The 144,179-nt window shown below is 45.7% G+C and overlaps 2 long non-coding RNA genes and 1 pseudogene across 4 annotated transcripts; all 3 read right to left on the bottom strand.

Annotated features, from left to right (window-relative positions):
• Positions 16,041 to 16,663, bottom strand: Rpl17-ps9 (ribosomal protein L17, pseudogene 9; annotated as a pseudogene).
• Gm38991 lies at positions 32,605 to 58,659 on the bottom strand. 3 transcript variants are annotated; one of them, XR_881969.1, is made up of 6 exons: positions 58,599 to 58,647; positions 57,566 to 57,762; positions 50,781 to 50,961; positions 50,359 to 50,491; positions 37,430 to 39,045; positions 32,605 to 34,426 (listed from the first exon to the last, which is right to left on the bottom strand). It is a non-coding gene; the product is annotated as a predicted gene, 38991 (long non-coding RNA). The 3 variants fall into 3 exon arrangements; XR_881968.1 differs by lacking the exon at positions 32,605 to 34,426 and having other exon boundaries at positions 37,108 to 39,045; XR_881970.1 differs by lacking the exons at positions 32,605 to 34,426; positions 57,566 to 57,762 and having other exon boundaries at positions 37,108 to 39,045; positions 58,599 to 58,659.
• A 23,539-nt stretch (positions 58,660 to 82,198) lies between these two features.
• Gm36286 lies at positions 82,199 to 91,306 on the bottom strand. Its single transcript, XR_391261.3, has 5 exons — positions 86,978 to 91,306; positions 86,808 to 86,868; positions 84,217 to 84,379; positions 83,146 to 83,238; positions 82,199 to 82,694 (listed from the first exon to the last, which is right to left on the bottom strand). It is a non-coding gene; the product is annotated as a predicted gene, 36286 (long non-coding RNA).
• Between the last annotated feature and the right edge of the window lie 52,873 nt (positions 91,307 to 144,179).

Genomic DNA, 144,179 nt, shown 5'->3' with positions numbered 1-144,179 from the left:
TTATAAAAATTTTCTGACCTAGACAGAACTAAAAGCTGAATGCAAACCCAGAAAACACTAAAATGAATTTCCTCACAAGATTTCTGTACACACCCAGCGTCAGCTTATCCCAAGTGTATACAGTGCAACACGATACCAGCAGGCAAGCACTCTAGTTAATGTCCTAAACCCAGTCACACAAAACATTCCTGCCAGATAACTGCATCTCACTCCTCTTATAGAAGAGTATTCTTAAATTAGGTTGGTGTGAATGTGTTTGTATATTTATTATTAAAATACTTACTGTTCTGCCTTTTGAAGTCGATGGACAAATGATTTAGGAGTGGAAATAGACGAGAAACAAAATTAATGCAAATAATGTGTTGATTTTTTTTTTTAGCTTGATTAGCCAAGCCAATGGAAAATTCTAGAAAACGTATACAATTATTTTAACTGTCACAGGCTGGCAATTGTAATTGACATGATTTGTACGAGATGCAGTGTAATAACTGAATATATTAAAAAAAAATCTCATGCCTTGATTACCAGGAGAACATTACTAGTGCCAGGATATTATTAACAGCACAATTATTGTGGCATCCTTAGGATACGCTGTTAGCACTTCAATGCATTAGTGAACCTTTGCTAACGAAGAAAAAATTAAAGTACAGCAAATTTCAAAGCACCAGTTGTACCCAATATCATTAAAAATTTATAAAACTTCCTCTGAACATGACAAGTGTTTGGTTTAAATGAAGATCAGCCACAAGGAGAGAGCAGAAATCCTGATACTCTTTGTCTCCGTCCTCACCCTCCCTCTCTCCCTCTCCCGGTTCTCCCAGACCTCCCCAGCCGGCACCACCTCAATCCAGCTGAAATATGTAACCATTACAGAGTGACAGCTTGACACACAATGACCCGTCAGAACATTCATCTCACAATGTTTTATTTTAGTGAGGAGCCAAACTGCAGAAAAAAAAGTAAGCAAGTTGTTTCAAGGCTTGGAAGGAGATCAAACATTTCTGGCATGCCCACTTACCAGACCTTTGATTTACAATGGACTTGTCAGAGCCCGATTAGACAGTGTGTGCTTAAAAACCTACAGAGGCTTCTCAATTGCCCCAGCACACCACCATCTCCCCCATGGAGAGCGCCCCTTTGTTCCCAGGTCCCGCAAATGCTGGCTACAGCATGGAAGCATGCACCCTTGCAAGGGAGCCAGGGAATAAACCCAACCCAGTTAAGCGGCTGCAATGAAATCTCTTTTGCCAAGGAAGGGGTGAGGGGTGAGGGAGAGGAGAGAGAGGGGCCCATGCAAGATGAGTTCTACCCACCCGTTTCTGTCTTTACCTCTTCCCTCCAAATCAAAAGTTATCATCTTTCCCAGGAAAGCCATACTGAGTGATTGCTACCATTGGTGGGGCGAGCTTTCACAACTTTATTCAAATGGAAACAGCTTTATTTAAAAAAAAAAAAGAAAGAAAGAAAGAAAAAAAAGAAAAGAAAAAAAAAGAATTGGACCAAAAGTGCAGGTGTTTAAAATATGTTCACGGTATTACGATTTTTGCTAGTAATTACAACTAGGAAATAGCTGGAAATATATTGTTTCAATTTGTATGGAGAACAATTGCAGAGCCTGCGCACTCCGCATGATCTGTGCCTGGCTGGCATCGGAATGTGTAATTCCTTAACCCTATATGGAGGCCCAGGCCTCGCCGGGGCAAATTATGAATCCATGTGTTTGGAGGGCCAGAGTAGTAAATTCAGTTTCTTGTGTATCCATTACAATGCGATCCGACATGTGTGATTTATGGAATATTAAGTTAATACAGTATTATGAAATTAGCTTAATGCACTAAAGCTGTAATTTTAAAGTGAAAAACAATACAACGGGGCGTAAACAATATCAACATTAGCATTTCATGAAAGCTGAAACCAATTCACTCAAAATGTGTCTGGAGAGTCACAGATTTACCTCTTCTGCCAGGGACCAAGGCTCATAGGACTTTGAGACCTCAGGACCACATCTCTAGAGGCCAACCCCCTCTCCCTCTAACTGAACTTGGCTAGGGCAGCCATGGGTATTAACCAGGGCAGCTGCCCCTCAGGGAATCTGCCAGGACTGTGCAGGCCAAGGAGGAAGGGCCTCCTGCTCCTAAACACATACACACACACACACTCACACACACACACACACACACACACACACACACACACCTCCTAAGCAGAGCCCAGGGAGAGACAGCTGGGACACCAGATGCAACTGAGGGTACTTGAAGTCCCCAGCTCGGAATGAATGACACTCTAAGGTCAGGCAAATCTTGTTGAGTCCAGACAAAAAACAAATCTAGTCAAGTTGTTCTCAGATCCTTTGAGAAAAAAAATCTTAACCGGTATCAGGCAGAGACTTGTGACATGACAACGTAGCAAAATGGTCGGTTCTATGACGTTCGGCCCCCACAGTCCACATGCCCAGCATGCCTCCTGCAGACCAGCCCAAGATTCACAGGAGAGCTGAACGGCAGAGTAGTGGGCTGGCAATCATAGTGGAGGGTGTTGGTGTTAATCAAACGCAGGGTCTTCCTGTCCCTGATCTTCTTGTCCACCCCCTGCTTCCTAGCACCAAGGATCCTCTGGGACTGAGGAACAGCAGGCACAAAGAAGGCCTGGTATTTGTGATGCCAAGTGCATTCTGGGGCAAAGGCAAAAGAGGAGCCGAAGAGCCTTACCACACCGTCCTTAGCTTTCACCTGCACTAGCCAAATGCATCATGGTGCTAACAGATCCCGGTGCCTAGGACTCAGGTGCAGCCTGTTGGTACTGCTGTATACTTCTGCCCCAAGGATGCTCCTACCTCTGGATGACCACCAGGGTAGTAGCAAACTAATTTCCTCATACCCTGACGGAATAATGAACATTGAGCCTCTTGTGTGACTTTGGGCATAAAGGGCCCAGGTGTCACATTTCACTCTGATTCTCCGGTTTGAGACTCAACATGAAACACTGGGGAGCTGAGACATAACCAGATAAGTAGAATTCTCACATCTCTACGGGGACTGCACTTATTCACAGGTCTGTGCTCTGCTTGCTCTGAGAGTCTGACTTTTAAGCTCCCCGCGGATGTCCCTGCAAACGACAGACCCAGAACCCCACACTGTGTGAGCATCACAGAGAACAACCCAGCTCCTTCGAGTGCTTGACGCCGTGAGAGTCAATGTCAGCTTTGTATGGCATCTTCTCAAGACTCCCTCTATGTGGCTTAATGTGGTCATCAGTATTAGCTCCTTAATCTAGATGCCATCGTGTCTTCCCATTTCCATAGTGTCTTAGTTTGGGGTTTTTTTTTTGTTGTTGTTTGTTTGTTTGTTTTTTGTTTTGTTTTGTTTTTTGCTGTGAAGAGACACCATGACCAAGGCAGCTCTTATAAAGGACATTTCACTGGGGCTGGCGTACAGTTTCAGAGGTTCATTATCATCATGGCAGGAAGCATGGCAGCTTCCAGGCAGACACGGTGCTTCAGAAGGGGTTGAGAGTTCTGCATCTCGATCAGAAGCCCAAAGGATCCTTTTCCACACTGGGTGGAGCTGGACCATAGGAACTCAAAGCCCACCCCCAGAGTGGCACACTTCCTCCAACAAGGCCACACCCACTCCAACAATGCTACACCTCCCAATAGCACAGCTCCCTGAGCCAAGCATATTCAAACTACCATACAGAGTAAAAACCAAAATCCTCTGTTTTAAACAATGAAAAGTATATGTCCAAGTTAGAAATGGGACAGTCATGGGGGAGGTGGGGGACTAGGGTATGGGAATCTATTCTTAAGGCCTGCTATTAGGGCTCAGGTACCTCCTTCACCTGGGGCAAGTGCATGGCTGTCTGCTGTTGGCTTGCTGGCGTTTACTCCTGAGATGTGCTGTGTTTATTAAGGGAGCTGAAAGCCAATACTAATGTTTTAATTCCATCAAGTATGTTTCAATTCCTATTCTGCATTTCGCATTAGGAACCCAGACTCAGTCAATACTCTGATGCACTGTTGCTGGCAGTGGGGAACAGGGGTTTCACCTGCCTTGACAAATGGCTATGCTTCAGGACATGAGGGTAAACAAGAATGCACACGTTGTTCTCCCCGGCTCCGAAGACTAAGCATGGTGCTCACTCTCAAAACACTTGTCTTCAGAGATGACTAGGGGTTGAGGTCTTTATTGTGTGTTTCTGTTGAAAAGAATCTCCCTTTACCTTTCTGGAAATATTAATCTCCAGAAATAATACAACCTTCTACTGGAGAACTAGGTGTGACAGGCACACCAACGCAGATGGAGGAGGTCAAGTCACTGTTTCAGTCCCGTGTAACATGTCCCCTCTTCAGACAGTCATCTCTCTCAGCCCTCAGTACATAGAAGCAATCTGGTGATGTGGTGAATAAGAAGAAAATTGGCACATTTGACCCAAGTGCAAACCACTGTTCTTGCTCATCTCTTTGAACTAGCAAAGGCCCATTGTCTTATCCTCCATAGCCGTGCACATTCGTGAGTGCATGCCTGCATGCATGTGTGGACTCAGGTGTCTGCCGTCACCTCCCTTGGAGACAGAGTCTCTTTGTTGTTCATAACTGGGTATGTCATGTTAGCTGGCCTGTGAGGTTTTGGAGACTCTCCCTTCTCCCATCTTGCCTAAAGAGTTGGATTACTGGCATGTGCTACAGAGCTCACCTTTACATGCGTCTGGGGATCGGAACTCTCGTTCTCACACCGTGAAGCAAATGAGGCATCTCTCCATCCCCAGCCTCAATGCTAGAAACATGAAAATAAATCAAAGTATTTTATCCAGAACAAGAGGGAGTAGTTACATACCCTAGCACAAGGTCAGAGTTAATTTTCCCTAAAGTTAAAGTCACATAATACACACACACACACACACACACACACACACACACGCACACACACATACACAAGCACACACACACACAAGTACACACATGCACACGTGTGTGCCCCTATACAACATAGCACCAATTAAAATTGGCTGTGAAAATTATGAAATTTCTGGATTAATAGGGCCTTGTGCATAACAAGCACTCTACCACTGAGCTATGTCCCCGGCCCTATGTTTTCTGAGACAGGGTCTTCCAGCGTCAGGATGTCCTTGAGCCTTTGTCTCAACTTCTTGAATACGGGGCTTCTCAGGCAGCACGTCTTGCTTGCTCTGCTACAAATAGTTTCTAATGGAACGCCCTGCTTCAGCTGTTTATCCTCCTTAATTGCTTTGAAGGAGTTGACAGTTCAGCTCTGGAACTCAACATCTGTCTCTCCATGGCCATAACTGGAGTAGACTGACTTACCTAAGCTAGTAACAGTATGCGAGACCTGGGGGTTTAGAAGATAGGCTGAACCCTCAAGGTTTCCCTGCTTGATAGGTAAATGGCCCTATTCTCACTTAGCAAATTATGTATAAACAAATGACCTTCCGGGCTGGTTCCCTCTGAGCGCCTGCTCCGTCTCAGCGTCGTTTTCCATCAGGATGAACCTTCTCCTGTGCCTTATGCACCAGCAAACATACTGATACAATTTAAAGGTCATGTTCTTTTCAAACTGACAGAGCCCTCCAAAGTTTTGACGAGAGCCCCTCTAAGCCTCACGCCCTACAGGCGGAAAAGAATTAAGAAAACCATCACTTTGAGAAAGCTCGATCATGTGAACTGATTAGAAAAAAAAATGCATCTGTGGAGAGGGGGCACGTGTGAGCTGGTGAGCAGATCACCCCGAAAGGAGATGTCACCCAGAGAGGCAGAGAGCCTCCACCACCGAGGGGTGGGAGGACTGTGTAAGAGTCAATGAAGATATAATTACCTTCCCACGAGAAGCCTCTTTCCCCCCAGATCCCCAATGAATGCCATTTAATTAGCCTCACCTTTTGATTTGAAAAGAGTCCAACTTCACCCAAACCCCAGGACTGGGAAGACAGCATGGCTCCTAAGGCTCATACGAACACTTCCTTGGTAACTAAAGAATCACCCAGAGTATAGATTCTGCATAAATATGCATTGTGTGCAGACATTGATATATTTATTTACAGGTGCATTTGTATTATCAGGGGGATAAGCACTTCATGAGGTTTTTTTTTTTTTCCCTCCTGTCTCTGGAATGAGAAGTGAACAATTAAGATGGCACCACTCTGATGCTGGTGTGCACCTCTGCAGCCCTCCAGAAATCCAACGATGGTGTAGGCATTGTCACAATGAGGCGCATTATTATTAATTATTATTATTATTATATTTGATGGTTTGGCTTTGGTTATTTCTACTGTAAACATGATATTGGTTGATGTTCCCAAGAGGCCCCAGATGTCCTGCACAAACAATGACGACATCTGTTACACAGAAGGAGACTTGTGAATCCACTGGGTGGCTTGTGTCCCCCACTCAGCTGAAACAGTCAACTCAGGGCATATTCTCTAGGTCTTTCACTTCTTTGTAGCCCCTTCCTATGCTGCTCTTGCTATCAACCCTCGGGAACAAAACCTGCCTAATTCCAAACACTTATGTATCAAAAGTAGATGCATGTGGTTCCCCCTCCTTAGGGGAGAGGAGGAGTCTATCTACTTACTCAGCTGTAATATCACCTTCATCTTGCCAGCGCCATTATTAAATTTTGCCAGGAATAATCTACCTGATGGTTCCCATCAGCACGTATTTAACTGACTAATGCACAGAAGTCCACAGCCATGGCTGTCCCTGTCATGGGAGGCAGGGGCGGAGACCCTGGAATACAGACATCATACAAGGTTCCCCTGTCTTACTCGTCTTTACTCTTGCCCTCGCCCTGCATTGTGTCACCATTTTTCCAAAGTGAAGTGTCCCTACTGCCATGCACGCCAGTTGCACAAGCCTTGGACCATGTCCTCGGGCTGCTTTCATGTCCATTTCACAGCCTGCCCTCCAAGGTCCGGGTACAAGTACACAGGGGTCCACACTAATCCTTCCTCCCAGTCTTCTTCCTGCTGATGCCCTCATGGCTGTCATGCCAAGGGACTGTAGTCCTGCAAATATATGTCCAGCCTATGACATGAAGAGAGGACTTTCCAAAGCAGGGGTTCATTAAACTAAATATCCGAGTCAAGGCACGAATCACTGTGCAATCAGTATAAGAATCTAACCGCAAAAAAAAAAAAAAAAAAAAAAAAAAACATAAGAAAAGAACGCCAGTATTCTAATGAAATCTCACCTCTCAGGATGTTCCCTAGCCCACTTATGTATTGTCTCGCTGCATGGCAGCGGAAGGGAGCGTGATCAGCTATATATGAACCCGGTAACCTTATCAGCATGTCCTGAATGTCTTTTGTTACCAAGCTCCTTAGCGATCGGCTGAAGATGCAAACAGGGGATTCTTTTAAAGAGTTCTCTCAATGCACCCAAGAGCTGCCCTCCAAAGGAGGAGTTAATTAATTGCATGGTCATCCTGGACACACTTCAGGTCAGTAGACGCTCATAAAGGGCCCAGAGATCCCTGCAAAGGTGAACAGGAGTTGCCTCCGGGTTTTAATTGGTGTCTTTCCTAAATGATGGCCACACTACTCACCCAGTCAGCAGAGCATTGTGACTTATGCAGGACAGGACCAACACACTGCCATCCAGCTTTGGGTCCTGTGCAAGATGTGAAACTTGACCTCAGAGGAGGACTGAGGCATCCTAAGTAGACTTCTGTGAAGTTGCTGAATCAGTCTCCCTCGGGCTCTGCAGGACACCTGTGCATGGCTGTCCATGATGGTCTGAGACTGAAAGAGTCTGAGACCTTGAAGGACCTGTATCGCTTCCTCCACTTCAAACCATAAGCCTGGGGATGTTTTACAAATATCTTAAGTTTATTCTTCGAAAGTTTATCTCCTCCCTCCTCTGAGGCAGCCACTGCTACACTCTGTGAACACCAGACCAGAGTTGAGACCTATGAGCCAGGAAGGGCTAGGGAAAGTCCCTTGTCCCATCACCCACAAAGGGCTCTCTGCCACCTGGGAATTGGGGTAGTGTTCACTTTGTCCCAAATAAGAAAGCGAGACCAGGGTACAGAAGTTTAGGTTTTGTTGTTGTTGTTGTTGTTGTTGTTAGATTCCATCTATTGTGTGTCTGGATATAGGTATGTGTATGTGAGTACAGACAACTTCAGAGACCAAAGAAGGCGCAGTGTGCCCTGGAGCTGGAGTTCAGGCAATTTTTGTGGGAACCATATTTGGGCCCTCTGCACACTCTTAACTATCCCTGGCCAGAGGGGCTTTATCCTATCATCTTTGTACGACACTCTATCGTCAGCAGCTGTCTTTTCAAACATATCTCATGAAGCTCTCCTTTAGCTGTTTTCATGACAGGCATACCCACTGGATTGCAGCTGAGCTCAAAGCAATGTCTCAGGAAGACCCTGGTCATCTGAACACAATCAGCTGGTCTGACCCACACAACCAGCCCCCATTCTTTGAATGCCTGGTGCATAGAAAACAATTTTAAGACAGAGGGGGGAAAAATTCAAAGGTATAGATTGCTTAAAAAGTGACCTTTGCAGCTGAATGGTATGGTGCATGCCTGTGACTCCAGCACATGGGAACCTAAAGCAGGAAGATCCTTGAGAGTTCATGAAAAGTCTGGGCTACATAGAGAATTCAGGGACAGCCTGTGCTACACGGTGAGAACCCCTTCCATCTCAAGAAAAAGAAAGGATGGAAGCTTTTGTGAACAGGGCCACCCTGGGCTGTATCTACACCCTCAAAAGATTCTAGGCTCTAAATCCCACACCTGGCATGTACCCTTTGGCTGAGCAAAATGTTGTGGGCTATGCGTTACACCTGCCACCCACATGTCACCCCAAAGTGCCCAGTGTCTACACCTGTAGGTCACAGCCCTGGGTCATCAGAAAGACATCATCCTGGTGCAATTCTATGTCTTTGAGGTTACAACATCGTCAACTGGCTGATATTTTCCTCTGCCGTGCAGAGGCAATAAAAGCAGCTGGCCTGCACTGTGTATCCTGCCTGCCCTGCTAATGAGAGACATTCCTTTTTGTTCACAGCAAGTTTCTGTGTTATGTCACAATCTCTGACAAGAACTCTAGCACACACACAGGAAAAAAAAAAACAGTATCTTGGCACCAAGAGAATGACCATCACTTAAAAAGATGAAACTCTGAAGGACAGGGAAAGGGTAAAGATCTCATGGAAGATATGCAATAGAAAGAAAGCCAACCCCTCCCAGGTCTTGGAGACCATCCCCACAAATCATGTCATGTTTGCTCTGCATTCGTCAAACTTAGGCAGGCCCTGCCAAACTTCCCCGATCCAAACCTACCGCTCAGGTCAGAGTTTAGTGTCTCTCAACGTCTCCTGAGCGAGGCACGGTTAACATCTTAGAAAATCATGATTTATGTTTTAGCTTCCACTTTTGATAATTATTTGAATTCCCTGTGTACACGGAAGACAGAGTTCTTTCTTTGAGATATCTCTTCCCTTGGTTTGTACCAGGAAAGGGCTTCATTGAAAAGCTTGTCCAAAGAGCTTTGGAGATGACATTGTGGACAAAGATCTTGCCAATAAGCGTAAGAATGGGATCCCCAGAACCCAGGTCAAAGGTTAACAGGTGTGGCGGCTGCCTGTTCCCAACAGTCAGGAGGTGGGCCTGGAGGATCCTTACTGCCAGATCACTGGCTAGAGTAGGCAAATCAGAGACGTCCGGGCTTGCAGTGAGAGCCTACCTCAGTAAGTAAACTGGAAAGCAATTTAGAAGATGTCTGATGTCAACCTCTGCCTCCAGACACACAAGTACAGGCATGCATGTGTGCTGACACACCCATGCACATTCCAAAAACGAAGAAAGATAAAAGCTTTTAGAGAAAGATTTGAGCCAGGTATGGGGGTACATGCCTAAAATCCCAACACTTTGGGAGGCTGAGACAAAAGAATCACAGGTTCAAATCCAGCGTAGGCTATATAACAAGTTCAAGGCCATCCTGTGCTACACCCCATGAGACTCAGTCTCAAGTAAATATTTTAAGGAGACTTAAATGTTAGCTACCCTACGCTGATTTGCTCATGGCACAATATAGACATGAAATTTAATCACCATGCCATACCTCATAATATGTACAATGAAAAGAATAATAAACAGGAAAAGTATTTGTTTAAAGATAATGCCTTTGAGCGATGTGTAGAGTCAGCATTGTAATAGGTAAATGTAAAAGCTTCGATTTTCAGATCCTTCCCAAAAATACACAATACAGAAGAACATCTATGAGCCAGAGGTGGTGGCACATGTCCCTCATCCAAGTTCTCTGGTTGCAATTTCAAGCCCAAGCTGGGAAATTCAGGGAGAGCATATCTCTAAATGAATAAGTGAATAAATAAGTAGGACAAAAATTTGTAAGTAGATACACATGTCATGGGACATTTAAGTGTTTTATCTTATAGAGCATATGCAAATATGTAATTGAACATCTATATATAATGTATAAATTACATCTTGCATCTATTGCCATAAGCGTCTTGCATGGTGACACAGGAAAAGGCCACACTAACGGAACAAGTGTGGCTTATTTGTGCATTTGGACTCTTGCGTTAAGAGAGCGTCAGCATGCTCTTCCCTGGGGAAGGCTCGCTCTTTCTCCCACCCTGCCTTCCCTAGTCACGTGTAGGTCTTTTTCTAGTGTGGCTGCCTCTTGGGCTTTCATCCTTCCACACTAGCATGTCTTCTGGGTTGCCCTTGTTTAGTCAGTCATGTTGGTGAGAGTTTATGAGCTTAGCGTCTGACATTCTGAGGAGACACAATCTCACAGCAGAACTCCTACTCCTATGATGTTCACAATCACTCTGCCCTCCTCTTCTACAGTGATCTCTAAGCCCTTGGTCAATTCAGAAACCATACATGCAAGTAACATTATATAGGCCAAACAGATTGGTTTTGTGTATTTAGGAGTGTGTGTGTTTGTGTGTGTGTGAACAATTAAAGAAAAGGAAGCTGTGAATTTGAAAGAGAACAAAGAGGCACATGGAAGGGTTTGGAGGAAGAAAAGAGAAGGGGAAATAATTTAATTATATTATAATCTATTTAAAAAGAGCTTTAAATCAGAATGTTGGTCATTCAGTCATCTAAAGTCTGTGGCAATTTTGTCATTGTCACCAAAAAGTACAAGGAAAATGAAGACCAGAACCACAAAGAGGCACAAACAAAATCCTATACTCCTGTGTTAGCTGAAAGCCTCCGAATTTGGAGGTAAGATGAGTTGAACAGGCCCCTGGGTTCACCTAAGACACCTGGTTTCTCTGGCCTGTGTCAGTCTTCCTGACCAAGCCTGGTTACCACGTCTTACGTCTCTTTGTAAATCAATGTCTTGTTTACAGAGCTGATATCCAAGGTCATTTCATGTTAGGTCCAACTGGAGGTGAAGCTGCATTGGTAGAGCATGTTGTCTTTAATAATTCTGCCCAAGAACATTGCCCCAAACCACTAAAGTCCACATCGGAGTGTGTTCTTCTTTGTCTGAGACATACCCAAGTCAGGAGAAGTTCAAGGCTCCTTTTGAGAGATTTGTGAAGGGCAGATGGCATCCTGGAAAGATGTCCCTTATGGCATCCACCCGGCAGATGCCCACACAGCCACCAAGTTCACTCTTTACAATCCACTGACATTGCTCTACATGTGAACCAGAGGCCGCTCAACTCTATAAGAGCTGTAACTATATTTGCAGCCTCTCCTACCCAAAGTCAAGTGGGAACAGGACACATGGAACAAACCCAGAACCCTACACCCAGTGGCCCTGAATCCCTAGCAAGATTCGTCCCTGTTTTCTTGCTCACGAGCCAGGGCCTTTGCTGGTTTAAACATGCACTTGGACTATGCATGAGTGCATGAGATGCACACTGAGGGACAACAGAACTCTCTGCCCCCACCTTCACAAGAGCAGTCACCTGACTTCCAGCCCAGCACGAACACCAAGACTTTTATAAAAATGCACATAAATGAGGCTCATATAGATATAGTAATCAGGATGGACGATCCCAACTGTCCCTCCCCTCCCCGGTGATGTCACTATTCATGTCAGCATTCTGCTTGCACCTCATGAGAGAGGAGACTCATCCAAATAGATCTGCCTGGAAAAGCTAGAGAGAAGAGACATGAGCTTAGGAGAAGAGGATTCTTCAAGTATGAGGAAGGGCAAGGAGACAGGAGACAAGTGTGTGTATGTCTGTGTCTTTCAACTAGGCAGTTCAATCTCGGGTTATTTTATTTGACAAATAAAACTAAATTGCATATTTATGGGCTAATGATGTGAGATATTGCTCTTTTATTCGGATCCACTGCTGCTTAAAGACCAACTGTAAATATTCCCGGGACTTTTTGCAAGTTGCTCTGACAAAAGGAGTGAGTTGAGACTGGAGCCTTACAGTCCTGTTGACAATGGTAGTGCCTCACTCAAGGGCAAGGGCAAAGTCAGTGATGTACCTAGATGTCTCATCTGAAAGGTCACACACAGGGTTGAGATATTGGATGCTATCTGTAGCTGTTGCGTACCAGGTTCTATTGGGCCTGGAATCCTTGAGCTGGCTGGAGCATATAATACCTGATACTCGCCAAGAAGTTAGTTGGTCACCAGGAAGAAAGATGCAGAGTGACCTCACCTCTCCTGGATCTCAGATTACTGCCCACACCCCCAACTCTTAGCTGGTGAATATTCATCATACTAAAAGACCATGTGCTCAATACTGGATAAAGTTGTGTTTAGAGAATCATAATGTATCCTGTCATTTAATATAACCATTCTTATCACCAAAAGTAGGGAAGGAGGAATCTGGGTCTCTCAAAAGAGAGATCTCTGGGAGAGAGGGAAGGAAGAATAGAGGGGGAGAGAGGGAGGAAGGGAAAGAGGGAGAGAGAGGAGAGAGAAGAAAAGAGAGGAGAGGAGAGGAGAGGAGAGGAGAGGAGAGGAGAGGAGAGGAGAGGAGAGGAGAGGAGAGGAGAGGAGAGGAGAGGAGAGGAGAGGAGAGGAGAGGAGTCCTACTGACCAACTAACCACTGGTCCATGTATCCTATCCAGAGGACATCAGTGGAGTGGGCAGATAAGGAGGCTGACCCTAGACCAGGAGATGGAAGAACTGGACAGATGCAGTATTCTCAAGCATCAAGAGTTGCTAAGCTTGTTCTCTTGCCTCTTGACAGTAATGAGTGGTCAGAGTAGGTATTGTTGTTTGAATTTAGAAGGCCCCCACCATGCTCATCTTTCTAATGCCCAGTCTCCAGTTTCTGTTGCTATGTGGAGGGCTGTAGAGATGTTAGGAATTGGAACTTGGTTTTCAGAAGCATATCATTAAGAGAGGGTCTTAGAAGATGTCTTCCATTGCTATGATCAAACATCACGATCAAAGCAACTTGGGAAGAAGAGGGTTTATTTCAGTTTATTCTTCTACATCATGCTTTTTGGATGTAGAAGAATAAAGTCAAGGCAAGAACCTGGAGGCAGAGACCATGGAGGAAATTCAGCTTACTGACTTGTTTCCCATGGCTTGCTCCACCTGCTTTCTTATAGCATCCAGGACCACCTGCCCAGGGGTGGCACCATCCATGCCCACATCAATCATTATTAAGAAAATGCACAAAAGACTTTCCCATGGGTCAATATGGTAGGAGTATTTTCTCATGGAGTTTCCTCTTTCCAGATGATTCTGGCTAACCAGTACTGAAGGATACAGTATAAGATTTGGTTTCAGCTGTGGTTTCGGTGTTGTAGACACCACCATGCAGGGAACTTTGCCAAGTGCGTTTACCACCATGACCTCCACTAGTCCTTCTCTGTAGTGCTGGACTGAACTTCTGAAGCCATGTACCCAAATAAAGCCTTCCTCCCTCGTGTCCATACTTTGTCACAGAGGGAGGGTGAGGATGTGATCTTATGGCTCTGCCACACAATGAACCCATGTCCCACCTTTCAATGCTCTGAGGCTGAGTGTGCCCACAACAAGATAAAAGTTTGGGAGAGACACACAGACGAAGGCCCAAGAAGACTTCATTACTAGTGGGTCATCTGGTAAATAGGAATGGTCCTCTGGTGTAGTATCTCCCCACTTAGCAATGACGAAGACCTGTACCACTCTAATTCAAACAGAACGTCTCTGCTCCTGAAGCCAGTCACAGACCAAGGGTCCACTCAAGGAGTCAGTCTACTGGTGGAGATCAAGGCCTATGTAACTTGAATGTGTAAGAAACCCAATCAGCCGTAAGTCGGCTTTGGAGCCAACCCATTTTCATTGCAGATGCAGGTGAAGATAGATCTAAGAGCTCTGATCCTGCAGTGCTGCTGAGTGGTTCCCAAAGCTGCAGTATTAACAAGTGGGATGGCGGGGTGGTTCTTGCTTCTAACTTTTTTCCTGTACTCATGATGATGAGCCATCACCTACTAAGCTACTCACTCAAAGTTAACAATAACTAGTTCAGATCTCCAACTGCTCCTTGGAGAACCTAGCCCAGGACTGTTCCCAAGCACTTGAAGGGTTCTGGGGAAGCCTATCCCTGGCCTCTCTAGGGGCTTACAAAACTATCCCAGAAATAAGGCTCAGGTCACCTGAAAATAACCAGAGCAAAGAAGGTGGTCTCTGTGCAGAAAGTTCCAGTCCTTTCCTAATTTGGACATAGTAAGCTGCAACTGGTGCCTCTAGATCCACCCAGGGGCCTCACAGGTTAGTCAGGGGAGGAGAAGGGAAAGGGGTTGTTCTCTTTCCATCCCAAGTGGCAGATCTTGGACCCAGAGTTCCAGAGACTTCAGGCTAGGCACTAGCTTTCCACACGGGGTATGGTGGTTTAAATAAGAACTGTCCACCCTTAATGACAGGCATTTGAACACTTGGTCCCCAGTTAGCTGTTTGGGAAGGTTTGGTGGTGCAGCCTTGCTGGAGAAACTGTGACACCAGAAGCCAGTGGCTGTCTCTGCTTCCTGCTTGTGTTTGAAGGTATGAGCTTTCCACTCCAGGTTCCCGACACTGTGCCTGCTGATTGTTAGCAAGCTTGCCTAACAGGATGGCTCCTATCCCTCTGATACTGTAAGCCCAGATCAACTCTTTCTTCTGTAAGTTGCCTTGCCCATGACATTTGATCACAGCAACAGAAAAGTAACTACTATAGGGGGATTCTGCACATCTCAACCAACAGTGGGGTATAATCCTGCTGCCAGCCTCAGTCCCGCCATGCATGGAAATTCCTCATGATGGCTACTCTTCCTTGGCATATAGCCTCATCAGACCTGGCACGTTCCCTAATTCCCACACATGTAAGAAGTTCCAGGTAGATGAGAATATCCAGATCCTAAAGAGAAGAGAGGAGTCGAAGGCAAAGAAGGGCATGATGAGGGATGCCATGGTTTCACGAGTAGACGTGTTGCTTACCTGTGGAAGAGCTCTCAGGAGCACCTGTTGAATTGTGAGTCTGTAAAACTACCCTTCAGGCTCCCTGAGATGTGTTAAGCTTGAGGTCTTGGCATTTGAGTTCAGCCGTCCTGGCTTTGGGGAGAAACAGAAAAGAATATCCACAAGCAGTGACCTACACGGAATCGGCAAACACTGGGCGGGTTGCTGTCTATGTTTTTGCATCAGCAGTGTAAGTCAAGGTCTCTGTGCATCTGTAACCAGCTTCTCTTTGACAGAGTTATATTGCTCTCTCAATGCCTTGTGCAACAGTACCCAGTCACCCTCCCTCCTGTATTTGTTGGACACACAACCTATGATGTCTCCTGTACCAGCTTATGATTTTGCATCTCAGGGCCACCCATTCTACCCCACTGTGCCTTCTAGCCATCACCTCACTTGCCTACCATCACCCTATGACCTTCCTCCCCTTCTCTGCTCCCATTGCTACTTGGATGGGCTTCTTTGTCTGCTTATTCACTCTTCCAGGATGATGGGTGTTGATGTCTTACAAAATCTAAGATATTAGAACCTGGCTTTCTAGACTATGAAGAATCAGAATGAGGTCACCTGATGACACAGAACATTCCAGGACACCAGGGCTCTTGAAAGGAATTCTTTTTTTTTTTTTTTTTTTTTTTAACTTTATCTGCCTTTATTTTATGCTGAATTTATTCCCGGGCCATGAGTTTTTGTTTCTTCAGTTTCTTCTGGGATATCTTTTTCTTCTGTGCAACCTCCTCTTCTGGCTTTGGAACGATCTGTTCCTTCTCAGTGAGGATCATCTCAATGTGGCAGGGGGAGCTCATGTATGGGTTAATCCGGCCATGAGCTCTGTAGGTTCGTCGGCGCATCTTAGATGCCTTGTTCACCTGGATGTGTTCAATGACTAGAGAATCTACGTCTAAACCCTTAAGTTCAGCGTTACTCTCAGCATTTTTAAGCATGTGCAGCAAAAATTCAGCACTCTTTTTTGGCCACCGACCCTGTGTCCAGCCCCACTGTTTGGCCTGGGCGCACCTACCAACTCCACCATTATACCGCCGGAATGGCACACATTGCTTCTTTAAGGTGACATCCTTCAGATACTTGGTGACTTTGCGGATATGCATTCCCTTGATGGCCTGGGCAGTTTCCCGGGTGTTCTTAAAGTGAACACGAAGGTTTGACCCTCTTGATTTGCATGATTTTGTGGGGTTTTCTGGGTCAAGAGAGTAGCGAACCATCTTGGCAGGTGACCTCTGGCCGCTTACAGGAAGAGCGAAAGGAATTCTTGAAAGAAATTCACAACAGGAAGTTTACTGTAGACAGAATATTCCAGAACTGAACTTACCAAATGTCTTGTTTGGACACAGAGAATTTAACAGGTAGGCATAGAAGTCCATTCAGGAAATAGAAAAATGAAGCTTTGGTGTTTTGTTTGAATAGATAATGATGTCAGCTTTCGTTACAGATTCATTATTACAAACCTGAACCTATTAATGGCTCTCTAACTGAATTTGGAAATGAGAAGGAAGGTTCTGGAAAATCTTGTAAGTAATGAATGCATGCAATGCCACAGTGACAGTCCCCAGGGTTCAGCAGAGAGAGGTGCAACCGAGGTTTTCCAATACTCGTCCCCATGGGCCCCCAGCAGGTCCTCACATGCCCATTGCTAGGCAATCTGCATCATCCTTGCTGAGCTCACAGGTCATAAGGAGTAAGTTTAAACCATGAGGAATTGCCAGAGATTGACCACTGGGCCTGGGAGATGCAACCTTTTGTCTTATAATCCAAATTACAAACACAAGACAATTTCCAAAGGTCCAGCCCCAAAGCAGGGGCCCTCCCCTGCAAACCTCCAGGGGCCAGCAGGAGCTCCACCAGGAGGCACAGGGCAGGGGCCAGGCTTCCTGTTAGCCTTCTACATGGAAAAGCAAGCTCCTGAGAGCCAGGGACCCTGGTCACACCCTCTGGGAACCCATCATGCCTGGCCAGGGCACAAGACAGGAAATCTGAAATAATATCTACAGCATGAGCAAATGCATAAGCAACCTACCACGGAGGAGGAGTCTCGTCTTCTGCCTCCTGGTGTGATTCGCTCTCCTCATCTTCTATTACAAGTTTTCCTATCATTCTAAGAAAAGGCCTTGCTGGTCACCTGAAGCATCTTTTTTTTTTCCTTTAATTCATTCCTGGCGTATATAACCAAATGCAAATATACATATTACTCATACTCAGACATCTGTGTACACATACTTGCCACATAAATATCTGAGGAGAACCAAGGGAGGTAAGGTAGGCCATTGAGTCAAATGCAAAGTTCAGGTCAAAAATGGCTTTAAAGGTGATTTCTGAACAATCCCCTTTTTGATCTGAAACTAAAATTCAAGTGTCTTAGGTGTTATGTGGTGCCCCTGAGGAGGGGGTGATTTTATTCTTATGTTACAAACTGGCCACAGTATTCACTCTTTTGTTTCCTTAGCATCCTATAGATGTGTCTCTAAAACAACTGGTTTTTATTTTGTGTTTTGGTTTGAGCATTTCTTTGTTTGTTTTTTAGATGGTCCCAGTCTTAACTCAGGCTGGCTTGAAACTCACTATATTATAGCATAGACTGACCTTAAACTCTCAGTCCTCCTGCTTCAGCCTCCCACCAGCTGGTACTGGAAAAGCATGCCCCAGAATGCTCTCCACTGAGGGGCCTTTTAATAGATGTATAATATTCCATGGAGGGAGGGGTGCTCTTTCGTTACTTTACTCAACATTTGAATAAGCGTCCTTAACAGGATGGCTTAGTAGATTCCCCATCCTCAACAAAAGAAACAGATGACGGTAAGATGGGCTCCTTCCTGCCTCTTTAAATTAGCTGTCAGGGCATGAGCAGAAGTCCACAGCAGGAGAACCCATCACTCAGAAGGGCATCCTCTAGAGACCAGGCTATAGCAGGTGTCCCAAATATAAAGTGAGAATTAAAAAATAAATAAATAAAGCAAGAAATCCCCAGTTCTGATGGAAACAGAACAATGGGCGGTCCCGACTGCCTCTAAGTTTTGAATACTTGCTTATGTGAAAATTCACGGGGAGTCATTTGCCAAACCCCACCCTGGTGTGATTATTTTTGCACACACACCCTGGCCGTCTTCTCTCTCTCTCTCTCTCTCTCTCTCTCTCTCTCTCTCTCTCTCTCTTTTTATCAGTTACATTTCTGACTTTATCCACGTTGAAAACACAAAAGTAAAAAGCTGCATAGCCTCTGACATTACCAAACAGCATCAGACTCGTTTTACCAACCATTTAACTCCCTCTAAGGACCACGCTCGGAGACACGGACTCGTTGATGGGCGCTGTACAAAGGTCAGTGATTTGGAGGCTCTTTCCCACAATTTACCAGGATTTTGGCATTTGTAAGCATCCATAGGACAGCTCTCTAGCAAGCTAACCTTGACAGTGAATGGGATAAATAAACCTTCAATTTACCCCCTCCAGCTCTCGGCGAGCCAGGCTGGTCCCTGCGGAGCCTTCACCTGTCCATATCGTTCAAGTGCCTGCAACTCGCAACTGACGAGCGTCCACAGCTCCGAGGCCCAGTGACAAACACCATCTAACAGATAAGGCTTCTGGAAAGTCAAAGCCAATACCACTTCCATTGAAAATTTAATGCCGGCCCCATCTCTGCCCATCATTCTTCTGACTGTTGTGCGCGTCCCAAGAGGCCCTTGAAGCTAAAGCACCGCTCTATAACAGGTAATGACGTGGCATTTAATGATACTGTCCAAAGTGATCCCGGGCTTTGGGAAGTAATGTACACTCATGTACCAGATAAGCACTGCCAAACGTACTGAGCCGTTGTATCTTTCACAGTCCTGTCACCAGACACAATGTGACACATCCCCGGCCATCCTACCTGCTCCTCCTCTGACCCCCCGCCATCACACAGAAGGCGTTGAGTTTGCAGAGCAAAGCCCTGAGACTGTAAGGGAACTGAAGCAGAGGTAGATAGTAGCAAGTCTGTAATTAAGTATTCGCAGCCTCTTTAATACTTCAGTGCCCCTGGATTCCCTACTAAAATCTATGAATTATACCTCATTGAAGAAGGTCCTTAATCGACTCTGACATGTTTTATTGGAGGCAGAAAAAATGTTTCAGGATGATAGATAAGGTTAAGACTGTTACCACTCTGATCATTTACTGTAGTGTCTTGGAAAAGAAAAAAAAAACCCTCCAAAGCCAAAACCCATTTGCATCATCCATCAGATGCGATAGGAGAAGGACGGCTTATCTGACAGCCCCTCTCAGCCAATGGGACAGAATGCACATTTTCAATTTTTTAACAAAGTTATGCTGTTTATGCAGATAAAGGGAAAACAGCTACATGTTTCTGCAGCATGCCACCAGGCCTGTAAATGGGGCTTCACCTCTGTTATGGCCTGGAGTCTTTAAGACAGTTCCAGGGCTCTGATAGGCTGTAGCCTGAGGCAAGGCTTCCTCTCCTTAGGGTTGGTTCCCCCCAAAAAAGTTATCATGGGAAATATGCATATGAACAATAGTCCTGGCTTCTGGAAGCTAGCGCTTTATGGCTGATGCCAGAGATGGAGATCCAAGTGTCCACCGAGTGACAGCTTTAAGTCCTGTAAACCCTCCACCTTCTCCCAAAATGCATACACGTACTGACTTGTGCACACTCACCACTGCCTCTGTCAGTGCCTAGGAGATCCAAGAACCCAGCTTGAAGCTGGGTTCTAACCTGGGTGTTTGGGGACAAATCTTGGTTCCCATGTCAGATGACTACAGGATCCTGGCCAAGTGATCTAAATCTCACCATGCCTAACTGTCTCATACACGAAGAGGGGAGCATAAGAAAGGTTGAGTTCAGATCGACAGAGCCACAGGATTAATATCTTGGTACCACAATGCACAGTCCAAGTTGACTGAGCCTTTATCTTGTCTGAACAAGTGAAAACTTACAGGTCCCTGCTCTAAAGCATGTCTCCAATTCTCAGCTGTTTTGTTTGTTTGTTTGTTTGTTTGTTTGTTTGTTGTTTTGGTTTGTTGTTATTGTTCTTGTTGTTTTCCTTGTTTGAGAATCTTTCTTAGGCCAGTTAGAGACGAGATCATTTTCCAAACCGACCCTTCTCCTTTGCGACTGAAGTCCATTATAAATCTTGCTCGCACGTAGCTGCTCAGTCTGTATCTAGGGATGGGAATCTCTGAAGACTTTCCCTTCCAGGTTGCTAGGCTCAGGGAATGGGGCCAATGAATGGAGCAACAACACTAAACAGTGACCATTGGTCAGGTCATGAGCTACTAAACTGTGGCTTCGTCCACACCTAAGGACTTCTTAGGCTTGTGTGGCCAGTAAGTCCTCTTCATCTCTGGGCCACATAAGCTCAAGTCGCAAGGTAAGGTAGGGCTGGAAGCCATGTCTGCCCTGCTCTGTTCAGTGCATACGATTTTAAAGGGTTTGATCTCTGACCACTGCTCCAACCTGGGGAGGGGATCATCCTGTATGCAATGTGGGGGTTGTCATGCTGGCAAAATGCTTTCACATCCTACTGGCTGGTTATCACCTTCTTGGTGTTTATAGCTAGGAGTACTTAGAACTTGGAATTATCTCAAGTTTGAGGACATTTGCATTGCATTGTTAGCTAGGTTTGTTAACCAATGGGATCAAGTACCTAAGAAAGGCAAATTAAGGGACAAAGGACTTACCTTGCTCATGGCTTTAGATGTTTCAATCTGTGATCATGTGACTACATATTCTTGCACATGATTCTGTACTCTAACTTGAGTCCTCGTGCCTACAAGGCAAAGGCTTTGCCTACTAAGCTATCACCCTAGAATTGGCATGGTGTCTTGGATAGGGCCCTGTAAAGGTGAATTCATGGAAAACCAGAAGAAGCCAAGTAAAATCTGGATTTAATGACACTGGCATAATTAGTCTTGACAAATGTTATGAAAGTGGGGAGCCGGTGGCATCATAAGGTATTATCATTCTACTATCTTGATGACGAACTGTTGCCTTATGGAACTGTGAATGAAATAAATCCTTTCCTCCCTTAGCTGACTTTAGTCATGGTGTTTCATCACAGCAATAGCACCCTTAACTAAGAGTTAGTTAGTTAGTTAGTTAGTTAGTTAGTTAGTTAGTAACCCAACTAAGGTGGTTAGGGATTCTTGAAGTTTCACCTGGAAAACTTATTGAAATTTCACCTCTTCTCAGAGGTTCTAATTTTGAAGGTTTTGGGGTAGAGCCCAGATATTGGCATTTGTCATAGGTTCTAAGTGATGCTGAGTTGCAGCACTCGGATCCCACATCCAGACCACTGTTGTAGGCAGTGGAAGCTGTCCTTGGGCTTCTCTGAGAGCAGATCCAGTAGGATAATGATAGGTAAAGAGGTAAGCAGGTAGATGATTGATGGGTGGTAGACATCTAGACGGTGTGTAACCTACTTCTCTCGTCACCGTGACAGATCATCTGATATAATTTAAGGAAGGAAAGGTTTACTTGGGCTTCAAAAGTTTTAATCCATCATAGCTAGAAGGGCAGAGTAGGGCAGGGCAGCTCACATCATAGTGGTGGAGAAACAGAGATGGATGAAGCCTGGTCCTCAGCTGGAATTTCATTTTCCCTCTTTTTATTTTGTCTGAGCCCCATAGACCAGGGGATGGTGTTTCTCACTCAGGGTAGGTCTCCTCACACTCAGTCCTTTCTAGAAGTGTCATAGATATACTTGAGGAATATCGATCGCCCTAGTCTCCTACACTTTTCTAAAACCAATGGAGTTGACAATAAAGACTAATCACCATATATGGGTAAGAGAGAAAGAAATAGAGAGAGGAGAAGGAGGGAGAGAGAGATAGATTAATTGTATATAGATGGATGGATAAATACAGAGACTACATAGAGGGAAAGTATTATGGTTTAAATATGCAGTGTCCTTCATAGACATGTTAAATGAATATTTTCCAGTTAGTAGTACAATTTTGAAAGGTTCTGGAAACTTTAGGAGGAAGTCCCTGGAGTATGCCTGTGAAAATTATACACAGTCTTTTGTCCTCCTCACCCACATCCTCTCTGCCATGAGGTAGTAGACTTCTCATGTGACCCTGTGGCCTCAGGATGACCCAGAATCAGCACACCTAAGGACTGTGGACTAAAATCTCTGAAACTGAGCTAAAAGTAAAAATCTTTCCCTCTCACTAGCGATTTATCATAGTAACAAATATACATAAGTGGATGAGATAGATAGGTAGATACATACATACAGATTACATACATACATACATACATACATACATACATACATACACACACACAAGGAGATTTATTCAAAACATTGCCTCTTGTAATTACTGAGGCTTCTCAAGACCACAATACACTGTCATCAATATGGAGAGCCAAGCATGTGGGTGGCATGGCTCAATCCAGCTCCAAGGACTCAGACTGGGGATGCCATTTCACATCTGAGGCCAAAGACCAGAAAACTTGAAGTTTTACCTTCTGAACACAGGATGCTTCAACTCTATCAGAGAAAGTGAATCAGCCTTTGTGTTGCATTGAGGCCTCCAAGTTGGGGTGGATCTTCCTCCTTTCAACCCAGCAAATCACATGCCAAGCCCCTCTGGCCATACACCTGGAACTAACTCTTACCATTTCTCTGTCTTAGCTTGCTCCTGTGTTTCTTATACACAGCATCTGCCAAGGCTTTCTACAGAGCGGAGAGTGGCCATACCCCCAAGGCTCCCTATACCCACACAAAAAAGCCAGTCGTGCCTGGCAGAGGGACAGTGACTATGCAGCCTACCACCACCACCAAAGGAAGGTCGATCATAGCTTTGTATCTTCCAAGAACACCTGCTGGTGCCTGGGCCCAGGAAGATGCCCCCTGTCTGCCAGAGGCCAGATCCAAGGTTTTCTCCAAGCTGCCTTTCCCTGCCACATGTGACTGCATGTGATTTCCATGTCATGCATGCTTGTGGTCTGGGTCTCTGCTCACATTTATAGTGTGCTTCTTCTAGAGGGTATGTTTCTCTCAGAATGGGGTTCATATATGACCCGGCTCTATAGATTGGATGTTGTCTGTCTCCCAGGGGCCCATACCATCTGCCAAAGGCCTGCTCCCTGCACTGGAAACAGTTCCTATTGTTGAGAACTGATAGAAATTTTAGGAAGTGGGACTGAGTGGGGTGCCTTTCAGTCACTGGGAAATGTGCCCTTGAGGAGGACTAATGGGCCAAAAGGCCCCGAACCATAAAAACCATGAGCCAGAATAAATGTTGGTTCTATATATGTTGGAACTGGCTTCCCCCCAGCATTGTCTTCCCACAGTCCTAGGACAAAAGGAACTGGTACGCATTTTGCCATCTGTGATCCTAAACTCATCAGGGTGAACTGAACTGTCTATAGCAAACATGTACGCTGGGGTACTGTGGAGTTCCCATGGCTCTTCTGTCTTCCAGTGTCCTTCTGATGCATTCTTACCCATTCCTGATATCACAGTGGTTAGAAGCCTGGAGACTACATTGTTCTGTAGCCTCTTGGACCATGCCCAAAAAAGCAAACAGTAAGGCAGTAGAATTTAGGAGAAACTGTTAGGACTTTGATTTGGAATGGTGGGAGTCAGTGGCTTCCTTTTCTTACTTGGGCCAGCCCTAGTCCCCTATCCAGTGGGGCCATGTCAGTGTTATCAGCAAAGGGCTGCTTGGGGCACTGTCCTCCAGGAGAGGCACTGCTGTGCATCTGCTGGTGCTGTCAGTAAAAGATGCAAACTCAGAAGAGAATAGATGGAGAGAACCCCTCCTCTGCTAGTGTGAATTTGCAGCCCCGGCTGGGGTAAGTGATGGAAGGATCCAGAAATCTAATGGAGGATGCCATGAAGGGGCTAAAAAGCAATCTACATATCTGTGGCAGCCTGGAGAATTTCTGATGTGCACACGAAAGATTCGGCAGACAGCAGCAGAAATGAAATCTTCGAAACTTCTGATTGCAAAGTGCACCCTCCTTTCTACATTCAAATCCCAATGTAGAGAGGGGCACCATCATCACCCAGAATGTCTCCCCAGTCATCGGCAGATGGTCCATCAATGTAGATGGTACACAGAGGCAGTCCTCAGAAAGCCAGGCTGAAGTATTAAAAAAAAAAAAAAGTAAAACTAAGCAGACACACTACCAACTACACATGCTTAGAAGACAGATAGATTCTAGAGATTGTGGCCAGATTACATTATTAAAAATCAAGTACCCAGGGGAAATGTCACTCTATAGAAACTGGTACAATAGATGTATTAGCTGGCACTCTCCAGAGAAAGAGGCCAGCAGGATGTGGATATAGCTAGGCACACCTGTGTTCATTGCAATTCACTTTCCTGTGCTATGCAGACACTGCGTTATTTAAAAACAGAAGGTGACAACCCTGTGTGGAACAAGGCTATTGGATCCACTTTCCAATGGTCTAAATGATCATTAGCATTTTTTAGCAACAAAGTATTTTTAATTAAGGCATGAATATTATTATTTTAGGTGTAATACTATTGCATACTTAGACTACGGTATAGTGATTTTGTGTGCTGTTGAGAAAGACAATTTTGTCTCTTGTTGGTTGGGAGATTTGCTTTATTGGAATGTCCCAGAAGTCAGCTTACAATATCTCTGTGCTCTACCTATAGATGTAGGAGAAGGTGCTTATTCGAACTGAATCAGTTGACAACGGCTGCTGAGAATTGTCACTTGGGAGTCTCGGGAATCCCAGAAGAGTGGCTGAATCCAAGTCTACAGACCTCAGAAACAGGGAGAAGAGTGGTGTCATTTCTAGTCCAAAGGCAGAGCCTAAAAATCCAGAGTCTCTGGTACATGGCCACATATGAACACATTTGTTTTAGCATCTTCTCAAATCATTTAGGTGTTCATGTGTGAGTAGAGTTGCTGGGAAATGCCATTCTACCAGCATAGAAAGGTTGGCGTGAGATAGCCCAGAGGCTGTGGAAACTAGTGTTTGATGTACAAGGCAGCAGCAGGAGTCTTCTCCTCTAGCTCTAGAAAGATGGAGACCTATCTATCCTCCTTGCAGAGCTTTCTGTCTGGGCCTCCTGATTAGACAGTGGCTGCCCACTAGGTTCAGACTCTTCTGCAGACCCCTCCTTCTGGGCAGGCATCCCTCCATCCAGGCACTTTAACACCTGAAATAATCACTCACAATATACCATTGTGTCTCATTTTTCAGCAACAGCAGAAAGGAATAAGAAATGGCAAAGGATAAACTGTAGAGTTCAAAGAGGAAAGATGGGAGCGTCAATGCAAATCAACGTTACATGGGATCAGATTTAGTGTTTGAATGTCACAGGCAGCAACTTCAAAGTGGTTATTCTAAATATGATCCAAGAATGAATTAAAGGGCACACTGTTAAAAGAATTAAAGGGATAGCCAAGTTTCACAACATGTTCGAAGTTAACTCAAAGTGGATAAACCACCTTGTAAATAGAAGAGCTAAAACCCATAAAACTCTTAGAAGAAATTATAGCACTTAGCCTTGATAATTTGGGATTTGGCAATTGACACTTAGAACATCAACAGTATGGGCAATGAGAAGAAAGAAAATTACATAAATTAGATAGACCTTATCACATTTAAAAATGTACATATACCAAAGAATGTCACACTCTCTCTCTCTCTCTCTCTCTCTCTCTCTCTCTCTCTCTCTCTCTCACACACACACACACACAGAGAGAGAGAGAGAGAGAGAGAGAGAGAGAGAGAGAGAGAGAAACAGACAGACAGACAGACAGACAGACAGACAGAGAGCAAAATAGAAGGAAAAACTGCTACATCTAGTATGAGGCCTGGAGAGACAGCTTAGCGGTTAAGAGCACCAACTGCTCTTCCAGAGGTCATGGGTTCAAGAACCTAGTGTGTAAAGAACTCAAATAATCAAAACATGTGCCCATTTAAAAAATAGTCAAAGTATTTGAATAGTTCTTTCCCTAAGGAATACATACAAAATGACCAATGCATGCATACACAAAGACAAAACACCTACCCCAAAATGGCAAGTCTTCTGAAACCTCAGAAGCCTGTCCTAGCCATGTACTTCCTTTTGGAAGGCCACACTTTCTGGTCTTCCACAAACACCACCCCCCACTGGGGACCAAGTGTTCAAATGTCAGAGACTCCCGGGGGATGTGTTTATCAACCACCACAGGGGCATGTGTGCTTTCTTTCCTGATTAGTAACTGAGAAGGAGCTCTTGGTGCTCCAAACTTATGTACTTTAGTTTGGGCGCTTTGCTATCGGCCTCCTATTTCACAACATTAAATGAGAATGTATTGCGACACAGAAAACAACCAACTTTTACAAATCAGACAATCAAATAGAAAAAGACGAAGTCTGTGGGACCTGGAGAGGCAGCCCAGAGGTTAAAGGTGCTCATTGCTCTTACCAACAGCCAGAGCTCACAACCACCTATAACTCAAAGCTCTATCAGATCCAACATCCTCAGTCTGACCCCTTTGGACATGGATACTCATGGAGAGAGAGAGAGAGAGAGAGAGAGAGAGAGAGAGAGAGAGAGAGAGAGAGCAAAGAATTCAGCAACTACAACTGTAAGTACTCTATACATATTTTCTGTAGTCAACCTCAGAAATCAAAGAAAGTTTATTTAATTATGCACTAGAAAGATTTGATAATAAGGCATTGCCACAGAATAGGCAACCATTAGGCATACAGAATCCCAGTAATATTTGTGGTAGGGGATCATAGCCATGACATGAATGAACAACCCAACTCTAAACTGTGAATACTGGGGAAAGCAAGCCCTTGGTACATTAAAGGAAAGTACCATGTTACTAAATTAAAGGTAACTCACTACACAGTTCTTTTTATTATTTTGTTTGTGATGCTGAGTATAGAAGCCAGGACCTGATGCATACCGGCCAAGAACTCTCTGACTATATTGCCAGCCCTGGTGATCCATTTTAAAAGAGAATTAATAAGTAGATGTGTATATGTGTGCATATATATATATATATGCATATATGTATATGTATATACACTATGTATGTGTACACATATATACATATATACTATATACATATTTTCATATATAGACATACAAATGTAGATCTATACATATATAGTATGTATATGTATATATAGTATATGTGTATATATGTATATACTCAAGGTATATATATACTTGAATAAATATATGCATACACATATATATATGCGTGTGTATGGTATATATAGTGAAAATATACTCATAAGATTGAGTCACTTTATCCACTGAGACAACAGTTGATTTCACTTTTAGAAACTTTTTTGAATATTCTGAACTTTTACAGTGTTCACATATTAGTTGGGGGAGGGATGAAGAACATAAAGAATGAATTAAGAATCATGGAATATAATCAAGGTGGCTTACACTTATAAGCTCAGCTACCAAAATGCTGAGCCATGAGTTCCAGGCCAACCTGGGCCATAGAATGAGACCCTGTCTCAAAATAAATAAATAAAACCTGACTAGATCCTATCACAGGAATACATGTCTTTTTTGGTTTGAAGTATCAACTTTGGTTTTCCGGTAAGGTTCCTGGCCTTGAAAAGACACCATTCTGGTGACACTGATAACCAGCCAACTTTTTAAACCCATTTTTTTCATGTGCAATTTGCTACTGTCCCATAGAGTGGAGTTTGGAAGATAAGAGTTTGAGTCAACATACAGGGTATTTGGTCCACTCAGTAGGATGCTGTTGTCTACCAGGGCCCTTCTGGGATTACCTGGAGACTACATTTGCCAAAATTCCAATGTCCAGACCCTGTAGGAAAGCTCTTACTATAGAAAGCTGGTTCCTCCAGCTTTTAGGTAAGGAAAACCAGATACTGGCATCCATGGCTTAATTCTGTTAGAGACCCCCATGTCATGGAAATATAAGAAGGAAGCCCTTGCCTGCTGGAAGAAATGCCCAAAGGGGTCAGCTTCTGTGGTGGCAGTCTGTTTCCTTTTGTTCTAGGCTTAGAACCCATGCTCTAGAAAGGCTTTCTTTTTATTCTTTTCAAATAATTTCTGTGTGGAAGATAGGTGTTGTGCAAGTGAGTGTAAATGCCCAGGTAGGCGAAAATAAGTAAAGTGCTGGGTTCCTTGGCACTGGCACCACTGGTGGGTGTGCGACTCTTCCTATGGGTGCAGCACACTGAACCCCAGTCCTCTGCCAGAGGAAGCCCATGCTTGTCACCACTGCATCTCCTTGCCAGCCTCCAAACCCACACATTTTAAAAAACGATTTTTAGATTTATGTATTTAATTCTATATGTATGATCATCTTGACTGCATGTGTCTATGTGCATCATGTGTATGCCCAGTGCCAGCAGAGGTCACAAAAAGACATCGGGTCCCCTGGAACTGGTATCGCAAATGGTTATAGGCAACGATGGGGTTGCTGGTAATCGAACCTGGGTCCTCTGCAAGAGCAACAAGTTCTCTTAAGCACCAACCAGGCCTCCAAACCCACACTTCTTAAAAGTGGAAAGTGCTGGGGAGAAGTCTTGGGCTTTTTCCAGACTGACTATTTGACTCAATGTGTCATTAAAGAAAGAGAGGGTGGGGACTCTGGTGACAGCTGGCCATCTGCAGAAAAATGATCCTCAGGACAATGACCCAGCTGTGAACGAGGCATCTGTCCACCATCGCTGCACCAAACAAATCCCTTCCCTTCCAAAGCCCAGGCTCAGTGTGACCCACAGAGATGCCTTCCCTGCAGCCAGCATCACCCAGTGTAGACACAGCCGGGCTCTGACAGTCATCCTTTTAATTCATCTGCAGTGAAGTGTGCTTGCGGCCCTGACAGCATTCTCTTGTGCACCAAAGGAAGTGAATAATAATTAAAGGGCCCTTTGGACAATATCCTTCTATCCGTGGAATCATACACTCAGATAATCTAATTTGCAAAACCTCTTCACTACCTTAGTGCCTGTCTTCCATTTTCTTTTGCATATATTTTCGACACTCAACTAATGATGGATAGAGGGAATTAAGACATGGTTGATTGCATCTTATAAAGGCACTTGGAGGCGTTTAAGATCGCTAGCGTCTTTTTCCTTTCTAGCACCTTCTAATGTAATGTGTTCTCAGAACACATGTGTGAGACACACATTGATATTAAAAGCTGTATTCTATACAGCCTCATAAAAGCATGCCACAGCATAAGCAGTGCTAACATAAAGCAGAGACTATAATCATTTAAGAGGTGCGAACACAAGAATGTGTGGGGTGGGTGTCTCTAAAGTACCTTCTCGAGCTCCTTCCATCCGTGAGGGCGAACGAAGCTAAACAGCCACCAGGAGAGGCAGAGCTGCAGCACCCGTAATGATGAGCACACCTGTGTCACACACACCCTCAGCTATTTCCAAAATCCATATATAAGCAGATGCAGGCGAGATTGAATTCCAGCAGTGCCACTTGTAGGAACGCTGGAGGCGAAAATCTCATCGCCAGCACGTTGTGATGCTTTTCCTACATCAGCCAATTTTGGGACCCAAGCTTGGTAAACAGAACTAGATTTGCAGGGCATAGGTACAATTGAGCCAGGTTTGGGGGTGATGGCTTGGCTGGGAAAGTGCTTGCCATCCAAGTGTGAGAAGCAGAGCTCAGATACATAGAACCCATCCATGTAAAAGCTGCGTGCGTAGTGCATCTGTTCTCCCAGCACCACTTGGGGCAAAGAAAAGGGGTCCCTAAAGCGAGCTGGCTAGCTAGACTAGCTTAATCAGCATGCTCTGGCGTCAAGAGAAAGACCCTGCCTCAATACATTAAGTGGAGAATGATCCAGGAAGTTGTGGGTTCTCAGCCACTGGCTTCCATACACACATGTGCAAGCATAGCCCTACACATGTGCACCCACAAACATGCACACTGCTCACACACATGCACACCCCCCAAAAGAAAAATGAACCAATGCTGCCCAGCTGTAGGGAGAGGAGTGGAGACTGTGTTTGGACTCTGCCATAGGCTTTCTGAGAAGAAATGATGGCTCCCTGATGCTCTTACAGTGTGATCTTGGGCAAAATTACACAGCCCCTCTGAATCCCACTTTCATCACTGTGGAATAGCAATCTAATAGCATCCCCCTACCTTCTAGGATCTGTAGGGAGCTAGTTTATGCAAATTAAAACAATATCTCTGTGTAAGTAAGTGGGGACCTAGGAGTATGCCTAGGTTGTAAAGCTCCTGCCTAGACAGTGGAGTGCTATGGGTATGGCTCAGTGGTAGAGCACCTGCATAGAATCCCCCCAGGGAGTGGCTGTGGGTGTGACTTTGTGGTAGAGCTTCTGCATAGTAGATATGAGGACCTGGGTTCCACTCACAGTGCCAAAACAGATAAATAATAAAGAACGCATAGGAACCAATACCATTTGGCCAAAGAACAACGCCTATGCAGATTTTACCCTTACTACCTATTGAACAATCTAGATGTCAGTAGATGCCCCAACAATGAATAAAATATAGAAGAGGTGGGGATAAAGAAGGTGACCTCATTCCTTCTTTGTGTCTTTAACAGCTTAGGGAGCTTGTGATTTATCAGTGACTAGGGTTCTGTGAAGTCAGTTTGAAAATAATGAATAATAAGCTACCTCTAAATGCAGGCAGGGCTGTGTGGAAATGCAGGTTTCTGTTGAAATGGAAACAGACTGAAAAGGCCACACTTGAGTTGTCCATTGTGGCTTATCCCTTGATCCCAGGACTTAGGAGGCTGAGGCGGGAAGATCACTGCAAGTTCAAGTCCAGCCTGAGCTACTTAGTGATATTTTACCTTATAGTAAGAGAAACTGGAGAACAAGGCTACTCTCTCAAATAGCTGCTGAGAGTGCCTATGACAAGTGCGGAGTAGAAATGGACTTAAATTGAGCAGATAAATTAATAAAACGTATCAATACAACACAAAAGAAAGGGACAGGGTGGGGAGATACTTGTGTGCATCTCTCAAGGGAAGCGTGGTTTTAATAGAAATTGTGATTTTTGTTTTGTAAAGCTTGTATTTCACGCAATAAGCCCCACACCCTAGATCAAACCCCCATAATCATTACAGATACAAATGTCTAAATGGAGATCTCAGATGCTGGATGCAGAGTTCAGAGGAGAACTGCCACCACGCTCGGGGCTCACACCTCTACCCACAGTCACCCGCTCCGCTCCACTTCTCTCCAAAACAAGATCTCATCAACACTGACCTGGTTTGCCAGGGAGGGACTGGGGCCATAGCCCAGCACAAAGCTATTGACCAGGGTGTAAGCCAAAGGGCAGTCACTGGCCCTGTGCACCTGTAACACTTCATTTTGAGGCAGGAGCTCGCTATGCACCCACGTTCTCCTTAAACGGTAGCCCCTCTAGCCGCAGCCTCCAAGTTGCTGAAGTGATGAGCCTATTACCACCACACCTGACCCCAACTGAACTTTCTTTAAAATAAAAATTTTTTTTAATTTTTTTCATTGTAAAGAACTTGGAAATAAAATTTAAAAAAAAAAAAACAAAAGAAAACAAAAAACCAAGACAGAATTAGATTAGCTAGACCCAAAGTCCATCCATCTCGACAACATTCTACACAGTCAGAGAGCCATTCTATATCTTTGGAGCTTCATATTGGTGCTTACACTTTCACTATCAGTTATGTTATGCTCCAAGTCATCCTCTTAAAAGCAACTGTGGGGGCTGGAGAGATGGCTTAGTGGTTAAGAGCACTGACTGCTCTGCCAGAGGTCCTGAGTTCAATTCCCAGCAACCATATGGTGGCTCACAACCATCTGTAATGGGATCTGATGTCCTCTTCTGGTGTGTCTGAAGACAGCGACAGTGTACTCACATAAAACAAATAAATCTTTGAAAAAAGCAACTATAGGGCATGGAAAGATGACTCAGAGGTTAAGAGACATGGCTCTCCAGTAGAGAACTGACCCACAGGATGGTTCAAAACTCTTTAGCTCTTCTCTGATGGGGTTAGAGAGAGAGCTCAGCAGTCAGGAACACTGTTTGTTCTTCCAGAGATCCTAGACTCTATTCCCCCCACTCACATGGTGGCTCACATCTGGTGGTTCTTAATACATGCGATGCAAATGCATACATGTAGGCAAAACACTCATGCATGTTAAATAAAATAGTAATCAAAAATGTTAGAAAGCAATCGTCTTTTATTTTATCTTTTAAGTGTGTGTGTGTGTGTGTGTGTGTGTGTGTGTGTGTGTGTGTGTGTGTGTGTATGTGTCCATGTAAGTCACTGAAGTGACTGCGGAGTTTGCAAAAGGGTGTTGGATCCCCTGGAGCTGAATATACAGGCAATTATTAAGTGTCTGACATGGGTGCTAGGAACCGAACTCAGGTGTCCTGCTAAAGTCATACCTGCTCTTAACACGTGAGTCCTCTCTCCATTCCCAGCAAGCAGTTTCTTAATGGCAGAGCCCAAGGGATCGGTCTAAAAGGCTTTGGACAGTAATAATAGCTTCGTTTCAGAAAGTCTGTAGAGATGACAACTATTTCAGTGGAGAGAGGCAGATCTCATTGACTGGTTTTCATGTGTTGGCCTTGTCATTTGACACCACATGTGATACACCACACTCTCATTAATTTGTATCAAACAGTAACCATTCCCTTTCCATTCAACACTGTCACAGAAAAATCAGTGAAGAGGGGCATCTTTCTGATGTGAGCGATCTGGGGCAGTCTCTGTGCCTCCCTCCAGTTCACCCAAATTGGAGTAGAAGACACTCCTGGAATGAGCTTGTATTAACACATGCCCCTTTGCCCTCCAAGAAGCTAAGACAATTGTATAACATTGGCGTTTTAAATCATGAGAAGGGCAGATCCTGACATACAGAAACAGCAACACACACACACACACACACACACACACACACACACACACACACACTCCTCAATATCCAGTGTTTCCCCAGATGAAGCCAGCAGGACTCCGAGGAGGCCTTTACCTTACAAAGAAACATGTCTTCCTAACGGAGGAGTCATGCTGCCGATTAAGACATTTCCCAAGCATCCGCTACCATCGTTGCAGGCATCATTGGTCCCTTGGGTCTTGGGACCCCTCCACCTTCCTGAATGGAGTAGCTGACTAGGTAAATGGGTTATATCAGGCCAGGAAATCAATGTGTGTACTGTTCTCAGCCACAGATGAGCATGTCGAAGGCATTTTATTATAGCTCTAGGAGCCGTATTGATCCAGCTGTAACTACTCGGAGGTGGCCCGCAATCCAATGAGGACGCATCCCTCTGTCCATCCAGCTGCTGCTTCCACCCGGCCATGCGTTTGCAGATTGGATTAATTTAATGTTTGCTTAATCAAAACTGACTACCCAGGAACTTAAGTGCTATTAATTACTACAAGAATCCAGACCTAATCCTCTGACACTCTGAGGCTGCTGTGGACCGGTGGGATCTCGAGGGAGGGGCTGTTCTTCCGGAGAGCCCTTCTTTCCAGATGTTCAGCTTGTTTCCGTCTCTGATTCCATCACCACCCACTTTTCCCTTCTTAAAAGAAAGCACTCCTCGCTGCTTTTGGTTTTGTTCAGGAAGGCAGGGATGCGCCCTGCATTAGAATGTTCTGGCTGGATAAATAGAGCCCAAGGCCCCGGGTGTCCCAGCAGTCAGTGCCACTTCTTTCTCTCATCCGCACGGCCAGACTACACTGTTTATAATCTAGCTAATGGTATGGGTGGCTCTTTTCCAGAAACACTATGGATTCTCAAAGACAAAGATTCCATCTTAGTCTTCTGGGACACACCAGCACCCAGCACGGGGCTGTTGGTCTTCATTGAAATGACTCTTAAGAGGAGACAATGGGCCTTGCAGAATCTGTATGTTTAAAAAGTCCTCTACCATGCTGGCACTTCTCTAATGACAGGATCTCCTAGGCTTCAGTCCAATTGGCTTTTGGTGATGGCCAGGTCCATCCATTTCTTTGTCCTTGGACAGACTATAAACAAAACTTTAAAGTGTACCTACCTCCAAATTTTGTCGGTTGCTTTGCAAAAGGATCACTCAAGACCTAAAGTAAAATGAAACAAAAAAAGTCACACAGACAGTCAAAGAGATACTATAAGCCAGGAGGGACACTATGAATGTTTAGAAGCTGTTCAGACCCCAGCAATGCCACGGGCTTTCAGTCAGTTTGCCCTGCCTCTGCAGTTCAGCCAGGAGCAGAGAGCAGCCTCACTGCCCAGAGCATCCATGGGAAATACCAGAATGCCCTCCATTCTCCAAAAGGAGTTCCTCCTATGGATAGCTGGCCCCTGTGATGACTGGTCCTTAAAGCCAATACAATCCACAGTGATGTCGGTTCCCAGCCCCCAGATGCCACTGGGGACCTGAAGTTGCTGTTGTAGGCTTTCCCAACTCCAGTGCCTACAGGACAAGACAGGACAAGAAGTTGGTCAGAGTAACTAGGCTGTATGTCAAGATGGAATGATGGGGACCACAGCAGATTGGTGGTTTGTCTTGGCTCTCTCCTGCAAAGGTCTCAGTTACTTGCAGCTGTTTGCCTGCAGAAAACAGACTGGAAGTGGCAGATCTCACCTCTGTGTGACATCACCCAAATGGGAGACACTGGCAACCTATTTGATAGAGCATACACATGGCGTTCGGCTGAAGGTCTATGGTTCATCCAATAATACTGCACCAATATTGATTCTGGTTTGATTATGTGCTTGGGATACATACAGTGCTATCATTCAGGGAGAATGAAGAGGAACTCTTGGTGCTATGTGTGTGACTGTTTTGAGTCTCAAATTATTCCAAATGCATATATGTGCACACATGGGCAAGTACGCACACACACTTACTTGCACACCACACATACATGCATGCACGCACACGAACACCCACACACACAGAGGCTAGCATATATAGTGCAGACCAAGCCACACAACCTCAACAAGCCATAGCTTTCCTCTTCTGCCAGCATACACTGCTATACTTTATCCAAACTGACTGATGAAAACTAAGTCACACAGGCCAATGGAGACAGAGACCTCCAGAGCCAAGACTCTCCACACCTGTTGACTTTCCTGTGAGAGTAATACCCTGAAGCTGCCACTCTTGCCTTCTCCAGATCTCTGCAATCAAATCACCATAGCCCCACACAACATTTACTAATTCAAATGCATCTTGTGCCCATAATTCTTTCTTGATGAATGAGGCCCCAGCCTTACAACTCAGCCTGGGTGTGGTAAATTACTCGGGCCAGATTAACTGTATAAAGAACACGTCTCAAAACAATGATTTCGCTTCGAGCTAAGGAGGAACAAGTGCCCCCTCTTTCATTTCTAAATTGCATTTTCCATCATAAATATTGAAAATTATGTTTCTGATCACTGCTGTCACCTTGTGAATAGTGTGGCACAGGAGCCCCACAGACACGTGGGCTTTTTATAGAAGGAAAACAAGGGCCATTAAAACACCCATACCACTTTGAGTTTTTAAGGGTTTGTTCTCCCAGCCTACAGATTACTTTAAAAGGCAGGATCCTTCGGAGCCTGGAAGAGGCAAGAGGTGAGCAGTCCTGTTTGCACGCAGCTCATTAAACATAAGGAATGATTGCTTTGGGTGCATTATAGCACTCTTTATGTATGAGCTGCTCAGAATGTTTACAGGTAGACACGGTGTAGCCACAACCCCAAATATGCAGCCGTGGAAACAGACTGTTCTAGAATATGTATGCTCAACTCTGTGCTAAACGAGACATTTAAAGACACAGGTACACTAGTTATCTCCTTCCCCTCAGATAGCAACAAAAGTCAAAACTCAGGTGTTCCAATTCTGGGCTCCGGAATAGCAGGAAAGATAGCTAGCCCACAGCAGAACTAGGGAACAAGAAGGATGGAGACGCCCTCCAGCACGGGAGCCTGCTATTGCAACTCCTAAGTACACACCCACAGCAATCAGAATGTTTTGGTGTCGTCTCACATCCAAGTTCATTGCAGCACTATCCACAATAATAGGCAAGTGTGCTGGGTAAATTTTGTTGACTTGACACAAGACAGAGGCATCTGGGAAGAAGGAACCTCAACTGAGAAAATACTTCCATCATATCAGCCTGTAGACAAGCATTTTAATGATTATGATTGATGTGAGAGGGCTCAGCTCACTGTGGACACTGCCACCCTGGAGTAGATGGTTCTGAGTTGTGTGGGGAAAGAAATCCAAGCTGAGCAAGCATAAAGAACAAACCAGTAAGTAGTGTTCTCCACAGTTCCGCTTCTGCCCCTGCCTTGAGTTCCTGTCCTGGTTTCCTTCAACGATGAACTATGGCCTATCAGCCCATTTCCACAGTTCCGCTTCTGCCCCTGCCTTGAGTTCCTGTCCTGGTTTCCTTCAACGATGAACTGTGGCCTATCAGCCCAATAAACCCTTAGACCTTTTCCACTACCAAGTTGGCTTTGGTCAGCATTTTATCACAGTGACAGAAGTCAAGCTAAGACAGCAAACTCTGGGTACCCATTGGCAGACAAGCAGATGAGGAAAATAAGCTACAGGGAACACACAAGACTTCACTCAGCTACAAAGAAGAATAAAAGCACAACATTTCAATGGAATTGGAGATCCAGGAAGAAGACAAAGGTGGTGTGCTTTGATAGTGTGTGCAGCAAACGCTGTAAGTGTCTAGATGTGTGTGTATTCTATGGGTTTCTGCATGTGTCTTCTTCTGTATGTGTGTCTGGTGTATTTCTGTGTGTGTCTCTCTGTGTGTATATGTGTGTGTGTGTGGGGGGGGTCTGAATGTGTCTGTGCACGTCTCTGTGTCTTTATACTTATGTGTGTATCTGTGTGCAGGACAATGTACTGGGTAATATAAACAAACTACATGATATACTTGAATTAAAATGGCATTATGAAACTCATCACTTTGTTCAATATAAGGTGCTAATAAAAAAAACCACTTAAAAAGAGGAAGTGGGTGATTAGGAGACAAAGTCAGCCTGAAAGACTTAGTTGCAGTCATTTGAAATTGGAGTGAAAGGAGAGCTTGCTCATGAAGGGAAAGGGTACCTACCTCAAGCAATGAATTGCATCCTTCACAGCATGCATGCCTTGGAGTCTCGGGTATCTCTCTGTTGCTCACATTCTAGTGCATGTAGCAAAAGAGCTGTCCTGCAAGCATGCACCAGAGAGTTTATAGCCCAGAGCAGACTCCAACAGTGGCACATGGGGGTTGGTGGGTAAGTACAAAAGCAATGCATTCCTCGGGTAGAATGATTCGCCCTGGTCTACCCTGCCCCCAAGAGTCCTCAGCTGTCCAAGAAAGAGCTGTCCATCAATTTCTTTCTCTTCCCAAGCTAGATGAAAACTAGATCCTAATGACTGCCTGGCTTAGTCAGGCTTTGGGCTCTCTAGTAAAATAGGACCAATGTAAAATACACTCTCAATACATGTCTACGGAATATTCAGCCTCAAATGGGACATCTATATCACACACACATGGCGGGGGGCATATATTGTGCTCACACAGGAATCATTGCAGAAGAGAAGATGAAAAGATGGTAGAAAGCCAGAGGTCTGGGAGGACACTGCAAAACAGAGTGGACTGCTACACCCCTGAACTCACAGAGCCCGTGATTGCCTTCGAAAGACCCACATGAGGTCATGACCAAGCCAGCCAATATTCTAGCGTGAATCAGAATGGGCTCAGGATCCTCCACTCCCAGCTTGGGAGCTGGTGAGAGTTGATGGCTCCTGGATCATAACTCCAGGAAATAACTCTACACTCTGCTACTGCAATGGGGTTTGCTTCTGGGGAGCCCTTGCCTAAAGACATTGCAATTTTGAAAATAAATGCAAAGATGTAAATTGTCAGTCTTTTCTCAAAAGCCCAATGGCCCACGAAATAGGTTGGCCCACAGTTTGGGGTTGGCTCTAGCACAGGTGCTAGAGTTTAAGGCCTGGCACTTGACCTCTTGGACACTGTTAGCACAGATGTTCGCAGAGACATCCATCATTCAGAAAGACTTCAACTTTCCTACAAGTGACACAGATACCGGAGTCATCTTGTCACAGAGGTCACTCTCCATTCCTTCCAGAACCTCACCCTGCCTCCTAAAAGGCCAGTCACACCTTGCATGGATAGACTTCTCTGAGCCGCATCCTGAGGCCAAAAGCAGCTGTGATTCCATTTCAAAATGGCCCCTTTATCCAAGGCCCGAGATGAGGTTCATGAACAGAAAACACATCTGTTGACATTCTTAAAAACATACAATCATATTCCACATAGCAAGACAGGACTGGGTGACTCATTGAAGTCATAAAGACTGCAAATCGCAGCGTTGGTGTCTTTGAGTAGAAGTTACCAGAAGATCTGCATTTGATTGTCTCAAAAACCGTAGGCAGTCATTTGACGTGTCGTGAGATCCGAATCGGCTAAGGTTGAAGATGATCCTCTTCGTGTTTCATTAGCAGATATCAGGTTAATAAAAAGTTTAAAAGTTGACTGCTATCCCCCCACTACTCCCGAGATTTATGAGACCTCCTCTGTGGGGCCGCACTGGGAATGGCAGCCGACACTCTTATTTCTTCAGAGCACACTCTGTCATCTCCCTCTGTGGTCCCCAAAGTCTGCCAATTAAAGACCTCCGAGATGACATTCCACTGCTGAAGTTATGCACACATAAATCACTGTAATAAGAGAAGATTGTTATGTTAACCTCCGCCTCACAACCCTTCTCTTTTTGTGAGAAATATGCAAAACATTCATTTGTCTGGCACCAAAGAAGCAATTTCCCAGCAGATGCCTGGGAGGCCCATGGGATGTTACCCCTTCCTGTGGTTACGTAGGCGGTGCCTGGTGCACCAGCAGGCATTACTCAACTCCAAACACAGAGCAATGAGGCCATAAACCAGGCGGCATTACGTCAGCGACAGGATGCTCTGAAATAAATGGGGAGCTGCTTCGATCTAGAGGAACATTTTTCCATGTTTAACCAAGCAAAACTGGAGTCACTACTGAGCACACAGCTTCAAAGGTCAACGCATAAGGAGACCAGTTCTGGAGAGGGGGGACAAGTGCTTTGTTCGGTCACGGAAGCAAGCCCCAAGGAAGCTCGAGTTTCACTGTCAGAGTGTGTGGCCAGTGTGCAGTGAGTGTGACTTAAAAGATTATCTACTGGGTGTTAGAGAGACTGGGGTTGGGGAGGGGTGAGGCCCTGGGAGCTGGGAACTATAACAGCTGCGGCTGGAAACTCAAGGTGGTTGCTTCCTGTGAGGTCTTTGCACACCACCGTGGGCTGGGTTCAGAATCCCTTAGAGCAGTGGTTTTCAATCTATGGGTCTTGACACCTTTAGAGGTCGAAAGACCCATATATAGGGGTCCCATGCCATATGTCCTACATATTGGGTATTTATACTGTGATTCATAAGTGTAGCAAAATCACTGTTATGAAATAGCAAAGAACATAATTGTATAGTTGAGGGGGTCACCACAAGAGAAGGAACTGTATTAAAGGATCACACCATTGAGAAAGTTGAGAACCACTGCCCTAGCGATTTGACCATAACCACAAAAAGAAAGAAAACAGAAAGATAATTCTTCAACAACAGAACAAATATTAATAATGCCCTAATTACTTATATCTACATGTTCACTTTAGGAATCCATATTAATTGAAAGATGGGGGAATGGAAAGTCTAGTCATGAACTAAACTATACTTCCTCTCTACCCAACCATCCAAGATTAGCTAACCCAAGGCCATGATGCCTCAACTAATGAGTAGGGGTAACCTGCCATTCATATGTGATTCACTAGTTTTCTTCGGATGTCCAAGAGAACCCACTATTTTGGTTAAAAGACCTTGTATCAGTTATTTCTTTGTCACTGTGAACAAATACCTGAGAGACACAATAGAAAGGGAAAAAAACATTTTAACTTGTAGTTACAGACAGATTTTAGGTCAATGTGTTGGAGAAGGCAGAGAGGTAGACCAGAAAGCCGAAACTATAGATGAAAAATTGAAGTATGTATGGCTATCAGGGGCCTAGTCTACTGTCCTACTTCCACCAGCTACATCCCACCTCAGAAAGGCTCCACAGCCTTCAGAACAACATGACCAATCAGAGACTGGGTATTCAAAACATAAACTTGAGGGGTACATTTCAGACTTAAACCATACGAGACACCCTAAAGGCCTAATGTTCAAACCAAGTACATGCATCTTTGTAAGGCAAGCCAGACACTGAAAAATCAGACAGAACAAAATCCTTGGTGCTGGGTGTTCGCTCTCAAATCAGGTTGATCTAAAGGAATAAAATAGTTCTAGAAAGAAAATTATCTGTGCCCCCCCCCACCATGTTTTGAAGGACTTGGTGGGGTAGCGATAGAATACGCATTCTATAATTCTTTATTGTAGTCAGACAGAAACCTCAATCTCATTCATCCCAGAATACTCCTTGCTTTGGGGCTGGTAGTATATGTGATAATGAGGCTATTAAAAATGTCTGATTGCAGCCCGGCGTGGTGGCGGCAGAGGCAGGCAGATTTCTGAGTTTGAGGCCAGCCTGGTCTACAAAGTGAGATCCAGGATAGCCAGGGCTATACAGAGAAGCCCTGTCTGAAAAAAAAAAAAGTGATTTCATACACCTGATTCTGCCTAATTCTCTCCACATGTCATTCCTCAAATCTCTTTTCTTGCTTTGACTCCCTTTCAAAACATGAAAGCGTAACTCACCATTCTCAATAGCCTCAGGTCACCTTGGTTTGCATGGAAATTGGGCGGTTTTTGAAGGTATGCAACTCCCCAAGTCAAAAGTCATCAATCTCCTCTATAGTCTAGGCTGGCCTTCTATTTGGAATAGAAATAGCCTCCACCTCCAGCATAGCTGGGATTGTAAGCCTTCTCTATTAAGCCTAGTCCAGAGGTATCCTTTAAGTGAACGTTTAGAACTTAGTTGGAGTGCATGAGTTAGACATGGCTGACACCTTTGCAGGGCATGTTCACAGGCAATAAAGAAAAGTTCCTGCTAGGTGTTTGAGCAGAAACGAGTCCAGATATCTAGGATTGGCAAGAACAACTTCCACTTCATACTGAGGTCAAAAGGTGGCAGAAGCTATTGCACAGAGCATGAGATGTTAAGGATTTGAGAGCTGGTTTTTCAAAGGGGCAGAGTACACAGACGCAGCAATATATACAGTTTTCACCAGTTAGCCCCACACCCCGGTGAGAATCACTACTTATCAGAGCATCCAGCATGGAGCAGCACCTTGTCCCTGGCGAATGCTGCCAGAGCTCTCACTCAGTGTGGTCCGTTTATTTATTTATTTTTATTTTTTAAGCACGAGTGTGTGTGTGTGTGTGTGTGTGTATGGCCATGCACCCCTATGCGTTCACGCAGGCATGTACATGCAAGAAAAGTCAGAACATAAGATTCCCAAGAGCTAGAGTTGTAGACAATTGTGAGCTGCCCAACTGAGGTGCTGAGAAATTGGCTCCTCTGCAAACACCATGTGTGCGTAATCTCTGCAGTTCATGCATGTGTAATCTCTGCAGTCCGTGTGTGTGTAATCTCCACAGTCCATGCATGTACAGTCTTTGCAGCCCATGCATATGTCATCTCTCCAGCCTGTGGTCCTTTTAGCTAAAATGTTGTATTAGTTACTTTTCTGTTGCTGTGGTCAATACCATTTCCAAAAGCAACTTAAGACAGAAAGAGTCTTTGAGGATGGGGGAGCATGGCATGGCTGCAGGAGCAGGATGCATCCCCACACATAAGCACAGAGAGAGCAGGAAGTCGGGCAAGACTATCAACCTTCAAAGCCCACTCCCAGTGGCACACTTCCGCCAGCAGGGCTCCCCCTTCCACCAAAGTTTCCCACAAAACAGTGTCACCAAGTGTGATCCAAGTTTTCAAGTGCATGAGTCTATGGAGGACATTTCTCATTCAGACCACCATGAAAATACGGGACCAACAAATAGTATAGAATCAGATCATTACATCTTGAAATACTCTTGGCAGACCAAAAACAATATTGTAGGAGGTTTCTTTTTCAGGCTTAAGAGTTCTGAAGAGCATCAGGACCAGGACCTTTTTAAATACGCTGAATGTGATGAAGTCCCATAGCTTCACTCATCCACCCCTGGGCTTTCCAAGGCACTATTCTAATCTTCCACAGGGCATTATGTGTGTGAACTGTGCTAGAAGGGTCTCAGTTAAATCACTGGAAATGTTTTATGCTTTAAGGTGATAGTAGCTTAAATGATTTTCTTAAAACTCATTTCTGGTCTAAATTTGACTTTTTAAACCTGCAAGGTTTGGGCAGCCATATGAATAATAACCATCAGTAAAATGAGAGAGACAAGTGGCTAACACTGAGCACTTCCTATGGACCAGGCATGTAGCTAAGCAGTTCTGTATCACTGTGCGGGGTTAATGTCTATTTTAACCTGGTTCATCATCTCCTCTCATCACTGTCCTTAGGGTCCTCATACTGCATTTTCCTCTTTTCATTTAATTCTGTTTTGAAATAAGGACTCACGCTATACCCCAGGCTATCCTGAAACTCTCCACCCTTCTGCCTCAACCTCCTCCCTCCCCTGGTATTGGAATCACAGGTGTGTGCCACCACAACAATCACCTCTTCCTTGGTCTCATGGGTCAAGGAGGCCCTAGAAAGGTGTGGTTCAAGTTCATTGCAGAGCCGCGCTTGTTCATTCCAGAGGATTTATCCTCAGCTACTCACCTACAGCATTTGTTGAAGACCCAGTGTCTGGGGCCTTTCAGATTGTCCCTATCCTTCTTTAAGCTGAATATTATTCAAGGGATGGGCAAGATGGTGTCAAATGTATGATACCAAGCACATGGCCGTGGGACAAGCAGACGGTGCGGTCTAACCATATGCTACGGAGCAGAGAATCTGGGACACATTTTACATGAGCCCACAGAGATCTCCAGGGGAGACACAAACTTCTCTTGGATAAGCACTTGTCTCATGAGGACAACCTTAAGGATGAGCGGAGGATGGACCCATGAACACTGTGTCTTCCTTCCTGTCTTTCCATTCAGGCAGCTATGGCTGACCACGCAAACATGGAAGCCCGGGAGCCTTTCACTAGGAAAACACTGCTCGCCACAGCTGGGTAGGTCATCAACGGCCTCCTTACACTTTAGGTTTACTTAGCAGTGTGAGCTTTGCCTGTTCAGTCTCAAAACTATCCCAGCTATGTATATACTGTCTTCTGAAAAGCTCTGCGGACACTATTCGTTAGTCTCTTTGATCTAATTCATCACACACATCAGTCTCAAACAAGCACTAAGTGTCCTTCCTAGAGGTGGGGAACTGGGGGTCACGTGAAGGAGGGCTTTCAAAGCATGCCCGAACTCCCCTTCCACCCCACTTCCCATGATTTGGTCCCTCAGGTGCCATGGGTTCAAAAATACAGTTAAAAAAAAGAAAGAAAGAAAAACAACTGGGTTTCACTGTTGTCAAAATGCCACGTCACCCCACCAAAGAGAAGCTCGCCTTTGTCAATTTCCCTATCCATGCCAAAGTTTCTGAGAGACCCTTCACTTTATAAATCAACTCACAGCTTAGCACATCCTGGCAGCCCCTTCAAGGAACCATCGACATGACAGGGAATAAGACGATAACCATCATAGCTTGACTGGATACAGGTGTTTGCGTTTACAGACGAACCGCAAACGCCTGGATCTTTGACAGGCGTTGATACTATCAGTGAATCGCAGCTATTATTGGCTCCGGTCGCCAAGGGCTGGGGGGCCTTTCCCTTAGCAACATCTCGGAGGCTGATAACATTTGGCTGAACTTTTCAGATCGTAACCTCCCTTCTGACTTTCTGCAGTCAAAGCCGCCTAAACTGATCAGAAGAGGAGACACGCAGTGGGAAGACGAGTAAAATATTATTGACTGCACTGTTTCATGTCTATTAGGAAGAAAGAGCAGAGAAGGGCGGGAGAACTTGCAGCTTGACAGGCTTCAAGATAATCAGGGGAGAAATCGGAGCTGCTCAGTAACCCTCGGTGAGGCTGAGAAGCCCTGCCTTACAAGGGGTCATTGTTCTGTGCTGGGAACAAACAGGACGCCAGGCAAACAAGGGCAGGCACAGTTGCATTCCTCTACCGAGAAGCCTGTTCCTGCCACAAAACAGGGAGTGGGAAATGCAACCTGGGCTTGGTGGGACTGGAGAAACAGTGGGCCCTTCTCATCTCCATCTTGGTCCTGATTTCACCTGATGAGCTTGTTCTCTGAATGCAGCAGCTGTGTGTGCACCCATGTGTACCATGTGATCAGTGTGTATAGGGCATCTTTGTGCAGGGCAGAGATGGGACCCACACGAACAGATGAATCCCTTGGGTTCTAAGGTTTGGCTCTTTCTTCTTTCCTTCCTTCCTCCACTGCCATCTCTTGCCCCTCCTCCTTCTTCCTTTTCTTTGATTTTGAGATACAGTCTTGCTATGGAGCCCAGGCTGGCCTTGAACTCTCTGTCTAACCCAGGCAAGCCTCCTGCCTTGGCCTTCTTATCCAGCAGACAAGCAATTTATACATTTCAACTAACATTCCATTTCCCTCCTCCTTGTCTGGCTGTCCCAGAACTGAGATTGGACATCCTAGAGATGTGGATGGGCATCACAGATGTAGGGATATATACATGCACAAGCTCCGGGGTGTGAGCCGGGGGTCTGAGAGCTGAAAAAGCTCTGCTCACCTTGATTGACCCCAAGATCAGTCCCCTAAACTTTCTGAGCTGTGAAAACAGAGCATTTGATAGAAGACGTACTTGTTTCATGATGTCCTCCAACCCACTGGGAAAGGCTGATAAATTCCCCACATCTTATCAATTTACAAAACCAAATTTATCATCTGGAGCAAAGGTTAGGGTCTCAGACAACCAAAACCAAAGCAGCGAGGCCATGCCCAACACTGTCCATATTCCCTTTCATACCACCACACGCACATGCTCTTTCTTGGCCCTTGGATTCACTCTGTAAGAGTATTATTAGCAAATAGATATTGGTCAAGGGGTGTCCAGAAAATCTACATAGCATGTCCTATGACCTACCATCCTCTTGGTGTAGTTTACCAAAGCAGCATCCATCCTTGGGCACAGAGCTATTTTCCTCCAACATATCCCAATAGCCTTGTGAGTCTCAGTAACCATGATCTGGGCAAGAAGTTTATGCCTTTGGCTTCACTAACTGGAGCATCCCCCTGCAGGAAGGCTCACTGACTCCCTCCCTCAAACAACAAGCAAAACTCTCCTCTCTACCTCTCTTGCTTGAGTCACCCAGCACCTTCTTATGAAGTCAGTCTTCACTGATCCCCTCAGGCATATGGTTCCACATCTCTGTCACATTTATCATGGCTGACCACTCTCAACATTTTGATATGGACAACTTCTTTGGCCTCTTGCTTGAGTCCTTTCTTCTCTCTCTCTCTCTCTCTCTCTCTCTCTCTCTCTCTCTCTCTCACACACACACACACACACACACACACACACACACACACACACACTTTTAACTACCACTCCCAAACACCAGCCAAACTCTTCCCACAGGGTGAGGGTTGAGGTTCAAACTACCTGGCCAACTCTAGTTGCCTTCAGCCAAAGATATCCCGATAAGACCCAATGTGTGTGTGTGTGTGTGTGTGTGTGTGTGTGTGTGAGAGAGAGAGAGAGAGAGAGAGAGAGAGAGAGAGAGAGAGAGAGAGCGTACATACATGTGTGTGCACTTGCCTAAGTATGAAATGTGCAGGTCAGAGGTCAAAATCAGGTGTCCTCCTCTATCACTTTCCATCTTGTTTTTTGGAGACATAGTCTCTCACTCTCTGATCCTGGAATTTGCTGCTTTGGCTAGGCTCCCTGTCCAGCAAGTTCCTGGAATTCATTTGTCTCTGCCCCCTCCTTTCCCAGCTCCAGAGTTATAGACACATGTTACCATGTCTGGCTTTGACATGGCAATGAGAATCGAACTCAGGTCCCTCAGGTCTTCGTGCATGCACAGTAGGTACTTTACCCAGTGAGCCATCTCCTCGGTCAGCTATATGTAATTTTTTCCCCTTGGGAGTTTGATAGTAAGGATATTTTTTAATGTATGTGAGTGTTTTGCCTGTATATGCACCACCTGTGAGTCTAGTGCCTATGGAGGCCAGAGCAATGTGTTGGATTCCTTGGAACTAGAGTTACAGATGGTTGTAAGCTGCCATGTAGCTGTTGGGAACTGAACCAGGTTCCTCTGAAAGAGCAATAGGACTCTTAACCACAGGGACATCTCTCTGGCCCCATGGGTAGAGTTTGGATCTGAGGATAAAGTGCAATGATAGATGATAATGCCCCTGGGGGCAGATCACTGTGTCTCTTGTGGCTAATTAGTGATAACCACCCCCCCCCCAATAGCTCTAGCTGATAAGAGTTCACCTCTACTCAGGTGGCCAGGCTCTGCAGGGGTTCTTAGCCAACTCAGGACTGTTTCTCACATAGCCTTGGCTTGTGTGCTAAGCTGATTTCCCGGCATCGGCTCTCAACCTGAACCTTGATTTAAGGAGGAGCCAGTATGGCTGAATGGGAACGACCTCCAGCTCCTTGGGTCCCCATCTTGCCGGTCTACTCCTAAGCATCCATGTTGTCACAGATGCTGTGATCTTTGCTGCCAGGCTCCTGTTCGCATGTAGTCTGTATGGAATGGGGGCGGGGGGAGTGCTTTGCAGCTTCATGATGTCACAGCCTGCAAGAGTAAGGAGGCTCAGCAAGCACTGGGAAAGAATATCTCCCTGAACTGTGAGGTTACTCAGAATTGCTGCCCCACGTTTACAGCACACACGTGGAGATGGTACATGGCCACTGCTCTCCAGTTGCAGAGAGCAGAGTGAGAAGGCTAACCAGAAAGCCTGCATTCAGATGACCCCTCCCCAAAGTGACCAAGATCTCAGAGGCTGTCTGTACAACTTTTATCAAAATCTCATCCCATGTCCTGCAAGCTGATTCAAAGTTACCCCTCAAGGCTACAATGAGTAAGGCAGGAGACAAAGAATTCAGCCAATGGGATGGAGTCTTACCAACCCTTGGCCATATTGATGTGGCTTCTCTGCTGGTTCCCTATCTACTAACACTCATCTTCTAGACTCACAGGTCCCCTACTTAGAAAGGATGTCCCAACCACCCAATTTGGGGTCACTTTCTCGATGACAGCCGCATTGTACCTTCTGAAGGGAGTATCAACTACAATTGTCACCAGCTGGAAAATTTCTTGATGATCGCAGTGGTTTTGTGTAACTACAAACAAAACACCAGAGTGAGCAATATAACATGGGGAAGATTTATCTGGGTTTAGTGTACGAGGGTTTAGTACACAACCTGTTGGCCTCATGTGCTTAGGAGAACAATATGGTGGCTGGAGCTTGTGGGAGAGGAGGCAGAGAACCAGAAATTGACTAGAACCAGATTAGTGGCTTGCCTTCTGTGACCGACTTCCTCCAGCTAGGGCCCAACTCTTGAAGTTTCTAGAGCCTCCCCCAACAGCACCATCAGCTGTGAAGTAAACCTTCAGTATATAGTCCCAAAGAGACTGCTTTAGATTTGAACCATAACAATTGTATTTTGTACTTGTTTGTTATCTGGGGGAACAGAAAGTATGTGTTAGCGATGGGAAAGGACTATGGCTTGCTCTTAGTAGAGTCTCATTGATAACAAATGAATAGCTAAAGAAGTAGTAACTATATTGAATTCTTTCCCAGATGCCTGGATGTTGGGGCCTTGGACAGCCTGAGTCCCATTTCTTGGTTCTGGCTAGTGTTACTGCCTTCTGAAGACACTTCACCAATGACATGACTCTTGGAAACAGCTGATCGAACCCCTACCATCGGTTCTGAGGCCTTTATGATAAACCAGTTCCAAATAGCATGATGCTCCAGGCTTGCCTGCACACCTGTCCCCTATGGACATCAATAAATATCCCATCGTTAGTCTGACCAGACCTCACCACTTAAGAAAGCTGCTGCCCACTGCCAATCAAGTTAGGACCTTTAACATCTAAAATCATTTCTACAGAGCAGAGATGGGTATTTGCCCCTTCCTTGATTTCTTTCCATCACGTTTGATTCTCCCCACACCACACAATAGGGATGGTGGCTAAGATGGTGTTTGAAATACACAACAAATCCTACCAATGTCTAGTGTCAGCACTCCCATCTTTGAACATTGTGTGGCAGTCACAGCCAAGCCTCCACCTAGCTGGACAGAGCCCTTGACAGTCCAGTTTCTGAACACCTGTTCACTACATCACTCCCTCTGGGATGCACCCTCTTTAGGAGACATTGTCTCCTGGGCAGGCACTACAAGGCTGTCCATCCAGAGGAAGATTGATTGACAGATGTGAAACAGCCAAACCGGAAAACAGAAGACACCCAGTTGTAGAGAGGAACAATGAGGGAAGAAGAGGCGAGAAGCTATTTGTTAGGTACTTTTGTGCTGTTTTGACAAAATACAAAATATTCAGCAGCGCAACTGATAGGAAAACAGGCTGCCCTGAGGCTGAGGAAAGGCAGGAGAAACCTGACCTGCTCTGGCTTCTGGCTGGAGGCTTGACGAGCCTGTTTGATGGAGTTAAGATTACTAAGTACACAGAATGAAGCTTCCTTGTCCTCTGCACATGGCCTTCCCCCTTGAGAAACCAGGGGCTTAAACTGAGAGAGATCACCTTCACAGCTCTTGCCTGGTGAGAGCTCACTGACGTCCCCATATCATAACACTCAGAAATCTGAGAGCAGGGGGTCAGCCACAGGGGTACAAGGGTCTGCCTCCATCTCCAGACCACATCAGTGTTCGAGTCCCTACCCCAAAAGCCCACAGGTCCCCGGAGGGTGCCCCTGCCTGTGCCTGTTTAGATGGAGTTTTCATAAACACGGATTCCTTCATCAGCAAGTTTGAATTTATAAACAGTGATCTTCTCCAGAAAAGCAGCAACAAGGGCTTTTCGATAAAAGTTACATCTCCATTTAAGAAAGAATACATAATTCCATATCCCACTGTCCCTCGAACTTTATTCCCGTTTATGTAGATCTTAATACAGTTATATAGTCGCGGGGCTAGCGTCCCCTCCGGATGGTAATGAGGTCCTCTAGAACCCTTTAGCTGCAATAAAGTATGCAGAAGTTAAATGCACAGATGGAAAAAAATTTGTCTCAATTTTATACTTCTGCAAAATGGTAATTTTGTACTTAAAATGTACAAGATGGATGTTCAGAAATATAGGCTGATAGCCTAAATTATATTTGGTCATAATTTATGTAGTACAGTCCCAAAGAGATACAAAAAGGCAGAGCATAATTTATCTGCTAGAACCAGCGATAGCTTTGCTAAGACTCCCATTTATTCCTTCCCCCATAGTTTCACGCAGCCTCTGTCCTCAGGGCTCACTCCATTTAAGTTCTCCATGCTGCTGTTTGATCACATATTGTAGTCTATAATTTGCCTATCGTCTGAAGCAAATTTAGGTCCCAGAAGTTATGATCTCTACATAGCAACCACTTTATTTGGTAAATGCAAAATATTTATAGCAATATAAAAACCAGATGAAAATAAAATTTCTATAATCATTGCAACATACATGCTTTATCACGGGAGCTCGTAAGACTATTATCGTGGGACTAGCGTGTGGCCTAATACAATTACCTTTGGACACACGTTGGAATTTGCTGATGCTGAGAAACCAAAGAAACTTTTCCTCCAGCAGCTCTTTCATCTTTCTACCAGAAGGAAACAAACATCTGTATAATGGCTCCAGAGGAGATGCCCAAAGAAAATCAGATGGAAGGTGAAGTGGTACCCAGCCATGCAAAGGAGTTTCCACATAGAAACAAATATGGTAATAATCGAGACAGCTCTGGACCTGTTCACCTCTTCCAAAGCTGGATTTACCAAGGAGGTAGACAAAACCAAGGACTAGCAACCACAGTCTTTAAGTCAAAGCCAGTGGCTGCTTACCTTTGTCTGCTGACACAGCTTCTTTGTTCTGTGTCCTTCCTCCCATAGTCTTCCCATGCCCCCAACTTCTCTTTGTGTTTAATCTTCCATGGAGAGGTCTGTGGTGTTGTGAGACTCTGTCCATCATCAGCTCCTTTAAAAAGCAATTTGTGAAGCTGGAGAGATGTTCAATGGATAAAATATCTGCTGAACAAGCATGAGTTCAAATCCATCCCCAGCACCCAACATTGAAAGCAGGGCATGGCAGTGGCAGCACACCCCTGTAGTCCTGTCGATGACGACAACAACAACAATAATATAATGGGAAATCAGGGAAGACATACAACTTTGACTTGCCTCAATGTGTCTAAACATGTCTACACACACAAACATGTACACACACTAACAACTACACACACAAAAATCCCAAAAATTCAACTTACTTAAAATTTTGTTCTCTATCAAAAGTGATGTTATAGAGCCATTTTAATTTCCAAGGATAATCCACCATTGCTCGACGAAGGTGGAGAGGTGATGGGACCCCATCAACATCCTCTATGTCTTGATCCTTCCTTTCTTCCAGGGACATGTAGAATTGGGGCTTCAGCAAAGTGTTGTCCATGTCTGTTAATGAATAAATATAAGTTTTCTGTGACTGTGACAAAAAAAACACTGTGACCAAAGCAAGTTATAGAAAAAAAGCATTTATTTGGGGTTTTTTTTTTGGGGGGGGGGGGATAAAGGTTTTTAGCACATGGGTGTCCCCATAGCCACAAGCAGGTGACATGGCCACAGGAGCAGAAAGCTGAGATCAAACCTTTTCAATAACAAGCAGGAAGCACAGAGAGAGAACAGGAATTGAGGCGAGCCTATAAACACTCAAAGCCCACATCCAGTGATGTACTCCTTAGAGCTGAGCTGCACCTCCCATAACCTCTCCAAACAGCACCACCAACTGGGGACCAAGTGTTCAAATAACTGAGCCTATGGAAGACACTGTCAATCAAACCAGAGGTAGACAAGCCCCAGATGGAAAGGAGCACTTGACAACTGGAAGAGACAACTTGTGGCCAGTCTCAAGTGCTTATGAGCAGCCTTCCCATCTACACACTGCACAAATAGCCCCTCTGTTTCTCCTCGACATCTTCCAGGGGCCTGTCCATCTCTTCCACATGAGACATATTCCAAAGAGAAACCAGGCCCAGAGAGGTCACCCAGTAGAGTCACTGGTAGAGGTGAGATCCATATATGCAGGCCCTGGACCCTTCAAACCAGCAGCCTCTCTCTGCCACACACCAAAGCAGGGCTGCATTTCTCAAGGTACCTGCCTGGACGTATTACTCCTCCATCTTCAGCCCTCGCTCCCTGCCACCCCAGCCCCCTTCCATCCAGCCTTCAAGGTTGCCTTTAGCTGAGTGAAGATGAAATAACACCTCAGATACATCTCTACGATAAAAACTTCAACGGGAGCCTCATATATTTTGTGGATACTAAAGATCTTGTGGCTTTTTGAAGACGGGTGTTAGTATTAATCATGGCGGCGGCTCGGAGTAGGGGGGGGGGTCAGATTATTTCCTCAGCATCCACTTCCTTAGCAGTCACTCAGGAGTCACAGTTTCTGTGAGCCCGGGGGCCAGGCTCCCAGCCAGCACCCAGTTCTCTGTACATGTTTGCTCTTCTTTCCTAAGACTCTTCTGCTCTTTCAGTGTACGAAAGCATCCCCACTTAGCATCCTTCCACCCAAATATGCTGAAGCAGAAAAAAAAAAAAAAACCATATGAGTAAACACGTATTCGAGCAGAATTCTGCTGAAATCCAAATATTATTCAATGAGGTCTATTTTAAACATTGTTTCTATCATGCAAAGCTCAGAAAGAAGGGAGAGGAGAGGAGAGGAGAGGAGAGGAGAGGAGAGGAGAGGAGAGGAGAGGAGAGGAGAGAGAATGAATTAGGATCCAAAATAGATGTACAGAAATCAGGAAGGGAAGGACAGAAGAAATAAATAGGTCTTGTTTATCCTCCAATTTTGTAATTATTTAAGACCAAAGCCAGGCCTAGTGGCACATGCCCATCATGCTAGCGAGCTACTCAGAAGGCTGAGCAGGAAAATAGCAAGTTCAAAAACTGCCTGCACTACAAAGATGAGTTCAAGACCAGGCTGAACAGTTTACGAAGACCCCATTTCAAAATAAAAAAAATAATAATAAAATAATAAAATAAATTTTAAATGGCAAGTGCTGGCGAGGTGGTTCAGCAGAGAGAAGCATGTGCTGTGTAAATCTGAGGGCATGAGATTCATCTCTGGACCTACCGCATGGTGAGGAAAGGAGACAGTACCTCAGGAGCATCCATTTAGAGACAATGCTTCAATCCTCATCCTTGCACAGATGAGGTCCTCTGACCTCCGCAGGTGCAAGGTGGCATACTTGTAACTGAATTTACACAAGCATTTCTCTTTCACATCATCATCATCATAAAAATGAGGAGGAGGAAGAAGAGGCGGAAGAGGACTGAGAGTGTAGCCTAATGTTAGAATGCTTGCCTTGCATTTGGGAGACCCTAGGTTCAATCTCCAACACAGCAAAACTCTGTGTGTGTGTGTGTGTGTGTGTGTGTGTGTGTGTGTGTGTGTGTGTGATTATATGTGTTCATAAACAGTGAGAGTGGGAAGACCCTTCATGTACAAGGCCCATTCACTTTTCAACTAGAGAAAGTGAGGCTCAGAACACAAAATCGCACATCAGTAAACAAACAGATAGGTACTTATGTGAGTCTCCACAGGCAGCATGTAAACAGTGGTTGTGTTGTCTTCGAAGACAACAGCTATCACCGTCATCAGGATCTCCAAGGACATGGGACAGAAAGAACTATCAGCGACCAGGTTCCTGGTCTGCTAGCCTGAGATAGGAAGATAGGAAGGCAAGCCGGCAGGAAGGGAGATGGATGGCATCTGCCTTCAGGTTGGCAGCGTCCATCCCTTGCTAGGCAGGGATGAGTGGAAGGAAGTGCAGGTTGACTTGGCTCAGAAGCCTCCAGACTAGGCACAGAGGGAGCAGGCTCTTTCCCCACAGATGCCTGCAAATGGCCCCATTGCACAGATGAGTTGGGTATCTGCCCAAGGATACGCAACAATGAGCACAGATATATAGCATCTCCATAGTGATTATGTTAAATGAAGTAACTACTAACTCATCCCCTCAGGGAATTTGGGCTGACATTTCAAGTTGAATTCTGCAAGATGAGATGGTATTTTCATGGAGAGTTTGATGTGTGGGCAGAGCTCTTAGGACCCTAACTAATATATGCTCCGTGGTCCTAGTCCAAGGAGAGGATATAAGCACACAGTCCCGGAGGAGCAGGATTTGAGAGTCCACCCCATCTTCAGGCAAGGGGCTAGGGGGAGTACAGCTGTCTCCCCAGAAGTCATCCCAACCCAACCCACGTCCAGCTAGCCTGCAGCCAGGAGCTCAGCTCCATCTGAATTCACAATATTATAAAGTGCCGGGATGTGAAAGGCACACATAAAATCAAATTCTCTTCTATTTTAAGTTGAGTGGTACACGGGTTCCGCTTTAAAACCTAATTTCTTAAAAGTTTTTGAGAAAGGAAAAAAAAAATGTTCCTTCGCAATTGGAATCGAGGTCCCATAAATTAACAAGCCACCTCTCTCCACAGCCGTCCGTCCTTCAGTACAGGGCTCTGATGGAAATACTCTTCCATCAGGCAACCGCGCACTGCCGCATCATCCTTCACTGCCCGGAGTGAGGCGCCTCTGCCACCAGGACATCGCAAATGTTAATATCGCTCAAATATCAGCCAAAAGGGCCTATTCCTACGAGCACTTAGCAAACACAAGCTGGGGATGAGGGGGGGTGGTGCAGAATGAAACACCCACAAGTCCAAGGGGGAGGGAAAACTCTCGAGGTTTCCTGTTCTGCTTGACCCTCTGTCTCTCCAAGGTGGAGGGTAGAATCATTAACTCCTAGAGACAGAAAGAGAGCCAGGCACCCTGCCTACTTCACCCAAGGCAGAAAAGAAACTAGCTAAGTGTGACCCCCACCTCTCAGGTAACAACAGAGCCTACACACTAGGGAAAAACAACCCCAGCCCTGCCCGCTCACACCTCGCCTCTCTCCACAGTTCATTGTGTGGCCCTGAACAATCCTTCTGCCTCGGCCTCCCAAGTACAAAGATCACAGGAAGAGCCACTGGGCGTGGCTTATTTTCAGTCATGGTGGGAGGAGCTATAGGGTTGAAGGACAATGGGGCAAGGGTGGCGTGTGGGCGTGTGAGCATATGCTTGTTTATATGTTCCGGGACATGTGTGTCGTGACACTCGTGTGCAGGTCAAAAGAAAACTTTTGGGTGTCAGTTCTTTCCACCGTGTTTGAAACAGGGTCTCTTGGCCACTGTATAAGCCACACTGGCTGGTCCATGAACCTCCAGAGGTTCTGCTTCCTGTCTTCTCTGCCTCCCGTGTCTCCCACGTGGCCACTGAGATTACAGACACTCCTGTGTGTGGCTTTTAAGTGGGTTCTGGGGATCCAAACTTAGGTCAAGTGCTTTTAAGCCACTGAGTGATGCCCTACCCCGTGCCCCCATACCACCCCCAGCCCTGTTCCTAGCCCTGGACCCTGAGTCTTGTCTCTCTTTTAACTGCTATCAGAAAGAGCAAAAAGAAGAGCAAAACGCAACACCCTTCCCCGAGGTCCTAAACCCCACGTGTTTATTAATAGACTTGAACTGGGAGGTGGGGTTATTGCGTACATTCGAACAAAGAGGCAGGCTTATTACAGGCAAACAAGGGGGCAGGGTATTATATACAGCCGAGCAAGGAAGCAGGCTTAGCTAATCTTGGTGGCAGTACTCTCTAGAGATCAGTCTTCTGGACACAAACATCTGGGAAGAGAAAGCTTTGGTGACATTTTCAGCATATACTCTCAACATCTGCACACAGACCGGAGGAAGCCTTCACCATCCGGCAGAGCCCCATCCATCTGGTACCTATTCCCACAGGGCTGAGGCAGCACTGGTCATTGACATGGCCGCACCCGTGTCGAACAAAAGACATTTAGTAAAGACTTGACTCTGCCCCTAAAATATATTATATTAATTTTAAAAACTAAATCATGCCATTGATAGTCCCCGCACTCTTGAAGATGAGGCAGGGGGATTTCAAGTCCACAGCAGTCTGAGCTGCACAGTGAGTTTCAGGCCAGACTTAGCTATGTTTAGGAAAATGGTTATGTATTATGCTTGAATGAAGAGAAGCCACCCAAGTCCCTCTGTCTCTGTCGTTAGAATCCAGCTCGCTATCTGTTGCTTTGTCTGCCTCTAACGAAAGACTCCATGTCTACTGACCCCTGCTACCCACTCGGACCCACATCATTGTGGAGGGTAGGCACCCACTAAAGTATACAAAGAATACTTCTGATTGACAAAAAAAAAAAAGGAGAACAAGGAAAGAAAAGGACAAAAAGGTAAAATAGAAAGAAAAATTCTGGTCTGCTCTTCAGCAGGATTTGCCAAAGCGAGAGCACGATCTCTTAAGCCCAGAGGTCAGGGAGTGGTGAGTCCCCCAAATTTTGAAAAACACCCCTCAGCTAATGTGACCACAGAGATGAAACTCATAGTAATAAAGTCCCCAGGATCTCAGTGGCCTTGGCCCAGGGATATCAGGATCATGTAAACAAGCCATCAGCCATGACGATCACCAGTTTCCGGGGCTGGTCAGGCTGAAGTCTTCACTGTGACAGCTCCTCTTTAGAAAGAACAGAAGTCATCAAAAGGGAAAAAAAAAAAAAAAAAAAGGATGCGGGGAGTGGGGGGCGGGGGTGGGGGGAATCCAGCCACAGCCTGAACCCTGACTACCCATCTCAAAACTGCCTAACATGTTTCATTTGGCTTCCAATAATCACGTCCTGTCTGTTACCCCTCAAAGTGTTAAGTAGTGCCGTTTCCTCTGGGGATGTCAAGATCTAGGGTTAACAACTTTCTCTGTAAAAAATTCATAAGGTGCAAACAAACAGCCTCACAGCCCGGTGCCTGGGAGAAGCCAGGGAAGAAGGAACTAAATAGCAACCATCACCATCACCACCACCACTACCACTACCACCACCACCACACACCCCCCTGCAGGAGACTTGGCAATTAACTCCAGCTTTGTCAGCAATTTTTTGAAAAATTTGCTAAACACGGGGAAGCCTCGTCCTCGCCATAGGAGAAACAAAGAGGCTGCAGTGAGTCCCCCATGCATTACAATGTGTGTGTCTTACTTCTTAACCAAGCCGCTAATCACGCAAATTATTGCAACTAATTACATCTGAAGGTCTAATTAATTCTTTCAGTACCACATCATTTAGTACGCATTCACGACACAGCACCTGTTTTGAAAATCCTTGCAGTTAATTTGTTTATAAACAAACACAATTTGCATAAAATGTTTAATGAATGGTTTAACCGTTAGTACAATACTCCGGGTTTTGTCTTAGTAGATTGGAGGTCATCAAAGGCCACGAGAAATTAATTTCAAACTATACAAATTAATTTAAAGAGAATGTGTGAATTTCTCATTAATAAAGAAAACATTTCCAACATGTTAATTAATATCTTGGTAACAGGCTAATTACTCACGGTACAAGTACATCTCAAAAGCAAACCTTCAAGATTTAGGGGGCAGAAGGAGGAAGAGGATTTTAAAGGTGTGAGCAGGAAAAGAAAATAACTGCTCAGTTCACACGCGAAAAAGCCACACAGCGTCTGATGGTAGTAGAGAATCTACTTCATTGGACCAGTAAAAGAAGCAACCATGTAACTAACAATTTTTACTTAGCAAGAGCAGGAAACCTGAGAACCACCGCTTTCCTAGGTGCAACGTTTCTCCCAAGATGATGATGCTTGCCCTCTGGTAGAGACAGACACACAATCAATGTCAGTTAGTATAGTAAGGATCCTGCCTAAGATGTAGGTCATCTCAGCTGTCCTGGTGCCCCCATCCTAACTGTGGCTCCATCTGATGAATCTGCATTTGATCAGCCTCATCTTCCTCCCAGTAACAATGGAAGGCGAGACACTCAGGCCACCCTGGAGAAACTAGGGGAGAGCAGAAGAGATTGGCCAGCAGCCAGGCAGCCAGCCAGCACAGCCCTTGCCAATGCTGTCTCTGAAAGACACTCCAGGCCCTCAACTTTGTTCCTGATTTGCGACCATTTTCATATTTGATGAGCACCTGTTGTCAATTTGCTTCTGCTCAGGAAGTAGTCTGATGATAGGAGCTGGGTGTTGTAAGATGTAGTTGCATGCTCGCCCGTGCTTGGTATTGTCCCTCCGTGCAAAGGCTGATGAAATGGCACTGGGCTCAGAGGGACATCTGTCCAGGGCATCTCTGGGTATCTGTCCTGCAGAAATCATACTGCAGGAATCTTCCTGCAGAAAAACATTTTCTCAATTGATCTGAAAGTGCATGGTTTTTGTTTGTTTGGTTGGTTGGTTGGTTTGGTTTGATTTGGTTTGGTTTGGGGTTTTAGGGGGGAGGTTGTTGTTTTGTTAAGTCTACTGATGGGGTGTAGGGAGAGATGCAAGGAGGGAGGGGACATGTATCTTTGTATACATAGGGTGTGGACAAGACCTTTGTGAGACAAAGAGAATCATGCATGCAGGGTTCACAGCCTTTTCCAGGACCCCTTACCTTATTGCCAAGAAAACAAATAAGTAGAAGCCCCATTGGAACAACTCCAAGGGAAATCAGAACCGTGCTGGGCCTCCGATTAACCAGATTGGCACAGCATTCTCAAGTAGCCCACTTCCACTCCTTGCTCTTAATGAAGGTCCACAAAGACTGAAACTGTCCCTCTAACACCCTCACCCCCTTCTCCCTCACCCTCCTCCCTCAGTACCCCCCACCTCTCACCCCCATAACCCACCGCCAACAAGAATCTTTGTCTTTGAGAGGGTAAAGGCCTTCTACCCACCTGGATGTCACTACCCCCAAGCCCCCAACCCCCCACCCCCACACACACACACACACACAAGCACGCACACACAAAGAGGCCTGGCAGGCTTTTCCTGTAACCCTCAAGCTCCAGGGGTGACCTAGCAAAGTGATGGATTTCAGAGAAAGTCAGGCACTCCCCACTCTTTGCAAATTCCTACTCTCCCTTCCAAGTTTCCCACCAGCAGCACGGCTGTAAAAATTCAGTCCTTGAGAGACAAACATTTCATGAGAATGGGCTGTGAGAGGGGAGGGGGGAAAGCCATCTCACCTCTCTCTATCAGGACACAGATGTAAGCGGCTCTATCCACAAAATACAAGGACCAGGGAGGGGGAGGGGAAAGGGAGGGAGCCGCGGGTGGGGCGGGGCTCGGCGCTGGGGAGCACAGGGCCTTTTCTACACTGGCTTCTTTTCGAAAATAGTACCAAGAAAGCCGGTGCAAGGAATTACTGGAGATCTCAGCACCACAATCAAGCAAATCTGACGTTGAGGGGATGAGAGCGCCTGGAAGAGGCACTGATGAGGGGAGAGGTGGGAAGGACAGGGTAGCTGGCTCAGAAAATAAATTGCGTCACAGAGTGAACAAGATGAGGCTCTCAAAATTGAAGGCCAGAGAGCCCTGAAGCATGGGGAACTGCAGTTCACTCCCCGCACACGAAGAGACAACACACACACACACACACACACACACACACACACACACACACACACCTCAGTTCCCAGAGCAGTTTCTGGGCAAAGCAACACTACATCTAAGTGCAGAGCTTCCTAACTTCTCTCTAAAGTGATCCGAGGTGCCCCAACCAAAGCGCGCAGATCTCACATTTGCAGCCTCTCTCTCCAAGGAAATCATCCCCAGATCTGGACCAGGATTTTCCTCTCCCTATTAAAGAAAAATCACCAGCATTTCACAAATAAAGGCACTCACCGTGTGAAAAATTATCTTTTAAAATGGAGTTAATTTGCATATAAGGCACGGGAGATTTATGGCGAGCAGCCCCGTCCAGTACCACATCTGCCTAGCATCAGCCGTAATTTAGATTGTTTGTGACTGATCTTAAATTCTAAAGCTGAGCGAAGATGAAGTGTTCTGCCGCTGTATTATTGTCAGGAGTCTAAGACTTACCAGAGATTTATTATTAATCTTATCACAAACACGTCTCAACTTTTTTACTTTTAATATGTACACCAAACCAAGCTCTTTGGAGGAATTTTCCTCTCTGCAATTATGGGCCTCAGTGCTAGCATGCGAACGCCGGGCTGATTTCCTTCCCAAAATAAGGCGACCGATCACTAGGCCACAGCAGCCCCGGTACATTTTTTCTCTGCTACTTAATAATCAATGTATTCATCATTAAAATCTGAGCCCTGAAGCGATGGTTTTTAGCATATTCTAATGACTAGCGACTTGCAAATTGCCGTGACCTTTCATGTATATTCTGTAAGCACCTTGTTCTAATGTGTACTGTATTTATAGTTTGCCAATACAAACTAGCCAAAGATTGGATAATTACTGTAATCTATTAGCTTGATTGCTTTTCCCTGCTCATTTATAGCAGGTGCCACGCAGGCCATTTTCAAAAGCTGGCCTATCTTTCATCTCCCACGAGCTCAGAAACTGGAGTCTACTCTGTCTTTACACACACACACACACACACACACACACACACACACACTTCATTCTCTCTCTCTCTCTCTCTCTCTCTCTCTCTCTCTCTCTCTCTCTCTCAGAGAAGTCTGGACACCAAGCCATCTCAGCTCAAGGAGGTTTAGTAAGTAAAACATCTTTCCTGTTAGTATCAAGACGTTGTTTGTGACTGATAAAAGCCACCGTTCTGACAATGTAAGCTTTCACTGAGGAATGTCACAGGGAGTCCCATTTTCTACCCACACCTCTGACCTCCAGATACCATTTAATATGATCTGCTTGGTTCTTCACTTAAAGAGAGAAAAAAAAAATCTAGGCTCTTCCCCTTAAACACCAAATACTACACACACACACACACACACATTTTGAGATAAGCAAATGTTTAAAGCAAAACATTGAGCATTAAACTTTTTTCTTCCTCTCTTTTCCATTTCGTTAAAGTGCATGGCTTTGACGGGGAACTGATAAGACCCAAATGTGAAAGGCTCGGCTCAGGTGGCCCCTGACCCTCGGTGACGGTCTACTTCAGGCAGTTATGGATAGATAACATTACAGACACTGGTAATTAAAACAACACTAATTTTGTCTCCGTGGCCATGCTCTGTGGCGAGGGACCATCCATCACGGCCTGTACGCATCACCCAAGAAGACAGTTGTCTGTGGCTATTGTGCCCGGTCAGTGGTTTTACAGACCCCCCCCCCCAGCCCCACCCCATCCCAGGTACCTGAATGGGGAGGCACCACTATGTTGTTGCTTTGATAAGGCATTTATTTCCAATGTTTAGTCAAAACATATTGCAGTGTTTCCAACACATGCAGTCATAGGATGGAGAAGAAAACCTTGCTGATTTTTTTTTCTCTTTTAGACAAACAATAACAACCAAAAAAAAAAAAAAAAAAAAAAAAAGACACTCTGGTTCTGACTGGAGAAAGAAAGGGAGAATCTCGGGCACGGAAACACTCGCCCTCACTGTAAAACAGAAGCACTGAGTAGAAAGTGCAGCATTAAAACGGACAGCACACAGCGTCTCCTTTAAGACCGCGTGGATGTCGGACTGTGCAGGAGCCGGCCCTTTTGCGTGCATCTATTTGTTCGATTTATGGACATTTGATTTCACTCCACCTTTTATTGTAAGACCTGCAGTTACCTTAAGAGTGATAGCGAGTCAGTTGGCTTTGTGTTTGGTTAATGAAAACAGAAAACGCAGAGAGCTGGTCTGTAGGCCCTTGCAGGAAATTAGGGGCGGCGGAGATGCAAGCTACCTGGCTCGGTTCTGTTGTAATAAAGTAAAAGGAAATTGTAATGGTGCGTTTCAAGGGATCTTTAACAACTGACACAAACAAGAAAAGAAGCAGACAGGACCATTTAACTTCAAACTCTGCTGAGGAGCGCCAAAGTGTGGGCTGCCTACAGCAAGCCCCTTGCTGCTGTGTGGCCGGCCTTATTTGCCTGAGACCCTCCAGGCACCCCAAGCTGCATTTTTTTATCAAGTGTCTAAAAGGTGGGAGCTGGCGAATCCTTTTCTCCGCTCACTGGCGATCACAGCTCTTTCTCCCCTTTCTCTGCAGACACACGTGGAGTCTCAAGTATTAGCTGGAATAGCCCCTAATTGCTCTCTCAGGGAAAGTACGGTGCACGTAGGTATGACACAGATGTAGCTTCGACTATACGCAGGCAAGAGCGCTACATCAAAGCTATTTGCAAAGTGACATACCTGGTTATTAAAAAGTACATTTTTATTAGAGTCCCTGGAATTTGCATTCGTCCACGAGCCAAATGTATGTTTTCTTCCTTTCTTTTTTAAATGCAGCCATGGACTGTTAGGGTAACAGCCCATTCCTGACACCTACAAAGAAACCACACCTAAATATTTTCCCAGCCAGTTTAATAATTCTGAGTGTATCCATCGCTGCAAGTAGCCCCAGTCGTTTCTATGAGTTAATATTAGCTCATCTCTTCTGCTGGGTGCTGTGAAGAAGAAGAAAAAAGACCCGGACAATGTGAGTTTATCTGGTCCTGACTATGACTCTGCTCCTTATTCTACTGAAACAAATGGCAAAGGAAAACTTGCCGACTTTTGGCAAACTACAAAGGTTAACTCTATTCTCCTTGAGGAAGCGGATGCTAAGTGCTGTCTGTCCATACATTTTAAAGATTTAGAAGCGCCTGTTAGCACTCTTGGGTGAGCGAAAGCAGGAGCGTCCGTCTGAGGTGTGTGTGCAGAAGATCTATCTGGGTTCCTTCTATCTCTGCTACTGTTGAATCCTAATATTAATCACAGTAGGAAACAAGGTTATTTTTCAATGAGATTGAAAAGAAAAATCAAAGCTTTACTTGATGTCATCTTTCCTGGGTCCTTTAATGCAAAGTGGCAGGGTATGATGGCACTATGATTACTGAGTTTACAGGAAGAAAAAGACACCAACCCAGGGACAGCCAGAAATACAAATACGTGCCCCTCCTGATACCAGCACAACTCCTGACCCCACCCTAGGATTCCCAAAGGCCGTCTGAAGCTAAGGGAAAGTAAACTCAGGTGGATTCAAAAGGAACCAGAAGATCTAGCTGCGAAGTTGCCCCCTCCGCCCACTTCTCCCGACCCCCGAATTGTTCTGGACTGCACAGGCGGGCAGGGGAAGAAGGGCTGAGAAAGTTGGAGGTCTGACAACCTCAGAAGCAATCAAGAGTGTGTCCCTGCACCCCCGGGGACCCATGGCAGCCGCTCCCATAGCATCTTTTCAACTTTCTATAACTCATCTGCATGAATTTACTTTTTTGCCTTAAGAGGTTGTTGGAATGCGTGTTAAAACACACAGAGCGATTTCATCTCCATAGCATCACTAAAGAAATATTATATTAGTATAAAGTTGCGGGGGGGGGGTGTTGGAGGAAAAAGAAAGAAAAAGAGAAAGTCAGCTCTGCAGCGAGGCAGGCGGCAAAGCGCTGCTCAAAAGCGCCACCCAAAGGCGGGAGAATGTAAATGCAAGCCAGGAACCGCGGTTGGCTTGCTTGCATTTTTTTCTTTTTTCTTTTTTCTCTTATTTCTTCTTCTTCTTTTATTTCTTTTTCAATTTCAGAATGAAAAAAATGACAGCGCCACGCAACTTGACGGAGGCTTTTGATTGAATTGACTGATTGCTCCAGCTGCACCTGCGGAAAATTGATGACAATGCTGTCTAAACCATTCATTAAGGTCTGGAACTTCGCGCAGATGAATGCGGGATTCATATATTTGCTAGACGTGTGTTGGGAATAATATGACGAAGCACTGTTTCCAAATGAACATTTCTTTAACCTAATTTTATCGAAATCATGCAACGGAATGAAAGCACGTTCATGCCTGAACTCTGTCAAAGCAACTGCAACTAGGCACTCTCTCTCTCTCTCTCTCTCTCTCTCTCTCTCTCACTCGCTCTTCTTTTTGTCTTTTCAAAACATTTAGGTGGAATCTTTTCTTTGAAATATCTCTACTGCTCTGCCTTGAATTATTTGTTATGAAAATGCTTTTATTCTATTTTATTTTAGTCATTCAAAGTGTTATTCCCCACCAAATGAAGGGAAAGTATTTGAGGCTTCTTTTCCAAGCTCCAAATTTGCTAAATTGTATACAAGTAGAAAATAGTTTTGTTTTTTTTTTTAAGAAAAAGAAAACTAATAATACCACCCTCCTCTTAGACACCTCGGGAGGAATCATTTCGCACCAACTGGCCGTGCCTTCCCTTCGTAGAGAATTAGACTGCCTGCAGGCTTGGAAGGGAAATGAAATCCTTTTAAAATATTGACTGTTCTGGTCAAAACGGTGTGAATGGTATCTATACACCTTTTATGTAAGAGCCCCGACTCACTCTTGATTTTAATGTATCAAAGCACAATCAATATTGAATGAAGCTTTCGCTGCATGTCCAGAATAAAGGGGGGTAGGGGTGGCTGTAGAGAAAGGTGGCTGAGACGGAGATAAAATGTGGCTTTTATACCTGGCTTGGCTTGCTACAACTGAGAAGACGCTGTGTTTGAATCTATCTTCCAAGCAGCTAGCCTGCTGGAGGTGTGAATTGTTAGGGAGGAGTTTAAAAAAGAGAGAGAGAGAACCTTATTCTTAAGAACCAAAAATGCTGTACAAATAGATGTTACTTCTCCAACAAGGGCTCTATGCCTAGAACTTGCCTCCTTTCCCCCCCAAAAAAAAACCCTCAAAATGAATATTTATTAACTTAAGAACCTGGCGCAGGTCTGTCCACAGATCCCGATCTGCCAAAGCGCTTCTAGCTCTCTTCCCTGGCATTTAAGAAAAAAAAAAATCTATTTTTATCCATCCTCTTGCGTTTAGGTTTTCTACCAGGAAGGTAATTTCTGATGAGGCAACTTGGATTTTTCCCCCCTTGTTTTATTCCTAAAGAAACTCTGCCAGTTCTTAAGGCAATTGCATTCACCCCAAACCTGGATGGAGAGAAACTGCAGGTGTGTGCACAAGAATAACAAGCCTGGCGTTCGCCAGGCCCCTCTTGCTGCTCTCTCGGTTATGTGCAGCAGGAAGATTCACTCCAGACAGATCTGAACAAGGCTCTTTAAGGAGATTGCGGCCAGCCGTACAGACAGAAGATGACCAAGTAAATATGAGAATCCTTCCAGGCAGAACAATCTGGGGCCGCTTTTCATTGTCATGCTTCATTTGCTAGTGAGGAAAATGGGTAAACCCAGTGGTTGGAGCTCAGAGCAGTAAGCAAACATTCTAGCATTTCCAAAAATGCCCTAACTCTCTGGCATGTCTTGAAAAAAAAAAAAAAAAAAAAAAACCTCAAGCCCCAACTCAGCCCTAGCATTTTAGAATACAACGTTTGCTTTGAAATCGGGGCCACATGTTAGGAACCAGGCCCCAGTTTGAGCTGTGGTCATTGTTATTGTTTGTCTATTATACACTGTGCATGGGACCCAGGAATTTGGGAGTGCTCTCTAAGCAAGCACTCTATCCCTGGCCTAGTCTGCAGCCCTAAAGCAAGTACCTGGTTTGTTTTAGAAGGCTCGTAAAAGCACTGATGTCAAATAACCTCTGACAGAGTAATGAGTAGCCTCTCCCTTAAGAGATGCCAGAACTTTGTCAGAGTATCTGTGTAAGCGAGTGTGGGAGAGGCAGTTGGGGTAAGATGTAAATAAAAATACATTTCCGTTAATACGGGACAAGAAAATCCAGGAGCTCTAAATGACACTGGCTGCAGAGTAACTTAGGTATCAGACCTTGAGGTGTTGGGGAACAAATGTTCGTACGGGAAGCAGAAGACAAAGCAGAGATGGTGTAGACCTGAGCTTCCAATGACATGCCCGGTCTATCTTGTGCCTGGCTCTCCCAGCTTTAGTCTCATCTCCTAGAGGCTCTGATGGGATTCAGGGGGAACACAGGGAGGGTGGCCCAAGTGTACCCCACCTCCAACTGGCCTACAATGTGCACACCAGCCTCACCTGTGTAATTATCTAAAGCCATGGTCCTTAGCAGAGAGAGAAAGAGAGAGAGAGAGAGAGAGAGAGAGAGAGAGAGAGAGAGCCTCCACCTTTCTCTTGATAGTAAGAGGGACTTCACTAAGAATCACATCACCCCATCCTGCACAGCCGTCATTTCCTCTGTTGGATTCTGAGTTCTCAGCTCTGTTCTTGGGGTACCTTTACAGCCCTAAGCCTGCCACCCAAAGCTTCTCATTCAGAGAATCTTTTCATTACCTGGTCCTGTTCATCCCCCAGGGGGGCATCAAAGCTGACCTCCTCCAAACCTTCTGTGGTCTGAATGAAGACCCTTTCACGGATTCTGCTCTAAGACAGCCTTTGTCCCCACCAATGCTCTCAATGCCCAATTAGTATTTATTTCCCCTTAAGCGCAATGAACAGACTCTGGGACTGTCATATGGATTCCAGCAGCAGTCGGGACAGCTTGGATTAGATGCTCTTCTGAAGCCACTCACACGCCACCAAACGCTTGCCAGCTGTGGCCTTCACAACAGTCCCTTCAAGTTCAGGGCACCACACGGTTCAGTCCCAGCTAAAAACCCAAGTTCAGGTACCGTGTGCTCCGGTAAGGCTGCCTCACGGTGGGTGTAGAAAGAGTAGTGTGTGCATCCCATCTCAGGTTCACCATACACAGACAGTACTCAGCCACAGGGGAGGAAATGGCTGAGAAGTGGCAAGGTCAAGGCTAGGATCTGGGCTTCCTGGATCTGCTACATCTCCTCCTCCAACTCCAGCTGTTCCTCAAGCTACCCAGTAGATATGGTACATTTTGACAGCTATGATGTTTGCAGCCCCCAACCCCTACCCCCCCACACCCCACATGTGTGAGAAAGACAAGACCACTTTGCCTTGAATAGATCAGAGCATTTAATCTATATCAGTGACTGGGTATAAACCAGAAGTACAAAGGGGAAAGTTATAGTACCCCAGAGAAGGGAGAGACAGCAAACAGGACCTCTGAGCTGGATGCCAGTGTTGGGATAGCCTTGCAAGAACCAGCTATACCTTTAGACTCTTTAACAGCCTTTCTTGACCGAGGGCAGTAGCCTACCATTTTTCTATTCAAATGTACACACACATAGTAGACATACTCACAAACACAGACACACACTTCTACCACAATTGGGAGTAGAATGAAAGAGTAAATAAGCCATGGGCTGGCAGTGGAGAGCTCACCCAGCAGAGGGCCGTAGCTTCACTCCTCAACACAGGTGTGGGGCTACACACCTGTAATCGCAGCACTTGGGAGGTGGAGGCTGAAGGATCAGAATTTTAAGGTCATTGGCTGCTTGGCTATCTTCAAGCACCTAGGAATGTGCTTCTAGCAGAGGTAGGTCTGCGGATCGAACTTTCCACGGCAGTTGCCATTTTGCTGTGGACTGAGGAGGGACTGTACTTAGTAAACCCCCCTCACACATGAACCACTGAGGTCACAGTTTCCCTGTGCTTCTAGAAGGATGGGAAGATACTGTTCTTGGGAGCCTAGTGGCCTCCTAGCTAGAGGAGCAAAGCCCTGTGGGAAATACAAAAGGCCCCACTTCCAAGCCACCTGACTAACGCTCCATGCCTCAGTCATAACTTGTAACTAACAAAAGATCCTGTGGTAGTGACGGGTGTCTCGGCTGACCAAGGCCACTACCTAACCCCGCCAGGAAACGGAGCAAACACCAGTGTTCTGTCAACACCAACCGTGCAGGCACTGTGTAGTCAGACTTCTCCCAGGGCCAGGCTGATAGTCTAAGTCTGAGATGCAAGGGATGTTCTATGCTCTGTACCTATCCACAAAGGGTTTTTCTGCCTGTGCTGAGAGCCCAGTGTTCTCAGTACTTGCAGTCACCTGAGCCAGAAATTCAGATAACAACAAGGACACTCCAAATATTAAACACCGGGGGCAACCTTACACTGTTTTAAAGTAATCTGAGAACTAAGTAAATCACATGTCCTATATAAAAAGAGTACTATAGAACTGGAAACGTAGCTCTACGGCAGAGCACTGACCTAGAATATACAAGGCCTGAGTCCCATCGCCAGATATAAACATGAAGGACATACATTTATACATTTAAGTGCCTATGCTAACATTGTTTTGTATGGGTAAATTGCCCCCCTCAGACACCCACTTTGATCCTCATATAAGCCTTTTACCGCATAAAAACATTTTTTTTTAATTTCTCCTTTATTCTAAGGTAGGTGGCACCTCACTAAACAAGCAGAAGTGTCAAGACAAAGAAAAGGTCAGTGGGGTCCCAAGCAGGCAGGGTGGCTTTTTGAGTGATGCCTGCCTATGAGCCAAGGACCTATTCTGGCTTTCCCGGTTAGAAGTAGCTCTGGGAGCTGGTGACTGGGACCCTGCAGAGTCCCCAGGTATCAGTGTGTTCCCCAGAGAAGGTGGACCGACCCAGCTCTATCTGACTTCCCACAAGCTCTTGGGACACAGGGTTTATGAGAGCTTCCCCAAGATGGAGCAATTGTGCTTGCTCATGGTTACTGTGGGAGGAGGAGGAGGTTAGAGGCTCTCTGGGCCTCTGATTGTGGTTTCTGTCATCATCTGCTTTTGCCAGACTGGCCTTTCCTCAGACCCACTTACATAGACACACGTGTACTACAGTGTATATCATCCTTTTTATATATAATATACTTGCATTAATATGTGACTATTGACCAGCTAGAAATAAATATGTAATTTATACATATATACAAATTCAGAATATTTGCATGCATTGTCCTTTGGTAGCATATGATTGTATTTATATATTTTCATATTTAATAAATACAAATAAATTGAAATGTTTGTCTAACTCCAAATGTATTCATTAATGTATACTACATTCATATACAATGTAGTATATATCAAATAGATACAATTATGAATATATTTAAATATATGTGCTTAAATATATATTGTTCTTTCCTATTATGCCTATTATGCATTTGTTTATATTTGTATGTGGATATTAAATAGATACAAATATAGATATATTTAAATTTGTATAATTGTCATGCATATTTTTATATCACATACTCATATTTGCATAGACACATTAAACAGATATAAGTATATTTAAGTATTCTTGTTGTCCTTTTATATATTACATGAATATACTTAGAAATATTGATATATAGATATATCTTAATATATAAAGAAATATTAAATGTATTATTAATATAAACAATAAATAAATATACATATTTAAACACACCCAAACATATTTGAATACATATATTTAAATATGGGCATTTTTCTTTTATACATTATGCAGTCATATTTATAGATAGCTATTAAAGATATATAAATATGCATATATGTTTATTTAAGTATGTATATTGTTCTTTTTATGTTATAGACTCACTTATAGAGAGATTATGCAGTTATAAATATATTTAAGTATGTATGCTATCCTTTTTGTATATTTTATATTTGCGTGGTTTTGTTCCTGGATATTAAATATATACATATATAATAGTATAATTAAATATATTTAAGTGTATATTGTTTTATATATTACACAATTATTTATGTTCAATATAGATATATTAAATAAATATAAATATGTTAAATATGTATTGAAATGTGCTTATGTGCATATGTTAGTCTTTTTTATATTGTATATTTGTATATATTTGTACATAAATATTAACTAGGTATAAATAGGCTTGAGTGCATGTATTTATATTTTGTACAGTATATATATTTTCTTGGTTCTTTTCTATTTCCTCCTGACATCTGCAGGCTGAGCTAGATGCAACAGTTAAAATATCACATTTCTCCAAATGGCCTTTCATCTATTGAAATGAGATCGCTGAGGCCCAGCGGGAATCGATTTGCCCTGGAGCCCCCCATTCAGTGCCCTCTAGTTTCAATAAGGAAAGCCGGGGGCTGCAGACATCCCCCTCAGGGGCCTCCAGGAAAACCCTTCACAAAAGCAGGGACCCACACAGCACCAAGTCTTTCCCTTCTCAGTCTACCTCTGTGTGCACATTCACCAAGGCAAGCAGCTCCTGTCTGCAGGCCCTGCTTAAGGATGCAGAAGTCCACCCCGTGTCATTAAAACAAATGAGTAGACCCCTCTGGTCATCGAGGTGAACACGTTTTTGTCGGGGTTTTCTTTTTCAACTTGTCATCGCTATATATAAGTGTAACGTATAAGCAATAACCGTAGAAAGATACTGTACCCTTGTGTGTGGATAATTAAAATAGGAACATCTCCGGACTAAATTAAAATGTGTAAAAACCAAATCCTTATAGCAGCCATGAAATTACAGACACTACAAGTGAATCACCAGCGCGGGGACCAGGCGTCTCTCTCATTACTTCATGAACCTCTTCCATGATCACAGTTTTCCATTTTCACAAATCTGCGAGGTCCCTTTTATGTCGCCAAATATTTCAGCTCACTTCTACTGCCCTCCTTGTTCAGGAGCTGGGTGGTAACAGCATGCAAGCAGTCTCCAGTCACCAAGAGAAACAACCATTTTGGTGCTTTTCGATAGCACTAGCACTGACCACTAGAAATTATGGTCTAAAAAAACTGAATGGGATATATATATACATATGGAAAAATATATAAATTCCTGCTGTGAGGCAGTGTTTTCTATATGTGACAGGAAAGCTGCACCCGTGAAATGTCAACAATATGGTCACCTAAACAAGACCTGCACAATGACAGCAGCACCCACTGACAGACCAACATAGATGGGAGAGAGCCCAACAGGCCTACTCCTAGATAAAGAATCATAGGCAATTAATGGCTGCCGTGAGACAAATGGTCTTCTCCAGAGAAGAGTCCCATAGGCCATCCTAAGCATTCAGTCCTAAACACACATACAGATTAGCAACATTGGATGAACTCAGTGCATACCTTCGTGCATGCATGCACTCATGCACACACACACACACACACACACATATGAGTAATTAAAGAACCTGAGACCATGAATTTGAGAAGGAGTTGAGAGAAAGAGAGGAATGGAAAGAAATTATATAGGCACAGTACTCATATGTAAAATTCTCAAAAAAATAAATTAAAAAAAAAGGAAAACTATATTTTTTCCACTTTCATAAAGTCTCAACCCGCAGGTTATAATCTGTGAATTCAGGAGGCCCGAATACCTGAGGACCCACTCCCAGAATTTTGCCATCACCCGTGACCCGCGCAATCTGTGTGATTCCCCTCAGAGGACAGCTCCGACATGCCCGTCTCTCCTCTGTACTCTGAACGTAAGAGGTGTTATTACCCATAACTTTTTATTTAAAGGAATTGTGCAGCTGGGAAAATGAATGAATTTAATTATCAATGCAGTGTGAAAAAAATCATTAGAGCAGGGGCCTGGAACGCCACATATTAAAAATAAACAAAGGCTATTAAAAAATCAGTTCCCAAAAAGGATGTCAGTTTTTCTTCAATTCTTAAAATGTAAATACCAAAAAGAAAGCCGTATGTAAACACCCACAGTTACAGAGGGAATTACTCTTAAAGAAAATGTTAAATGATTCGCTGGGTCATTTAACTTTAAATCTATACTTTATGTGGCAATATGGGAAGGTCATTTGATCGCCATGCATCGAAAAATGAGGATTCTATAATGTGGTCTCAAAGTTTCACCTTCAGAAGACAAAATTTTCATTATAAAAATTTTATGTAATGGGGAGCATGTAGAATTCCTTCCCCGATTGTTCAAGACGACGACGACGTCCATGATCTAAGAGGCAGCTTTGTCGATGACTTTCAGATCAGAGTGGGAATCTGTTTGGGGGGAGGGGACTGAAAATGGGAATCATAAACGCTGTATGACTAGTCCTGAGACTGTTTAATTAAAGCTCAGAACTGGCTGGAAGACTAGAGGCACATGGTGAGCCAAGGTGGCTTTGCCAGCCCTTCTTGGGCCAGGGGAGATGACACAAGCTTATGGCTCCAGCACTTAGGATAGTGAAGCAGGAGAATGCAGAACTTGAGAGGAGGCCTGGGCAATGCAGAAGGCTGATCAGAAATGAATAAATAAATAAATAGGAAGGAACAAAGGAAATAAATAAGGGGCTCTGGGCTGGGATCAGAGGTGAGATGCTTGTGTTCTGGGCAACATGGGAATGTTGAACTCATTATCTGAGGTTTAGAAACTTCTGGCTGAGACGAAATCAGACTGGTAGCTGGGGCCACTTGCAAGCTCCAGTGTGGAGTTATCTGGGAGAGATGGATGGGGCTAGCCTGTCTGACACCAAGAGAAGCCACAAGTGGCAGGACAGTGTGGCTCAGTAAGTGTCTCTCTCCACAAAAGTCAGGAACAGGAGGTGACTCCCAAAGGAACCAGCTCTTGGAAGATGGAGTCAATCATTCTAGGATGGGATGAGCAGGGTGTATTCTTTCCCAAGCACCTCAAGGAAGCTTACTTTGTCAGCGGCCCCAAGGGTGGGGATACTGAAGTGACACAAGCCTATTAGTGAGCACTCTAAGATGCTCACTGTCCCACTCAAAGACTTCTTTCTGAGTAGTGAAGAGTCTTATCCACATCAGAGATGGGGGGCTATCTTACACTCCAAGCCCACCCCAAACCCCGTAACCCAGAGAGCTCTGGACAGTTAGAAAGCTGATGTGTAGACTAAGCCCCATGTCAGAAAATGGTCCCTAGCCAGTGTCACACAGCTGTGCTTGCTTTAGCCAAAAGCTTTGGCTTATATTTCATTCACATCTCTTCGCTCCTTGGCATCCCTCTGGTAGGGAAGGTTCCAAGAGAGAATCGTGGGACTTAGCTGGTCCTCCCAGCCTCCTTGCGCTTGGGTTCCTTCATGGACCAGTCTCCAGTGGGTAACATCAGAGTCACAGTGGGCACCTGCTGATGCTTTCTCTGAGCCTCGGTTTCCCCATCTGTGGATATTTGGAAGGCACATCTGACAGGGACCAGGGCTGGCTCCCACAGATATATGTTATCCTAGCCCTTTGAATATAACAGCAATGGGCTTTCTCCCCTGGAGTGGGGATAAACACCATGCTGCTTGCCACTTTAAGAAGACGATGGACCTCCCCCCAAGTCCACAACTCTTTCCCCAAGCTGAAAGGCTTCCAGAAGAAGACAGCACTACCCGAGTTTCCAGAAAGTCTGTTCCCACAATGCCCACCTCCCAGCGTGACCTTCATCCCACATCCTGTGACCCTCCCTCTGCTTCCACTTCTCTACAATAAGCAGCTCCCCAGCTATTCCCCTGGGGAGGCCTCATGGGTCCTGCTGCTCTCAAGGTCATGTCCCAGCGGTTGCAGAGAATGAAGAAGGTGGAACCCAGAGAGGGCTACGAGAAGCTAAGATCCCAATGGCATCAGGCGATGCCCCAGTTGAAAGGTGAGCAGGTGTGAAGTGATAGGCAGAAAGGGGTCACCTGTCCTCCACAGGCAGAATAAGTAGGTCTAGGCTATTGTTTTAAAATATGCATTCTCTGTCTTTAAAACATATATGTGTGTGTGTGTGTGTGTGTGTGTGTGTGTGTGTGTAGGAAGATTCGGGATGGGGGGTTGCTCTAGCTAGATAAATTCAGAGTGATCTGAATAAATTACCACAGTTTAAGTTTAGTGCATAAAGAATCCAGGATGGCTCTGCTGTGCATTTCAATGAAGCCCATTTCAGTGAGGACTCTGGTTGGGCTGTCGCAGCTCCATCAGAGCGATGGCTGCCCTAATAAGTAGGAAGGAGGTATCCATGGTTCCCTGCCCAGGAATTGTCCTCATGGGACTGGGATCAGCCTCTGAGGGGAGGCAAGGCGAACTCAAGAAGAGAGGAGACCAGCAGCTGGGATGCGAGGTTGAAGGCCTGCAGGGAAAGGTGGATGGGCTATGTAGGTCACCGCCAGGCTTGAGCCAGCCAAGGTGCCCCTCTTGGTGCAGCCAAGGCCTGTCCTCTGCATCTTCCAGGTTTTCCCAAGAGAATCCAGGATGAGCATGGGACCTGAGCAGCCAGCTGGCAGCCTCTGACCTGCGTCTCCCAGTTCTCTCCCCCTCTTCAACAATGAAATACAGCAATACCAACAGTGGGACTCAGAGTGTCTGGCCATGCCTTCCTGAGTCCTTTAGAGGAAGGACTTCAAGGAGAGAAGGGAAGAGTCAGAAAAGGAAGAAGGAAGAGGGGGAGAAAGGCCAAGGAGGAAGAAGAGATGTAAATAAAACCCTGGCTGATGCCACCAGAATGCAGAGGTGAGGCATAGCTCTTTTGCAGCTTTCCTTGGGCCCCAATGGTTGTATTTGCAAGAACTGGGAGGGAAAAGACAGACACCCACCAGCCCACTGAATGTGTCAAGAGATATCTCCAGAGGCAGCACCCAGGTTGGGAGGACAAGGGGACAAAGGCATATCTGAGAGGAAAAAAAAATGATAGCCCACTCTGGCCATGGTTCTAAAGAATCTGAGTCTGACTCAATACACAGCTATTTGACACTCAGAGGCCTGAAGCATGGGAGAACTATAGAGTCCCCAGCCAGTGCCAACAGCAAAGGTCTCTGCTATCACCAGACAGGGAAGCCCAGAGCTCCTCCCAGGTGAGCAGAGGAGATGCTGTAGTCTGGCCAAGGAGATAGGGAACATAGCCAGGCTCTTCGTAAAGGGCATTGTGGAGACCTGGGACCAATCTCACAAAGAAAATAGAAACAGCTAAACTCCTAAAATCAGCCTCCATCTCTGCTCTCTGGATGGAGTTTGCTCCTGGACTTCTGTGAATAGTTAGCTGAAAAGCTGTCAGAGTGGACATCTGTTGTTTTTGCCTGCCCAGCCGCTTCACTCCTTTCGCTGGAAATAGCATCCTGATTTTCCTTCAAGAACTGCCCCTCCCCCCCCCCACGCAGCATCCATTTGGTCTCTAGGAGGAGCTGAACCCACCCACCCCCAGCTCCAAGGATAGGCAAGTGACCCGGTCCAGGACAACAACTAGGACATCACATCCCACACACTGGCTCAGGGGGTGGGGACAGGGACCTAAATCAAGAACAGCCTCACTCAATCACAGGTCTTTGTATAAAAAGAGAAATCTTTTTCCCTCCTGGTGCTCCTGAGAGGAAACATGAAAGTCTGGAGCTGCTGGCAGCCATCTTGCCATCACAATGAATGCAACCACGCTGCCTGATAAAGGAGGCAAGGCCGAGGAGATAGAAGCTGAATCCTTCTTGACAGCATCCTGACCCCTAGATCCAGCCCTTCCTGAAGCTCTACTCAGCAAGATTCTCAGTTTCAGAAACCGATGTTATCTGTTTTTGACAAGCCCATCTAATCTGGCCTTCCACATAAAAACCTTTGACTAAGTTGGTGTGCTTGCACGCCAATGGACTGACAGACTGAAGGGTCCATCTGTGCTGGTGCACAAGATGCATAAAGACTACAATTATTTTCTTTTCATAGTGCTGGGGCCTGTGAGAAAAAGAAACCCAAGATTAAAATGTCAGGAGGTCTGAGTGGCGGGAGCTGCTAGCTCTCTGCTTCCAAAGGGCTCCTGGTTGCTGTGCCTTCTGGGACAAAAGGTCAGAATCTCCACTTGGTGAGAGGCAGAGGAACAGGCCAGGCAATTATCATTAAGCCTTAGTCATACAAAGCCTTCATCCATTTATACAGGAGGTGCTTGTGGCTTAATCTCCCCCTTAAAGGTCTCAGGATCATCTCATTGGCACCTGAATCATACTTTAACACCTGAATTTAGGAATGAACCCACCCTAACCAGTGAGACCTCTGATGTCCCAGGACTGATGGGGACTGATGCCCCCAGGAACCTAGCAGATTCCTAGAGTCTCTAAGTGGATGTGTATGTATGCTTGTTCCGTTGCATTCTGGGATGGCTTCGATTGAAGCTTCCTCCCCAGGAGGCTGTGGAGTCTCTGTGGCCTACAACTTACTCATCAGGAACTGGAATGTGGTTTTTATTCTTCTCCTTCCTCTGCTACCTTAGTTACTGATTAATCCCAGACCCATCAAATACACACACCATTTAAAAATACAATCGGGACACTCATGTATCCATCTATAGATAGTAAAGAACAGTTTGTTGAAGCCCCTGGAATGTATGGCTGCCATGTAGGCGGTGGTAGCGAGCATCACAAATACACACTCCTGCAGAAAAATACTACTTAGTTGGTAATTCAAGCCCGGGGGCAGGTGGTGGTGAATAATCACCTTATTTTGAATATTGGACCACAAAAGTAATAATAGCACTTAGAAAACTTATAGTCTGATCTGTTCTTGTCTTTGAAATCTTGTGTGTGTGTGAGTGTGTGTGTGTGTGTGTGTGTGTGTGTGTGTGTTGTGTGTGTGTGTGTGTGTGTGAAATGCGTAAGGTTACCACCTCTTCCCAAGAGCCCAGGCCACTGTCTCCAGCCAGCCAGGTGCAGCCAGTTGGAGACTACACAGCCCAGCTCCCTGGGCTCTGATGTCCCATCAGGCTTCGACCTTGTTTAGTAGCCTGCTTCTGCCCCGTGATAACATCACATTAGGGCATATGGCTGGACCGCCTCAGCACCCATAGCTGTAAGATGCCTAGAAGGGAAGAGCTTCCAGTCTGTCCTGCAGTGGTCCAGAGAAGTCATGGACCAACTCCATTATGACTTCAAGGGGGGTTAGGAAATGGTTCAGCTGCTAAAGTGTTTGTTGTGCAAGTGTGAAGACCAAGTGGTACACGAGTGAGTCTCACATTTAGCTCTCTCTCGGCATGGATGCTGTGGTGGCTCGTGCACTAAAGGGTGGTCCCTCAGCTCTAGGTTCTGTCAACCTTAGGAGGGTGGGATCTGGCTGGGAGAAGTAAGTCACTAGGAGTGGGTCTTTAAGGATATATTATTTCCAGCCCTGAAATGACTAAGCACCTAGCAAACCAAGCAGTCCCAAAACACCACTCATGGCGGACAATTGCCCTGTGCTAGAGCCTGCCCACCCAAAAGCCAGAATCTCTTCCTCCAAGGGAAGCTGGGAAACTTTACTACCTTGCTTATAACACTGACCTAATCTTTGCATGAAAACTGCTATTTACATTAAAATTGGTCACATAATGAAAAAAAAAACATAGTTCATTAATATGCTAAGAAGTGCTAATTTGAACATTGCCGAAAAGCAATTGCGAATTCCATCTTGCAACCCGCAAATTTGATGCAGTGCAAATGAGGGCTGATGGCCCTGTCTGTAGACACTCAGATTCATATGCTCTCCAGCTCCCCTCCTCAGAGGCAGAGGTGGGCTTCAAGATGCCTGTGGCTGACTGCTCCCGTCTGACAAGAGTTTGGAGTGGCCTGGATGCAGTCTCTGTGTGTTAAGGTAAAGGCTATGAAGACCAGTGCACACGGGGATGCTAAAAGACTGCGGATAGCCCCAAATGTTCTATAAGACGTAATTAGACCAGTACCACTCCTGCACCCAAGCCCGTTCACCCCAGCCATCTCTCTCAACCTCTCTTCTGATGGCGACCCCAGTGACTGAAGGGGCAGCCTGGGACGGCCTCTCAGCAAGGGAAGCCCATGGCAGTCAAGGACAGAGTTTGGCCATGACCCTCTCAGGGGTGCACTGGAGGCAGCTCAGTGGTTGTGAGTTGAAGTCCATGGACCAACCTTGCCGGGTTGAGCTGATCCATCCATTTTCTTACCCGCACAGGAGCTGGAACGTGCAGGGTGCACATGACAGGATATCAGGATGGAGGCAGATTGCCCTTGAAAGTCCCTTAGGATAGCACGGCATGAGAGGACAAGCTTCCTTCTCTGGGAAGATGACACCCTGACCCCCATTCTAGGGCCAGGGTGGCATCCCCTTAGAACACTCAGAGACCAGGCCTGGCTTCCAGTCTCACTCACACTCAACACAGAAAGGAAGTCCTAAGATGCATCCTGGCTCCACACTAGCCCTCCAAAGCAGCTTTTTAGCTTAGCCCATTGCTACTTTAAAATAACCAAAGAAGAGAGGCCATGTAGGCCATCCGGACACCTACACTCACCTCTCCCCAGGCCTCCCAGACTCCAAGGGAGCTGTTTATGTCCTTCTGGGTCCTGCTTCCACACACCTGATGGGTTCAGCTCCTTCTTTCTAACGCCTTGGGTTTCTTCTCCCATCTTCTGGAAAAGAGGATTCCAGCAACTCTCGCCTCAGCAGCATCTCCACGGTGCTTGTCACACCTGAAGTCACCTCTGTTTTGCAAATCCATGTAGAATAGAGGCTTCCGCTGGGTAAAAATTTTGTTCTTGCCCATAACACCAAGCATTAAGAAGTTTGCCTGACATGTGTTAGATTTTTGGTAAGTTTTTGCTCAACAGGTGAATTGGCAGCCAACCCTTCCAGTTATAGCACATGTGGTATTTCAACTACTTCTTAACTGATTTGAAAATATTAAACTTCACTCAAGCTGTGTAACAATTGAACCTATTTCACAGATTAAAAAACAAAAACATAAACAAAAACAAAAACAAAAACAAAAACAAAAAACCCTAAGGCACAGAGAGGCAAAGTAACAATTGTCCCGCCAGCAGGTGATAAGGCATGTATTTGTTACTTCTTTTTTTTTTTAATTGTTTATTTATTTGATTTTACGTGTGTGTGTGTGTCCCTGTGTGTATGTGTGTGAAACATGTGTTTGAAGGTGCTCACTGAGACCAGAAGAAGGTGTTGGATTCCCTGGGTCCAGCTGTAAACCAACCAATGTGGATGCTGGAAACTGGACCTGAATCTTCTGCAAGAGCAGGAAGTGGTGGGGCTGGAGAGATGACTCTGTGGCTAAGAGCACTTTTTGGCTCTTGCAAAAGACCCAAGTTCAGTTCCTGACACCCACATGGTGACTCACAACTGTTATAAGTCCAACCTCAGAAGCCCTTGTGCCCTCTTCTGATCTCCCCAGGCACCATTCACAAGAAGTGTGCCGTGTATACACTGAAGTGTGTGTGTGCGCGCACACACACATACACACTTAATAAAAGAAGCTTTTAAACGAGCAGCAAGTGTTCTTAGCCACTGAGCCGCCTCTCTGGGACCTACAATTGCTTTTCTTGGTCACCTTCTTTGTGGCTGAGACAGGATACCTGATATAGCAACAAGCAATGTAAGGATGGAGGCTTCACTTTGGCACTCAGTCCCGGGAGCCTGTCATACTGTGTCTCCATCTGTGACAGTGGGGACTTGTGGCTATAGCTGCTCACATCTTGGAGGACCAGGAAACAGGGAATCAGGTGCTAGAAGAGGGTGCCATCTTAAAGACCAGTTCCCAGTGAGCCCCTCTCTTGCTGTGTAAGACACATATCCCAAAGGTTCTAACCCCCCTAAAATAGCACCAGTAAGCAAATGTCAAAACTCATCAGCCTATGGGGATATTTCACATTCAAACCATAACAGACTAAAAGAACTGGACACAGTCTAGAACCTCGACTCTACAGCTGATATTTGATTGAACCAGGAGTCATCACATGGAAAACTAAGTTTGAACCTCTTTTCTGAGCCCTCTTTTGTTACAGAGTATCTTTTCTGAATCCTAGAGACAGGTAGGTCAGTCCCCTTCAGTTCTTCATTTAATATTGATTTATCTAAAATGTACTTGAGACTCTGAGGTTGGTTCATTAATAGGGTTGGCAGCTGCCCATCAGTTAACATAGCATGGTAGGCTAAGTGCTTCCAATCATACATGCTTAGACACACACCTCACAAATCAACCCTCGGCCCCTTCCCCCAGGAGAGAGGACGGGAGGAATCAACCAATGCATCCTACCTTACCACTGCACTGGGGCAGCTGTATGTGGGCATCTCATGAAGGCCATGCCTGACCCAGCACTGCCCAAGCATGACTCAAGACCTCTACAATGTCAATAGCCCCTGAGAACCAAATAACAGTTCAGGAAAAGAGTTCCCTGTCTCCCAAGGGATGCCATGGGTAAAGCCCCAGAAGAAACCCCAGAAGAAATCCCATTTGACCCAGAGGCCATGTTGCATGAGAATCTGATGATAATCATTGACTATACTCCTCAGAATAGTACAAAGGACAAAGGACCAATGGGGAAAAAAATGGCAGAGAAATGGGGCCACCCTGGAGTCCAGCCTGTACACAGCCCTCAACCTCAGAAATGTCATCTCTCTACAACCCTCGTAGAACATCTCCCAGTGTCCCCTGCCCACTGACTGCCGTACTGTAGAGCTTCTTGTGGCTTTCCTCACCCTGGGTTCCCTCCCAAATACGGACTGCCCTGTAGCATCTTTGATGCTTTCTGCTTCAAAATCCAGTTCACAGTTCCCTTATGGAGAGAGAAAGTATGGAGGAATACAGAAATATGGAAGCCACACATTCCTTTCTCCTCTTTCTCTCCTCTTTTGTTATTCATTTTGGTTTGGGCTTAGGGTTTTTCTGTTGTTGTTGTGGTTGTGGTTGTTGTTGTGGTTGTGAGACAGTATTCCATGCTGCTGCCACCCAGGCTGGCCTGAAATTCACAGTTCCTGTCTCAGCCTCCTAAGTGGAAGGATTACAGGCATGCACCCTCCACTCCTAGCTTCTGCCTCTGCCCTTGTTTCCAGAATTATCTATAAGAGCAGTGACCCCCCACCCCACAAGCCTCCACCTCCCATGGTTGAGTTCCAGCTTGAATGATCCCCTTTCCTGTGTCTCACAGTTTTATCATTGCTACCCCAGTCAATTGCAGAAATCCACACAAGTAGGGACACCCTTCCTGCACATCCTACTTTAACCATTTACACCGCCCCGCAGAGTCAGCCCTCCTACCCATCCTGGTGAGAAACCTTACCAGGAGGAGAAGTTCAGTGTCTCTGCTGAGAACCTTCTGGAGTTTATAGCAAAATAAACCTGTCCTCAAGACAAGCTGCCACCCCCCATCTTTCATTTTTTCTTCTTACACATGAGATAAGAAGTCTCTCCAAGGTCCAGGGTAGTAGAGGAAACCAGCAACGGTCCATTTTCCCCAGGGTGTAGTTTATCAGACTTGTACAAAGTCAGAAGAGAAAATAAATGAACCTACTACTCTACCTTGTCTCTGCCTGGAGGAAACTGTCATTTTAGAGGGATGGGCTTGTTCATTTCAACATCACTGCAAGAAAATGGTGTCATAGGGACATGGAGTAGCTAGAGAGGCTAGTTCATGCCAATGTAAGGAGCCTCGCTCTCCTACCTTTTCCCTTTCAATACTAAATAATGTGTTGGATTTCTGGGTTTATACATCAGTCTCATAACTTTGATGAATGTGAGTCCATAGCAGGTTGCTACTAACACCTTGTAAAGATGGCCTCAGGCCAGTGCCCTTCTGTCTTAACAGTTCCTAAGAAGCCCCCCATGAGGGGAGAAGGCAAGCATGGGCATACCTCTGCCCCAGTCTATAGCAGCCATGCTCAAGACTCCAAGGAGGAAAGGTCTCTAGGAGGTGTCAGCAGCACCTGGAAACTAGAGAATAACTTGTCCCCTTTATCGCCACTTGCAACCTGAGTTCTCCCAGGATGGCATCTTCTCGTAAGTCAGGCAGCCAGTGTCAGCCACCAAGAATAACTGCTAGCCCGTTCTGAAGTTCCTAAGTGCTTCAGATGCCAGTTAGAGCTGATAATTAGAATTCACTGCAACTCCAAGAACACACAGCCAGTCCACAGACCAGTCCTCCTGCGACCTCCGTGTGAGTCCAGTGATTTAAAACCTTGGTGGACAGATTAGCCACACCTGGTTCCCTCCTCGAGGAGGAGGAGAATTACAGCCATAGACATAAGACAGAGAAGTTGCAGGAGGATGTCCCAATTAAGGACCGTCCTGCACAGGTAATTTGAGGGGAAGATCAGGGAGAATAAAACTGTCCCTCATTTGTCCTTCCAGAAAAGCATCCTACACTCACCCCAACCTGTGATACCTGCATCACACAAGAGCAGACTGGGATGGGGGTGGGTGAGCTTGTTCCTGAACTTGTCAGGTGATAGGACACAGGCAGCATGATTGCTAGTCTTCACTTTATCCGGTAATAAATACATTCAAAGTAAAAATACATTTGTACCATGCATTTTACCCCCACATAGAACATACCGGGTTCGATCTGACTTTTGCTAATTATTTACATTGTAGTCTCAGGGTGGCCAACAGAATGCACATGCATCCTCCCATAAGATTCTGTGTCATTAATATTCTTTTAACATTTGCTAAGTTCCTGTCTAAGACTGACTGCAATGGCGGCTACTGCCCATGGCAGTGGAAACAATAGGAAAATCTGCAAGGTGCATGCCTGCTTTGAATCTATCCCTTGGGGTATTTGAGAAAAACCTTCTTGTCACCAGCAACCAAAACTTTTTGGTGAGTTGAGTCATTCAGTGAGAAGGCTGTGGGTGTAACTGCAAACATGAAAATTGAAGACTTGGGTTGAAGACTCAGCTCTGACATCAAGCTGTTCCGTGAATCGTCCATTGTGCCGGTTGCTTTTGTCCAGTTGACACAAACTAGAGTCACCTCGGAAAAGAGATGTTCAGTTGAGAAGATGCCTTCATCAGAATGCCTTGAGGCAAGTAGGTTGTCCCAGGTTGTATAAGAAAGCAGGCTGAGCAAACCATGAGGAGCAAGCCAGTTAGCAGCACTCCTCCGTGGCCTCTGCTTCAGTTCCTGCCCTGACTTCTCTTTATGATAAACTATAACCTGTAAAGCAAATAAGCCATTTGCTCCCCAAGTTGCTTTTAGTCAGAATAGTTCATTACAGCAACAGAAAAACCAAAGTAGGGTTTTAGTTTCCTTTGTGAACTGGGAGTCTTCCTACTTCAATCTCATTCCTCCTTCAAGGGTGGTAGCAGGTACCCTACTTAGGGAAATGGCTATACGGTGCAAGGGTAGGAAATAAACGGTATTTGGAAGGAGCTATATGAGTGAGTAAGGACTTGGTGAAGGGAGAAAGTACCATAGTAGTTCCAAAAGACCCACCCCTGGCGGGTAGGGCAGTGCACACCTGTAATCCCAACACACAAACACAAAGAATGAGTCTGGAGACATGTGAGCCTGAGGAAAGTTTCAATGTTTATATCTATGTCAAAGAAAACTAAGAGGAAGAGGAGAAAGAAGAAAGAAGAAAGAAGAGAGGAAGAACAAAAAGAAACACCCCTTAAAATGTCCCAGTGGCTAGGGATATATGTGTTGTGAGTACCAATGCTCTGAAATACAGGACCCCCAAAGCAGTATGTCAGCTCAGGACAGAATACCCACTGTTTTCTCTGAGGCCCTTTGGGGCTCTCCCAGTGGCCAAACCAACTGAAGTCATTCCTCCATAGCAGCCGGCTTTGTCAGCTTCCTGGGATGTGAGAAAAAGCAGAGAAGGTTGGGAAATTAGCTGGATGGGATATTAGGCATCAGAGAGACTCTGCAAGGCTAAAATTCTCATCCCACATCTGGAATGAACAGCATGCCCTTCCCTGCATGGGTTTTCCATGACCTCATGACCTCATGACCCTCATGACCACGTGAAGCCCCACAATCCAAGGGAAATGGGCAGCTCAGCTTTTGAGAGGATGGCCGGAGTGGCTCGACTCAAAATAACTCCTACAGTGTTTGAATAGTTGGTCTCCAGTCAATGGAAATGTCTGGGAAAGATTAGGAGGTGTAATTGGCCATTCATGGTTGTCAACTTGACTACATCTAGAACTAAAATATCAAAATAGGGGGCACATGTGTGAGGGATTTTGGCTTAATTTGAAGTAGAAAGATCTCCTTCTTATCTGGATCTTTGAGTTAGAAAGACATACCTTTAATCCAGATCTTTTGAGCTAGGAAGAGACGCACCTATAATCTGGGTCTTTAATCCAAATCTAGTATGGGCCATGCTCTGTGCTGGAAACCTGTGTGAGGACACAGAAAAAGGAAGCTTTTGCTCTTTGCCTGTTTGCCCTCACCTTGGTAGCACATCCATTCCTTCACTGGCATTAGAGCCTATGTCTTTGGGATTCCAGCATTACTGAAGATCGTCTGAGACATCCAGCCCCATGGACTGAACAGCTACTGGGTTCTTGTACTTTTGTTCACAGTCAGCCATTGTTAATAAAAAAAAAAAACTTTTCTATATCTAAAGATTAATTCTATAAGTTCTGTTACTCTAGAGAACCCTGATTTTTACCAGAGGTATAGCCTTATAGGATGAGGTGTGGCCTTGTTGGCAGAGGGATGACCTTTTTGGAAGAGGTGTGTCACCATGGCAGGGAAATGGTGGTAGGCATAGTAGACATGGCAGGAACTAGAGAAGCAGTTGAGAGCTATACTACAGAGAGGGGAGGGGGGCTAGCTCCTGGGGCTGGCACAGGCTTTTGAAACCTCAAAGCCCTACCACCAGTGATACATTTCCTCCAACAAGGCCATACCTTCTAACCCTTTCGAAGAGTTCCACTTCCTGGTGACTAGGCATTCAACTATATGAGCCTATGGGCGTCATTCTTATTCAAACCACCATAGATCTGAGTCTTATTTTAGGAACACATCCTTACCTAGTGGGATCTTGAAGGCCCATTCAGTCTGAACCTCTGTGACAGATAAGGCCAACCAAGGTGCAAAGAGGTGGTGTCACTCATTTAAGACCAGACCTCGGTCAGTGCCCCAAGCCATACATCAGCAAGGTGCCCATGAGAACCCATTGAGGTCCTTGTCATGACATGCATAAGCTAAAGGCACAAGACTTACAAGTACGCTTTGTCCTGGTTAGTTCAGTCTAGAACCATCAAAAAGGAAAGCCTCAACCGAGGAATTGCTTGGGACAGAGTGGCCTGTGGGCAACTGGTATAGGACAGCCCAACCCATTGTAGGTGGTACCATCCGTGGGTCCTCACCTGTATAAGAAAACTAGCTGAGTATAAGTTAGCCTGAAAGCCAGCTAGCCAGCAGCATCTTCTGTCGTTCCTGGTATATTTATTTGGCTGTGATGGGAGTTTCTTGGTCAGAAGCAATGCAGTTCTTGCCTTAGTTCCTGACTTGGTCTCTCAAGATTGTGACCTGGAAACATCACAACAAACAAATGAACCCTGTCCTACCTTGGTTGCTTTTGGTCAGCGTGTTTTATTATAGCAACAGAAAGCAAGCTAGCAAACACAGGCTATGTACAACCTCTGCTCCACTGTCTATGTGAGTTTGGAAAAGCTATTTCACTCTTTCAGCCTCCATTTTGCCATCTGTTATATGGATTCCTAAAACTTCACCTACTCAGGGAATCACTGAAAGAATTGAAAAAAAAAAAGATATATACAGTAATTGGTACAGACTAAGCCACACCAAAAAAAAAAAAATCTTAATTTTTTGCCAATTCAAAATTGGAATATCACTATGAGCAATCTCCTTTCTCTACAAGATGGACCATCCTCTGCCTTTTGTCAGGACATGGGATCCAACCAAGTGGTGGACTTACTGAGTCAGCCTAGAGCCTGGAGTGAAACCTGCCATCCTCTCATGGGAAGTGTGAGTACATTTAGTGCCACCTGGAGATGAAGGGACGAGTGCCCACAGAGATGCATAAACGGCCTCCTTTCCTGAACTTGGGCAAGACTAGGAAGCTAGCATGCCTACACAGCACCGGCACCCTGGAAACTAAAGTGGGGGTCACATTTCTTTTAAGTACCACATACAGTGAGCTGGACCCCATCACGTTGGTTCTGGAGCTCATCAAAGCAACACTCTGCTGGAGCTTTTGAAGCACAAGGATCCACTGTGGATGCCATCGTGCAGCCTCTAAGTTGTTTCCTTCTTCCTCTCCCCTGAGTCAGCAGTGTCTGGGGACACTATGGGGTGGCACCCTGTACTAGGAGCTACCTCCATGCTTCCAGGGGCAGTGCCAGAGCAGAATCACAAATATCCACTGAGTCCATGGCTTCGGGCTGAGGTGGGGAACCCTGGCCAAGGGGCATAGACAGACAAAGAGTAATTCAAGAAAAACAAAACAAAATACTTCTGAATGAAATATCCTGGCAATCCCAGGACGACCGGAGCCCATAGTCAGGATCTTGGACTTTGCTCCAGTGGACCTGGCCTAGGGTTTTGATCTAATCCCGTGTGACTCTAAAAGCCACATGAATAGTTCATTTCCCAGCAAAGCTGCCACACAGGGAGACAAATAACTTAACCAGGGACAATGCTTTACCAGTAGGAACATGTCAAAGATTAAAAAAAAAAATCATAACCCAGGGAAAGCTAGGCAGAAAAGGAAGGAAAAACCAACTTTTTCTTTCAGTGAACATTGTCCTGTGCCAAAGGGCAATATCTGTCTCTGTGTCTCAAAGCGAGTGAACAGGGGTAGGTGCCTGCCACAGGTGTGGCAGCAAGGAGAAGCACCCTTCTTGAGGGATTAGAAGTGGGACTTCAGGCAGAGAAGAGCGACTGTCCTGAGTCCACGGGGTCCACAGTAGATCCACCACAGATCATTTGGTTTGTGGGCAATGCCGGTTCTTAGAGAAGCTCTCAGAGAGTGCTTGCCTGGCAGGGCACTGCTGCTCGATGGCAGACTGTTTGCCTAGCATGAGAAGGGCCTTAGGTCGGATGCCCAGCTTTATTAAAACAAATAAAAAGTGTGTGTGTGTGGGGGGGTGTTTTTGTGTCTGTGTCTCTGTGTGTATGTGTCTCTGTATATTTGTGTGTGTGTGTGTATTTTGGTGTCTGTCTGTATGTGTGTTTGTGTTACTCTGTGTGTGTTTGTGTGTCTGTGTCTGTGTGTTTAGGTGCATATGTCTAAGTGTATGTTTGTGTGTCTTTGCCTGTGTGTCTGTGTGACTATGTGTATGTCTGTGTGTGTGTGCATGTCTGTGTGTATGTGTGTCTGTGTATATCTGTGTATGTCTGTGCCTGTGTATATGTGTATCTGTATATGTGTGTGCCTGTTTATATGTGTTTATGTATGTGTGTGTACCTATGTGTGGGTTGGTGCAAGAGAATCCTTGGTATTGTTCCTCAGGATGGCTGGATGGCTACCTTGTTGCAGTTTTAATGCAACAAAGTCCCTAACTAGGACTCAGGTCACACCAACTAGGCTAGACTGGCTCTCACATCAGGGATCCTCCTGACACAGCTGGCTTCTTTTGTTTTACAGATGAGTTCTAGAGATGAAACTTGACTAGTACTTTCTGGAAGGAACTTCCTCACCAGCCCCCAATAACTTTTTTAAAAGAGTGATTTCAGGAGACGCCTGAAGATGAGGTCTAACGTTGGCTCTTTCATAGGCAAGCATCACCAAGCCCCTTCTATCCATCCACCAGAATCAATGCCTGGGTTATGGCTTATAGAACCTATAGACCTTTATATAACCTAAGCTATAGCCTCTTGTTCAATGTCAGCATGAGAGCCACTGCTCTCCATCCTGGTCCTTGAAGCACGTGTGGACTCATGGTCCATTTGCACATACATCTGCAGACACAGCCATTATTCTCCATGAACTTACCCCTTCCAAGCTTATCCAGGAAGGAAACTGGAAAACACTGTGTCCCTCTGGGAATAGCATTCTAGATACAGAGTCAGGAAGACATTACTGAAGTTAATATTAGAGAAAAAACCCACAGCCTCTGCCATGATACCTGTCCCCCAATGTCCAGCATCTTCCAGGAGACTAACCTGGCCATCCCGGGACCCTGAAGGCAGTTAGAAGTTGCCCGCACCCGGCCGCTGCGTGTTTCGGTGGACAGATACAGAATTGCGCTGCTCTCCAGTGTTCTGCAGAGCACGCCATGCTATAGACAGAAGTGTTTCAAGTCAACACAATATGAAAAAATTCAAAATAAAATGAAAAGTGTCTGAAAACAAACCAACATAAATATACAGCAGTCCTGTTCATTATGATTATTTATGATCCTAAGAACTGGCACCATTACTGTGGTTTCCCTTCCAAAATCTCACAAACTTGTTACGACACAGCAGTCTCCCAGGCCTATAGGCTTCCAAAGGTGCCCTGCTCCAGGCCGAAGTTATTTTCCATTGGGATGTCGCCCACCCCAGGTGCACACAGGCACACTTATGAGCAGTAAAGACACAAGAGAAAGCCAGCCCAGACTTCCCAATGGCCCTGATTAAACGAGTGGTATGAATTGCAGATGTCTGATGGGCGCTGCCAATCAAATTGCTCCAGGCACCTGTGAGGGGCCTGCAAAATGGTTTGGAAATCCATCCCCCATCCCCAGGGGGTTGGACACAGCCCGTGGAACAGGCCGGGCAACAGTGAGAATGTCATCCAGGGATGACAGGACCTTTCTCTTGCAGCCCCCCTTCCTCACCCCCTCCTGCCACTTCCAACCCCCCTTTCCAACTTTTCCTTCTACTCTCTTGACAAGTAGTCATGGCCACATCACCACTGCGCCGCTGTCCTCGCGAGCTGACCTGCGCCTTGCGCACTGGGGGGCCGGGTGGTCATGCTGTCCTCATCTCTCGCCAACCACATCTGACAGGAGATGCGGCGCTCACGGCACCTTGAGACGCGCTGGGACTACACAGGTAAACCAGGGGAGTCCGTGTTGTCTCCTGGCTAACAACAGGCCGAAAGACATGACATCTGCAGCCCGGGAGCCCACGTCCGAATATTCAGAGTTCCATCATGCGGGTGATGAGGGCCAGCAGTGCATGAGGCTAAGGAAGGCAGGAGGGGGGCGGGAAGGGGAATCTGACTCTGTCCTCAATCAGGGGAGAAAAGGAGCACAGGTGTAACTGAGCAGTGAGGGCAACCAAAGACAAGGGCACGGAGGAGTGTGGCCCGCTCCTAGCACCTGGAGCCCACCAGTGGCTGTAGGGACCTCCTAACTCCTTGGTGGACTTCTCAGCCTTAAGAAACCCTTCTCTGCTCCCGAGGCCCCACTCAGCTCCCTGGAGTCCGTCTCAGTCTCTGCAGACCTTCCATATATGCCCCTGCACCTAGGCGCTGCTCTCAGCTCCTCTGAGCCTCACACAGCTCCTCAGAGACCCTCTTACCTCCTTGGGGGCTCCATCTAGGTCCTTAGAGTCCTAGGCACACCCTTGTAGCCCTCCTTTGAGCCCTACCCAGCATCTGATGTACCCTATCATCTTTTAGAGTACCATACAGCTCCCTGGACCCCGGCCTAGCTCCTTGGTGCGCCATCCAGGACTGTAGAACCCTACCCACCTCCTTAGAGCCACACCCACATCCTTGGAACCCCACCCACCTTCTTGGGGCCCCACCCATCTCCCTGACAGTACCCTCCCATCTCCTAGAGCCCAATCCACAGGCAGGACCTGGAAACCCCCCAGACGTGGGTAGCCCCGCCCCCAGGGCTTCTGACATAGTCCGAGGAGAGAGGGATTCTCCATGGAGGAGGAAAGCATTCTGTTAGCGATGGCGTGGGAGTTTTAAGTTGCTATATCGTCTTGCCACTCCTTTTTGGGGAAATGTCGGAATGGAGAAAAACATGAAGTATTTTGACTGAAATAAATGCTTTCATGGAAAACAGAGAGCCCTAGAGAGTATGCTCAGACTTGAAGAACGTCATACTATTTTAAGCAGGTGACAGTAATGTCACTGTCTGAGAGGTTAGGATTTTTTTCCTAGACTTACAAGAAGGGGAAAAAAAACCCACATAAGTTTGCTTCGAATAGAGAAAGTTAAGAAACACACTCCTCGGTCACATGGATAATTCATACACTACAGTGTCATATCTCCTTGCGAGAAGATTTCAACACAGCTAAAGTGTTATCAGAGGCTGTGTGTTGGCTCCTAGCTGAATCAGAACGAAGCACAAACATGCCCTTCACTCGGAATTTTTCCCAACTGCCTTTGTACCACCCACTTCAACAGGACTGCCCTACGCTGGTTCAAACACCCACCCCAGCCTAGAAAACCCAGAGCAAACCTGGACAGCACGCTTTAGCCAGCCTCAAGCTGGAAGCGTATTCTACTCAAGCTGGAAGCGTATTCTAGATTGCATTGGAAGAGACTCCTCTTTATTTTCCTTTGGTTCTAGGCAGCACTGAATGAGCAATGAAAGGACCGGCAGCCTATGAGGCGCCAGTGGGTAAGAATGGAATTTGGTAAGTATGTTGCTAGACATCTCACTCCTCAAGGCGACCTGGCTTCCTCTTTTCCCTGGATAGCTTACTTGCTCAATGTTGTTTTGTAGCCATTAGAGAAGGCATCGCTGTAACCCCTGCTTCTTGGATTCTCCAAAGCGTCCTGCTCAAGGGCTGTGAGAGTCGGGGGCTACCTGGAAGGGTCCCATATTTGAGTGTCTATCCCTGTTTCCTTGCCCCCTACCTTCCGGTGCACAGTGCTACCTGATTCACAAAGTGGAGTCCACCACCCACTGTCAGAGCTCTGCCACTGGGCCAGAGGTCACCAAAAAGAGACAAGAAGGTGGAAGGTCAGGCTGGAGAGATGGCTCAGCAGTTAAGAGCACTTGCTATTCTTGCTGAAGCCCTGTGATCAGTTCTAGGCATCTGCATGGCAGCTCATAGCTGTCTAACTCCTGTTCTGGGGGATCCAGTACCCTCTCTGGCATCTGTAGGCATCAGGCACATATGCACTATGGACATACATGTAGACAGACACTCATACTCATAAAACAAAAATAAAATCTCTTATTTAAAGACAAGTGATGTCACCATGTTCCCTGTGAGTCAGTTCAGAAGAGCATGGGGCGTATGATGGGGACAGAGAGTTGCCTAGGGTTACACACTTCTGCCAGCTACACTGCTGCTGGATCACAACACTATATTTATTTAATATCTCTGCGCAGTTGAGGCTGCCCTCAAACTCATTATATTATACAATCCAGGTTGGTACCTAGACATGGTTCCCTCCATGCCTCTGCCTACTTATAGCTACACCTAGTTTGGTTGGCTTAGAAGGTGAGATTCTTGATCCAGGCCACCCTTAGATGAAGCTGACTTTCCTCAACCATGAACTACTAATTAGCCATTCTCCACTAAGCCAGTCCATTCTCTCCTGCCTGTAGCTTTTAAGGAGACCCTCGAGACGCTATTGCTAAACTAGTACATGTCTGCACATGCACACCCAAATACACACACAAATACCTCTACCACCCTGAGCCACTCAATACATAATCAGGCCCCAATCCCATGGATGGTATTTCCCTTTAAGGGAGCCCCGTCTTCCAACAAACATGATAGAATAAGACAAGTGCTTTGATAGCCCACCTGCTGTCTTTAGATCAGGATCCTAGGATAGCGTGGCTTCAATAGCACTGGAATCTTAGGTCCAAATTGTTCTGCTGCAACAAACTCAGGTCTTCCATTAACTCAGGCTGCAATGGTGCAGTGGTCCACCCAGATCACCAACCTGGAAAGAGGTCACCCCTTGGAACTGAAATCTAAAGAAGCATTGATGATCTGGAAGACTTGGGGTTCCAGCAATGTAGAATGGAGCGCTACAGCATGATCTCTTGTGGCCGTTGATTTCCATTGTCAAATTGACTCAATCTACCTGGGAAGGCAATCTTGGTGTAGATTAGGTTAGCCTTTGGGAATATCTATGGGGAATTACCTTAGGTATGTTAGTCAATTAAGGTGGGAAAGCCCATCCTAATTATAGGCTGGACCAGAACTGTATAGGTAAGAAAGCAAGCTGAGATCTAGAGTGTATACGTGCGTGAATCCATTGCTCTCTACTCTTGGCTGTGGCTGTGATGTGAGCAATTGTTGCAGATCCTGCAGCCTGAACTTCTCCAAGATGATGGACAGTAAGCTGAAATAAACCTCATTACTGGGAGGTGGTGGAAAGTGAAAGTTGGGGCTTGATTGGAAGAAGTAGGTTGCTTAGGAATATGCCCTAGATGGGAATATCTTCTCCCCAGGGCCCTCTCTGCTTCCTGTCCACTGTAAGATGAGTTGTTTTGCTTCATCCTATGCTCCCTGCCTTGATGCTCTGCCTCAGCACATGCACAGAGTCACGTGACCATACATGAAGCTCAGAAAACGTGAGGCAAAATAAGCCCAGCCTCCCTTACACTGTTATGACGGCTATTTTATCACCACAACAGGAAACTAAGGGCTGCGTAGAGGTGCCTCTGATGGACATGAGGCAGATCAAGAGAGGGATGCGTTAGGGACTTCAGAAGTTGGGAGTTTATCTTGGCTTAGGGGTGGGTTTGGGCTTTTATAGGTGCTTCCCTGTGACTTCCAAGTAATTCTTTCCTCATGGTAAACCAAGTTCACCAAGCTGGAGTCCAAGCCCCACCCCTCACCCCACCCCCACTGGAGTCCAAGCCCCATCCCCCCACCCCACCCCTGCAAACCACAAAAATCTATGGATGATGATTCCCAAGATCTTAAGTTCAGGTGACAATGATGTCAGAGGGTAGTCCCTGCCCAGCCTCCAGGGGCCACCAATCAGCTGCCAGTCACCAGCACGTGCCGCTGACAAACAGGCCCCATTCTTTCCCCATACCCACCGTTCCTGCTCCATCTTAGCACAAGCTGGAGCCTCTCCCTACTTGCTGTTTGAGCCTCTCTGGTTTTATGCTGATCGTTAACTAAGACTATTTCCCTCCGGAGATTTATTACATTAATGAGCTCTGAAATTACTCATAGCAATTAAGTATATTGTTTTTAAACTCTTCAGAAATCATCAAAACACATCGGCTGTTTTCAAAGAAGCATAAATAAAAGGGTCTAACTTGTTTCTCAACATCCCCAGCAGCTCCTTTCATACAGCTTTGGGGTCCTCGGCTCCCCGGGCTCCAAGGTAGACATGGAAACACCCAGCTAAGGGATGCTCAACCTCCCAATGCAGTGATGGCTTTGCTCTCTAGAGGTCTGGAGGCAGAGGCTGAGCAGCCAGGCAGGGATGGTGGTGTTGGGGGATGTTGCAAAGCCTTTGGGATGGGAGGCCTGCTTGGCAGCCACTGGATCCTTGGAGGTAAGGAGTTTGAGGTTATAGCAGATCCCACTTCCAGCCTGAACTCTCCTCTTCCTGGCCACCCATCAGGATCGTAGCAGCTGCCTCATGCTCCTGTCACCATGGCAGGGAGCCATTCTGTCACCATGCCTTCCCCATTGGTCTGTGTCCCCTGAACTGTGCACCAAAATACATCCCTCAAGTTGCTTCCTTTAAGGACTTTGGTCACATTGAGAGGAAAGGTAACCAGTACGTTGCCCCATCTCAAGACCCCACTAGGGTGGTGGGCACAGTGCCTGGACCAGTATATGTCCTTTCTTAACACAAGAGGTGCTCCTTACAGCTCATCTTATGGACCTGTCCACTCCTGACTCATTCCCCCAACTATGGAACAAAAACTGTAATTGATGCACACTCTTCTAGCAAGGAAACTGAGACACCACTGGCCAGGCTGAGCTACACTTGGAGCCACTGTGCCTACCACCCACTGAGCTTTGAATCTGCCACAGGCCTGCTCCTGGATCTGCATCTCAAAAAGACATGTTCTACTCACCAATCCACATTGTCAGAGAGAGAGAGAGAGAGAGAGAGAGAGAGAGAGAGAGACAGAGAGAGACAGAGAGAGACAGAGAGAGACAGAGAGAGACAGAGAGAGACAGAGAGAGAATTTTTGACCCAGGGGAGAAAAAAAATATCTTTTACCCTTTTTAAAATTTATTTATTCACTTTACATCCTGCTCACTGCCCCCAGCTTCCGATCACCCCCATCTCCTCTCCTTCTCCTTTGAGAGGGTGGGGGCCCCCTGGGTATCCACACGTCAAGTCTCTGCGGGGCTAGGTACATCTTCTCCACTGGGGCCAGTCAAGGCCAGAATGAAGACTTAAGAGTTCCTGTGGGTGCCAGGCACAGCTCAGCAGAATGTTTGCCAAGCACACACAAGACCCCAGTACCCCTTGCATTTGCAGCCCTCTGCCTGGCTCTGTGCAGTGTGGCTATCAGGGGAGAACAGAGGGGTCAATCTAAGGAGAATGGCTTGGACCTGGTGGCTCAGGTATTCTCAGAGCCCTGCCGCTCAGCGCGGAGGACACTCCCAGCTCTGCTGTGAGTTCTAGGGTCCAAGAGTCACACTTACACTACACAAAGAGAACACTGAGGGTTATCAAGCCCAGTACTGAGCACAGAGCACCTGCAGGCCCTTCTGGAATCTTAGGGTCCCGAATCAGAAGAGCCCTGATTGTTGTGGGCCCAGGGCTACCTGGTGGAGTATCTTCTCCTTACTCCACATTGCAGATCCTTATTCACCATGCAGGGTGTGGGCCACCCTCCAAGCTCATAGAATGGCAATGTCCCCAGGGAAGCCTCAGGACCAGAAAGGCAGAGTGGGCATGACTTCCAGGTGCCTGATGTCTTTGTTTCCCATCTGGAAGCTGCCAGCTGTCCAAAGGTCCCTTACAGTGTCCTCTCCCACCACCGTTTTCACATGGATAATGCATGCACTCTAAGTCTACCAGATCCTTCCTCCTTTATAAAGCCAGGCTGCAGCACCCTCCCCAAGTTCCCCACAGCCTTGCTAAGTCACCTCTTGCTGCACAGATTACCCCACGGTGGCCCCAGATGGCAGGTAATGTCTTCTGCCTCTCACTTTCCATTCTGCCTCCACAGGCTCATGGTTCCCACACCCTAGGGACATTTGCCTAGGGGTCTAAAGCAGTAAGACAGAGAAAATGTAGGTTACAAGGCAGAGAAAGGACAGCGAGACCACCCAGGGCCATTTTAGAGAAGGACAATCAGACAGGATCAGCAAAAAGAGCTTGAAACACAAAATCCTGGGTTTGAAACTTAGGGATCCAGCCCCCGGTGGCTGTTGCAACCCTTACTTTTCCTTCACAAGCATGCTGTCTGTGGGAAAGCCAGCCCGAGGCAGTCTGGGGGTCATCTGGCCTCGAAGCACTGGGAAAGGTATCATGGCTTTTAGATGTATATGGCCCTGGAATGTTTCTTGTCTTGTTTTGTTTAGTTGTTTGTTTGTTTTTTGTTTTCTCTCCCTTGAAAACAAGGTCTCACTATAGAATAGACCCTTCTGGACCTCACAACATAGCTCAGTTTAGCCCCACACTTGCAATCTTCCTGCCTCAGCCTCGGAAGAGCCCTGCCCCCACCCTCAACACACACACACACACACACACACACACACACACACACACACACACCACACCACACCACACCACACCACACCACACCACACCACACCACACCACACATTTACATACGCAGCCCTTGGAGCTTTTATTAAGTTCACCAAGACTGGAACTGGCTGCAATGTGGCCTTCAATCAGGTGGTGAATTTGGTGGCTTCTTGCCTTCACAACTCCATAAATAAATGTATGAAGCCATCAGATTTTTGTTTCTTTTAGATATTTTTAGAAATTCCTTGAGAATTTTGTAGAATGCATCTTGGTTACGTCCACCCTTAACTCCTCCCAGACCCACACCCACCTTCCTCCCCTCAACCTGTTTTCCTCTTTTTGTTTTTTTCTAACCCATCTGCTCCTGCTTGTGTTGTATGTACAGTCATGGATGTGAGGTTGTCTACTGGAACAGGGTTGACCAACCCAACCAGAGGCCACACACTTAAAGAGAACTGAATCCCCGACCCCCTAAAATCAATCAGCTGTCAATAGCTCCTCAGTTGGGGGTGCCTCCCTCACACTGACGCTCAAGACAGACTGCCCGCTCTCTGTAGGTCTTTCTGAAATCTCAGACTGTGAGAGAGTTGTTGGATGGTTTATTAGAGAGGGGCAGGTCTTCAACTTTCTAAAAGGAAGCATCATTTCCAGGATGGAGGGGGTGAGGAAAGGCTGTTCAAACACTGGAGGCTGGGTGCACAGCACAGATCCTTGCATCTAAAACTAAAGTTGCTGTGTAAAGGCATTTAGAACATGTCTTCGGTGAGCATCCAAGACAGCAAGCAAACCAGGAAGATAGACTGTCATGGGAGGATTCACACACCCACAGACCCAACAAGCCCAAACCAAGAATCTGAACTTCATCCCGCCCTGAGGCTGGCCCCATCACATCCCACTTCAAAGCAGGTGTGTCTTCACTGAGACATCCATTGACACAGCAGAACCAGGGGTCAACCTGGGGACAGCTCAGATCTATCAGGCCAGATTTGTCCAGAATGACGTGTTTAATAGCGCCCTTCACGAAGAGGAGAGACCCTTAGCCACTGGCAGGCACGCGGCCACCGCGATATGACAGAAATAAAACTGAACAATGTCGCTTGTCATCCTTAAGAGGGATTTTCAAGTCTGTCCTTCATCCGAGAAGCGCTGTGCTTAATGAATGAGTCCTGAATCATGACACAAAAAATGACTAAGATATGGGAATTGTACAGAGGTCAACAAATGCATTTTAACCCATAAAGTCAAGGGACCTAGTCATGTCTGTGGATGGTACCACTTACAGACAATGTCCCTATGTACCGGAGGGAGGGGGAGGGGAGAGATGGGGTCGGGGGATGGGCAGGCACAGATAATAAGCAAGACAAAGATTCCTGCAAAAACTGCCAGGAGAGAACAATCTCAAAGGAAGAAAGAGAGAGATGAGAGAAGGGAGGGAAAGAGAGAAAAGGAGGAAGGCTTTGCTGTTTCTGCTCCAAAGGAGAACCTTGCTTAGCCCAGTGTGGTGGCATCTGTCTGTGATGCCAGATCCCAGGAGGCTGAGGCAGGAGGGCCACACATCGGGACCCATCCTGGCATAGTGAGATCCCTCTCTGACGATGGATGGGTCTCTGGCTAGCGGAAGACCACATGTCGTCAGTTCCTGAGCCTCCACAACCGGCACCCATGGTACGCACACACAAGGAAATGGCTCCTCGGCTGCGTTCACCTTTCCTTAACATCTAAGCATTACGGAGCCTCAAGGTCTGAACTCTGTGGTAGCATGGATGATAACAGCAAAGAAATGTAGAGCTGGGAAGATGGCTCAGAGGGTAAAGTGCCTGTAGCAGAAGCATGGGGGCCTGAGTTCAAACCCCCTAGTAACCAGGTTAAAAACCAGGCGTGGTGGCACACATCTCCAGCCCCAGCACTGGTGTGGTAGAGTCAGGAGCGTCGACGGAGCTCTCTGAGCAGACAATCCTGCCAAATGTGTGAGCTCCCTGCTCACACCCTGTCTCAAAAAGTAAGGTGGATCACGATTCTAGAAGAAACCCAGCGCTGACCTCTGACCTGGGACTTCCACACCCACCTGCACAGACTCTGGCATCCACAATGGCAGGCACACCCAACCCTTCACTTTCCACACACAGGAGAGATGCAGGGCCTTCCAGGAAATCTAAGAGTTCCTAGTGGGAAGCCAGTTTCTAAGGAAAGTGTCTTTAGAGTTGAAAGCACTGTGTATTGAGTTCCATCCCAAACCTCCTTTATTTTATTTTATTTTTTATTTTTGATCACACAGATACTCAATTTCCTTTGAAGAATCTCTGCCCTGCCCCTACATCTAAATTGTGGAGTTTACACCAGATTGACATTACAGATGCCATCAGAATTGGACGTTAAGGATTATACATCAATTAATACACAGCTTTGACCAAACCCACATATCAGTCACCCAATCCTGGCCAAGCAACAAAAGTCATGAGTATGGAAAGATTAAAATCACAAGAAATATAGATACTCATACACCAAGAGAGCTGGAGGCTCTTGGAAGAAGCAAATCAGAGCATGAGGACACTCGAGATGAATCCAAAGCAGTATTGCCTATGCTCTTTTACTTTACTGGATCGGGCCTCACTTGAAGCAGACTTGACTTAGAACATTTTTGTTTACAAAAGCTAAAATCCTTGCTTTGAATGGTTTTTCCCGACCTGCAGTATTTCCAGACTGTTGGAAGTCCTGTCTAGATCCTTGTGTCCTAAGGTACAAGGGACCTTCCAATTCCTAGAAAGGTACCTAGAGGCACAGATAAGCTGGGCACGATCAGATAGCCACCTCATTGTCCAGACTCAACCACCCCTGCATCCTCTGCCGATTACCAACCTCACAGCCTCTGGCTGTCACTTATGAGCCAGGCACCTCGCAGACCCAGATGTGGGAAGAGTGAAGGTTTATTCTGCCTTCCCCGCTCCTATCTTGTTTTCCACAAAGGGACTGCACCCTGTGATCTGATAAAATAAAATAGGATAATTTTGGTTTGATTGTTTCATACACGTGTGAAACTGTCCTTACAACACATTTACTCAATCCTCTGCACAGCTCCAGCTCTTGACCTCCCCAATCTCTGTCAACCTCATGAGACCTCCTCGCTGCGGTGAGGTTTTTTGGCTGCACCGCTTTGTGCTCCCAGTGGATTTCACATGCACACCTGCCCAGGAGCTTTCTCAGATCCACACATGGAGAACGCATACACACACAGGCACACATACGCACACAGGTGCACACGCATACATGCACGCATGCAAGCCCGTTAATTTTTAAATGCCTTGGCTAATTCAAAGTCTGGGCATTCCTAAACCTTCCCCTGCCACCCCAGGCCCAATTGGGAAAGTGACCAGTGGCCACTTACCCAAAAACTCACATTGCTGGTTGGCTTTATCTCCTGCCGCTACTGTGTCCCCTACTTCTCCCCCCACCCTACTCACTGACCAGGTGCCCTACCCAAGCAACTTGAAGTGTCCCAGCTACTGACTATCCCCAATTGGGAACAAGAAACTTCAGCATCTGGACAAACAGATTTAAAGCATTAGCACCAATCTCTAATATGTCCTCTTCTATAAGTATTACTGATATGATGCGCGCATGCCCTGGTGTGTGTAGGTGTGGGGTGTGTGTGTGTGTGTGTGTGTGTGTGTGTGTGTGTGTGTGTGTGTGTGTGTTTTCTAGGGAATCCATCCAGTGCTGCTATCGTGTACATGTGTTTAGATCTGACCCTTTAGGACTGGATTGGATAACAGGTTTGGGGGGGGGGGAGTAACTCTTCTATCTCTCAGCAGCCACCAACTGCCTGCAGCTCTTCACCTAGGTGTGAACCTCATGAAGTGAATTTGATCTCAGACTCTGAACCATCAGTGTTGTAAGGAGACTTACACAAGCAGGCAGTGGGAGAGCATACCGCCCCCACCAAGGCTGCAGACCCGACCAAGCAAATGTTGGGGGCAGGGGGATAAAACTATGGCTTCTACATGGCCAGCATTCAGACTAGAGCCCATGAAGGAGCTTGCAAACTCTGCATGGGTAGAAGGGACCTTAAATGTCACCTCCACTGACAGGTCTTATAAAAACTCACTTCCCCTTGTGTTGGATGCTGTTATTGAGGGACAGCTCATTTCTCACCTCCCTCATAGGCGGTACCAGGCTGAAAGTCTCAAGCACTCCCTTGATCTAAATGCCTGTCTACAGCCTTAAAGCTCCTCCCCTTAGAATTCTCTGGACTCCTTTTCCTACCCCTTCCTGCCCCAGAAGTTCTTTCATGGAACTTTGGCAATCATAACCCCCTGTGCACTGCCTAGTTATGTCAATTTGAGGCAGGCTGGCATCAACTTCATCTGAGAGGAGGGAACCTCAACTGAGGAAACGCCTCCATAAGATCGGGCAGTAGCCAAGCTTATAGGACATTTTCTTAATGAGTGCTTTAAAGGCTGGGAGTGTACACACATACTTAAAATCCCCATACTCCGCAGGCTGACTCAGAAGGATTATGAGTTCGAGATCAGCCTGGGCTTTATAGGGAGACTGTGTTTCAGAAAGAAAATGATGAGGCTAGAGAAACTGGCTCAGCACTTAAAGGCACTTAAGGCTCTTCCAAAGGACCCCACTCAGTCCCCAGCACTCAGATGATGTAATTCCAGCTCCCGGGGATCCAGCGCCCTCTTGTAGCCTCACCAGGAACTACATGCATGTGGTAAACAAACACAGGCAGACAAAACATTCATACACATAAAGTAAAATTATGTCTTCTTTAAGTTTTTTTTAAATAAAAACAGAGAAATAAAGAAACCCATTTTGAGATGCTGTGAATGATAGCAAAGCCCAGCCCTTTCCCTTACCCTCCTCTCACAGGGGCCTGCCTCACCCCAGCATCGTGGACCAGTGAAGAAACCCATTAGCTCCTGGGAAATTAAGAACATGCCAGCATCCATATGCAGAATAGGGGGACAGTTTGTGGCTTCAGAGAGGAGTGTGTAAGTAAACACGAAGTCTACGGTATTGAGGTTGATCAATATAGGCTACCCATCGCTAACTGTCACCCAGCCTTTTTGTTTCCAGGAGTCCCATGGTGGGTGACAGTCACAGACTTTGATGGACTCTGACACAGATGAGAAGTCTGGCTTTTCAAGACAAGAGAAGTAAAGGAGGGAGAGACAGTGAAGTTAGCAGACAGGGACGGGCTCAGGGCATCTCTGACAGGTCAAGCTAAGGAGGAAAATTAGAAAGGAAAGTCACTCGGCCACCATGTGTGCCGGAGTTGGCTGGGACAGCTGGAAGAAATATCACCCAGCCAGATCCCTGGCCTGGATTGTGATACATGCATGCAGAGGGTTATCAATAACCCTGCATGATTAATGCTAATGATTTATGTTAATTTTGCCATAAGCTTTATTTGTGCCCAGTGTTGAGTTTAAAGATGTCAAATCATTTCTTAGGAGGGTGTTAGAGATTTTTAAAAGCCAAATCTGAACTATAAGGGCTGACATTCCATATATCACGGCTCCACACTCTTTGAGTCCAGGGTCACCATTCCCCCTTGTAATTGCCTCTCGTCCAGCAATGAGTTCTTGGAACAAGGTCCCACGTGGGAGTCTGGGTGGCTGCAGGAGCAGGAGCATGCAGGGTCCCTTCTTTGGTTAAAGAAAGAGTCACAGACTTCAGAGCATGCAAGAAAGCTGTAGATGACTGATGGCCCTATAGCCTCTCTACACACAGATGAAGTGAGCCATGACAGGCTTACCCAGTGTTATCCTGGGGGTGGGGATAGTCACACCTCTTCTGCAGCCTCAGTTTCCCTTCTGTGAAATTAGGGTTAAGGGACAGGCTCAGGTTACCTCACAAGAAAGCTAGGAGATGCAAATTGTGTCCCTCCACGGAAAAGGTTTGTTCTCCATGATGTTCCCCCTAAATACACACTAGATAGTATTCCTGGGGGTGCTTTGAGCACGCATTACTTCCACAGAATGCAGTCATGGGGGCTAGGAGCAGAGAACAGATCTGATCTTCTGATTGTCAACTTATCTGTTACTTCAGGTTACCCTCTTCCTACCTTGCCCCTGGTCGTTGATCCCAGAAGCCTCTTAGAAGCCGCCTTTCCTCACCTTTCATGAACCAACACTGGGGTGACTAGCCCTATGCTATGTGTCAGAGTCTGCAAAGAGTGAGAACAGTGGGGGCAAGCATCAACTTAAACCCAGCTAACACTAAAGCTCAACGCTGAACCCAATTACCGGACATAGTAACTACCTACATGTGCGCCCACCTTGAAGAGCATCTCGGACAGGCAGATACTGAAACAATAAAAAGAGAGTTGGCTTGATGCAGTCACTAACATGTAATACCCTAAATACATCTGAGAATTGGAGAGGTCCTGGGAACACCAGCCTTATATGTCTGCCCTGGATGTCTCTCACTCCTGGCACAAAGCCCCATTGGTACTATCTAGAGACATCTACTGACCTGTGTCCCCCAGATTCCCCGCTTTGGCTCCTGTAATCAGAGTTCTAGCAGCATTGCCACCTGTAAATCAGTCACTCTCTTCCCTCTCTCCCCAACAAAGTCCAGATCCAAACCCAAAACCCAATCCATGATGCCTAGTCCTTCCCATCCTCCCCCTTCATAGCTGTATCTCTTGCTAGAAATCTATTATCTGTAGCTTAAAATCAACCATTTCTCTATGGGCTTGGACTGAAGGGAAATATCCTATCTGCTTTCTTGGTTTCCTGGGATGGAGCTCCACAGAAACCAGCGTGGTCCAGACTGTACAGCGCACACCTGTCAAAACATATGGCCCCTGCCATTTATCAACTAATCTGTTCCAAGAACAGATAGGCAGTATCAGCAATCTGGTATTGATCTGTACAGGCCCCTGCTATTGTTCATCCCTGCATCCCAAATGGCAGCAGGAATTAATGAAAGAGACTAAACAATGCAGAGCAGTCACTCAGCCCCACAACTTTGTTGGCTCTTCTCATTAAGTTGGGCAAAGTTTCCTCAGTGAACTCGGACGCTCTCTTTAGAGAGAGGTGAGCCCAAGCCAACCCTTTCTTCCCTCTATGGTCCAGCTGTTGGTTTCTCTAGGCTGAACTCAGCTCAGTGATGCTACAGATTCCTTCAAAGGCCATGGTAGTAGCATGTTAATGGCATGTGAGAACACATGTGGTCTCTCCCAGAGTCTGGGTGGAAAGATACTTTCCTCTATTAACCCCTTTTGTAGTTGTGCTTAAGCCCCCAATGTCTTGGATGAGTGGGTAGGTGGATGAATGTATGCGTGGATGGATACATGGAAGGAAGGATATATGGGTATATGCATACATGGATTGATAGATGAAGAGACAGATGAATAGGTGCACCCATGATGGATGGACCTGTGCATGCATGGATGGATGCATGGATAGAGAGATGGGTGATTGAATAAATGAGTGCATACATGGATGATGGATAGAGGAGGAGATAAATGCATACATGCATGAAGTGGTGGATGGATGATGAATGGTTGGGTGAGTGGATGCATGCACGCATGCACATATGGATAGACGCATGCATGCATGCGTGCACAGGTGGATGTGAAGGTGGATGGATTTAAAGGATAAAGGATGGATGGATGGGTGGACGGATAGATAAATGATAGAGGGTTCTGAACCAACAGAGATGAGAAGTCATGAGTACACCATTCTCATGGCCATGAACCCACAATGATGTATCCTCACGGTGGACAGCCCAGAGACACCATCTCATTCTCTAGTCATGAGAGCCAGGAATTTTCTCACCATGATAGAACAATAGGAGCCACTGAGGTGCAGTGGATGAAGATTCATCTTCCGTCCCACAAAGCTGGCCTCAAACACCAGACCTCACGGGGGGGGGGGGGGGATAAAATGTACTCACTGCCTGGAGCAAACAAGGCTCCAGTCTCCCGAATTCCCAAAGTATGCATCCTAACCCTGCCTCCTGGAAGTCTCAAAGCTACAGTGCGGCCAAACTACAGGGCTAGGTAAGTCACTGACTGAGGCTGACATCAAGTGACAGAAAACCCTATTCCTCTCAGAATGGTCCCTTGCAACGCTGCCTGAATTGCCTGCAAGGAATAGCAACAGCCAGTGTGTCCGCTCATGCTGGAACTACGTGTTCCTTCTATGTGGGAGACTTCCTCCTTGGCATGGAAGAAATTTCAGCAGGGAACAGGCCGAGAATGGAGTGTTCTGCTTAGCTTGAGCTGGACATGGAAGGCCATTCACCCCCATCTATGAGATGAAGCAGGGACACGGAGTGTTACAAGCATGGGCTCGCTCAACTGACCAGGGCCTCCAGAGGGGCAGAAGACATTTCCAGTCTGCAAAAAGCACAGACCAAGGGGGTCAGGCCAGGCCAGCCAGGCATATGACATGCCATTCTCCAAGGACAGATGGCAAAGTGCCCATGCCGTTTCCTCAGAAGTCAACCTGAGTATGAGAGCTGTCCCCCTCCACCTCTGCCTCAGTCCCTCCAGCATCACCTGCACACTGGTCCTCCTCCAGGGCCAGATCACACACCTGCATGTCAGGGAGGTGAGGGCAGCAGACACTTGAGCTTTCCATGGAAGATATCAAGTGTGGATGCGAGGGAACAGGCAAAGCACCGAGATGTAGTGTGTGAAGCCTGAATTTGTCATGTTTCTGTTGCTGTGATAAAATCCCATGGCCAGAAGAAAAGAGTTTATTTTGGCTTATGTTTCCAGAGAGATGGAGTCCATTAATGATGGGGAGGAAGTATCAACATGCAACCAGAGCAGGAAGCCAGATGATCATACTTTCATCTGCAGAAGAGACAGAGCAAGCAGGGAGCGGGCTGAGGCTATAATTCCTCCAAGCTTTCCCAGTAATACATTTCCTCCAGAAGACTCCCCTTCCTAAAGGATTCATAATCTCCCCCCAAACAGCGCCATCATCTAGAGACCAACTGTTTAAATACATGTGCCTATGGGAGACATTTATCCTCCAACCCACCACATTCCCCATCTCTGTGGTGTGTGTAGGATTTTAGCTTTTAGCATTCTCCCCAAAGATTCAGGTGCTGGAAGCTCTGTCTCCAGTGTGCTCATAATAAGAGGGTAGGACCTTTAAGAGGCATGGCCCAGTGAGAGTTGGCTATATCACTAGGGAGCTGACTTTAGACGGGAATAGATAGCTTTTAAGGAAACTGAGTTACCTCTCAGAACAGAGTAACAGAAATGGACTTCATAACACCCCTTACTCTCTGCCTTCCCTGACACCTCATGGCTCCCCACAAACAACTTCCTATCACTATGGGATATAGCCAAGGAGGCCCTTACCTGAAGCTATGACAATGAGGAAACCTGATCTTGGATGTTTGACTTCTAATACTGTGAGGGAAATACACATACCCTGAAGCACCAGCCGTATGTATTTTTGTTATAGCTTTGGAAAGAAGACTATCACACACACACACACACACACACACACACACACACACACACACACTTCTGAGTTCCCAGATAATTTTTTGCTTGATGCTTACCAGTGAGTAAGGCAGAGGCTGGGGACAGAACTTGTCTATTTGACGTCGTGTTTGGCAGATCTTAGCACTAACAAAAGACCATATCTATACATAGCCCAGGGCTAACCACAAGAACTCTGTGAGAATTGTCCCTCCCCTACTGTCCACAACTATTTTTCAGGTAGGAATGAAGTGTCCAAGAAGAAACTGGGCTCTGCTGGGACCTAAAAAGATACAAATCAGAATCACACCTTGTCCCATAACCACAGAAAATCCACAAAGCTCCAAGAGTGTGCTGGAGGAAAACAAGCTTAGAGGGCATAGAGGGGCCTCCAGCCCAGGGTGACATGGGCAGGAAGCAGGTGTTGCACAGAGAAAGTTGAGGGCCATTTTAAAAGAACTCCCATCGTGTTCCAAGAAATAGCCTCAGACCCAAGTAGCAGGCTCTGTAACACTGTCGCTTGGTGTCCTAGTTAGCACTTGGAGCACAGCTCTGCACATGAGGACCTACTGGGCAGGGCCAGCCATGATTGCGCTGGGAGCTTAGGATGGGAAGATGAGCCACAGCGGCACCACTCAATGTTCAGGACAAAGCCATTAAGCCCAGTCCCCACACAGTCGTCAGCCACTGTGGGTTGACACAGCACGGAATTCTGGGAAGCCAATCAGCACAGCCCACTAGGCAGCTGCTGACGTCACCCTTTAAGCAGGGGCCCTGGAAATGGGACAAACCTACAAGCTCTGACACCAGAGGGACTCTGCTGGAACATGAGCGGCTTGGGACAGAGCTGACTCTGAGCTCAGCATTAGATGATGCTCTGGCCCACTCTCTGCATGCCTGCTTTGCCTTGCCAACCTGGACACGTGCTTCTGCAGCCACCACATCCCTTTAACGTCCTGCACCCAGGTGCTCTCAACCTTGGGGGTACTGTGCCCAGGCTTTCTTGTCTAGGTCAGCTCCAAGAAACCTCACAGAAAAGCAGCTGTGAACCCCAAGACCCTTGAGTGGTGATGCTAACCAGTCTCCAAGATGGCTCCGATGAGACCACACCCATGATACCAGCACACCGTGGTCTTTCCACAGGACATTGCTTTGAAAAGTTCCTTTGATACCTGAAGTTCCTTGAGTAAATTAGATGTCTGCTCGCTTGAATTCTTCTCAGACAATGAACACCAAGGTTTCCACCCTGTCTTCTGTCCATGGGCATAAGCAACTTCATTTTGACATTAGCGGCAAGCTAGCTGGGAACATCTGCTCTAGGGTGACAAGATAGGTCTCTCTCTCTCATTCATTCTCATTCATATTCATTCTCTCTCTCTCTCTCTCTCTCTCTCTCTCTCTCTCTCTCTCCCCCCCCTAGTACCATCAAATCATCAGACACTCAAGGAAAGAAGCAGAGACAGAGGCTGAGGGACATATGGAGTGGTCAGGGGTGTGGAGAGGGGACACACAGAGTAAGAAGAAGGAAAACAAGACAAGTTCCTCTCATTATGGACCTCAGAATGCAGTGGTGAGAGCTGAGTTCAACCCTCACAACCAACAAGACACACAAAGTCCAGCCCCCAGGAGCATGGAGTTTGAATGTCTCCCACATATCAACCCTCAAAACCCCCTTCCTGAAAGTTATGGATTAAATATAAAAATGTCTCCCCAAAGTTCATGTGTTCCAGGCTCAGGACTTGTTGGATCTTAAGGTCTCTGATGTCAATGATTGCCACTGCACATGCAGGAGGGAGGGAGAGAAGGAGGAAAGAAAAAAGGGAGGGAGGGAGGGAAGGAGAGAGGGAGAGAAGGAGGAAGAAAAGGAGGAAGAGAGGGAGAGAAGGGGGAGGTAAGCTCCCACTGGAGGAAGAGGTCCACTAGAAAAGTACATGGAGGGCTGTATATTGTCCCAGCCTCTTTCCTGCCTCTCTTCCTGCTTCCTGGCTGTCAGGAGGTAAGTGGCTATGCCCTGCCTCACCCATTCTGCTACACCCGGCCTCCAGCTGACAGCATGATCAAACTAAACCATCCCCTCTTCAAGTCCCTTATGTATCTTTCCCCAAGCACCTTGTCATGTTGACAGAGAACTAATAGACACACTGAACTTCAGCCATAGTTCTACCCTTGCCCTCCCCTAACCCCCCCCCCCAACTTCCCTCCACTCCCAGCTCTCAGATAAGCATGGATGTGGATGTGGGGAGCCATGCCTTGGCAGAATGTCTGGCACTCCAGTGGCAGAGAGTACAGGGTGGGCTTCCTCACCCTCTGAGCGCTCCACCGTTTTAGGTATGAAGAAGGCTACTTCGTGCCAACTGGGACATGTCACACTGCCTAGCCTCAGACTGGCCCAAAACCCATGATGACCCATCAGAGGAAGCTGACATGACTCCCAGACTGTTTTAGGTTGCATCCCTTCTGAGGGCCATAGCTAAGGCTACTGCATGTCCAAGATGCAGGAGAGGGCAAAGAGTGAACTCAGCAGTCTCTGTTTCCCATCAGAAGATGTTTTGGGGCTATTGTTTTGTTTTGTTTGAGACTTCTCCCTCTGTAGCCCAGGATAACCTCAAGTTTATGATCTTCCTGCCTCAGCCTCCTAAGTGCTACATTACAGATGCACACCACAACCACACCCAGCTATTTCTCTCTTTGTTTTGTAGTTTGCACTACACCAAGGCTTCCGAATTATAGGGGAGGAAATAGTGCTGGATTATTCTCATCCAGAAAAAACAGGCACCACACAGCGGGGACCTGCTCAAAAACATTCCACAGAGGTCACCAGCATTTAGACTGGTGCCTACTGGTGTCTTTGCAATGCCAGCACAGGTCTTGAATACAGGAGGCACTGTAAGGACCTCTATGGTACTAGTTCAGCACCTAGCAAGCCCCATCTTCCAGGAACCTTGAGGAATCACTTCTGTGCAGCTATTCTCCAGGACATCATCAGCTTACCCTGAAACCAGCTGAATCTGGCTACCTTGAAGAACAAAATTATTAGAGGCAAGCATACACCTCCAGGAGCCCCCTTAGGAAGGAGTCCAGAGCCCGCCTTCTCCCTAGCAGTCTTATCTGAGTATATTCTCCACTGGAGGCTGGCAGGCAGACAGGATTTAAATGCAAAGGGAGTGTAGAAATCCAGTAAACAAAGAGGATTAAAAACAATAAAGCCAAGCTTCCAATCTGCCCTTTGCACGTCGACAGCCACCGTTCGCTGGGCTTCTATGTGAGCAACACCGATCTGCTCATTTCTATTACACAGAACATTAGCGAGACACAGCGCTGACCCTCGATTGCCAGGAACCAGGTAAATGACTGGGAGGGGAAGGGGCCGAGAAATGGCAAGCACTTCACGTGGCAGGACTTGAAGGGGAATTCATTGACTGTAAAGATGATGAGTGTGGGTGCATTGAGGGAAAAAACATAATTTTTCATTGGTGTACGGCAGCAGGGCTGGAAGAAACACAAATACCACAGTAGCTCCATTAGGTCTGTGACAAGAAACAGTGTTCCCATCCACTCCCTAAACTGTTTCTGATTCGTTCTCACCTGCACTGCATGCAGGCCAGTCCTTACATCATGCTGCCAGAAGTGGCGGGACTTAACATGCATTTATTTCTTAATGATACTTTCTTGTATTATAATAGAGTCATGGCAGCCGTTACAGACAGGCTCTTTTAAAAGGCACCTAAGTACGGTTATTAAATTGCATATTTTTTAAGATTTATTTATTTATATGAGCACACTGTAGCTGTCTTCAGACACATTCAGACACCTCAGATGGTTGTGAGCCACCTGATGTGGTTGCTGGGAATTGAACTCAGGACCTCTGGAAGAGCAGTCAGTGCTCTTAACCGCTGAGCCATCTCTCTAGCCCTAGATTGCATATTTTTAAGGAAGGAATTTGTATCATCTACAAGTGGAAAGGTGCATGCAGGGCAGGATGGCCTGGAAGTGAAGCTGAAGAAGCAGGTGACGTTAGGGCCTCTGCCCGGGTACTCAATTACTCTGTGAAAGCTGAGCCTTGAGAGAGGGTGGGGCAGTGTCACCAGAGGCTACTTTCACTTTCTCCTCCTCCTCTTCCTCTTTTTCTTCCGCTTCCTTTTCCTCTTCTTCTTCGATGACACCTTGTACCAGAACCTGCCAACACCTTCTATACAATAGAGGGCAGAATTGGTTACCCATGTGTCTAGCGGTGCCTAGTAGTGAGTGGTAAGTAGTGCGTAGCTGCAAATAGTATATTTCTTTTTTACCTTTTCACTTTGGGCATCAGGCTATAGCCACATCCCCAGAGACGCTCCCAGAGTTGGGGGTCTACAGGAACCACTCCTAAATAGCATCATGTACTTTTTTTGTTTGTTTGAGACAGCGTCTCATGCAGTCCAGGCTGGCCTTCTAGTCTCAATGTGGCTGAGGATGGATTTGAACTCCTGATCCTTCTGCCTCCACCTACAAATTCTGGGGTGATGAACATGCACCGCCATGCCAGACTCTGGTATAAACACTTGATCCTGCAATATTCTGAGGCTCTCAAAATGAGGAGTTACCATGACTATAGTCATATTGATCATCCAATATCAGACATGGAGTTAGGTACCTGAGGAGGGCCTAGCCTCCCTTAGAAAGCTCTGGCCTCCCATGGGATCACCTCACGGGATACCAGTCTGAAAACGTACAGTGGAAAGAAAGAAAAAAAAAATGAGGATGCCTGGGAAGCAAACAAGGAGGGCTTCTCAGAGGAGGCACTGCAATCATAGAAATTTCACAGCAGCATGGTGCCAAAACGAACAGGTAGGGATCAGGAATGTAACTTGGAAGCAAAGCAGTTGCTTGGCACACACGAGGCCCTCGGTCCCATCCCAGACTCAGCAAAATAAAAACGAGTGAGCAGAGCAGGATGTCCTTGGGATCATCTGGGGCAGCCGGAGCCCATGAGTGCATGGAAAAGAAACGGGTCCCAAAGCTGACGGAGAGCGGTAAGCAAGCCAGGGAGCAAGTGAAGAAAGCCTGACTCTAAAGCTCTGAGCTCAGGAAATGCAGGTGGGATGGAAAGAAAGGAAGAAACAGGGTGGCCTCTCCATTTATTTGGAGAGGCATCAGTATGGCTAGGAGAGACCAGTTTGCAAGCAGCAGGGCTATCCTGGTCACATGGCCTCTGGGACAAATTAAGAAAAAAGGCAGCAGATCTCCATGAAAGCTTTGTACAGCTATGACGATCCACTCCGTACAGTTCTATTGGCTGAGAACCAGCTTAGGGAGGTGAGGAATCCACACTTTTCAGAGAAGGCAAAGGCCCTGGAAGAGAGGTCAGTCATCCCCGCAGCACACACAGCTGGCTGCTAGCGCAGCGGAGAGCCAAGGCTCCACAGCGCATGCGTGTTCTGATGCGCTACAAACAGGGTTACACCGAATAGAGGTTCTACCAGCAAAAACTGACTCCCAGTCCTGTGGCAGTCTGGACCAGAAGAAGATCCTGGAATTCTGCTCTGTGATCTTGGGTAGTATTTACAGACAGAAGAATTAGCAGAAGGAAAGAGCAAGGGACAAAAAGCAGATAGGCAGCCAAGCATAGCAGTGCAAGCCTCTCATCCCAGCATCTTGGGAAGCTGAGGCAGGGGTATCTCAAATTCACAGCCAGCATGGGCGAAGTACTGAGATTTTGGTCTCAAAAGGGAATGTTTTTAGGGAGCTGGGAAAAGCTCAGTGGTAGAGTCCCTGCCTAGAATCCCCCAGTGAGGGGCTGGGGTGTGGCTCAGTGGTAGAGCCCCTGCCTAGAATCCCCCAGTGAGGGCTGGGAGTGTGGCTCAGTGGTAGAGCCCCTGCCTAGAATCCCCCAGTGAGGGGCTGGGGGTGTGGCTCAGTGGTAGAGCCCCTGCCTAGAATCCCCCAGTGAGGGGCTGGGAGTGTGGCTCAGTGGTAGAGCCCCTGCCTAGAATCCCCCAGTGAGGGGCTGGGAGTGTGGCTCAGTGGTAGAGCCCCTGCCTAGAATCCCCCAGTGAGGGGCTGGGGGTGTGGCTCAGTGGTAGAGCCCCTGCCTAGAATCCCCCAGTGAGGGGCTGGGGGTGTGGCTCAGTGGTAGAGCCCCTGCCTAGAATCCCCCAGTGAGGGGCTGGGAGTATGGCTCACTGGTAGAGCCCCTGCCTAGAATCCCCCAGTGATGGGCTGGGAACGTGGCTCAGTGGTAGAGCCCCTGCCTAGAATCCCCCAGTGAGGGGCTGGGATGTGGCTCAGTGGTAGAGCCCCTGCCTAGACTCCCCCAGCGAGGGGCTGGGGGTTTGGCTTAGGGATACACTGGAGGTTCTAAATTTAATCTTCAGTACAAAAGCATATTGGCCTCTTCTAAATAAAGTCACTTACCTTAGACAAGTTCAAACAGATTGAATTTCTCTATCTTGATGACTACAATTTGCCCATTAGGCCCGGGCTATTAGCTTTTCATTTCTATACTTTTAATTTAGCAGTATAGAACTTTAGCAAAAGCAACCCCATTTTGGTTTACCCTGTTGTAAACCGAGATAGAAGCTCAAACCAACCTGTCGGTCTCTTCTAGAATTGATTTAACAAATCTCAGCTTCACAGTCTCACAGAATCAATGACAACACCCCCCCCTGCCCCCATCCCCAGCCATTTGGGGATAACCAACATGCTCCTTTTGCTCACACTTAGCATCACCATTACAAAAAGTAAGAACAGAAAACCCACAGGCAGATTCAAAATGAAAAGATGGCAGAGAAATTAATTAATTAATTAATTAATTAAACCTTAAGTGATTCGGTAGAAATGTTTTATAATTTTGGGATGTGGACGGATTTACAAAATATTACTCTAAAGCTACATCTGCTACCCAAACTGTCACCATCATCTGCCCTTCTCTCAGGCTGAAGACAGCTCAGTTTTCAAGGTTTCTTTGTTAAAACACACAGACAAATCTTGGGGATGGAGCAACGGTCTAGTGGTTTAGAGCATTTGCCACCCTTACAGCCGACTTGGGCTGAATTCTCAGCACCCATATCAGACAGTTCACAATTGTCTATAATTCCTGCTCCAGGGACCTGATGCCCCCGTCTGGCTTCTGTGGTCACTACATGTATATGGTACACATTCAGACAAGCAGGCACACAAGTGCACCTAGATGAAAATAAATAAAAATTTTAAGAGATTCAGACCTTTTTAAGAGTAGAGTTACACACACACACACACACACACACACACACACACACACACTTATATAGCGTGTCCGTGCAGTATATATGTATAAAATGCTTGACTGTTTCGTGCCGAATCCCTATGAATAATTTAATGTGAGATGTATGCTTTGAAAGCAATCGGCTGCATTCCATGGCCAGGAGCTGGATCAGAGCTGGAGAGTCAGCCATCCAGCATTGTTATATATGTCCAGAAGCCACCGTAAATTCACTGCAAAAGGCAAGATCCCTGGTTTCTGAGAGCAGAGGGTCACTAGAAACAAATCAAGAGGGCACGGCTTTATTTAATTGAGAACTAAATATCTCTGCAATTGTTTTCTCTCTCCCAAGGAAGGTCATTTTGCTGCGCGAGCATGTCAGCACCTCCTGGGTGGCTCTGTCCCTGAGCAGATCCAGATTTCCCATCTGCATTGCGGGTTCCCTCGTCTGCACCACAAGAACACAAGCTGCCAAGCCAACATTTGGATTTCCAACATCCTTCCCCACACCCCCGAGCCCATCTCGCTTCCTCTCCCCGCAAGTCAGGTACTCAGAGGCCCCACTCATTAGCCACGGAGTCACAGAGATTCACACAGTATTAAGATGGCAATATCATCTTATTGGCTATTAACACAAATGTGCCAATAAACATAGTGCATAAAAATTATACATATTCCCTCAGAGTCCATAACCCCGAACTGATACTGCGTCACACAGAACACACTTCCCCAAAAGTAGTGCTTAAAGTCACAATGTACAAATTGAATTTTAAATAAATTTCCTGAACGATCACCAGCGGTTCTAACTGTGTTCGCGGTACAGACTTGCTAAACTTTAAGTGCACAGTGTCCACCTTCACCTCAACCCAGAAAAGGCTGAGACTGGGGGACACTTGATCTGCCTTGACCTCCAGTTGTTTGCAGAGGGGCTAGCTACACGTGCATTTGGGTACACTTGTGAAAATCGCCCGTCTTCCCCTCAAGGGTTTCTCCTAATTACCAGTGATCATCAGTTTCCCAAAGTCAGCTTGTCTTCACCCCATCCTCTGTCAAAGAGGAGATGCTAATTGTGTTATCACCCTGCCAACACCCCCTGAAAGGATGCCAGTGATCATTAATGGGTACCACAGAGCCAATCACAGCAGACCCAAACTCAGAGCCAGCCCGTGGTGTGCTTCTGAGTCCCACGTGTGCACGAGTACCTACACCACCATAGGAGAGGTGTGGGGGAATGCTCTGGAATCTAAGCTACTGAACACACACACACACACACACACACACACACACACACACACCTCACAGCACTGAAAAGCTGCAAACTCCCTCCAAAACTAAGCCTTGCTAGCTTACCCAACCCTTTGCCTCCCTAACCAAGCTGACCACCTCAACATTTTTTTTTAAAGCAAAATGACTGTGTTATGTTATTTTACTTAGTGGAGAATCAAGAACTTGGTGGAATGAGACACGATATCAATATAGCAGTAACTAGCACACAGGAGGCTGAGGCAGGGGAGTTACCATGAGATCAAGGTCAGACAGAGTTAGAGACTATGACCCTGTCTTAAACAGAGGCACTGAGCTTGGAAAGGCTGTCAGCCTGGCCGCTTTAGTAGATAAGCATCTGTGGTTGCTTGGATGTTATTATTTTCAACAAAAACAAAACCCAAAAATAACTTGCCTTTGGTCACCCAACTCCTTTTCATAACGATACTGTGGTTTTCCTGACTTGAGTGGTTTTCTATGCTTCACCCAGGCATTTTGAACTAAAATAACACCCAGCTATCAAAATACTACCCCTGACCCCTACCCCACCCTGACTGCGACCCTGACCCCAGCTCATCAAAGCCTGGCTCAACCTCAACCCCTTATGTCAGAGGAGGGAGAATTACCCATGAGCAGTTGCTAACTTAGACTCCTTCAAGAACTGAGTCCTCACATAAAGGGTAAGGAGTAGACATCAAATTCTTAGGAGGAGAAACAGACATGCCCAGAGTTGTGAAGACATATTGGGCCTCAGTCATAAAAGAAAAAGCAACCTCAAATACATGTGTCTATAAAAGAGGTAGCCTTGCAAAGTTCATCCCTTGAATGGGAATTGAAGCCGCAGTCTCCCACAGTGCCAACAGGGACAAGCTTTCCCGAGTGTGACAATTAATCTCAGTTGTCAAATTGAGTGGATGGGAGACACCCAGGACCTGGTAAAGCACACCGAGAAGCTTGTTGGGGGTAGATTCTAGAGATTGCTGCTGTGTTGGAGAGCAACTGAGGTCCTGCCTAGAGTGCCATCCAAGAATCCAGGGGTCCAGGTTGCACCACCGTGGTGAAGGGGGAAAGCCGGAAGGTAAAACTGCTCCTTGTGGCCCCTCTTCCCCTCCTCTCCTTCCCAGCTCTCTGGAAGTGAGCAGCTTCACCCAGGCCCTTTCAACCAGGATGCTCACACAGGCCAAGAATCAACAAAGACTAATGGCTGCACCTGAAGCCTATAAAACCCTGAGTCAAAAAACAAACAACTCTCTTCTTTATAAACTATGTCTCCTAGGTATTCTGTCACAGCAATGGAGAAGTCTGACACACTGGAGGATGGATCTTTACCCAAATTGGGCCACACGCTTACACAGAACTTTCGGTCCTCAGAATTCGCCTCATGGAGATAACTAGAGAGACATCTGAGTCCCGGCTACAGAATAATGCTTGCCCGGCCCCACAGATCATGTCAAAAATTAGGACAACTCAATATTTACCAAGAAAAAAGTTGTTATGATATATGGCTTATTCCTAAAAGGCAATTTAATAAATTCTTAAAAATTTTTAAAATAAAATTGAAGAAAACTATCACGGACAAGGGCCATGCCCACGATCTGTTAAGAATATGAATGGAGAGGCATCAGAATATAAAAACTACTTGGAGTAGAATCCCAAGTCTGAAATAATAATAATAATAATAATAATAATAATAATAATAATAAATACATCTAAATGCCCACGGGCCTGCAAGGAAATGCATAAAAAATTTAGTAATGTTTATCTCTGGATGGTCGGATTACAGGCAGCTTTTATTTCCTTCTGGAAATTTCCCTGTATTCTCGAATGTTCACAGATAAATTTGTGTTACTCCTATACTCCAAAAGCAATGCTCTGCCTTTGTTCTTCCCTCGTGCCGCCGAACCCCCACAGCAGCAGCTGTCAGCGTGACTTAGCACAAGCATCCTGCTATGCCCATCTCAGAGCAAACTTCTTTGGGCTTCTCTTCCCGGCTGGGTCTCCCCAGCTTTTCAACTGAGCCCTCAAGGTCCCGAGGCCCCTTTCTGTATCTTGATTGCCTTCTCCCAGTTATTCCCACCTGACCATTTCTCTCTTGTGTCAACGAATCCCTGCCTAGAGTGCCATCCAAGAAACTGGGGGTCCAGGCGACGCTCTGCAGGAGGAAAGGGGAAGAAAGAAAAGGGATGGAGAAATTCCCCAAGTCCTGCTACAAGGTTGGACATAGTAGACTCCATCACATGCGTGCTTAATGTACAGGGCTATCTTAATGGACACACTTGTGAAGAATACCATGGGATTCTGCTGGTACCTGGTACCCCATCTCTGAGTGTCTGCCTTCATGGCCAGGAAAAGGATACTCCTATCTTGCTGGTCTTGCAACTGGGCTCTGTTATGGTTTTGAACATAAATGTCCTGTGAAAGACATGTTTTTACAAACTTGGCCCTTGGAGTGGTGCTCTGGAGCAGGGGCAGAACCTCTAAGAAGTGGGCCTGGTCAGCTATCACGAGACTCAGCCTCCCCTGCCTCACTTTTGTCCCATGGCCATGAGATGAGTGGGTTTTGCTCTTCCACTCAGTCTGCCTTGCTGTGCTACCTAACCCAGTAACAATGGCACCAACTCACTGGTTGAAATCTTAGATACCATGAGCTACAATTAAATAAACCTAACTCTGGTATCTCTTATAGTGATGGAGAGTTGGCTGGTACGGGAAGTACAGGAGGCCCTGGTAACCTGAACACATCACTAAAACCACATGTGCATTGATGTAGTCATCCCTCCTGAAACCCAAATGGACGCACGTCAGTGCCTTCCCACATGCTTTGCAGGAAACTGCTGGCCTTTTCTCTAATTGTACTTTGTGTGCTGCCATTGGGTCCTACCCTGAGTCTCAAGGAAGATGCCATATTGTTTTAACCAAAGCTATGTACTTCATTATTCCACCAGGCTCACAAAGCCTCAGATGTCATGCCATTCTGTCTGAGCCTCCTCTGGGCAGCTATGGAAGGCCATGTGTCCTGATGCCTGCACAGCTCTGCACCACCACAGGCAGCCTTGGCCCTGGAAAGGATGTAACACTATGGAGGGGAAAGAAGAGACTCCAAATGACCATTCCCATACATGCATGCATGAATACACACACACACACACACACACACACACACACACACACACACACCTCCATCCTGACACACACACACACCTCCATCCTGAGTATAAAAACAGTTGTATAAAAACAGGTCCTCATAAATACTCTCCATGCCCATTGGCTCATCTGCAAATGGCTATTAAATTTACCATTTGGGGTGAATAGTTGCCACATGCCTTTAATACTAGCACTCTGGAGGCAAAGGCAGGCTGATCCCTGTGAGTTTGAAGCCTATGTGATCTACATAGAGAGTTCCAGGACGGCCAAGGCTACACAGTGAGACCAGTGTCACACTTATTCCTCAACTGGTGGTGATGTTTTGAGAGATCATGGAGCTTTTAGTAGCTGGGACCTAGCAAGCAGCAGTAGGTCACAAGAGGCTAGCCCTTGAAGGGGAGATTAACCTGTGGCTAGAGCAAAGCTCTCTGCTTCCTGGCCCATCATTGTATGAACAGCCTCAGCCTCGCACCCTGCTAGCTAGCCTGGTCAGAGATGCTCAGTGCCCTGCACTGTGAGGAGCTGAGACGCTCTGAAACTGGACTCAGAATGGATATTTCTTCCCTTAAGTTGTTTCTAGCAGGTATGTAGTCAGTGCGATACAAAAGGAAAGAGTGCAGACAAGTGGGCACAGGTTTCCCCCATCACTTCTTAAGCCAACCCTTTCTGCCACTAGACTAGAAGGTAGAAAGACATCCCCATTTGCTGATGGCACCTGGCAACACCTCTTCTCACTGAGCCCCACTGCCAGAGAAAGTGACCCTCCCCAGCTGAGATGGTTTGACTGAGAATGGCCCCAATAGGCTCATGTGTTTGTTTGAATACTTGGTCCCCAGTTGATGGAACTGTTTGGGAAGGATTAGGAAGTGTGGCCATGTTGAATAAGGTGTGTCAAGAGTTTGAGGTTTTAAGACACTCACGGGATTCCCAGTGCTGTCTCTCTCTGCCTCCTGGTTGTGAATCAAGATGTGAGGTTTCAGCTGTTTCTGCCATCAAGTCTGTGCTCCACAATCAAGAACTCTAATCCTTGAAACCATAGGCCAAATTAATGCTTGGTTGTAGTACTTCATCACAGCAATAGAGGAATAGCTGAAATATCCATCCATGCCTCTCAGCACCCATAGTGAGATAGGAACAGGTCTTACTGCACACCATTCAATAGTCATTCAACTGCAGTTGACCTGATGGGACAAGAAACCTTGAAACTAATTACCTGAGACAGGGAGGCTGAACAGGTGATCAGCTCATAGTGAGTTTCCATGTAGAGCAGAGGCCATCTCTTTCAGGAGGTGAGACATCTTATTGAGTCTACACTCTGTCTCTGTGAAGTGTGGTGAGGAGGGGACAGCAGGTGGATCATGCCTAAACCTTTTATGCACTGAGGACCTGCCTAGCAGACAGGAGAGTGAATTGCGAGAGACCTTTGACCTCTTTCAGGTGAGCTTCTGATTTACAAATCATTGTGCTTTCTAAAGAATCATCTTGATGCAATAATTCCACCAGTAAGCACAAAGCCTTCTTCTCGGGAATGCAATTAAGGGAAAAATTAGCAATAAATTGTTTTCAGTACTTAACTCACCTCCAGATTTATGATGGCTGAAATTTATTGTTTCAGAGGTCTGAGAAATGGCAATTAATTTTATCCCATTTCCTGTCTTTCAGCCTCAAAAGTGAGGTGTAAATAAGGAAGTGTTTGCAGCCGTGGGTTTTCAGTGCACAAGAACAAAAACCCTTACAGCAATTAGCTTGGAAGATTCTAGAACCTCAGATGAAGAGCGGTATGCACATATCGCCAGCACTGTTCTGGTTTCTGCCTCTGCTGCCGTTGCTCACAGCTCCCAGAACCACTCTGGGTACAGAGATGGGCTGTACAGTGTAAATGAGAAAGTTAGGCTCTGACGGCCGGGGCTGGATGTATCCATTTGCCCTATAAATAAGCACAGATCACCTCCATTTTATTGAATTCATTTTCCAGGCAGGCAAAGACCGCGAGATTCCTCGGCACAGTCTGCTTTACACCCTCTAGTGCTGCTACTAGTGTCAAGCCGGGCAGATTTATAGCCCATTCATTCATGGGAACAAAAACCCTGCCACAGCTGGTCATGGGACACGCAATAGCAGTTAGTTCAAAAGATAACAGAGGCAATACCTCACCTCTCCATTCAGCCCTACACGACCCGCACTACTTTGGAGGTAATAAACGCTTCTTGTTTGTAGGCTTTGAGTCATAATCCAGGATGGCTGTGTGGCCCCACCTCAGATCCTGTTCCAAAGGGAATCGTTTACTCCCTACCCAGGCCTTAACTCCCGCCCTCTGGCTGGAAAACAGCCAATAGGAACCCTTATGCTCCCAGAGATCTACCCCATGCTTTCTTCCCACCCACCCCGTACAGGCAATGCCAGTTCTCCGAGCCTTTGGCCTCAGGCAATTGTGTGAAGCTGAAACATCGGACTTCAATCTGCTGCTTATTTCCAGTCCAGGGTGGCCGGATGGCTCTGCTCAATAGCACATTTCTTTTAAGTGTCCAGAGTCAAACAAGACAAAAGCCTTGGTGGGGGCGGGGCACTCAGTCCACAGCACCTGAAGAGCGGCCAAACTGACTCCTGAAGGAAAATCTGATGGAAGAGCCTCAAAGCAGGGTTTGTCTTACCTGGCAGCCTGGTCAGAAACAGAGCTGGGCAGGTTCTTGTCCTCATCAGAGGAGGCAGCTGGTCAGATGAGCCACCTGGAGCCTGCAAGCCGAGGCACAAAGCAAACACCCTCATCAGTGTCAAATGAATGAGCCATTGAATTTCCCAAAACTAACAATGAGGAAAAGAGGAGGAAGAGTCAGCTCCAAATGTGCCTTTTGATTGACAAAAAATCTGAGGGTCAGAGTAGGGACCAAGTTAGTTAAAGAATTCATAGAACGGCCGAGCATTCTCTCCCATACTGAAACTAGCTTGCTACTACCATTGACAAGCCTTGACTTACTATCTGCAAACTGGGAACAATCACTATCCCTCACTCATATGTTTGTTGTTAGAATTAAATACATCTTGGATCTTTCAGTATCCATGGGAGATTTGTCCTAAAATCCCATGATAGCAAAATCCTTAGATGAACAAATCCTCTGCATAAAATGGCACGGTGTTAGCATATAATGTATTCACATCGCACAGTGAAATCTGCTGCAGTTTTTACATATATAGTACTTAAATGATATATAGTTGTCATGTTGTATTGTTTAGGAGAAATGACAATAAAATAAGTTATTTACATGTTCAATATAGATTCAGTTTTTAAGTATTTTTGATCCATGGATAAATTGAATCTATGGATGCAGAACATGTAGATATATAGATACAAGGGTAAGTGGATAAATTCGTAGATGTATACATATAGAAATAGAAAAGATACTTAAATAGATGATACTACATATACATTATACTATATATATCTAAAGATGATTTATACAGTAATAGATAGATAGATAGATAGATAGATAGATAATGGATGGATGGATGGATGGATGAAAGGATGAATGGATGGATAGCTAAACAATATTAAATAGCTGGATAATAGATAAATTACATAATTCTAGTTTGCTTCTTTTTTGTTTTGTTTTATTGTTTTTGTTTCTGTTGTTTTTGCTTTTGTTCTTGTTTTGGTGATAACATTCTGACCAAAAGTAGCTTAGAGAGGAGAGAGTTTATTTCAGCTTATACTTCCAGGTCACAGTACATCACTGATGGAACTCGACAGGAACTAAAGCAAAAACCAGGAAGAAATGTTGCTTGCCCCCTCTGAATTGTGCTCAGTCAGCTTTCTTATACAACCCAGGACCTCCTGCCTAGGAATGGTGTCACCCACAGTAGGTTCAATCACCCATCAAGACAATTCCTCACAGACATGGCCACAGGCCAATTGGATCTGAGAAATCCCTCAATTGAGATGCCATCTTCCCAGGTGATGTTTGCTTGTGTCAAGGTGACAATAAAACAAACCAAGATGGATGGGTGAGTGGGTGGATGGATGGATGGGTGGATGGAAAGATGGTAGATAGATAGATGAATGGACAGATGGCTAATGATAAACAGATGGATAGATAGGGAAAAGGTGATAGATTGGTGGGAAGATGGATGGAAAGAAAGATGACAGATGGATGGATGAATGGATGGATAGAAAGAAAGATGATGGATGGATAGACAGACAGACAGATAGGAAAAGACATATACATACATATACATACAAGATACTTTAAAACATAGAGCTAACCAAGTGGTTTTATCAAATCAATTTAGTTGGAGAAATGAGACTCACAAAAGAAATATTAATGAAGACCATTGGAAGGCAGGAGGTGGTGGCCACACTCTCAGGTTACAAGCCCTGCAACGGGACAGAAGCCCACCTCTGCAAATCACTGCTCTGCAGCCTGTCTTCTGTGACATTAATGCTCTAACACCAAGCATCAAGGAAAAGGAGAGCGACATGGGACCCACAAGCCTTGCCACTGGGCATTGAAACCAAAGGCCATGAGGTTCGGGTGAGAAGCAAAGACCTGAATTAGAAGTAAATCCAGACTAGGCACTTAAGACAGAGCCTCCAGGCTGGAGAAGGCGGCAGAGAGAGAAGCCAACAGACTAATGTGGTGGGTGGGGGTGAGGGGAGAAGGAGCCATGAGAAGCGAAGAAGTGACAGTGGGCATCAGAGGCTGTAAGTACAGTCCTTGCTAATCAATCAGTTTTTACTATGACTCCTCCAGCTCAGCTCATAAGGCCGGAAAGCAGCTTCAGCAGCAGTTTAAAATGTTTCCAGTTTAATAATCCCTGCTAATTGAAAGTAGCTCAGAAACAGGGAGGAGGGGGGAGCTGGGGTGCAGAGGCAGTTTATGGCAGTGGAGCTGCCCCTATGGGGAATGAAATAACCTTTGATGCTAGAGGGGGAAACCCACTTCCTGGGCCCCCAAATAACTAATTTCTACAACTGTCTGCTTTGCCACCAAACCCTCCTCTTCTTATGTTTTAATTGTAGAATGTAACAGCAAGCGGAATTGCTGAGAAGCCTGTTTTTAATCTATGGAAAATTAGCCACCCCCTACTGCAAAAACTGGATTTTTTTCCCCCTTCGACAGAGAATTGCATTCGTTTTTATAATTGTTCTTTCCTTTCAAATCACCTGATATGACAAATGCGAGGCTCCGTTACAGTTCATCTGCTCAACAGTGTCCTTATGAATCTGAGGCGGCCGTGCTTTAATGGAGAAATTGCCCACCTAAAGTAAATCGTGTCACCTTCACCCCAGCGATCGTATTGGTTGCAGACATCTGCTGACCCAACCTGCAGAGCTTAAAACAGAAACGCATTTACATGCGCAGGCTGAGCTATTTGGTTCAAATGATGTCTAAATAGGTCATAATGAAAAGTAATTTTTAGCACGAGACAAAGCTACCATTTAAGCAGACTTTTGACAGCTTTTAAACATACATAATTGTTTCATATTGTAATTTAAACAGGTAAAAGACAGATTTTAGCACAAAAGCCTTAGTTCTGATTTCTCTGGCTTTCTAGGCGAAACCATCGACTGGAGATATAGAAAAGAAGAAAAATAAATGAAGGTATGTGCCTGATGGGTCAGGGGTCAGGCAGACTGCCCTTCTCCTCTGCGTCTGCACACACCTCCCCAGGTGCTGCATCTAGGCATTTGTGAGTCTTCTGCCCATAGGTTTTTATTTCCATTTAGCCTTCCCAGACTTCTTGTTTTTGTTTTTGCTTTTGTTTTTGTTTTTGTTTTTGTTTTTGTTTTTGTTTTGTTTTGTTTTGTTTTGTTTTTCGAGACAGGATTTCTCTGTATAGCTCTGCCTGTCCTGGAACTCACTTTGTAGATCAGGCTGGCCTCGAGCTCAGAAATTCGCCTTCCTCTGACTCCTGAGTGCTGGGATTAAAGGCGTGCACAACCACGCCTGGCTCAGACTTCTTGTTAATTTGGTTTTTGAGAGAGTATCATCATGAACTTCTGGCTGGCTTCCAACTCAGGACCCTCTTGCCTCCTCCCCTGGAGTGCTAGGCTTACAGGTATCACACTTGGCTCTGCCTCTGCCCCTTTAAAATGGCATTTCCAAGAAAGGAAATAAACAAAGCTTAAACAGTGGTAGATCCTGAGCTCAAGGGTGATAGCTCTTGCATGCTGAGGTTTCATCCCATGGTCTGTCAATCCGGCCCTACGACAGGACAGCAAGTCATGGTCGGAGCAAATACTGGGGGAGGTCTGGTCATCCCAGATCCAAAGTAAAACAGCTAAATCAAAGTGTGAGGAGCTGACAAAACAGAGATGGAGCAAGACCACCCGCAACATAACAGCAAGTCTTCAGGCTTGTGTCAACTTAGAGAATTAAATCCTGAGTCCAGAGGCAAGTGAGGAAATAATCCAAAATGGCAGATGATACTCTGATAAATGGTCCCTGAGATAAAACAGCTCATTGCATGCCCTGAAACAAAATGTTGCCTTCTAAGCCACATTCCAAGGAACCCTTTACTTTCAGAGAAGCTGTGGGGTCTGTTTACATCCTAGAGAGGGATGAAAGCCAAAGGAAAGGAAGACCTTACAGTCCAGTTAGTTTTTTGTCATCTAGAGGGAAGGAAAAGATTAAGATGAAGTGGGACTGTGGGACATACAACCATCCAGGGAGACAGAAACACAGCCTGGAAGACCCCGATCTCAGACAACCCTGACTGGGCGCATGGCTGCAGATGCCCACAGCTCATGTGGAAACCTGCATGAGACACACCGTGGGCATTCATGTGGCCCTGCCTCCTCTCCCAAAGCCAGAGGAGGCCCTGGGAGTTCCAGGGCGGTTATACAACGTGTTAATTGTCCGAGGCCTTTGGGAGAGATTTCCCATCCAAACCAAAACACTGCTGATTTTATTGACTACTGAACTAATAAGAAGCCCGAAATCTTAGTTTAAAACAAAATTCCACCCTGCTTCCATCTCCCAAAATTACACCCCTAAGTCATTAACGCTTATATGTTTGTTTTAATGATAGCCTTTGCTTATATTCTAGGTAGCACATCTTAGAAACCCCTCCCCTCATATTACCCCATCCTCCTGCTCTAGTTTGTTTTGCTGTTATGTGATAAGACACAGACCAAAGGCAACTTAGGCGAGGAAAGGGCTTATCTGAGTTCCAGTTCACAGTCTATCATCGAGGGAAGCCAGGCACAAACCATGCTCCAGTCTGCTTTCTCTTGCTCTGAAAAACACCATGACCCAAAACAACTGGAGTGCAAAGTGTTTATTACATATCCTGTAGCTTATAGCTCATCATGACGGGAAGTCAGGGCAAGAGCCTAAGGCAGGAGGCAGGAGGCAGGAACTCAGAAGCAAAGACCATGGAGGAGTGCTGTTTACTGCCTTGCTTTCCTGGCTTGCTCAGCCTGCTTTCTTACACAACCCAGGACCACCTGCCTAGGGGTGGTGCTGCCCACAATGGGCTGAGCCCTCCCATATCAATCACCAATCAGGAAGTTTCTCCACAGAGTTTCCTGCAGGCCACACTGATGGAGACAATTCTTCAGATGAGGTTCCCTTTTCCTATACTCCAGTTTGTGTCAAGTTAACTAAACACTAGCCAGCACAGCTGTCCTCCTAAGGATCCATAGTAGCAGAACACTGCGGTCCACGTCTCCCAAAGCCAGCTTGCGATGGACTATGTTGAACAACCCCCTCCACCTCTGCCCTCAACAATACAAACTATTTAGTTCATATGTAGGGAGCTAATACATTCCTTTTAAAAATAGTATGCTTATGATTTGTTTTTGCACAAGTGTCTGTGTGTGAAGGAGTGTGCACATGTGTATGGATGCTCGAGGAGGCCAGAAGATGGTGCCAGACCCATCTTCTGCAGCTGGAGTTCCAGGCACTTATGAGCATCCTGACATGGGTACTGGGAACTAGATATAGGTCCCAGAAGATCAGCAAGCACTCACAAACCCTGAGCCATCTTTGTTCCTGATAAACTCTTATTGAGGAAATGAATAAAAGCATCCAACATTTGAGAATTTAAAAACGCTTTCATGAGAAAATGAAGACATTTAAATATCACAGGGAAGAAACAGTCAGTCACTCGGAACTCAGAGGCTGGTCCAGCTAAGCCTTGCTCTAAAGCTAGTGTAAGGTTACATGCCTGTACTCCCAGGAGGTTGAGACAGAAGGATTGCCTTGAGTTCAAGTCTAGCCTGGAATGCATAGTACAAGGGCAGCTGGAGACACAAAGTGAGATGCAAGACCCTTTTTAAAAATAACAATTACCTGTGCCAAAAAGAAGGGATGGGGAAACCAATGGTTTCTACTCAGCAAACGTGTATTCAACCTTTGCAGAATACAGCACAGAGAACATTCTGTGTGTACCTTCCATAGAACTCAACGTAGAAACCATGAACACTTACTGGGTGCCTTCTGGGCCTGTCAAAGCTTCTGTGGCACGGCTGGAGGCTAGTGCAGAAGCACGAAGTCTAAAGTAGAAGTTTAAACTCCTGACTTTGTTTCCTTAATAACAAAGGATAGCATTGCAACCACACGTCCTTGGTAAACAATTAAGTCTTGTGTGGACAAACTCTACCCTTACATTAAAGTGGATGCTATAACGAACTAGGTAACACACTGGGGCGCATCAAGGTTTCAGAAATGTGTTTCCTACACTGAACACCACAACTTTAAAGTTGCAGCCAGTCTTTTAAATGTGACTATGCCTGGCAAGTCAAGTCTCTGCTGTTCATTTTGATGGTCAACTTCATTGGATTAAGACACATCAGGGACAGAGGTAGTGCATGTTTGCAGCGAAGCAGTGTTCACCAGACAGGACAGTGGCTTTGTTCACATCAACTCATAGCAGCTATGACTGCATGCACAGGACCTGTGCCAAACCAGGAAAGTCCCCAGCAAAGATGGGGAGAGGCTCCTGAAGTCCCAGCTGGGTCCAAGGAACTACTGACAATTGATGGCTTCTGGAGGAGGAAGAGTAAGTTTTCTTCAGACTGAGAAACCACCCATGCTCCAATAGATGACTGACTGTACAGCCAGGCACATGCAGTAGATGATCATACAGCTATGCACAAATAGTGGATGATCTCACAGCCATGCATACATAGTGGGCGACTGACTGCATACCCATGCACACACAGTGGACGATCACACACCAATGCACACACAGTGGGTGACTAACATCCACACAATCAAGCACATAGTGGGTACAATGGGTAACTTACCATACACTCATGCACACACAGTGGACGACTGACCACACACTCATGCACATAGAGGGTACAATGTGTGACTGACCACACACTCATGCACAAATAGTGGATGGATGACTGCATACACAGGCAGCACTAAGGGTCAGTTGGTTAAAACAAATTAGCACATGAAGTTTGTGGGGAGCCCTGGGGATTTCAGGAGGAACTGGAGGTGAAGGAAAAGTGGGTTTAATTTAAACACATTATTTGCATATATGAAATTCTCTGATGATGATGATGACGACAACGACGACGACGATGGTGGAGATGATGATGGGGCATTATCAAGGCACACCTCTGAATGTGAGTGTTGCCTTGCAGATTAGCTAAAGCTAAAAAGGTCTACCCTGAATGTGGGCACCAGCTATAGGCTGCGTCTATCAAAAGACAGAGGGAAAGAGGCAGCTAAGCATTAGCATCTGTCTGTCTATACTTCCTGGTCCACTGAGATGTGAACAAGAGGCCTCCCCTCTGTCATGAGCTGTACCCTCCAACCTAGAGCCAAGACCCTTCTTCATTGAAGCTGCTTCTTTCATTTTCTTTTTGAAATTGTAATTTAAGTACAACATTTCTCTCTTCCCCTTCTTACCTCCAAACCCTCCCATATACCACACCCTGCTCACCTTCAAATTCATGGCCTCTTCTTTATTCATTTATTGTCATTGCCTGCATAAATGTGTTTGTATATACATACATATTCCTAAATATAAGAAGTTGAGTCTATATAATGTGACTTGATATGTGTTTTGAGGACTAGCTTGTCAGGCATTTTGTTGTAGCAATGAGAAAAATCTACTGACAGGTTGCAAGTGCATTGTTTTTTATACTTTGGGGTTTGTTATATATTTTGCAAACCAGCAAATCAATAAGCCAGAAATAGTCAATGCAACAGCAAACACAGCAGTGGCAGGGGAGCAGCAGGGGCAGCAGGGGCACAGCAGAGGAGCAGCAGGGAAGCTCAGGAGTAGCTGAGGAGCAGGGGTGCAGCAGGGGAGCAGCAGGGGAGCAGCAGGGGGAGCCCGGAAACAGCAGGGGAGCAGGGATGCAGCAGAGGAGCAGGGGCGCAGCAGGGAAGCAGAGCAGCAGGGGGAGCAGCAGAGGGAACAGCAGGGGGAGCAGCAGGGGGAGCAGCAGGGGGCAGCAGGGGGAGCAGCAGGGGGAGCAGCAGGGGGCAGCAGGGGAAGCAGCAGGGGGCAGCAGGGGAGCAGCAAGGGGCAGCACCCTTCCCAGGCCCTCTGAGGGCTCTCCCATTTATACCTTCTCCAGAGTCCCCAGAATTAAGCTATCTGCCACTGGCTATGGTCACACCCCTGCTAGTGCACGAGGCAAATCATAAGCACCTACTGTGAAGTGGCTCTTATCCCACACCTGGGAATTAAAAAAACATATTCACAACTATAAATGTTTTGTTTTTGTTTTCGTTTTTGTTTTTGTTTTTAAGAAACCAAAACTCTCACTACATTGAGTTCCTAAAATTTCTATCTCCCAATCCGTCCATGGAAAGGTATATCAGTCAGTCTTGGCAAGGGCCAATTTCAATAACATTCCATTGTTGTTTGGGGATGATTTCCCATCGATGCAACTGTTCCCAAAGTATTTTGTCTCTGGTTGTGGCCACAAACAGACAAGTCTCTGATTGGCTGTTTGACAATGCACATTTCAGCACATCTAAAGCTGTTGATTATCTAGGAGTCATTTTTTTAAAAAAAGATTTAACTCTTCTCTAGAATCAGTTTTTCATGAGTCTGGGTTTTATTTTCAATGTAAATTTACATAATGGCACTTTAATGCTTCCTCTGACACTTCCTGTAACTTGTTGGGGTCACACAGGGAAATGAGAGTGGTTTCATGGTTTGGATATAATTCAAACTGCCTGCTCATGTGTTTTCTCTGTGTGTCTTCAATTGCAACAGAAAAATAATTTTTAAAATGACTTCGTCTCTAAGCAGTCATTAATTGCCTGTAGTGTTTCAGCTAGGGGGGGCCCTATGAGAATCACACACACACATTGATGTGTCAACCGCCGTTGTCAGTGTTCAGGTCTTTGTTAGGCAGCCATGTTGTTGCAATGTCATGGGTGCAGCATCCCTGTCATAGACAGAAGACACCGTCTCACACAGGTGTCTGACTGATCCTCTGTCTCTCACAGTCTTCCTGCCCACAGTTCAACAAGGACCCTGAACCTTATGTACAGGAGATGTGTTGTAGATATATCAGTGGGGGCTGGGCAGCCTAAGGTCAGTTGTTCTCTGTACTTTGACAAGTTTTAGATTTTTATAATGGTCTCTGTCTGCTGCATAAAAGAGGGTTCTTTTGAAAGTCACTCCCCAATTGGTTATCTAATATAGAATGATCAGCCCTGAAATAACATACATAGGAGTAACACCAAAGAGACACAATGGGATATACAAATATATGTATATGTGTGTATCCATGTATATATATATATATATATATATATATATATATATATATCCATATGTATCCCATTAGATGTGTATATATCCGTATATATCCTATTGAATGTTGTATTCCATTGAGCCTATAAATACATATATATGCATATACATATGTACACATATGCATACATGTGTGAATATGTGTATATATTTATATGTGTGTACACAGACACACATGCAAACACACACACACACATATATACGTATATATATGGAGAGAGAGAGCATAAATTTGAGCAGGAGCATGGAAACACTGGAGGAATTGGATGCGAGAGAAGAAAGGAGGAATGATGTAACTATAGTAGTCTGTGATGGTTTGTCTATGCTCGGCCAAGAAAGTGGCACTATTAGAAGGTGTGGCCCTGTTGGGGCAGGTGAGTCACTGTGAGTGTGGGCTTTAAGACCCTCATCCTAGCTGCCTGGAAGTCCGTATTCTGCTAGCAGCCTTCAGATGAAGATGTAAAACTCTTGGCTTCTCCTGCACCATGTCTGCCTGGATGCGGCCATACTCACACCTTGATGATACTAGACTGAACCTCTGAATCTATAAGTGAACCTGTGGGTGCTGTGCTGAGTCTACACAAAGAAGTGGCATGTGGGTGCTGTGCTGAGTGGCTAAAGTAATTAAAAGATGATTCTAATGTGTAAGGAGGGAGTGTGGGTGTTAAATATCAATACAATGCTGTTCCCTAAGAGTATCTACAGATTTGTATGTGATCTTAGAAGCAATCCCCTGGGAATACTAAGGGACAATTACTCATGGGCACCTATTCAATCCATGATGGGTACTTGGAGAGCTCAGTCTTGGGCAAGTACCCTCAGTGGCTCTATGCTCATGGCTACAACACCAAGGTCATATCTGGATGGCAACATTTTACAGCAGGTCTCCACCTTCCTCCAGTTCTTAAATTCCGTCTGCTGCTCTTCTGTGATGTTCCCTGGACCTTGGGGGGAGAAATAATGGAAATGCCCACTTAAGGCTGAGCACTTCTCAGTCACTTACTCACAGTATCTTGACAAGGTCTGACTCTGCATTAACTATCACCAGGAGTAGCTATTTGAGTGTAGGTGTGCAATGTATACAGCTGAGATCAAGGTGAGTGACATTTCTGTCTCCTTATCATGAGTCTGGGTCTGGAGCCTTCAAGTTCTTCTAGTCACGAAAATATGCATCTCATAAATATATACAATTATTACATGTTACTAAAATTTAACATTTAAAGATATGGAAGCCTTGCCCTGATTCAGTTACTCTGTGTGTGTATGTGTTTGTGTGTGTGTGTGTGTGTGTGTGTGTGTGTGTGTGTGTGTGTGTGTGTGTGTATAGGGGTGGGTGGGTATAGTTATCACACTGTATATATAACTGTGTATAATTAAAGTAACAAGCTAATGAAATAATTTTTTTTAAAAAAGAACAGTGAGCCAGAGGTTGTGGGTGATTACAAGGAACCTGTGTCCTGGACACAGCAGGGCAGTTACACGTGTGAACGTGAATGCATAGCAATTATGACATCATGCGCATATGCCACCCAAGCTCAAGCCAAACTCCAAGCACAGAGCCCGGATAGTGGGCAGGAAACCCCACCCCCAGATGAAGAGTAGTCCACATTTGATAGCTCCAAGGAAAGGGAGACTCTGTTTTCTTTAAGGGTGTAACACCTGGTAAGTGGGCTGCATTTTGGGCAGGTCCCACCCCTAAGTGGATTTGGCCAACAGAGATCAGACCTTAAAAGTTTAAAAGAAAAGAAGAACATAAGGTTGGGTAGATGGAGATGGATCTGGGAGGAATTGGGAAGGGAGGGAATGTAATCAAATACATTGTATGGCATTCTCAAAGAATTAATAAAGATATTATTTTTAAAAAGATCGTGGAGAAGCACTATACTTACCTAGAATGCAGGTGGCCCTAGGTTTAATCCCCAGTACCATCAAAGAAAATAACAAAACAGGAAAATTGAATCTTTCTTGGGGAACATGAAAGAAGTCTTTATGGTGGAAGAGATTCCTGGGCACAAAATTTTGACCTGGAAGACAGCAAGACAGGGTAGACTTTACTTTCTCACAGACAGAACAAAACCTTTAGAGGGACTGAGCATGGAATGGAAATGTGCTAAATGCCTCCATGGGAAGATTTGGTTTGGGTCAAACACAAAGTGCAGATTTTTGATCTTGTAAAGAAGCACACCTACAACAAAATGTTCTGAAAAGTTGAGAAAATGCATTCATACATTTATTCATACAGCAAATAAATATTAAGGTCTTCCTCTGTGCCAGGGAAAGTGATGAGCATACACTTGCCAGACAAACACAAACAAAAATAAATGTGAGAGGAGAAAAATGAATATTTAACAAGGTAGACAATGGTCAATGTGAGTCTCTTCCTCTCAAACTGTACCGGGTACAGAGAGCAAAATTGAAAGGATCCATTCAATGTTATTGTGAAATTTGATGATATATATGTATATATTATATACATGTAGATATATAAAATATGTTCTACTAAAAGGCCCAATATAATATTTGAGCAAAATGAATTTGACCAATAGTATCAGTAAGCCTGAATATATGTACATATTACAATATAAAACATGCAAAACAATACACTCAATATCCATACTGGACATTTGACAATATCATTAATAAACTAGAACACTCATATTTATAAATATATATCACAAAACTTTACCCAAAAGTCTGATATGGTAGCCACTAACCATAAGTAGTTAATGTGACTGGTTGTAGTTAAATAAACTGGAAAATCTGGTTTTGAGTCTCACTGGCTGTGTTTATGAATCTAGTCAATGCCACTCCAGACACAACAGATTTTTGTCATTGCAGAAGTTCTGTTGGACAATGAGGCATACGGAATGCAGCTGTAAACTCTATATTAGCACTTAGAGAATTTTCATATGCACAAAAGAAGAATCAACTTTTTAAAAATTTAATTGTGATGAATAATTAAAAATCACAATCATAGCACAAGATGTGTTCATTCCCACTGGTATGTCATCTCTTCTAGGTTCTCTTGACAGACACTCCTGAGAAATATGAAAATGTGTATTCACAGTGCACAGGCATATTTATTTCAATATTTCCACGTGAGATGGAACATATAGGTAGATATAGAAATAGATGGATGAGTGGGTGGGTGGATTAGTGGGTAGACAGATGGGTGAGTGGGTAGAAGGGTAGATGAACCCACAGATGTAGACATTAAAAAACACGATTTAAACTGTTCTTTTGTACTCTACTCCAGTGCAAGAGAATACATTTTTAATTGTTTCCTTCCCCCATTCTCATTGTCAAAATTTGAACTAAACAAATGTTCAGTCATACAACTTAGAGAAGATACGTTCACAATTCTAACCCACTACCAATTATAAGAAGGAAAACTGCGAAAATACAAGACCAACTAAGGATCAGGTTTTGTTTTATGCCTGCCTGGCTGGCTGGCTAGCTGGCTGACTGGTTGGTTGGTTGGTTGGTTGGTTGGTTGGTTGGTTGGTTGGTTGATTGATGGGTTGGTTGGTTGGCTGACTGGCTGGTTGGTTGACTGATTAGTTGGTTGGTTGGTTGGATGGATGGATGGATGGTTGGTTGGTTGGTTGGTTGGTTGGTTGGTTGGTTGGTTGATTAGTTGTTTGTTTGCTTGAGTGATTGACTAGTTGAGTTTTAGTTGATTAGTTGGTTTATTTGCTAGTTGCTTTCTTGTTTGCTTCGCTTATTTGGTTAGTTGTTTGAAGGATGGGCTGGTTAGTTGCTTGGATGGATAGTTGGTTGGAAGGTTAGTTGACGGTTTGTTGATTAGGTTTTTTTTGATTGATTGATTGATTGATTGATTGATTGATTGATTGGATGGTTGGTTGGTTGGTTGGTTGGAAGGTTGTTTTGTGGTTTGTTGGTTGGTTTGTTTGTTTGTTTGTTTGTTTGTTTGTTTGACTGGATGGTTGGTTAGTTGGCTCACTGATAGTTGTTTGATTTGTTTGATTGTTTGGTTGTTTGGTTATTTGGCTGCTCAGCTCATTGGTTAGTTGTTTGATTGGTTTATCTAGGTAAGACTGTTTGGAGTATTCTAAGCTGAGGCAAAGAAAGTATCAAATGAACCTGAAAGGAACATCTTTCTGTGCCAGAACACAAGAAAGATTCATGAAGACATGCCAAAGTAGACAAAAACTAGTTTGAAAGGATCCCCATTGTCAAATTCTAACCAATTTAAATGTCAAAATATTTTTATGTAAAGATTGTAATGGACTAAACTCCATGATGTCATAGGGCTATAGATTAATGTACTATTTTTAATTAAAGAAAAAAAACCTGTAAGTATAATAATAATTAATATAGAATGAAGGATGGAGTTAGAAAATCATCAGCATATAATAAAACTAATGAGTGAATATTGATGAAGCATAAAGAATTTATATAGCATAAAACTATCTCCCCACAAATTAGCTATTGATTACAAAGGAGAGGAAAGAAATAGGTTGACATGATTGTAACCAAATAATCAAAGAAAAGAAAACCAATGTTGGAGCAAAGCAACCCCAGTGCTAACTGCATACACTGAGAGAGGCACAGTCTTGTTTACAAATCCTTCCTGCCAACAGAGTAGAAACCAGCTCTATATACATAAGCTTTGAGACATAGCCTCAAATGAGAGAAAGTGGCCTGTGCTCTCCAAGATAGAAGGGCAAGAAAGGCTGAGGAGGCTTCAAAGACCAGTCACTTCAGTGCAGTACCTGGGCCTGGACCATATACTGCAGGAGCAAAGATCACTATTGTCCTAAAGGACAATATTTGGATAACCAGCAGAATGAAATGTGGATAATGGGCTAGAAGGGGAATTGTCCCTGCTTATTCTCAAATGGTTAGAAGAAGTATTAGTGTGCATACTAATATTCACCAATTATTAGCATACATATGGTAATTATTAACATTAGTATAATTAGTATACTAATTACATATTTATATATAGACTAATCATGGCTATATACACATAGAAAAGAAATGAGACAAATTTAAACAGTTAGTAAAGGATAATGGGATGGGAATTCCTCAAAATATTCCCAAGACTAATCAAATTGTGAAGTGATAACAAAACAAACAAAATTTGAAAATAAAAATTTAAGCCTTTAAGATTTGAATTACTACTGGGCATGGTGATACACTCCTATATTCCCAGTGTTTAATGGATCTAGGGTTAAAGACAGACTGAGCATAGCATGATCTCGTCTCAAAAAATATTTTTAAAAGTTGAATTTGCAAATAAATTTAAGAATGTATTTCTCAAATTTAAAATATTAAAACAATCAAGTCTCATCAAGGGAAAGAAGTAAAAGAATTAGGAGAATAGGAAGAACTGGACATAGTAGCACACTGATCCTAGGCAGAAGCATCTGTGAGTTAGAGACAAGCCTAGCTTACAAATGAGTTCAAGGTCACTCATGGCTACACAGTGGTTGTATCTCAATATGGGAACTCTCAGCTACTGCTCCAGTACCATGCCTGCCTGCCTGCTGCCTTATTCTCTGCCATGATGGCCAGGGACTCTAACCTCTGAAACTGTAAGCCCCAAATAGACTCTTCTATAAGTCATGTTGATCATGATGTCTGATCACAGCAAGAGTACCACGAAGACATCCAGAATTGTCTAGCAAAGGGCTGTGGTCATGGATCAGTGATACAACACCTGCCTACAATCCCCCAGTGAGGAGGTGAGTGTGCAGCTCAGTGGTAGAGCCTCTGCATAGAATCCCCCAGTGAGGGGCTTGGGTGTGGCTCAGTGGTAGAGCCCCTGCCTAGAATCCCCCAGTGAGGGGCTTGGGTGTGGCTCAGTGGTAGAGCCCCTGCCTAGAATCCCCCAGTGAGGGCCTATGGACATGGCTCAGTGGTGAAGCACCTGCCTAGAAACCCCAGTTTTGGTATGGCTCAGTGGTAAAGCACTTGTATAACATGTTCTTGATTGGATTCCAAGCATCAAAAACTAATATTACTTAATTTGAAAGAATAAATTAAAGATTAATTAATTGAAGAAGACACAGACTTAAAGGCAGGTGTGTTGTGATCTGATAATACTATGTGGGTAGTATTTATCAATTATTTTATGACATAAGTTTGGTCAAGATCCTTGTAGAGGAAAATACACAGAAATTTTCTGAAAAATGAGAATTATAAGAGAGACATAACATATCATCTACTAAAGTAAATTGCAGAACTATAGCATTAAAGCTGTGGAACTGGCCCAGGGGGGGAAATAGATATGAAAAAGTAAATAACCAATGTATATAAGAAGAATTCAGAAAACAAACAGAGAGCATATCACAAGTCTTTGTGCATCATTAGCTGCCTGAGAAATATAACTCAAGGCAACAAGCAGAAAGAGCTGGAAACAAAGCAGTTGGTAAAAAGGGGGAACTGAATGATCCTCGCCCATGTGCAATACACTAGCAAATGTCTATAGTTCTTTCAGAAAGCAATTTGGAAACATAAGAAAAAAAGCTGAAAAGACAATCCAAACTGACTTGGAATATAAGGCTCAAAATTAGAACCAAGCATAGATTGATAGCTAGATCGATAGATAGATAGGTAGGTAGGTAGGCAGGCAGGCAGGCAGGCAGGCAGGAAGGAAGGCAGGCAGGCAGGCAGGCAGGCAGGTAGCCAGCCAGCCAGCCAGCCAGCCAGCCACCTGAATAACAGGCACACACTTAAAACTGCAGCTTTAAAGGCTGTTCTAGGGGCTGGAGAGGTGGCTCAGAGGTTAAGAACGCCTTGATGCTCTTCCAGAGAACCTAGCTTTTAGTTCCCATCTCCCATATCCCTGGAATGAGTCCTCTTCTGGCCTCCTCAGACACTGCACTTACATGCAAAAACACACACATTTGCTTTAATTTTTTTAAATAAATGAGATGACCTTAGCTGTGACTCACAGCATTGGCAATATGGAACCTGAAGAGGCCACCTCATGTAGCCAGGCAGGAACCCCAGTGGAGTGATAGGGACACCAGCCCACCCACAAAACCTTTGACCCCAAAATGTATCCTGTCTACAAGAACAGGGTCAGGGGATGGAGCAGAGACTGAGGGAAAAGCCAGGCAATAACAGGTCCAAATTGAGACCCATCCCATAGGCAAAAGCCAATCCCAGACACTGTTAATGATACTTTGTTGTGTTTGTAGACAGGAGTCCAGCATGGCTGTCCTCTGAGAGGCTCCACCCAGCAACTGACTCAGACAGATGCTGACACCCACAGCCAAACCTTGGATGGCACTCTGGACTCTTAAAGAAGAGTTCCAAGAAAGATTAAGGGCCCCCAAGGGGATAGGAACTCCACTGGAAGACTAACACAGTCAACTAACCTGGATCCTTGGGGCTCTCAGAGACTGAACCACCAGCCAAAGAACATACACAAACTGGACCACCACCCCCCATGCATATGTAGCATATATGCAGCTTGTTCTTCACGTGGGTTGAACAGACAATTGGATTGGTGACTTTCCTGAAAGCTGTTGCCTGTCTATGGGATAGGTTCTTCTGGCTGGGCTGCCAAGTCTGGCCTTAGTGGGAAAGGATGCACCTAGCCCTGCAGAGAGTTGATGTTCCAGGGTGGAGAGATACTCGGGGTGGGGGTGGGGGCTCCATCCTCTCAAAGGAGAAGGGGAGGAAGATGTGGGAGGGATTGTAAGAGGGGGTGACTGGGAGGGGGCAGTGTTGGGATGTAAAGTGAATTTAAAAATACATTTTTTACAGGCTATGCTATTAACTGAAGATGTAGCCACCACAGAAACATTTTTGTATAGCAGAATCATGTGTCTATACAGCACTGAACATGCAAAGAAAGTTGCTGGCTGAATAGACAGACACTTGAAAGGATGTACGCCTCCTGTAGCCTGCATCTACAGCGTTCCCCTCCTCCACTTTAGCACTGCCATGACTCCTATTTCCAACACCAGAGTTGTAATTCATTCATTCACTCATTTGGAATGTGAGTCAAGACTGGCCATGAAATGAAGACCACCCCAGCCAGAACACACACAGGGTAAGGCTCTCCCCAACCAGAACACAGGCTAAGGCTCTCTCCAGCCAGAACATAGACTAAGGCTCTCCCCAGCCAGAACACAGGCCAAGGCACTCCCCAGCCAGAACACATACAGGCTAAGGCTCTCCCCAACCAGGACACAAGCTAAGGCTCTTTATACAGAGCCGCTGGGCTGAGGGAGTCCTCTCTACCTCCTGGGTTAGGTAGCCGCTCAAAGGTAAACAAAAGGATGAAAAGCTTTTGTAATAGAAGAAAGAAGGAAGGAGGGAAGGAAAGAAGGGAGGGAGGGAGGGAGGGAGGGAGGGAGGGAGGAAGGAAGGAAGGAAGGAAGGAAGGAAGGAAGGAAGGAAGGAAGGAAAGGAGGGAGGGAGGGAGGGAGGAAGGGAGGGAGGAAGGGAGGGAGGGAGGGAAAAGAAAGGCAGGCAGGCTTCTGTGTGCCCTATTGGTCCAAAGAGGCCGTGGGCTTGCTAATCCACATTAGGTGCCCTGGATGGTTGCTTAACAGTAGGTACTTGACATTCTCCAAAGGGCCTACATTGAAAACAGAAGCCTAATTATGAACACTTCCAGTTACTAGTTAAGCCTGGTTCCCTGTCACACTGCTATTGTTCAGTTTTTCTAACCTGGTTCCTGAATTTGCACTCATCCCTGGAGACAACTGGTTCACTTCCTGGACCAGTTCCTGTAAATTATGAATTATAGGGGTTTTCCTTATGTATCTGTATGGTCTGCTGATCATCCAGATGTTTAGTCAGTCTCCCAGAAGCACAGGGGAAAACACCGGGTCCAGTGCTTAGTGCCAGTGGTCAATTTGACAGAATCTAGAATCATCTGGGAGATGGGCCCCTGGGTTTGCCTACAGAGGATTTTGTGGACTGTGTTTGTTGAAGTGGGAAGATTGTGGGTATGACGATTCCCTGGGCCAGAGGTCATGGACTGCCTAGGATGAAGGAAGTGAGCTAAACACTCATGTCCATTGCCTGCTGCTCTCTGCTTCCTGAATGTGGATGCACGCGATCTGCCATGCTTTCCCTGAAGGCAAAATAAATCCTTCCTCCCCCAACTTGCTTTCGGCAGGGTATTTTATCACAACCACAGTAAAAGAAACGAAGACAATGGACTTGAAACCGTGTTGGTCGTTGTGATAAAAATCCCCGAGGATGGAAACTTTAGAAAGGAAAGATTTGGTTTTGAGAAAGATTCTGTAGCATGGACACCCGGGTTAAACTGGCTCCATTCCTTCTAGGCTGTGATGACCTGGAACGTAATGATGGTGGAGGGAGTGCGGTAGAGCAGAGCTGTTCGGCTCATAGCAATCAGGAAAGAGAAGAGACCAGCACAAGATGAGCCCTACAGGGGTTATCCCCCAACCCCAGTTATCAACTGTGGTGGTTTGAATATACGTGGCCCAGGGGGTGGCACCATCGGGAGGCGTGGCCTCTTTGGATTAGGTGTGGACTTGTTCAAGGAAGTGTGTCACTGTGGGTGGGTGGGGGGTGCTCTGAGACCCTCTCCCAGCTGACTGGGAGATAGTCTTCTCTTGGCTGCCTTTGAATCAGGATGTAGAAATTTAGGCTCCTCCAGCACCATGTCTGCCTGCATGCTGCCATGCTTCCTGCCATGATGATAATGGACTAAGCCTCTGAAACTGTAAGCCAGCCCCAGTTAAATGTTTGCCTTTATAAGAGCTGCCGTGGTCATGGTGTCTCTTCTCAGCAATGGAAACCCTAACTAAAATATCAGCACTGTCCAGTCAGGACCAGCTCCTACTTCTCACTGCCTCTAAATAATGGAATCAAATCACGACTCCATCCATGGATTAATCCACCACTCAGTTCGGAGTCCTCGGGATCAAACTGGTTCCCATGAGTTCCACCGGCTGGAGACCAAGCCTTCAGTATGTTTTGCCGGCTGCCTCGCAACCAAACCTTAACCACCAAGGTGCATGAGACATGCTGCCTGCTTTGCCCAAGTTGATTGTTCTCTGGGAGAAAAGACAGCCGTTATTTTGGAATTTCACAGACCCGAAGCTATGTTCCTCGGTAGGAAGGCCTCCCTTTCTTGATCCATGAGAGTGCAATGTGAGCTTAAGCCAAACCCACACCCTTACTACATACCGTGGTCTGCAGCGCCCTTCTGGGTTTGGTTCCTGTCAGCTCCTTACCACTCTGCTCCACCTTCCTGCTCTGACAGTGAAAGGAAGCAACCCTACCAGCTATAGACAGTAAGAATCACAGTGCCTAGAGTGGGTTTATGTAGCCACGTGTCTGACACTCCTAATCATATCAGCAATTACAAATGTTTCTTCTTGGGGCTGGAGAGATGGTTCAGCAGTGAAGTGCACTGAATGCTCTCAAAGAAGACCACGGCTTGACCACCACATGGTGGTTCATAACCACCCGCAGCTATGGTTTCAGAGGATCCATCACCCTCTCTTGGCCTTCACAGGCACCATAGAGGCAGGAAAACAGTCACACCATAAAAAATGATAATAGTATACGCTCCTTACTGAAGTCAGAGAAGGCATTTGCTATTAGTCTCAATCCGAACCAATTTGTCACCACCAGTTAGGATTTTGATAGCATATCCCCAAGCTTCAACTTAGCCCATTTCCCTTTAAATTTTCATACATATTGATTCCTACACAGAAACTACTGAAAGTATCTCCCAGGTAGGGAGAGGTTCTCCAGACACACGGACTCGATGTTTTAACAGTGAGTTGGAGAAACTTGAAATTGCTGAGTACTGACAGAGGCACAGTTGCTGCCTCTAAGTGCGCTGAACAGCACAGCTCTGCATTTAAACAGGAGAGCTAGAGCAAACAAGGAGAGCCCCGTGACAGCCAAGACAAATTACCTGAGCTTCTGTCACTTCAACTCTGTCACCTGAAGTGGGCACTTGAAAGTTCATTTGTGTTTAAATTTTAAAACAGAGCAAACTCGGTGGTGTTACCTTTTTGTTTGATTGGTATGAATTTTAGTTCATACATGATTTATGGAATTTTAATAGTGTCTTTAAGATTGAAATTCATTATTTTCAATTGCTAATCATTCACAAACTATGAAAGACTAGAGAGACTTTCACAGAGCTAGCACACTTTTAGACTTCTATTCAGATAAGGTTAGACGATCACAAATATAATTGTGAACAACTACAATATGTCTCAAACAAATCACACTGACACATCAAGATTTTATATTGCTCTTGAGCTGGGAGTATGTCTCGAGTGCTCTACCACTGAGCCACACCCGCAGCCCCTCACTGAGTGATTCTAGGCAAAGGCTCTACCACTGAACCACACCCCCAACCCCTCACTGGGGGATTCTAGACAGGAGCTCTACCACTGAGCTATAACAAATACACCAACACTTTGTTTGTTTGTTTGTTTGTTTGTTTGTTTAGGATAAGCCTGCACTCTGTATCCCAGGCTAGCATTCACTCAACTCCTGATCCTCCTGGCCCTGCCTCCTGAGTTCTAGGATAACAGGTGTGTTATCCCTGATCATGCCCTGATTTTTTAAAGATGAAAAGAAATTAAAGTTTTTACTAGATTATCTTGATTTATGATAATTTGACATTTTACTGATTTTTCAACTAAGGGAACCCTTTAAATGGGAGCCTTAAAAATTGTATGCCAAAATGGTTTTCCCACTGAAAGCTTTTCATGGCGATTTATTTATCTGTGGTTTAACATGAATGAAGCACTTGGGAATTAAGAATAATCTAGAAGTGTTCTTCCATCAGCTCTGGATGAACGCATCTGACACATCTGGCTACGAGGAGCATCAAAGCCTGGGTGATCTACACGGTCTAGGGCTCAAGATGGGCAGCTATAATTCTTCTTCACAGCTCCGGCTCACCAGCACATGGGGATGAACTTGGCTGCATGAGTGTAGTTCATGCTATCAGCCATTAGGTGGGCTTCCTTTTTGGTATAGTAATCTTTCCTTCTGGCATGATTATACACATGAAGGGTCAATTTAGGCAATGTCATGTTTCTAAGAGTATTATTATTGTTATTATTGTTATTGTTATTATTTATCATGCATGTGCATATGGAAGCCAAGGGGTAAAGCTATCATTCTTCACATGCCCTCTACCTTGGTTTTGGTTGGTTACTTGCTTGTTTAGGCACAGTCTTTTCATTGGCCCGGAACATGTGCTCTCAGCTAGGCTGGCCAGCCAGCAAGACCAAGAGATCCACCTATCTCTGCTTCATCTATATGCCACCATTCCTGAGCTTGTATATGGGTTCAGTGTCCATGTTTGTACGGCAAGCACTTTACTGCACAGGGATCTTCCAAGTCCCATCTGTTATATTTCTGGATGGTAACTGAAAGTCATCCGGGTGTATGGGAGAAAGCCTGTGTGGAGGCAATCCCCTCTGCCTAAGAAATGTGGTGCCTCGCCTATGCCCTGAAGGCCCTAGAAACACATCACATGTGGCCTGACCTCGCCTGTTCAGTTGCGCATGCCTGGAGCACCCTTCTCTCCTATCTTCGAGGGGCTGGACTCTTTGTAGTTCATCAGCCCCTCTCAGAGGGCCATACTATCAATGTACTGCTTCTCCACGAAGGTCCCACAGCCACACCCTGTCCCATTGCTTGACAGCCTTGCTTATTGTCTGTGCCCTGGTGCCGGTGTGGAAGCCCCAGAAAGGAAAGGGTCCCCGAGTTTCCCTGCCTCCCTTGAGCACGGCACCTGGCAAACATGAGGTGCCTGAGCCAATTCATAAACTCCTGTCCCATGGGGCCAAGGGAGGGGGCCCACCCAGCATGTGCTAGACCTTAAGGCTAAAGCAGTTAAGATGAACAGGAACACAGAGCCACCAGGAAGGGGAATTCAGGGGAATTTCAAGCGGGCTAGGTTTGGAGGGCATTGTTAAGGCATAAAAAGCAGCAAGGACCCCAAGGCTGTCATCCACGCCCCTGGCACACAGATGGGTAAGGGACTTTAGAGTATTTGAGTTGTTTGAAGTGGGCAGCCAGTGACATGGGACCTGATGTATTCTCTATAAGCATCACCATAGCTGCCACAAAAGGGCAAAGAACTGAGTGTCTCAGATGGGAGGGAATGGTGGTAGCCTGTGCTCCTGGGTGTTCTGGGAAGAACGGAAGCTGCAATGAAGTAAAGCTCACTCCCCCCGCTCCCATGTCCTCTGGCAACTAGAACTGTCATGGGTCCTTTAAGACAAGGCAGGGCTAGAACTAGCAGGGAAGCAGAGAGACACAGGCCTCCATAACACTGGGCAATCAGCAGGGCCAGGGTCTGTGAGAAAGAGGTGTTAGGAAGGACTTTGGTGGCTAAAGTCAGGAGGCACCTATCCAAGGGGGCACTACCGGAGACACAGAGACTAGCTCAGCTAGAATTTGTCCTTCTCTTCACTCACAGTAATGGAGGCTACAAGAGATCTATCTCTAAAGACCAACTCAGATGCTGAAAGATAAGGCAGAGAGTCGCTGATTCCTGAATTACAACCAGGTCAGCAAAGGAGCCGCTGAAGGCCAAGCCAGCTCCGCTGAGTCCCCAGAACCTAACAGCTACCCTGGGACACAGACACCGCTCAGAAACTGGGAGATGCTCCAGGGACACACACCCCCTTACCTCTCCCACAAGGATGACCAGCATTTGTCGCCCTGTCCCCAACAAAGCTGCTAATGTAGGTGGTCTCTCGGGATAGGGAGCAAGGGGCAAACTTTGAATCTTTACATGCCACAAGGAAGAAAATCAATTCCAGGGCCCAAGGGAGGGTAGTCACAGCAGAAGGTCACTAGCCACTACACGCAGCTGCATTGAGACTTGGATGGCGGGCAGGGAGCGGGGGTGCGGGGGGGGGGGTGGGGGGGGAGATGGCTTCAAGTGAAGTAAGCATGCTTAAAGGTCTGCAGCAAACCGTTCTCCCTAAGAATCCTGTGTAGGTGTGGGGGTGGCGAGCCGGGCCACACAATGGAAGAGGTTCTTTGTGCTTCCCAAGAATGGTGGGAGTCCAAATTTTGCCTCTTGCCACCTGGAGCAAAGTGCCTATTTTATTATTCACAGGGATCTGACTCATGGTCAGCGCTGACGGAGAAAGCTGACATTTTTAACATTGGTAAGCAACAGCCAGTTTACCTGGGTAGGAGAGAAAACCCCTGCAGAGCCTAGGCTCTAAGCCCTAGCACTTGGTAGACTAACATCAGCTCTCCCTCTGCTTCCATCCAGGATGCTAGACCGGGACTTTGGGTTTCACTTTCAGATCCATTGTTGGGAGGAAGAAGACTCCAGATCTACTCCAGGGCCTTAATTCTCCCTGCAGCCAGAGTCCTGACCTGCCCCTTGCATATTCTGCACCCTGAGGCATCTGGAGACCACTCTTCCATTCAAGTGATACAAACGGGGTGGGGGTAGGGTTAGGCAGAAGTCAGAGATCAAAGAGGAAGAGACTTCCCAGGTCTGTGGGACCTACCAGTATCCAGATGTTAAAGTACATTCAACCCCCCACACACACACACACACACACACTTTTTTTTCATGACACAGAGATAATTCCTGCTTTGTTTTATGATACTCAAAACTTAGAGCAGCCCACAGAATGGAACGTCCCGACACGTGATGGTTTCGATCTAAAATGTGCCACCCAGGTTTGTGTTCTGATGCTTGGCCCAACTGGTGCCAGTCATGTGGATGAAGTTGATCGCCCATGCCCTCTTCACTGTGGTGGATTGAAACGTCCATAAGTTAAAACTAAATGCTGTTTAAATAGTGACTGTCAGATGTCTATTAACAGCTGTAAAGAGGTGTCTAACACAGCCATACTTGGGGTTGTAAAAGGCAGTGAGGCTTCCAGAAGGAGAAGACCCCAGGAGGAAGTGGCCAAGCAGACAGGAAGGCACAGCATATGGGAGGGGCTGTACCAAGGGAGGGCCAAGGAACAGAAGCCAGCTCCCCACAAAGCCACCGCCTGGAGGCCACACCCTAACACTGCCCGCAGTCTGAGGAGAATTAAAATGAAATTAAAAACTGCTGGGGCTGCGCCACCAGCCCGATCTGTACAAGAATGAAGACTTGGCCTCCGTCAGAATTAAAAACGTCTGCTCTACCAGGGACAACGTTCGGCAAATTAAAGGACAAGCCACAGCTTGTAAGAAAATATTTGCAAGTCACATATTTGACGAAAGACTTGAATCCAGATTGTTATAAAGAATTCTCAAAACCCAGCAATGAGAAAATAAACAACCTAATAAAAAGTCAAGGAAACTCCTAACACATACTTCGCCAGCACGGACAAATAACAAATAAAACATATGTAAGTGGTGTGCAGTATCAATAGATACTAAGCCCACGGTGAGATGTCACTCTATCCCTATTGCATTGACTAAAATACGGAAATAAAATGCAAAATAGCAAACGCTGGTGAGGCGACAAGGCAACTGGGATGTGCACACACTGTTGGGTCAAGATAGTACAGCTGTTTGGGGAAACAGTACAATGGCTGGGTAGTATGCCTTCCCTGGACTCCTGAAGTATCTTTCTCCCTACAGTGCTCAAAAATGAAATTTGATGTTCTCATTGAAACCCTGAGTCCAGATATTTTGGAATAAATTTATACTTCATTACCATAAAATGCAAACAAACTGAATAATTTTCAAGGAGCCAATAAAAAAACAGACTGTAAGGCATCTACACATGGAGTACTATTCAGCAATGAAAAAGGACAGAGTACTGACATACACTATGTGAGTGAATTAGAAATATATGGTGCTAAATGGAAAATGTCAGATGCTAAACTAAATACCAAATACAGGACAGCAAAACCGTGGACCAGAACATGTCAGCAGTTATCAGAGGAAACGATGTGGGAAGGGCTTGATGACAAAGGACTTTAGTAGCATTTGTGATAGGTGAATCCATACTGTATGGATGTCTTAACTATGACTGTGGTTAGATGAAACTTCATGTTTGTCCACATCTGTAGAGGTGTCTAGTGAAATGGGTGGCTTTTAATACAGATGAACTTAAAAAGTAATTGAAGAGGTTCCTTATTGGTTTGTTAATTGGTCTTATTTTAGGGGTTGGGCCGTCAAGACAGTCTTACTGTGCAGTTCAGGATGGTTCCAAACCAACCAGCATTTTAAATAGTAAGAAGTGTCTCAAAAAAACATTTTACATTCAATTCAAGATGATAAAATATGTTAGTCTTTTCTCTAACACTGTGACGAAAGACCTAAGAGAATCAACACTCGGAAGGAAATGTTTATGTTGAGTCGTGGTTTTTGAGGTTTCGAGACATGGTCATGTGGCCCCATTGACACTGGGTCTTGTAGTGAGACTGAATATCACAAAGCAGAGGGTAGAACAGAGCTGTCCCCACCCACGGCACATAGAATCAGAAGGGAGGGGCAGGGTGCAAGCATTCCCTCCAACTGATCAAGGCACAGAGAATGTCAGGGAAGGGCTCAGCCCTCCCCAAAGGCTCAGGCACTGTCATGGGGGAGGGCACTGAAAGCCTATAAGAGCCAGAGGTTAGGGAGAACCTTAGCAAAAAGTGTCTTCTGGACTTGACAAGACGACTGCTTACACAAGCTCACTGCAGCTGCAGTCGCCTGCACAGTGTCAGCCAGGTTAACTTCCTACAGTGGAGAGGAGAGGGTCTCATGAGCTTCCACCCTGTGCTGGCTCAAATATATCTGGCCCATGGGAAGTGGCACTATTAGGAGGTGGGCTTTGAGGGTTCCTAGTGCTCAAGCTCCACCCAGTGTGAAAGAGAACCTCCTCCTGACTTTCTGAAGACCAAGATGTAGAATTCTTGGCTCCTCTAGCACCACGTCTGCCTGGATGCTGCCATGCTTCCCACCATGAAGATAATGGACTAAACCTCTGTAAGCTAGCCTCAGTTAAATGTTTGCCTTTATAAGAGTTGCCTTGGTCATGGTGTCTCTTCAC

Source organism: Mus musculus, chromosome 7 (genome assembly GCF_000001635.26).
Source record: "Mus musculus strain C57BL/6J chromosome 7, GRCm38.p6 C57BL/6J".
In the NCBI taxonomy this organism is placed as follows: domain Eukaryota; kingdom Metazoa; phylum Chordata; class Mammalia; order Rodentia; family Muridae; genus Mus; species Mus musculus.
The sequence above is the reverse complement of the archived record's forward strand: the minus strand, read 5'-3'. Positions and strand labels throughout refer to the sequence as shown.